This window comes from Salmo salar, chromosome 20, assembly GCF_965601325.2.
Source record: "Salmo salar chromosome 20, fSalSal1, whole genome shotgun sequence".
Taxonomy (NCBI): Eukaryota; Metazoa; Chordata; class Actinopteri; order Salmoniformes; family Salmonidae; genus Salmo; species Salmo salar.
In genome coordinates this window covers 43,952,707-44,096,885 of record NC_138310.1, presented here as the reverse complement: position 1 = coordinate 44,096,885, position 144,179 = coordinate 43,952,707, and the positions used below count along the sequence as shown (strand labels likewise).

General features: G+C 42.2%; 4 protein-coding genes across 9 annotated transcripts; 2 read left to right on the top strand and 2 right to left on the bottom strand.

Moving 5' to 3' along the window:
• The first annotated feature begins 21,730 nt into the window (after positions 1–21,730).
• On the top strand, positions 21,731–29,417 carry eif4h (eukaryotic translation initiation factor 4h). Of its 3 annotated transcripts, none has more exons than XM_014161977.3 (8): positions 21,731–22,000; positions 24,405–24,586; positions 24,674–24,738; positions 25,542–25,638; positions 26,536–26,595; positions 27,137–27,292; positions 27,743–27,858; positions 28,875–29,417. In XM_014161977.3, the coding sequence occupies exons 1-8, from the start codon at positions 21,840–21,842 to the stop codon at positions 28,899–28,901; spliced, it is 864 nt and encodes a 287-aa protein (XP_014017452.1). In that variant the 5' UTR covers positions 21,731–21,839; the 3' UTR covers positions 28,902–29,417. The 3 variants fall into 3 exon arrangements, with proteins under 3 accessions (XP_014017452.1, XP_014017453.1, XP_014017451.2); XM_014161976.3 differs by having other exon boundaries at positions 21,845–22,000; positions 24,399–24,586; XM_014161978.3 differs by lacking the exon at positions 26,536–26,595 and having other exon boundaries at positions 21,840–22,000; positions 24,399–24,586.
• Positions 29,418–41,334: 11,917 nt separating this feature from the next.
• rffl (ring finger and FYVE-like domain containing E3 ubiquitin protein ligase) lies at positions 41,335–59,803 on the top strand. 4 transcript variants are annotated; one of them, XM_014161970.3, is made up of 7 exons: positions 41,336–41,584; positions 44,562–44,782; positions 45,487–45,903; positions 46,131–46,217; positions 51,637–51,847; positions 53,505–53,528; positions 53,779–59,803. In XM_014161970.3, exons 2-7 carry the CDS (start codon positions 44,606–44,608, stop codon positions 53,958–53,960), a joined length of 1,098 nt encoding a protein of 365 aa, XP_014017445.1. In that variant the 5' UTR covers positions 41,336–41,584; positions 44,562–44,605; the 3' UTR covers positions 53,961–59,803. The 4 variants fall into 4 exon arrangements, with proteins under 4 accessions (XP_014017450.1, XP_014017445.1, XP_014017444.1 ...); XM_014161969.3 differs by having other exon boundaries at positions 41,337–41,584; positions 44,597–44,782; XM_082966450.1 differs by lacking the exon at positions 41,336–41,584 and adding an exon at positions 41,604–43,320 and having other exon boundaries at positions 44,597–44,782.
• A 9,896-nt stretch (positions 59,804–69,699) lies between these two features.
• On the bottom strand, positions 69,700–100,751 carry atp1b3b (ATPase Na+/K+ transporting subunit beta 3b). The gene is made up of 7 exons (XM_014161967.3): positions 100,421–100,751; positions 78,119–78,247; positions 73,404–73,502; positions 72,783–72,970; positions 71,912–71,962; positions 70,530–70,616; positions 69,700–70,232 (listed from the first exon to the last, which is right to left on the bottom strand). Exons 1-7 carry the CDS (start codon positions 100,539–100,541, stop codon positions 70,065–70,067), a joined length of 843 nt encoding a protein of 280 aa, XP_014017442.1. The 5' UTR covers positions 100,542–100,751; the 3' UTR covers positions 69,700–70,064.
• A 4,731-nt stretch (positions 100,752–105,482) lies between these two features.
• tfdp2 (transcription factor Dp-2) lies at positions 105,483–114,110 on the bottom strand. The gene is given in 8 exon segments (XM_082966086.1): positions 105,483–105,628; positions 106,054–106,169; positions 106,171–106,215; positions 109,176–109,328; positions 110,247–110,323; positions 111,097–111,243; positions 112,393–112,555; positions 114,103–114,110. Coding segments are annotated over 8 exon segments (855 nt in total).
• Between the last annotated feature and the right edge of the window lie 30,069 nt (positions 114,111–144,179).

The window sequence follows — 144,179 nt, the reverse complement described above, 5'->3', positions numbered from 1 at the left end:
TGGATAAGCCAATATGGCATGGTTGACCACCCCCCTCCCTCCCGGGATTCTTCTGGCGTTTCTTCATTTCCTTCTTCAGATAGTGTTTCAGTTCATCCTTCCAATAATACATGTTCAAAGTGGATTTCAATATTTGGGGAATAATCAAATTTTCTGAAGCAGACGATTCTCTCACCTGAGCCGCCACCACCCTTTCCCATCCATTATGTCTTGTCCATTTTCCTACCAGTACACCAGCAGCATGAATGAAGTTTGGACGGGATCTCTCTCCATGCTCACTCGACGCACATGGACTCATGTTGCACTCCTGAGAGAAAAGGCATGAGAGAAAAGGCAGTTCATAGCTCCAACTGCATGCTGTGCACAGGTTGCTGGCTCAGACTCAGGTCTCCGGGCAGAAGTGCTGAAGGACCATTGTGTATGCCATTGTCGCCATTACTGCAGCCGGTTAGAGGGGGTGAAGCTCACACTGTTCATGGTCAAATTATCCATGCATCTAGATACCATCTGTGACCGACCGTCTCGATTTGGTCTAATGTAGCAACATTTTTAAATGTGTTTTTTTACAATGGATAAAAGCAGAGACTCAGAGCTAGAAAATGGTATATCATACACTACAGTTGAGGAACAATGGAAAAGTAATTCTGCTTTTATGTTATCCAGAGCGTTGGTGACAGCAACTGTGCTGCTGATAACAATTTAATTAAGCTTTTTTTGCCAACATTTACTGACACTGCCCATATTCAACGGGTGTTGAGCGTTCATAAATTCGTCAGTTATTCTGCGCACTGGCACACTCAGACGCGAGTGCTCTGAAATTGCTGTAGATAGCCAGAGCTAATTTACCAGCTACGTCTGTCAACAGTTGTTGCAGTGACATCATAAACATTCTATTGACATAGTTACTTGCAGAGTGGAGTCTTTTGTTTAAACATGCAGCTTGCTAGCTAAACAATGAACCATAATCCCAACTCATAAGGTTACTACCTTGCATGCATCTGCAGGTAGCTAACCAACTAGGTTCAATGTTAGCTAGCTAACATTAGGCTATAACTAGCAAAGCAAATGGCTCTCAGATACGAATAATATTACTATATAGATCATACATGTAACGTTAGCTAGCTAGCTAACAGTACACTTTAACTTGAAACGAAAACGACTTTCTGACTGAATTAGAAACGTGCAATATCTGAAAATGCCGCTAGCTAGACTCTACAGTACTCTACAGCACACTGTACTCCAATCACCGCTGTGGGGCTTTGTAGCTCCTTCAAGGTTATCTTTGGTCTCTTTGTTGCTTCTCTGATTAATGCCCTCCTTGTCTGGTCTGTGCATTTTGGTGGGCGTCCCTCTCTTAGCAGGTTTGTTGTGGTGCCATATTCTTTAAAAGAAAATTATGATGGATTTAATGGTGCTCAGTGGGATGTTCAAAGTTCCGGATATTTTTTTTAGAACCCAATGCTGATCTGTACTTCTCCACAACTTTGTCCCTGACCTGTTTGGAGAGCTCCTTGGTCTTCATTGTGCCTCTTGCTTTGTGGTGCCCCTTGCTTAGTGGTGTTGCAGACTCTGGGGCCTTTCAGAACAGGTGTATATATACTGGCAGATCATCTGACACTTAGATTGCACACAGGTGGACTTTAGTTATCTAATTATGTGACTTCTGAAGGTTAATTGGTTGCACCAGATCTTATTTATGGTCTTCATAGCAAAGATGGTGAATGCACCACTTTTCGTTTTTTTATTTTTTAGACTTTTTTAAACAAGTTCTTTTCTTCAATTCACTTCGCCAATTTGGACTATTTTGTGTATGTCCATTACATGAAATCCAAATAAAAATCAATTTAACTTCTTATGGGTATGTTGGACGCTACCGCCCCACCTGGCCAACATCCGGTGAAATTGCAGAGCGCCAAATTCAAAACCAGAAATACTCATAATAAAAATTCATAAAACATACAAATGTTATACATCGGCTTAAATATTAACTTCTTGTTAATCCAACCGCGGTGTCAGATTTAAAAAAGGCTTTACGGTGAAAGTATACCATGCGATTATCTGAGGACAGCGCCCCGCTTACAAAAGCATACAAACATTTTCCAGCCAAGTAGATTAGTCACGAAAGTCTTAAATAGCGATAGAATTAATCACTTACCTTTGATGATCTTCATATGGTTGCACTCACAAGACTCCCAGTTTCACAATAAATGTTTGTTTTGTTCGATAAAGGTCCTCTTTATATCCAAAAACCTCCGTTTGTTGGCGCGTTTTGTTCAGTAATCAAATGGCTCAAAGGCAGTCGCAACAGGCAGACGAAAAATCCAAATAGCATCCGTAAAGTTCATAGAAACATGTTAAACAATGTTCATAATCAATCCTCAGGTTGTTTTTAGTTATAATAATCGATAATATTTCAACCAGACAATAGCTTCGTCAATATAAAAGAAAAACAAGAAAGGCGCGCTCTCGGTTGCGAGCAAGAAACAGGTCTGGCAACTTCCCACTATCCACTTACTCAGAGTGGTCTTAGTCCCTAATTTTTCAGAATACAAGCCTGAAACAATTTCTAAACATCTAGTGGAAGCCATAGGAAGTGCAATTTGAGTCCTAAGCCATGGGATACTGTATAGGCATTCAATGGAAAACTACAAACATAAAAAAATCCTGGATGGATTTTGGAGGGATTTTTCTCAGGTTTTCGCCTGCCATATCAGTTCTGTTATACTCACAGACATTATTTTAATAGTTTTGGAAACTTTAGAGTGTTTTCTATCCAAATATGCATATTCTAGCTTCTGGGCCTGAGTAACAGGCAGTTTACTTTGGGCACACTTTTCAACCGGAAATAGTGCCCCCTACACTAGTGAGGTTAAATTACAGGTTGTAATGCAACAAAATATGAAAAACGCCAAGTGGGATGAATAATTTTGCAAGGCACTGTACATGAATGGATGCTTCTCCCTCTGTGTCACGGATGCCATGGTTGCCCTTAGTTTGAAGATGTAATCCCGAGCCTTTTGTATGTTCTATTTTTGACTCCGTCTGCATAATTGCAACCAAACAACATCATTTTCTCCATCTCCTTAGCTATCATACTCTAATTACACAGATTTCTAAACTCGGTCCTCCAGAAAGCGGATAGCAACACTTATGCAGTTCTACTACGTGATATCTTTCAAAAAAGCCGTGTTAGAAAGCATTACATACACATACTGACCAGCTCATATTATTGACAGAAGCTTGCTACATGGCAGACCAATCCGAACTCACCTCTCGGCATGTCCAGCCCACTCATTATCTCAGCCAATCATGGCTAGCGGTAAGGTTGCTGACTTTTTCCATAGCTAAACCAACTAGGCTCGTAATTTACCACTTTATTAGTATTTACAGATGGCATACAAGATTGTTATTAAGACAGATGAAAGTTCACATGTTCCAGAAGGAATTTCTGCCAAAAAACGAATTAAGTTTACATTTATATGACACTCCTGTGAAGTAATGACGCGCAACATACACCTAGTTTCCTGAAACGAGTCACATCTGTGGTCACCTTCACCATAACCTTGAGAGAGGACAGACCAGAACAACAGTTTAGTTTAGGGCAGTTCTGATTCAGGAAATCCAGACAAACCTTTCACTGTATGACAAATTGTTACTTCTACCAATATTCTTAATACTAATGTCTAAGACAAATGTCAAAGAGAATAACAACACACAGTTGAAACCATTTTTGCAAATTGTCTTATCATCTTGGCGATCTCACCGCAGAGTTACAGGGTCAGGGAGTTAGATGGCTAATCCTTAGGGAGAAATCCCAACCGTCCAGCAGACCCAGTCTGGTGAGATGTGTATTGAAGCAAGACAAAAAAAAAAAAAAAAAAACAACAACGATTGCATGTTATTTTGGCATTAATACGTGTCACATATCAGTTTGCTAAACAATGTAAAAAAATATATGTATAATTGAGTTAATAAAGCTGCATACAAACATGGTCTCTTTTTTGTTTTCTTAAGTAAAGCAGCTCCAAAATCCAGGTGTTTCAGCCTAGCTCAGGGCTTTCTGTGGTGTTGGGGTTTGGCAAGCAGAAAATAGGAGCATTGCGTCGGTTTTCTGTCACTCATGGGGACCATGCGCAATCACCTAGCTTCAGTCCTTTAGTAATGGTAGACATCCAAAATGTCAGCCCTTTGGGTCCTACCATAGAGTTATATTATATTAAGGTCATTGGCCACAGAAATGCCGTCAAATCACGTTATATGTACAGTAGCTTTGATTGGACTGATCATGTCAACATCTTACTTTCACAATGTTAGCTAGCAGTCATAATCATGAATCAAGTCTACTGGCAAATGCTTTTTAATCCTTGTCATATAATGAAGAGAAAATATAGATAAAATGTATCGGTGCTCATCGGCCATTGGACATAAACATTACACAACAAGTAGGAAATCGCAAATTCAACAATGAGATGATTGGAAGGAATTGGTGAGACTGGCTAACCGCAAGCACTGCAACTGGGAAGTCAGACTGGGAAAATACGTTTTGAACGGTCATCCAACTCGAAATTGTAAATATTTTTCTTTGATGACAGAATTTGTAAACGAAGGACTGCCACGCACAACAAGGTGAGTCCAAAAATGTCTTATTTGCTGCTGCATAAATGATGTAATATGCCAGGGAGATATGGTCAGCCATATCAGCTATGTTTTTTAAAAAGGCAGTAAACGAGGCTGAATGAATTGCCAGACAAGGCTTCGCTAAAAGCCAGGTGTACCGGTGGTAAGGATTCACTCCATTGTGCTGGAAAGAAAGCTCTGCTGTTGGGACAGCTTTATGTAGGGCCTAAATGTTTGTGGGCACCGCATGTTGCCGTTATAGTACAATTAATGTATTGTTTCGTGTTGTGTTGTGTAGTGGCTTTGCTGGCATGCATCTAAAAAAAATTGGGGGAGAGTTTGCCCCATCAAGATTTACATGGTAAAATAACAACTGGGCATGTGAACAAATCGATTTCCATAGTTACCAAAGGGCCCCAGAAGACTGGTAATTTCCCCTTTGGACACATGACTCACATCGTGATTCATGCGTTCTAGAAAACCCTGTCGGTTAAATAAAAATTAAATGAATTAGAATAACAAATCAAATTAGAATTACAACTCTTGATAACTCCATAAGGAAATAACTGTATCCCATAAGGCAGAGGTTCCCAAACTTTTTATAGTCCCGTACCCCTTCAAACATTCAACCTCTAACTGCATACCCCCTCTAGCACCAGGGTCAGCTCACTCTCAAATGTTGTTTTTTGCCATCATTGTAAGCCTGCAACACACACACTATATGATACATTTATTAAACATAATAATGAGTGTGAGTTTTTATCACAACCCAGTTTGTGGGACGGGACAAAGAGCTCTTATAGGACTAGGGCACAAATAATAATAATAATCAATCATTTTGGTCTTTATTTAGCCATCTTAAATATAAAACCTTACTTGTTCATCAAAAATGGTGAATAACTCACCACAGGTTAAAGAGAAGGGTGTGCTTGAAAGGATGCACATAACTCTGCAATGTTGGGTTGTATTGGAGAGAATCTCAGTCTTAAATTCTCCACACAGTCTGTGCCTGTATTTAGTTTCATGCTAGTGAGAGCCGAGAATCCACTCTCACATAGGTACATGGTTGCAAAGGGCATCAGTGTCTTAACAGCGAGACTTGCCAAGGCCAGAAACTCTGAGCGCAGCCCTATCCAGAAATCTGGCAGTGGCTTCTGATTAAATTACATTTTCACAGACCGCTTGTTGCAATTTCGATGAGGCTCTCTTGTTCAGATATCGGTAAGTGGACTGGAGGCAGGGCATGAAAGGGGTAACGAATCCAGTTGTTTGTGTTGTCCATTTCGGGAAAGTACCTGCGTAATTGCGCACCCAGCTCAATCAGGTGCTTCGCTATATCCCATTTGACATTGTCCATAAGCTTGAGTTCATTTGCACACAAAAAATCATTCAATGATGGAAAGACCTGTGTGTTGTCTTTGTTAATGCAAACAGAAAAGAGCTCCAACTTCTTAATCAGCATCAATTTTGTCTCGCACATTGAATATAGTTGCGGAGAGTCCTTGTAATCCTAGATTCAGATTATTCAGGCAGGAAAAAACATCACCCAGATAGGCCAGTCGTGTGAGAAACTCATCATCATGCAAGCGGTCAGACAAGTGAAAATTATGGTCAGTAAAGAAAACTTTAATTAAAATAAATGTGTCAATACTTTGCCCCTTGATAACCAGCGCACTTCTGTATGTTGTAAAAACGTTACATGGTCGCTGCCCATATCATTGCATAATGCAGAAAATACACAAGAATTCAGAGGCCTTGCTTTAACAAAATTAACCATTTTCACTGTAGTTTCCAAAACATATTTCAAGCTGTCAGGCATTCCCTTGACAGCAGGATCCTCTTGGTAGATGCTGCAGTGTACCCAAGTGGCGTCGTGAGCAACTGATTGCACATGTGTTACCACTCCACCACGTCTCCCTGTCATGGCTTTTGTGCCGTCAGTACAGATACCAACACATCTTGACCACCAAAGTCCATTTTGATGTCACAAAGCTGTCCAGTACTTTAAAAATATCCTCTCAGGTTGTCCTGGTTTCCAGAAGAGGATGTCTTGCTTAATTGACCACCCATAAACGCAACGGACATATACCAGGAGCTGTGCCAGGCTGTTGACTCATCCAGCTGTAACGCATACAATTCACTGGCTTGTATGCGAAGCAGTAATTGTTTCAAAACATCTCCTGCCATGTCACGTTGTGAAAAAGTGTTGTTTGATGAAGTGATTGTCTGTATAGTTTTTTGGGCCTTTTCCCCCCCAGCATTTCTTTTTTACCTTTATTTAACGAGGCAAGTCAGTTAAGAACAAATTCTTAATTACAATGACAGCCGATCAGGGAACAGTGGGTTAAATGCCTTAGGCAGAACAACAGATATTTACCTTGTCAGCTCGGGGATTCGATTCAGCAACCTTTCAGTTACTGGCCCAACACTCTAACCACTAGGCTACCTGCCGCCCCCATTGTCCCAGCCATATCCGCGGCAGCAGGAAGAAATAAGTCCTCCACAACAGTATGGGGCTTGCCTGTCCTAGCCACTTGGTAGCTCACCATATAAGACGCTTCTAGCCCCTTCTTATTAATGGTATTTGTTGCTTTTATACATGTCTTACGATTCGAAAGTCATCTTTACTCTCGCTCAAAAAACTCCCGTGGCTTATTTTTCAAATTGTCATGTTTCGTTTCTAAATGTCTGCGCAAGAGTGAAGGTTTCCCCCGAGAGAGTAACAGTTAATGTGATTGGATGTTAATTATTTGACTAGGCTACCTGTATTTGGCATTGTGTTGTTATTTCGCTGAACACTAGATGGTTTATTTTATTTTTGGTAGTGAAACGAGGCTACTCAGGCGAGAAAAAAATAATATATACAGTTGAAGTCGGAAGTTTACATACACCTTAGCCAAATACATTTAAACTCAGTTTTTTCACAGTTCCTGACATTTAGTCCAAGTAAAAATGTCCTGTCTTAAGTCAGTTAGGATCACCACTTTATTTTAAGAATGTGAAATGTCAGAATAATTGGAGAGAATGATTTATTTCAGCTTGTATTTCTTTCATCACGTTCCCAGTGGGTCAGAAGTTACATACACTTAATTAGTATTTGGTAGCATTGCCTTTAAATTGTTTAACTTGGGTCAAGCGTTTCGGGTGGAATTCCACAAGCATCAGACAATAAGTTGGGAGAATTCTGTCCCATTCCTCCTGACAGAGCGGGTGTAACTGAGTCAGGTTTGTAGGCCTCCTTGCTCGCACATGCTTTTTCATTTCTGCTCACAAATTTTGAGGTCTGGGCTTTGTGATGGCCACTCCAATACCTTGACTTGTTGTCTTAAGACATTTTGCAACAACTTTGGAAGTATGCTTGGGGTCATTGTCCATTTGGAAGACCCATTTGCGACCAAGCTTTAACTTCCTGACTGATGTCTTGATATGTTGCTTCAATATATCCACATAATTTTCCTGCCTCATGATGCCATCTATTTTGTGAAGCGCACCAGTCCCTCCTGCAGCAAAGCACCCCCACACCATGATGCTGCCACCCCCGTGCTTCACGGTTGGAATGGTGTTCTTTGGCTTGCAAGCCTCACACTTTTTTCCTCCAAACATAACGATGGTCATTATGGCCAAACAGTTCTATTTTTGTTTCATCAGACCAGAGGACATTTCTCCAAAAAGTACAATCTTTGTCCCCATGTGCAGTTGCAAACTGTAGTCTGGCTTTTTTATGCAGTTTTGGAGCAGTGGCTTCTTCCTTGCTGAGCTGCCTTTCAGGTTATGTCGATATAGGACTCAGGTACAAAAATATCTATATCCACAGTAAAACATTTCCTCCAGCATCTTCACAAGGTCCTTTGTTGTTGTTCTGGGATTGATTTGCACTTTTCGCAGCAAAGTACGTTTATCTCTAGGAGACAGAACGTGTCTCCTTCCTGAGCGGTATGACGGCTGTGTGGTCCCATGGTGTTTATACTTGCGTACTATTGTTTGTGCAGATGAACGTGGTACCTTCAGGCATTTGGAAATTGCTTCCAAGGATGAACCAGACTTGTGGAGGTCTACCATTTTTTTTCTGAGGTCTTGGCTGATTTCTTTTGATTTTCCCATGATGTCAAGCAAAGTTTGAAGGTATGCCTTTAAATACATCCACAGGTACACCTTCAATTGACTCAAATTATGTTAATTAGCCTATCAGAAGCTTCTAAAGCAATGACATCATTTTCTGGAATTTTCCAAGCTGTTTAAAGGCACAGTCAACTTAGTGTATGTAAACTTCTGACCTGGAATTGTGATACAGTGAATTATAAGTGAAATAATCTGTCTGTAAACAATTGTTGGAAAAATGACTTGTGTCATGCACAAAGTAGATGTCCTAACCGACTTGCCAAAACTATAGTTTGTTAACAAAAAATTTGTGGAGTGGTTGAAAAATTAGTTTTAATGACTCCAACCTAAGTGTATGTAAATTTTCGATTTCAACTGTATACATTTAAATACGAATCACATTTTTATTTGGCGTATCCCCGAAGGCATTGTGCGTACCCCTGGTTTTAGGCGTACCCCAGTTTGGGAATAGCTGCTATAAGGTAAGAGTAAAATAGACTAGAGGCAGGTTTCCCTCATTCAGGGGCAGTGCTCTATCTCTCTTTCTCATGGTCCAAATCACTTACAGGACTATTGATGAATTATAAACTTTTCAGAATTATCAGTGTTTGCATATTACATTTACATCTTACCCAATATCTCTAGCCTTTCTAGTGAGGGTGAGCAGGCCTCACCAGAAAGTCAGAACAGAGTCAGAGATTATTCAACCCCATTTGTATTTGTATTTGTATTTGTATTTATTATGGATCATCATTAGCTGCTGCCAAAGCATTAGCCACTCTTCCTGGGGTCAAGCTAAATTACGGCACTTCATACAATTTTAAAACATTTCAGTATATTCACAGATTTCACAACACACTGTGTGCCCTCAGGCCCCTACTCCACCACTACCACATACAGTAGGGGGAAAAAGTATTTGATCCCCTGCTGATTTTGTACGTTTGCCCACTGATAAAGAAAGGATCAGTCTATAATTTTAATGGTAGGTTTATTTGAACAGTGAGAGACAGAATAACAACAAAAATATCCAGAAGAACACGTGTCAAAAATTGTATAAATTGATTTGCATTTTAATGAGGGAAATAAGTATTTGACCCCCTCTCAATCAGAAAGATTTCTGGCTCCCAGGTGTCTTTTATACAGGTAACGAGCTGAGATTAGCAGCACACTCTTAAAGGGAGTGCTCCTAACCGCAGCTTGTTACCTGTAAAAAAGACACATGTCCACAGAAGCAATCAATCAATCAGATTCCAAACTCTCCACCATGGCCAAGACCAAAGAGCTCTCCAAGGATGTCAGGGACAAGATTGTAGACCTACACAAGGCTGGAATGGGCTACAAGACCATCGCCAAGCAGCTTGGTGAGAAGGTGACAACATTTGGTGCGATTTTTCGCAAATGGAAGAAACACAAAAGAACTGTCAATATCCCTCGGCCTGGGGCTCCATGCAAGATCTCACCTCGGGGGGTTGCAATGATCATGAGAACGGTGAGGAATCAGCCCAGAACTACACGGGAGGATCTTGTCAATGATCTCAAGGCAGCTGGGACCATAGTCACCAAGAAAACAATTGGTAACACACTACGCCGTGAAGGACTGAAATCCTGCAGCGCCCGCAAGGTCCCCCTGCTCAAGAATACATATACATGCCTATCTGAAGTTTGCCAATGAACATCTGAATGATTCAGAGGACAACTGGTGAAAGTGTTGTGGTTAGATGAGACCAAAATGGAGCTCTTTGGCATCAACTCAACTCGCCGTGTTTGGAGGAGGAGGAATGCTGCCTATGACCCCAAGAACACCATCTCCACCATCAAACATGGAGGTGGAAACATTATGCTTTTGGGGTGGTTTTCTGCTAAGGGGACAGGACAACTTCACCGCATCATTTGACGGGGCCATGTACTGTCAAATCTTGGGTGAGAACCTCCTTCCCTCAGCCAGGGCATTGAAAATGGGTCGTGGATGGGTATTCCAGCATGACAATGACCCAAAACACACGGCCAAGGCAACAAAGGAGTAGCTCAAGAAGAAGCACATGAGGGTCCTGGAGTGGCCTAGCCAGTCTCCAGACCTTAATCCCATAGAAAATCTGTGGAGGGAGCTGAAGGTTCGAGTTGCCAAACGTCAGCCTCGAAACCTTAATGACTTGGAGAAGATCTGCAAAGAGGAGTGGGACAAAATCCCTCCTGAGAAGTGTGCAAACTTGGTGGACAACTTCAAGAAATGTCTGACCTCTGTGATTGCCAACAAGGGTTTTGCCACCAAGTACTAAGTCATGATTTGCAGAGGGGTCAAATCCTTATTTCCCTCATTAAAATGGAAATAATTTTATAACATTTTTGACATGCGTTTTTCTGGATATTTTTGTTGTTATTCTGTCTCTCACTGTTCATATAAACCTACCATTAAAATTATAGACTGATCATTTCTTTGTAAGTGGGCAAACGTACAAAATCAGCAGGGGATCAAATACTTTTTTCCCCCACTGTATGTATCTACATTACTAAATCCATGTGTATGCATAGTGCATATGTTATTGTATGTGTGTGTGTGTGTGTGTGTGTGTGTGTCTGTGCCAATGTTTGTGGTGCTTCACAGTCCCCGCTGTTCCATAAGGTGTTTTTTATCTGTTTTTTTAAATCTAATTTTACTGCTTGCGTCAGTTACTTGATGTGGAATATAGTTCCATGTCCTCATGGCTCCATGTAGTAGTGTGTGCCTCCTATAGTCTGTTCTGGATTTGGGGACTGTGAAGAGACCTCTTGTGGCATGTCTTGTGGGGTATGCACGGGTGTCCGAGCTGTGTGCCAGTTGTTTAAATAGACAGCTCGTTGCATTCAACATGTCAATACCTCTCATAAATCAAAGTACTGATGAAGTCAATCTCTCCTCCACTTTCAGCCAGGAGAGATTGACATGCATATTATTAATATTAGCTCTCTGTGTACATCCAAGGGCCAGCCGTGCTGCCCTGTTATGAGCCAATTGCAATTTTCCTAAGTCCTTTTTTTGTGGCACCTGACCACATGACGTAGTTAAGGTGTGACAAAACTGGGGCCTGTTGTACCTGCCTTGTTGATAGTGTTGTTAAGAAGGCAGAGCATCGCTTTATTATGGAAATACTTCTCCCCATCTTAGCTACTACTGCATCACTATGTTTTGACCATGACAGTTTACAATCTAGTGTTACAGTCATCTCAACTTGCTCAATTTCCACATTATTTATTGCAAAATGTATTTGAGGTTTACAGTTTAGTGAGTGTTTTGTTTCAAATATAATGCTTTTAGATTTAGAAATATTTTGGGCTAACTTATTCCTTGCCACCCACTCTGAAACTAACTGCAGCTCTTTGTTGAGTGTTGCAGTCATTTCAGTCGCTGTAATAGCTGACCTGTATAGTGTTGAGTCGTCCGCATACATAGAAACTCTGGCTTTACTCAAAGTCAGTGGCATGTCGTTAGTAAAAATTGAAAAAAGAAAGGGGCTTAAACAGCTACCCGGGGAATTCCGGATTCTAACTGGATTATATTTGATAGGCTTCCATAAAAGAACACCCTCTGTTTTTTGTTAGACAAGTAACTCTTTATCCACATTATAGCAGGGAGTGTAAAGCCATAACACATACATTTTTCCAGCAGCAGACTATGATCGATAATGTCAAAAGCTGCACTGAAGTCTAACAAGACAGCCCCCACAATCATTTTATCATCAATTTCTCTCAGCCAATCATCAGTCATTTGTGTAAGTGCTGTGCTTGTTGAGTGTCCTTCCCTATAAGCATGCTGAAATTCTGTTGTCAATTTGTTTACTGTGAAATAGCATTGTATCTGGTCAAACACACTTTTTTTCCGAAAGTTTACTAAGGGTTGGTAACAGGCTGATTGGTCGGCTATTTGAGCCAGTTAAGGGGGCTTTACTATTCTTGGGTAGCGGAATGACTTTAGCTTCCCTCTTTGCCTGAGGGCACACACTCTCTATTAGGCTTAAATTGAAGATGTGGCAAATTGGAGTGGCAATATCGTCTGCTATTATCCTCAGTAGTTCAGACCCCGGTGGCTTGTCATTGTTGATAGACAACAATAATTTGTTCACCTCTTCCACACTGACTTTATGGAGTAGGGATTAACTGAGCTGGTCTTGGATCATTTGTCAGTCATTGTTTCAACGCAGCCTTGAAATGCGTGGACAGAGTCCAGGAGCCAAGATAATTTATGATGGACTCCGTCATTCCTGTAGAGTATCTTCTGTTTCCAGAAGGTGTTAAAGTTATCAATAAAAGTGACTCCACCAGAGCTACAGTAGTCTTTTAGCCAGATGTGCAATGCCAGCAGTCTGCTGAATCTTTCACACCCGCGGCCCAACGACCTGAAATTATTGGCCGTTTTTTGGAGTCATTTAATGGTAAAATCAGTTCTTTAAAATCCATTTTCAAATGTTCCGAGTTTGCCTTCCTGATGTCGTTTGACCTCACATGGACTACGACAGTGTCAGCTCCCGGCATTTGTGGTAGAACAGTCGGAAGCAGCCTTGTTATGTCCTGTACTCATGCTCCTGGGTACTCGTGCTCCTGGTAGTTTTTGCCTTGGGGACCAAGATGTTTCTCACCATAGAGCGTCCTATGATGAAAGCTGGTGATGTTGAATTGGCCAGTCTCTCAGGCAGCTTCATGGTCTGGTGAGGCTGGGAGCTCCAAAGATCTGAACCCGAGGTAGAAGCCACCGGAGAGGGAGACAGAACCAAGGACGGATACCTCCGGATCCGATCTTGATTGAGAAGCCACCAAGGATGAAGGTGCCGGAACTTCTGGATCCAGGGCGGCAAAGCTGTTTCAAATAAAATCAAACTTTATTTGTTAAACTTTATGCGCTGAATAAAAGTGTTGACTTTACCATGAAATGATTACTTAGAAGCCCATAACCAACAATGGAGTTCAAGAAGAAGAAAATATTTACCAAGTAGGCTAAAATAAAAAGTTATAACAAAAAGTAACACAATAAGAATAACAATAACAAGGCTACATACAGGGGGCACCGGTACCGTGTCAGCGTGCGGGGGTATAGGCTAGCTGAGGTAATCTGTACATGTAGGTGGGGGTGAAGTGACTATGCACAGGTAACAAACAAACATCGAGTAGCAGCAGTGTACAAAAGGGAGGGGAGGTCAATGTAAATTGTCCGGTGGCATTTTAATGAATTGTTCAGCAGTCGTATGGCTTGGGGGTAGAAGCTGTTGAGGAGCCCTTTGGTCCTAGACTTGGCGCTCCGGTACCGCTTGCCGTGCGGTAGCAGAAAAAACAGTCTGTAACTTTGGTGACTGGAGTCTCTGACAATTTTATGGGCTTTCCTATGACACCGCCATTATATAGGTCCTGGATGGCAGGAAGCTTGGCCCCAGAAATGTACTGGGCCATTCGCACTACCCTCTGTAGCGCTTTACAGTCAGATGCCGAGCAGTTGCCATACCAGACGGTGATGCAACCGGTCAGGATGCTCTCGATGGTGTAGCTGTAGAACCTTTTGAGGATCTGGTGACCCATGCCAAATCTTTTCAGTCTCCTGAGGGGGAAAAGGTTTTGTCGTGCCCTCTTCGGCGAAACCAGTGTGGCGTCCGGCAACTGGGGTGGAAGAAAAATAAAAAGTAGGTGGGCGTAGGTTCCCCAGTAGCTTATGTAGGTTTGCTACTTGTTTGCTAAGAGTAGCTACTTTGCTCCTGTAGTTCTCCACAAGCAAGCAGTTGCTACATTGAAAGTCAGTGCGGTCCACATTGTCCCGGAACAAAGCAAGGTAAACACAGCTCCTGCAATGCTGGAAACGTTCAAAAGTGGCCTCCATTTGAGACTGCCGAGCCAGCTAGGCTAACTGGGCTTTGGCGTCTCTCCCCCTACGCGGAATCTGGCAGGATCCCAGGACAGATAGCTGCGCTCTCAGTAATTTAGCCCAACAGAGCCACAGGATTCAAAATAAAATAAAAGTATAGAAAAACACTGTCAGCTTTTAAACTGAGGTCCTTAGTTCAGGTTTTGCCGTTAGACAGCGTTCAACAGCGTTCAACAACAACAGTTCTACAACGCGATATATATATTTTTTAAAGCAGCGTTAGACAGGATTACCTACACATACTGGCCAGCTCAAATAGACAGAAGTGCGCTACATGGTAGACCAATACAAATTCATCTCTCAGCATGTCCAGCCCACTCATTATCTCAGCCAATCATGGCTAGCAGGAAGGTTGCTAGCTTTTTCTGTGGCTAAACCAACTAGGCTCGTAATTTAACAATTTTATTTGTATTTACAAATGGCATACAAGTTTGTTATTAAGGCATATGAAAGTTTACATGTTCCAGAAGGTATTTCTGCCAAAAAAAACACATTTTGATTTTTTTTTTTAAGTTTACATTCTAGTTTCCTGAAACGAGTCACATATATGATGATAACCATTTCTCACGTCACCCCGCTCCTCCGCTCTCTCCACTGGCTTCCAGTTGAAGCTCGCATCCGCTACAAGACCATGGTGATTGCCTACGGAGCTGTGAAGGGAACGGCACCTCCATACCTTCAGGCTCTGATCAGGCCCTACACCCAAACAAGGGCACTGCGTTCATCCACCACTGGCCTGCTGGCCCCCCTACCTCTGAGGAAGCACAGTTCCCGCTCAGCCCAGTCAAAACTGTTCGCTGCTCTGGCACCCCAATGGTGGAACAAGCTCCCTCACGACGCCAGGACAGCGGAGTCAATCACCACCTTCCGGAGACACCTGAAACCCCACCTCTTTAAGGAATACCTAGGATAGGATAAAGTAATCCTTCTAACCCCCCCCCCCCCCCCCCCCCCCCCCCTTAAAAGATTTAGATGCACTATTGTAAAGTGGTTGTTCCACTGGATATCATAAGGTGAATGCACCATTTTGTAAGTCGCTCTGGATAAGAGCGTCTGCTAAATGACTTAAATGTAAATGTAATAAGCGGTTAAGAGGCAAGCCATAATTTTGATTAAGACATGAGTGAACTGAGACAGATGTAGCCTACATGCCACCTATTTGTTCGGGACTTTTGAAATGGACAGAGACATAATTCAGAACATGGGCCATTCATACAGTATTCTCCTTGTACATCAAGTCCGAACAGTAGGCTAAATTAACATGGGCACATAAGCAGACAATGAAAACTCTTTACAATGGGGGCAGGCAAGCAGGCAATGAAAGCTGTTTTAATATTCGATGATAACATTTCTCTAAAACTGGCTATAGGCTAGATGTGCACAACCAAGTCTGAACAGTAGGCTATATGCCTATTCATTCATCACTTTCGAAATGGACAGCAACATCATTCAGAACACAGCCGTTCTTAGAGTATTCTCCCTTTACACCAAGTCCGAACAGTAGGCTAAGTTAACGGGGGCACATAAGCAAGACAATGAAAGCTCTTACAATGGGGGCACGTAAGCAGACAATGAAAGCTGTAATAATATTTGACGATAACATTCCTCTAAAACAGGCTATAGGCTACATGTGCACCACCAAGTCAGAACAGTAGGCTAAGTTCTAAAGGGGAAAGGGACTACATTCTTAGGGTGAGACATATAGGTTACTAACTGCTTACTACACAGCATACACTTAGTATTACTTTTTTAGCTACAGTATACATATCTTCATATTTCATCACTTATGCAGCAGCATACTAGACATATTTATACATCTCTCCATACTACATCACTTATGCAGCAGCATACTAGACATATTTATGGACTCACCATTGTTGTGCTGTGCTCACTTGAACAGGAAATTGGTCCGGCGGTCCTTCTTGTGGGCAAACTCATTTATTTTGTCATCAAAGTCTGGCATTCTCTGGATGAAGTCATGCTGGATTGACAGCGGGACCAATGCATTTAACCTTTTCTGGCCCAAGGAGTTGCATGTGCAGGTTTCTATCCTTTTAAGGATGGAAAAGTTTTTCTCTGACTCTGCGTTTGTCATCGGAGTGGTTATGGTGATTTTGAGAAGAAAGACCATCTCAGACAAGGCCTCCTGCAGGTTATTATCATAGAGTGATTACAATAAATAAAGTGTTGTCTTTCCAGTGTGCAGCTCAGGATGCTGGTAAAGAGTGGACAGCTCTGTTTTCAACTTCTCTTGGTTAGCCACAGGCCATAGCTTTGTAGCACACTGGAGTTCTGCGGTCAGAAAGGAATATATATACTGGGGGGAAATGAGCTGTCCACCAACTTTGCTGTCACTTTCAGAAAACCTTTCTTGCACATTAGCAGCGATTGTGTTGCATGCCTCCTTCATCACTGGTGCATTGTTAAGTTTTCTCCACCTTGGTTCAGTGGAATCAACATGTCCTTTGGCCAGTGCATTAGTTTGCTTACAAATTGAATGTTCACCTTGAAGTTGTTGATTGCTCCGGCGATTCCTGCTGCATCAACGGTTAGTTTCTGCATTATGTTGTACAAGAAAATCCACCTCTGGCATGACCAAGGAAAATAACTAAAGCAGTTCCATAAAAGTGGGATCCTTGAGTTTCATGGACAGGCCATAAGCCTTGCTAATGGTGTTCTCATCCCATCCAGGCTGCGTGCAGATGTCCTCCATGCACTGGGCCAGTGCCTCACGGTCCTCCCACACAGCATTGCCAATTCTGCTTTTGAAGTTCCATTGTGTACCCGGTGGGGACCCATCTGTTTGTTGATTTTGCGAGAGCGGAGAGTCTGAGTGAGCATGTGAAAAAGGTGGAAAAACACTTTTAGCACACTCACTCTCCCTGCACAAAGTTGCTGAAGTGTTAGATTCAGTTGGTGTGCGTAACGGTGCACAATTTGCGCATTTGGGTAAGTCTCCTTTAGTAGCGTTTGGACACAACGTACATTACCACTCATTACCGTTGCCCCATTGTAGGTTTGTGCAACCAGCTTCTCCTTGGCATTCAGTGGCACTAGGACTTGTTTGATAGTGTTGGAGAGGCCAACGCCAATTTTGTCCTTCACCTCTACAAACAATAAAAACCTCTCACACACACTGTTGTCTGGTAACATGTAGTGCAGCACTATTACCACCTGTGATTTACAGGAGACGTCAGTGGTCTCGTTTGCCTGTACAGACGCAAAAGGAGTCTCAGACACCTCCTTAGCTATAGCTTCTCTGTACACTTCATACATACAATCCAAAAGTTTGTTTTGGATCGTGCTTGATGTACCCTTATAAATTGGTTGGTCGTCATAATGCCTTTTGTACCCTGTAATCTCCTTCATGCTTGGTCTCAAAAATACACCTGAAAACGCCTGGGTTCATGGCCCGGCAGTGATGTCTCACAATTGCCACACAATTTAATGCATGCTATAATTATGGCAAGCACATACCTATTCTCCTCCTTTTGTTGGTTGTGAAGGTCGATGGCTCGTCTATATGCGGTGTCTAGCTGAGCCACAATGTTTGATTTCCCCAGTAATGTCACGTCCTGACCAGTTTAGGGATTATTTGCTATTGTAATTTGGTCAGGACGTGGCAGAGGGTATTTTGTTTATGTGTTTCGGGGTGATGGTTTATGTAGTAGGGTGTTAGATTTATTATTTCCGTTTTTTGGTTTATGTTCTGTTTTGTATTTCTATGTTCTTTCTGGTTTGTGGTATTTCTATGTGTAGGTTAATGGGGGGTTGGACTCAATTGGAGGCAGGTGCTTTCTCGTTGCCTCTGATTGAGAGTCCTATATATGGGTAATTGTTTGGTGTAGTGTTGTGGGAGATTGTTTCTTGTTTTGCCTGTGTGAGCGTGACAAGACTGTTTTGTTGTTCGTGCGTTCTTCGGTTTGTTATTTTGGTGTTCTCTTTATTTAAAATAAATAACAAGATGAGCATCCACATTCCTGCCGCGTTTTGGTCCTCTATTCCCGACGACAGCCGTTACAAGTAATCCCAGTTTAACAGCGTTGTTTATATGTGATGCACAATTCTCATGTTTTGAGACCCTTTCAGACAGATGTTTTAAATCCTTAAACCCAGACTTGGACCACACACCGTCTCCAAAATAGTGATTCCTTCTACTGCTTCCTTCCAAACCACAATTGTTTAATTTGCGATTTCCGACTTGTTGTGTAATGTTTATGTCCAATGGACGATGAGCACCGAGATGTTTTATCTCTAATTTCTCTTCATATGACAAGGTTTGAAAAGGATTTGCCAGTAGATTGTCGACTTGATTCATGATGATGACTGCTAGCTTGCCACCTAATATTTTGAAAGTATTCAGAGCCCTTCACTTTTTCCACATTTTGATAAATTACAGCCTTATTCTAAAATCGATTAAATACCACATAATGACAAAGCAAAAATAGGTTTTTAGACGTTTTTGCAAATGTATTAAAAATAAAAACTGATATCACATTTACTTAAGTATTCAGACCCTTTACTTTGTTGACACACCTTTTCTCTTGGTCTGAGAGTTCTTTACGTGCCTTTTGGCAAACTCCAAGCGGGCTGTCATGTGCCTTTTACTGAGGAGTGGATTCCGTCTGGCCACTCTACAATAAATGCCTGATTGGTGGAGTGCTGCAGAGATGGTTGTCCTTCTGGAAGGTCCTCCCATCTCCACAGACAAACTCTGGAGCTCTGTCAGAGTGGCCATCGGGTTCTTGATCACCTCCCTGACCAAGGCCCTTCTCCCCAAATTGCTCAGTTTAGCCGGGCGGCCAGCTCTAGGAAGAGTCTTGGTGGTTCCAAACTTCTTCCATATAATAACGATGGGGGCCACTGTGTTCTTGGGGACCTTCAATCATGCAAAAATGTTTTGATACCCTTCCCCAGATCTGTGCCTTGACACAATCCTGTCTCAGAGCTCTACAGACAATTCCTTCGACCTCATAGCTTGGTTTTTGCTCTGACATTCATTGTCAACTGTGGGACCTTATATAGACAGGTGTGTACTTTCCAAATCATGCCCAATTAATTGAATTTACCACAGGTGGACTCCAATCAAGTTGTAGAAACATCTTAAGGATGATCAATGGAAACAAGATGCACCTGAGCTCAATTTAGTCTCACAGGAAAGGGTCTGAATACTTATGTAAATAAGGCATTTCTGTTTTTTATTTTTTATAAATTTGGAAAACTGCCTAAAAACCTTTTTTCGCTTTCTCATTATGGGGTATTGTGTTCAGATTGATGAAGGAAAAAATGTATTCAATAAATTTTAGAATAAGGCTGTAACGTAAAGGTAATGTGGTCTGAATACTTTCCCGAATCCACTGTAGCTATAACGTGATTTGACGTAATTTTATCAGTGGCCAATGACCGAGCCTTCTTGGATGGGCACTTCTAATGTAACTCTATGGCAGCACCCAAGAGGCTTCAATTTTAGAGCTCTCCCCATAGATTTTGCAGTGACGTAGTGTCCCCTTGAGTGACAGAACACTGAGCCAATCACGGCGCAACTAGAGAACATTATCAACCTCTACGTAGTAAGGATGACCAGGGATGTTCTCTTGACAATTGGAGCATTTTCCTGTCCTGCTAAGCAATGTAACAAGTACCTTTTGGTGTCAGGGAAAACGTATGGAGTAAAAAGTACATTATTTTCATTAAGAATGTTGTGAAGTAAAAGTTGTGAAGAATATAAATAGTAAAGTACAGATACCCCCCAAAAAACTACTTAAGTAGTTCTTTAAAGATTTTTTATGACAAAACCATCAGTAGAGTTGAAAATGCGATGGTATCCCATTGAAATTGTATTTTTTATTAGTTACATGGGAATTTAACGGCAAAAGTTTGTATATGCACTACGTCATCACACAAAGCCTTTTATCCGTAAAAGTCAATTTGATGGAAAGATTTCTGGTGGGAAAATGTGCAAATAGTTTTTATGCGGATTTTAGAATATTCCCGTGAACATCTGTCGCCAATTGGATGGAAACCTAGCTATAGACTGGATTTAGGAGGGGTGGTTCTGCTCTTTCCTTTCACTGGGATGTGGCAGAATAGGTCACTGGTAACTAATTGGGTAGCCACGCACTGCTGTAGAGGCCATGCATCAGGTCATTGACATGTTTCAGGAACTGTAAAGATAGAGCAAAATCCTGATTAAGGTCTTCACTTAATTAGACTTATCCTAGCAAGTACATTGACTATGTTGTCCCTCAGCAGTCAGGCTATTTACATTTCTTAGTGAGCAGGCTGGATAACTTCTGTACTCTTTCCCTTTGTTCCTTTCTCCATCCTTCCATCCGAGCTAGATTATTCCTGCAAAAAAAGGCAATCAAGAATTGAAAAAGGCAGTTGAAAGGTGTAATGTTAGAATGAGTGTTGAATGGGAGCAGGGATAGCAAAATGTATCATGGTGTCAAATACAAACAGTGGCGACGCATCATTCAGGGCAGGTGGGGAGAGATATACTACCTCTGATCTGGCGGACTCACTAAACAAAAATGCTTTGTTTGTTAATGATGTCTAAGTGTTGGAGTGTGCTCCTGGCTATCCGTAAATAAAGTAAAATAAAAATAAATCTGGTTTGATTAATACAAGCAATTTCAAATGATTTATACATAAAAAAACATTATTTAACTTTTATTTAATTAGTCAAGTCAGTTATTAAGAACAAATTCTTATTTACAATAATGGCCTAGGAACAGTGGGTTAACTGCCTTGTTCAGGGACAGAAAGACAGATTTTTACCTTGTCAGCTTTCATTTTTACTTTTGATACTTACAGTATAATAAGTTTCGCAAATTCGTAACATATTTTACATTTGGTAAATTCGCTTCACATAATACGAATTGTAATTCATAACATATCATACTAAATGGAATGTCTCGGATTTAGGTAAAGAATAATACGAAATGCTCTGAGACCAGGTTGGCATGGTGTAACTCTAGCTGGGTTGGGGGTAGGCCACATTGATATTCCTGTGGATAATAGCGCGGAGATAGTGTTGGCTAAAGGACTATACTTCTGTATAAATTGTCTAACATCATATGCACCTGTTTCTTACAGTAGTAGAATGCCCAACCAGGATAAATACCAATATACAGATGCAAAACACTAATGACACTGGGGTTGGATCTTGTTATTTTACTGATATTTAGTTTAGTTGGGGGATTTGAGGGTAGCTAACTTGTAGTATCTATCTGACTGTGCAATGGTTCAGGCACTGAAAGGACAACTAAAATTGAGCTATCCCTATATTGAAGGACCTTTCGACACCCAACTGCTTTCTCCGACAGCAATCTCGGCAATGGCGGATTACGATAACTACGATGACCGAGATCGGGCTTACGGTAGTTTTGGTGGAGGCAGAGGGTAAGAAAATACCTGGACGAATAGAATGTGTCAGTATTACCGTATGGTGATGCAAGAAAACGCACCAATGCCTCACTTTTATGCAGGGGCTTGTTCGAAATTCTTCTCAAAGATAGGCCTGGGCTCAGAACACGGGCCAGACAGTGCCAGTGGCTAGCCTCTCACCGCCGCTTTGATGAATGGGAAGCCGGTATTGAGGGCGGGGAAAACTCGTGGATTGACCATAGCTAGCTACTTTCAGATGTGCGTGAGATTTTCCATTACAGAATGTTAGCGACTTATTCATGGCGGTTTGACAATACATATTATGACATGGTTATGAATGCAATACATTTTATAATTCTCAGACTGCCAGCATGGCACTTGGCGCCAGCATCGCGTTAAAAAGCAGCCCACATGGGCTACATGTTATGCTACTACTAGCAAGGCAGGGACTGCGCTGAATGGCTAAATCGGGTGATAACAGCTCGAGATGTCAACATGCGCCAATCCCCGAAATCATTATCAATGCATAGCATGTTTAGCTAGTTGGTTAGTAATCATTATTCAATGCACAAGTCTTTTGATGCATTGTTAGTGGTCACGTTAGCTAGCTAGTGCGCTCGCTAGATTAGCTTGTGCTAATTGCATGACGATTTATGCGGAGAACTAGCTAGCTAACTCTGCTAGCTAGTCTAGTTTGGGCCCATTGCACCCTGCATCCATTCCTATCTAGCTTGATGCGCGCACTCGCCAGCCAGCTAGCTAGGTTTGAACGATTAGCAATGCAGTTAACTAACATAACGTGGGCTAACTCGTGCATTGACGCCAGGCATTCAATACAGGAAATTGTAAACTTTACTTGCTGACGATGTTGCGGCGATACTGAAATATATTCTGGAACTCAATCCAGCTAGGTCATTAACTAGCCAGAAATGAAAAGTAGCCTAATCAACGAAAACACTAGACTACATTAGACTAGGTAGCTACCGGCATAAAGTACATCAGGTTAAAATATGATCCCTTGGATAGGATAAACGTACATATGATCATAATGAAGATCTGTGTTTTATCTGTCTGCCACCCCTTGTCAGTGACTCATAACCTTTAACGTTAGTTGTTGTAATCATATTCTGCTTTACTTGATTCACACAGGAAATGAGTTGGAGCCCCTGATCCTGAAATACTTAAACTAGTGTTGTATCTATTGGGCTACTTGGCGTAAATTAATTTGACACCATGGTTCAAATAACTACAGATTATCACCTTAACTCTTATCAAATGCTATGTAAGATCACAACAGCCAACATGGTTATTTTACAAAAAAATCGCTTGCTCTCCTTGCTAATTGTGGGAAAGATCTATATGCCCAACCTCCCTCCCTTTGGAAGACCCTTTTCAGTTGAATGCATTCAGTTATGCAACTGATATCCCGTTTCCCTTGTTGGGGCCTATAGCTAGGTGGCTGTACATCTTGGTTCAGCCTGGTCGCTCAGTTTGCTTTGACACCCGAGGAATGCTGCAGGCATGCAGTACCCCATCTGCATTTCTCTCAGCCCTGTCAGATTGTTGCCAGCAAGGGAACAGGTTCCTTGAAGGTTTGGCAGTGCCCCACCACTCCTCATGAGGAGCATACATATATATATTTTTTACATTTAAATCATTATAGCAGACTCTCTTGTCCAGTGTATTCATAGGGGAAAAAGTTCATTAGGGAAAAACTATTACATAGAACATTCATTGCAAGTAGACCTTTCTTCAAAATGGCTGTTATCAGTGCACAGGAACTTCTTCTGTTAACTGAGAAAAATGAAAAGCTGGTGCACACCCAGAGATAATTTTTTGTAGATGTGCTGACTAACGGTGAATAAGCTATAAAAATAGCTCCATATATGCCTTCTTCAGGGTAAAAAAAAATGAAACGAATGAGATTATCTCTGTATTATTGTTTACCAGTATTTTATCACAATAGGGCCACCATCTTTATCTGTGTGCTGCTAACATGGTTGGCATTGAAATGGAACAGATTATTATTTTTCTTTGTCAATTCTTTCTTCAGTTTGCAGACAGCCTAGTCCTATTTCCTGTATTGTATGTGAAACATTATGTATTTTCCTATGGGATCTGAGCTGTAGATCTTTGGTATTTTGATTGTTAATGGATCTGTCCAAGTGTACATCATTTATCGAAGGCTCAGAGAAAGTCAGCTGGAAAGTATCACTGCACTACCTCTGTGCCACAATTTTGCCTGTGACTCAGTTAATGTCCTAACTATCAACCATAATCTCCAGCTCAGACTCTCAGCCATTGATGCGGTAGTCCTTAGTAATTCTTGACCATGAAAAACTCAGGGTCCAGTATGTGGGGCGTGGCTATCTGTTGTAGTCTGTTCTCTCATGGAGGTGTTCGTTTCTGGTAGACCCAGAGGTGGCAGTGGACCTGGTGGACCCCGCAAGCAGAAGGATCTACCCACAGAGCCCCCATACACAGCCTACGTGGGCAACCTGCCCTTCAACACAGTACAAGGAGACATAGACGCCATTTTCAAAGACCTCAATGTCAGGAGTGTTCGACTAGTCCGAGACAAAGAAACAGACAAGTTTAAAGGTGAGCAAGCACCCGTTTGTATAGCATAACAAACATCACAAGCCACGGCAACAGTTTTCTTTTTTGTAACCAATTTTCTCCTTTCAGGTTTTTGTTATGTAGAGTTTGATGACTTGGAATCCCTTAAAGAAGCTTTGACGTATGATGGTGCTGTGAGTACCCACAATTAGTTTTCTCAGGTCCTCATTTGTATCTGGTTCATAAGTGTAAAAGGGATACTGTGGTTCAGTGTTGTCACAATATTCAGTATCACAGGACTGAATTTCCAGTTCAAATTATGGAACCTTAACAGCCGTGTGTTGATTTTAAAGCTATAGCACAAACTATTTAACATTTAAACAGGTTCTTAAACTGAGTCCTCAGCGTTATGTGGCCATGAGCAGCAATGTGAACCAAAGATATTGCAGAGTGGCACTGATGCAAGAGGCTCCGCTTGTGAACATTCACACAGAGCATCTGCGCATGTGCATAGGAGTTCACTTCACTTTCATACAACGTGATGGCTGTGTGACAACCGCGGAGGAGATTATCCTCTGGTATTGTCCCTTTTGTTGTTTTGGAAATCATCCTGATACTTCTGTTTATTCATGCATTGCTGAGTATACCTCAAAAGGACCATACAGTTCAGTCTGCTTCGTATAGAAAATCTGAGTATTGTGTTATGGGTATCGTGACAAAGGAATAAATTATGCTGTTTTTTCATAAAACAAATAAAACTGTCTCCAACACTATGATCAACTTAGTTTGTTGTGCACCTTTCATAAAATAGATTGCTGTCCAAAGTGCTTTAAAAATTAGTACAGTGACAAATATCATTTTATAAAAGGGACAATTTAAATACAGTGATGCGTCCAACAGTGATATATTTGTAGGACATAAACATTGTTGGAAGCATTATCAGAGAAGTGGACCATGTTGTTTTATTTCCTCCTAATGCTGACTTGTGCCTCCCCAGCTCCTTGGAGACCGGTCACTCAGGGTTGACATAGCAGAGGGCAGAAAGCAGGAGAGGGGCGCTGGAGGATTCGGCTTCCGGGGGAACGACAGAGGAGGTACCTGCTTGCGCTCACTGGAATGCGAACTTGTTTGTTCCTCCTACTGCTTACTATATTTCTTAATTATTAATATGTTGTATATTATTACAACTACAAAGAAATGTCAATTACTTACGTCAGCTGATTTAGTGTTGATCTCTTACATTCTCTAATGAGTCAAAATGAGTTGATTTGTAGATTGTCTTAACTGTAAATATTAATATGAAGTAGCAATAACTCTTGGCCTAGATTTGAATAATTATACATCTTTAATATTGCCCTGAGACTCATCTTTCACCATCATACTTAAATCCAAGGCTGTCTTAAAATCTGTCAATTATCAGAAGCTTTGCTGTTCTGTTTGAGTTTGCTTCCTCCTAAGCATACAGTGCATTCCACTTATAAGAATAACGGAAGAATCAAACATTTGTGGTCATAAAAACATGACAAGATGCTTGTACATCACATTTATAGATCAATGGATTATGGAATCCGCTATAACCAAAATCATCAGTCCTTATAAGTGTGCATTGCACTAGTACTACTACCACTACTGTTGCCTCTGGCCTTATTCTTGTTGTATGTCACTACATACTGGGATTTGAGAATTTCTGGCACTTTTCATAATCTATCCATTCACACTTACTCACCCATCTTTCTCTCCTGCTTCCTTTTCTGTAGTAAATGGTGTTTGACCTGTTTAGCTCTACAACCCTACAAATTTGAGCAGCTAAACTAAATATTTTCTACCTTCTATACTTTCCTAACCAAAGACTTCAACTAGCTGTCTCTAGAAGCAGTACTACTAACCTAGGTCCTTGGCTAACCAGCACTAGGCCCTTGGGTTCCTCACCCCTGCCTCAGCCCTAAGCAACACTCGCCACTATTGTTAAAACTGAGCCCTGTCCCCTGCAGGCCGAGGGGGCTCTCGTGGAGGTGGTCCCAGAGGAGGTTCCAGAGACGACTATGAAGGAGGTGGGATGAGCGTTCCGCTGGTTTAGCCGGTCCCCAACCTGTCATTAGATCAGACCCAGTTTGAATCCTGCAGTTTAAGATCAAGCAGTGCAGTTGGTAGAGTGTGCACCAAGCTAAGGAAGCAAACCAATTGCTCCCATTTTTTGACGCTTGAATCTGCAGAATAGTTTGATATAAGCGGTATGTAATTTCCTCCCCCATAGGAATTCACAGGTTTTTCTTTTGCGATTTACACAGGTTTTTTGTCCCTTGGTGCATTTTGTTTATCACTCATACAGGAGGTTCATCATTCTCATTTGTCACCTTACAGGGCTGCTCCAGGTGCTGTGCAAGGACGCAGATTTAATTTAGTCAGATCTGCAATGTTTACAATGTTACTGATAGTAATGTGGTGTTTAGAGCTCACAAGATTCCTTATCTTTATTCTACGAGATAATGTCTGTTCTACACTAAACTTTATCTGAACGTTCTGTAACATTGCACTCCTGCATGAGCCCAAGACTGTCTAAAATGTATTTTCCCTCTGCATCTCCTTGTATAGGCTACAGAGGAGACGATGACTTCGGACGAGGCCGAGGAGGTGGCCGCGGTGGTGACCGAAGGGGAGGCGGTGGAGGAGCAGGCATGGGGGGACGCTACAGGGACGGCGGACCACCACCGCGCGCTGGAGCGGATGACTTCAGAGAACCCTCTGACGGTGTCACAATCTCTCTTATCTCATATAAAATACTCTAGACCAGAGGTACTCCCACGTGTGGAGTTTGGAGGGCTTTCTTCTCCACTGTGGTTGGGTACTTGATTGATAGATGTCACTGATTGGGCAGACTCCTCAACTGGTGTCCCATGCCTGAATTCGTCCCTGATTTAGAGGAGAATAATGAAAATAAGCAGTACTTCTGGCATCAAGGTTTGAGAAAAAGCACCCTTTAGTCTTGGTAGAATGGATCAGGAAGAATGGATCAGTTTAAATGGATTTTTGATGACTTTGTGTTTTTGTTACAGTACAGCTTTTGTGAAGGTGTAAATATTGACCCCCCCCATTTACTCTACCGAAAAGCCCTGAACCCAGTTGCCACCTATTTGATGTGATAACATTTGACTTGACCAGTTAATCATGTTAGTCATTTTTTCCCTTTGCTTTCCACAGAGGAGAGGGCACAGAGACCGCGGCTTCAGCTGAAGCCACGCACGGTGGCTGCCCCGCTAAACCAAGTCGCCAACCCCAACTCTGCCATATTTGGCGGAGCCAAGCCGAGAGAGGAGGTAATTCCCAAAGACAACCCTTAAGAAATTGACCAGGCCTCAGAGCCCGGGAGGGAAGGGCAGGGGACGGTGTAGAAAAATGAAACGATGCCAGTGGGATACGTTAACGCCTTCCGTTAGCAATCCTCTATCGGAGATGACAAACTGAACAAAACCCTCTGAGTGAAATATTTATTCGAGACGGAATAAAAACAAGATGAGAACACACACATACTCTTGGACAAAATAATACAACACACCAACACCCAGAGAGCAGCTTGTGAATGCATGTCAAACTGTAAACATGTTTCTTACGTACACCTCTGCTTCTCTGTGATTTTTGCCTGCTTTGTCTGTAGTTCTGTTGGGAAGGTCCATTCACATGTTGATTGCAGTAAAGAATGAATACAATTGAGCTGAAAAGTAACCAACTTTTCAGTTTATTTAGTAGTGTATTTCACTACGCTATTCGACTCTCTGTGTTGGAAATGAAGTGTGTCTTGACCCCAACTCTGAAGTGGTTGCTATGCTTCCATGTGGGTAGGCATTGATCCCCCACAAGAATTCTGCCCCTGTTTACAAAATCAATATAACATGAATTGTTAGAATAGAATGGTTTGTGCTGATGGTTTGGTTCATGGCGGTTGTGGCTGAGCGTCTGTAAGGAGTCCAGAAGGTTTTGTTATCACTGTTGGTCTACACAACACCTTCATTGTCTGCTCCCCTCCTATACACACACACACACACCAACAAGAAAGCTTGGTCAGAAATGTGCTGCTTTTGTTTGTTTTACCCCCTTGACTTCCAAATGTAAATTGGCGTTACGTTAAAACACATTGTTCAGTTTGGGAACAGTGCAGAAAGTAACACTTTTTATTAGTGGAGCTGTTTAAGGTCATTGTATCTGCTTAACAATCCAATTGTACTGTAGAAGTTGTTAAAACTATTTTATTTCTCCTGTTAAATCATTTAAGATTTCCCCCGGAATTGAACCTGTCTAACCATAATGTTTTTTTGTTTGTTTCCCATTCTCAAAGCTTGAAAAAGAGGCAGAAAAGGAATAGATATATCCACGCGGCTGCATTATTCTGGAAGTCTACTCTGGATCTACTGGCTTTGTTTACCAAAAATCTTTCAAAGACTTCTCCCAAAGAGCTCGCTGGGGAGTCAGGCGCTGGGTTCCTCTTTCTGCTCGCTAACACAAAGCAGGCCTTCATCTAATTGGTAAAAAAAAGCAGTTGGACCCAAGGCTGCTGTGAGGGGCAGGGGCCAGGCCTATGTCAACCTGACCCGTACCCCACACACATCAAAAGGAACTCGGGACAGGGGCTTCAGTTTGGTTCTGTTGCCTTTGGGTAAGGACTTTGATGTGTCATTTTCTCTTACCTTTCCCAAGGCATCCTTTGTGTTCACCAAATGATTTGCAGTTTTAGACATACAGCTGTCAAAAGGCTGTTCCTTTGGTGTCTTTTATATCTTTTCCTCCTAAATTTCTGCTCTATTTGTGAAATGATTATCATTTCAGCTTCAAATTGCCACTGTCTTAAATATTAAATGATAACATTGCCAAGAGAACTGAATCCTTATTGTTGTCTCTCAATGTGTATTTCTGGAACCTGATTTTGAAAGATTTTTGATCTTAGTCTGTTAAATCCAGGCAAAATGGCTTCCTGCATAATGGAGCGATGCCGAAGGTGTTTTAGCGGAGCGGCTGAAGTGCACACTAGATTAAATCAGAAACATGGGTTATTGCAACGGTCTCGATGTTTGGCAACTTTTGACTTCCACATCTTAATAGTTATATGCATTGTATCAAAAAAATTGATCACTTAGACACTGCAAAATGTACTACTTTAACAGGAAACTGAACAAAAATCAACTGCTCTCATTTGTCCCATGGAGACCGGCTAAATCTAGTCTGCCTACCAGTAGATTGTGTAGGAGGATGCTTTTGAGAATGTGTTGCAACCATTTTTATTTACATTTTACTGGTTATGAAATTTTAGTAAGTGATACCTTGTTCTTACTGTACTATAGAAAGATCTGGGTTATTTTTTAGTTTTTTTTTTTTTTTTTTTCCTACACTGTTTATGGCAATAAAATGTATCTTACATTAATTCTTAATGTGTTTGAATGGGGTGGGTGAATAAGTAAAGGCAATGAAGTAGTTCTCTGAGAACACAAAGCAATGTGAACATAGAAGAAGAAAAAAAAATTAATTGATGGAGCGTGTTTTGAAAACTCTGTAAGGAACACACATACATGTCCATTTAAGTTATTATTGATTATTTCCTACAAATTCTATGTTCGCAAGTGTCTTTCTGCCCACATTAGAAACAATGTATTGCATGCAGAGAACCTAGTTCCTCATCCTCAATGCTTTCCCCACAGGATTACAACATAATGCAGAGTGTATGTAGAATACCGTTTAGAGGCCTGTTCTGCTTCGAGGTGCAGAGACCGGATCCTTTTCTGTGTGTGTCTGAATGCCAGACAGAATCTTTGTTTTGAATTTATGGTTAGTTGAACTTTGAGAACAGGGGTGTATTCATTATGAACTGTTTAAGAAGCAAACTGAGTGAAACAATTGTTTCTATTGGACAAATTTCAGGTAGGTCCCGCCCTGTTTTTGTTTGCTTCCGTTTTAAGAAACGTATTGCAACAATCGGTGTAATGAATACGCCCCCGAGCAAGAATGTTTGCTTTATTTTGAATAACCCAATATTTGTTTTAAATTGTCCATTTTGTTTTGCAGAGTAGATAACAGGGTTTGGTATTTTGAACAATCTTTTAATAAAACAATTGAATTGTCTGTCACTGCTTACATGAAAAGGTTGGGTATTTGTTTTATCTGAAGGAAGTACCAGTATCAAATGTTCTAGCATGAAAAACAATTTCACATTTAGTCCTTTGGGGAACAATCTTGAGACATTTCAAAGTATTAGGCCACTGTGTTGACCACATTTTGTCAATAAATCTTCACTCTAAACACATTTTGGTGTGTCAAGTACAACACATTTCATTGCCTACTGACTCTTTGTCCAATAACCTACATAGCTTGTCATGCATAATGTCATTGTGTTCTTGGTGATGTCTGAGTGGGGACCTTACTGAGATTGTAATGTTAAGAATTTATGTTCTGTCAAACCTTTGACTGAATGGCTAGCCCGAAAGAGGATCCAATGAATATCCGGAAGGATGCAGTAGAGTTGAGGTAGTATGAAATAATAAACTTGTCTTACTGTATTTTATATTTTTTTATTTATTCCTATCTACAATGTTCTGAAAGATGAATCCCTAATGCATATTTAGCATCAAATATTTCAGTTTTGCAGATGGAAATTAGACTGAGTGCCAGTATGTGCTGTCATGTTAACTCATTGTCTTGACAAAATATACAGCAATGGAGTTGGCATTGGCAAGAGCACAAACAAATCTGGGACCAGGCTAGATGGAAATATTTGACAGATGTATATTCCACATGAGAAGTCATTATGTTCTGCTAGTTTCAACCCTTTGAATAAGCCTATGGTGAATATAGGCCTACCCCATGTGAAGCACTCCGAGTACACATTTGTATGCACAATACCAGGGCCACAAATAGGCAAACGTGGAAAGGTGCAGATACAAATGTCATGAATAGGTCTGGCACTTTCTTATTTTACATATCCGAGAAGGATGTTTGTTCTACATGCTGTATTTCCATCTGAATGTGGCACAATGTTGTGTCCTGCTGAATGCAAACCGGTTGTCATCGGCTATGGTGGACAGCCTGGAATTGAAAATGCCATAAAAGGCAGATTCCACACTTCCAATGAGATGTATGGAGATGCATCGCAACCTCTAGGTAAACCCCACAACAACAGTGTGTTTGAATAAAAGTGCAGGGAGAGTTATATAGCCTACAGGTGCAGTGATCAACTTGCAGGTCCTTTGGTAATCAAACTAGGCAGGAACACATACAGTTGATGAAGTATCTGAGAGAGACTGCTCTGTAGTGGACCGCAGATGTAGCGTGGAGTTCAATGTGAAAGAGGAAGTGTGCTCTGCTTCTTTGGCTCAGTCACTTTGGTCAGCCAGGCATGGATACAGAGGTGGACCCAGACCCAGCCAGTGGAAACAGGTAAGCAAGACTATCTGACCACATTACTTTATTTTAACCCAAAGGTTTTGGTGCACGGTTTCCTGTACCCAGAGTAAATACTCCTGGATATAGCACTTTCAATAGAAATTATTTATTGAGCAGTCTTTTTTTATGCGTACCAGAAAAGCGACTACATAACATATTAATTGGACTATAACAGTGACAAAAAGTGCGCGCACACTGTTAGGGCCTACATAAAGCTGCCCCCACAGCAGTCCCAACAGCAGTGATGGAGTGCTGCATCAGATGACATGGCCTCCACAATCACCCGACCTCAACCCAATTTAGATGGTTTGGGATGAGTTGGACCGCAGAGTGAAGGAAAAGCATCCAACAAGTGCTCAGCAGTCTTGAAGGAACTCCTTCAAGACTGTTGGAATAGCATTCCTAATGAAGCTGGTTGAGAGAATGCCAAGAGTGTGCAAAGGTGTCATCAAGGCAAAGGGTGGCTACTTTGAAGAATCTCAAATATGAAATCTATTTGGATTTGTTTAACACTTTTTTGGTTACTACATGATTCCATATGTGTTATTTCATAGTTTATTAGAAAATAGTAAAAAAATAAAGAAAAACTCCGAAATTAGTAGGTGTGTCCAAACTTTTGGTAGGTTACAGCATTATTCTAAAATTGATCAAATAGTTTTTTCCCCCTCAATCTACACACAATACCCCAGAATGACAAAGCAAATACAGGATTTTAGAAATATTTGCTATGGTCTGAATACTATATATATTATTTATATATATATATATAATAAATAAAAGGAAATATACATTTACATAAGTATTCAGACCTTTTACTCAGTACTTTGTTGAAGTGCCTTTGGTAGCGATTACAGCCTTGATTCTTCTTGGGTAGGACGCTACAAGCTTGGCACACCTGTATTTGGGGAGTTTCTCCCATTCTTCTCTGCAGATCCTCTCAAGCTCTGTCAGGTTGGATGGGGAACATTGCTGCACAGCTATTTTCAAGTCTCTCCAGAGATGTTAGATCGGGTTCAAGTCCAGGCTCTGGCTGGGCCACTCAAGGACATTCAGAGACTTGTCCCGAAGCCACTCCTGCATTGTCTTGGCTGTGTGCTTAGGGGTATTGTCCTGTTGGAATGTGAACCTTCACCCCAGTCTGAGATCCTGAGCACTCTGGAGCAGGTTTTCATCAAGGATCTCTTTAAGGATCTCTTCAAGGATTTTTAAGGATTCAAGACTCTCCGATCCTGACTAGTCTCTGCCGCTGACTAGTCCCTGCCGCTGAAAAACATCCCCACAGCATGATGCTGCCACCACTATGCTTCACCATAGGGATGGTGCCAGGTTTCCTCAAGAAGTGACACTTGGCATTCAGGCCAAAGAGTTCAATCTTGGTTTCATCAGACCAGAGAATCTTGTTTCTCATGGTCTGAGAGTATTTAGGTGCCTTTTGGCAAACTCCAAGCAGGCTGTCATGTGTCTTTTACTGAGGATTGGCTTCTGTCTTGCCACTCTACCATAAAGGCCTGATTTGGAGGAGTGCTGCAGAGATGGCTGCCCATCTCCACAGAGGAACTCTGGAGCTCTGTCAAAGGGACCATCGGGTTCTTGGTCACATCCCTGACCAAGGCACCCAATTTTAGAATAATTTAGAATATTTTAGAATATAACTTTCTGAATGCACTGTATGTATATTGACTATGTCCATCGTCGCTCGCCCATTAATGTCATAATTGAAACTATGGATTGGCTCTTATCCGCTCATCGTTCCATTATGCCATAGTTTGTACATAGTTTGTCAGTAGAAACCAAATTTGTTTAAGCAAGTCAGCCATGTTTTTTTAAGCAGTAAATGAGGCTGAATGAACTGTTTCGCTGCCAGACGAGGCTCCGCTGATAGCCAGGTGTAGCAGTAGTAAGGATTCACTCCATGGTGCTGAAAAGAAAGCTCTGCTGTTGGGACAGCTTTACAGTATGTGGGCCCTAACAATTTGTGGGCACTGTTTGTCACCGTTATAGTGCAATTCATGTTTAGTGTTGTGTTGTGGCTATGCATCCCCCCAAAATTTGAGGGCTTGTCCCACCAAGATTTACATGCTAAAATTGCCACTGAATACATGAAGAGAATAAAATATTTGATCCACAAATGTGTTAAGTTTAATAGTGGAAGTAGGTATTCTGTTTCCTTTATGTCCAGTATGTTTGTGATTTAGCCAACTCCTCTGTGTTCGCATGCCAAATGTATGACAAACATACTGTAGATACAATAGAAAAGTTGGGTCCAGAGAAAATGCACTATGGACCAGGCTAGGTATTCTATTCTGCTCTAAAAGGAGAGCCTAATGAATTTGTTTAAAATATCCTTAAATATGTATTATTGTCATTGAGAGATGCCAATGGCAGTCACGTACGTGTGTTTCCTTGAATACTCATCCTAATGGATTTGGTGTTGTGCTCTTATCATTGGTGGGATTAGATTAATGGCATTACTTTAATTACAAACAAAACCATAATTTGCTTTAGCTTTTTCAGAAACAATGAAAGAATAGTAGTGCCATTGTTTGTGGGTAAGTTAAATGTTTTTCTACTATTTCTGATGGTGTCATAATACAGGCACCAGTAGGCTGCTAATGCTATTAGACACTAATCTCTGTAACTGGTGAGCAAGGGCCCTAACCAACACTCTTCTTGTCAGTGTCTGGACTTTGTGGAATCACCGGTGCACTGCCCTCAACTACAGGGTGAACATTCTATAGGCATCAGCTCACCCAAACGAATATTCACTTTATCTGACTGAAAACTCAATTACTTTTCTTACTTAATTCATTCTGTCCCCATTTCTTTTACACACCAATATGTCAAATATTTGAGTTACTGATCTGTTCTCTGTTAAATAGCAGTGGCTTTCATAATAGGCCTATAAAATGCCTGTGTTTGTCTATTCCAGAGGGTTTCCGTCAATGACGGATGATCGTTGACGGAATCCGTAAGACCATACTCAGTCAGCTGTATAAGGAAATAAGCAAACAGGAAACCGCTCAAACAGAGGCGGTGCTCCTAGTGGCCGGGGATTGTAATGCAGGGAAATCAGTTTTATCTCATTTCTATCAGCATGTTAAATGCGCAACCAGGGGGAAAGTTATTTATCACCTTTACTCCACACACAGAGACGAGTACAAAGCTCTCCCTCGCCCTCCATTTGGCAAATCTGACCATAATTCTATCCTCCTGATAGAAGCACCAGTGACTCGGTCTATAAAAAAAGTGGTTAGATGAAGCAGATACTAAACTTACAGGACTGTTTGCTAGCACAGACTGGAATATGTCCTGGGATTCTTCCGATGGCATTGAGGAGTACACCACATCAGTCACTGGCTTTATCAATAAGTGCATTGAGGACGTCGTCCCCACAGTGACTGTACGTACATACCCCAAACAGAAGCCATGGATTACAGGCAACATTCGCACTGAGTTAAGGGTAGAGCTGCCGCTTTCAAGGTGCGGGACTCTAACCCGGAAGCTTATAAGAAATCCTGCTATGCTCTCCGACGAACCATCAAACAGGGAAAGCGCCAATACAGGACTAAGATTGAATCGTACTACACCGGCTCCGACGCCTGTCGAATGTGGCAGGGCCTGCAAACTATTACAGACTACGAAGGGAAGCACAGCCGCGAGCTGCCCAGTGACACGAGCCTACCAGACGAGCTAAATCATTCTACGCTCGCTTCGAGGCAAGCAACACTGAGGCATGCAATGAGAGCATCAGCTGTTCCCGACGACTGTGTGATCACGCTCTCCGTAGCCGACGTGAGTAAGACCTTTAAACACGTCAACATTCACAAGTCTACTGGGCCAGAAGGATTACCAAACTGCCCAGCCCATGGAAAGATATGCAAAAACGGTTCAAAATACCATCATTGCAAAAGTGTGTCGTTCTGCCCCAGGTACTAGCTCCACTCAAAACAGGCCCATATTCTCCACTCGCTCTCGACATGAACACACAGAAATCCGAACTGTCTCCACCAACCATGTGTCATTCAAGATGTGCACTGTGCAGCTGAGCGAGGTGGGTTTGCCTTTGCTACTGGATACTGGCGCTGCGGTGTCGTTACTCAACCTTGCCACTTACTACAAGTTGTTCAGTAACCTACCACTCCAACAGCTCTCCACTGCCCTGTGTGGGTACTGTAGCTCCAAGATAGACATTGCAGGCACCCTCCAGGTCCGAGTGCACTACAGCGCCAAGCATCTACCACTATTCACATTTTACGTTGCAAAGCGCGGTGCCAAACTCCTGGGCCTCGACCGCTTCACAGGCGTGGGGTTTACACTGAGAGATGACAGTGGGTCTGCTATCCACCAGGCTACCTGCACATGGCAACAGAACTGGCCAGCTCTGTTTGAAGGACTGGGCTGCCTCACAACCTTTACTCACAGGCCCCTACTGAACCTGGACGTGGCCCCAGTCATGCAGCCCCTGTGGCATATTGCCTTTGCACTGTGTGATGATGTCACTAAAGATCTCCAGTCACAGTTGGAGGCAGACATCATTGAGCCAGTCAACGCTGCCCCCTGGATTTCAAACTTGGTCATTGCAACCAAAGTCAGGTGGAATCCAGACCTGTGTGGATCTCCATGCTCTGAACAAGGCTGTCCCGGATAAGTACCCCTTGCCTACAGCTGAGGAGCTGACCGCACAATTTCACGGCTCCAGGGTCTTAACGAAGCTCAGCCCGTGTCACAGTTATCTTCAGGTACCCCTCCACCCAGACAGCAGAGACCTTCGTCACACATGCTGGTGTGTTCAGATACACACACATGCCTTTTGGACTTAGCTCCACCCCCAGCTGCTTCCAGAACGTGATGAGTATCATCCTCGCTGGAATACCCGGGGTTGCAGTCTGTCTGGACGACATCGTGTTCCATGGCCCCGACCTCCACATGACCATCGACTCCACAGAGTATTCAGTACTCTACTGCAGAACAATCTGTCCCTGAATGGTGCAAGTGCATCCTTGCAGCTCCAGCCGTCGAGTTTGTATGGTTCCGCCTGTCGGCCAAAGGCATTGCCCCACTTATGCCGAACATTGAAGCAGTTCACCGCATCCCGGAACCTACCTCAGCCTCTCAGGTGGCCTCATTCCTGGGCATGACAGCCTACTACCTCCGGTTTCTGCCCCACTACTCTCAGACCACAGCGCCCCTTCGCCATCTCTTCAAGAAGGACGAGCCATGGGCCTGGACTGCGGCCTGCTCACTGAAGAGCCAGCTCACCACAGCCCCAGTCTTGGCTCACTTTGACCCCGTCTGCCCCACCAATGCCACCTGTGATTCCTCAGCTGGAGCACTAGGAGCTGTCCTCTCACAGCTGCAGAATGTCATTGAGAGGCCCGTCACCTTCGCCTCGAGGCCCTGAGCCCCACTGAGCAACGGTACTCTGTTGGTGAACGAGAAGCACTGGCCTGTGTCTGGGCGTGCAAAAGGTGGTACCTCTACCTGTATAGCTGGCTGTTCACGCTCCGAACCAACCACCTGTCCCTCACGACGCTACTGTCAGCCTCATGAACTGGCCACAAGCCACTTCGGCTGCACAGATGGGACGACCGCCTCAGACAGTATGACTATCAGCTGAAGTTCACTCCGGGGAGGGATAGCACCGCTGCAGACCTTCTCTCACGCGTCATTGACACTCCTACTCCGACCGTCTTGCCAGACGACAACGAAACAGAGCTTGTACAAATGCTCTACGCTCCCCTTCAGCCAACTGTTTCACTGGAAGAGCTGAAGCATTGGAACAGGAACCCACACGGTCTACCCTGTGCCCCTACATATGCACTGGATGGACAGCATGTGTGCAAGGAAGAGCTGGCACCTTTCGCCAGGGTGAAGCACAAACTTTCTTGCTGGAAAGAGTTCTGTGTCTCTCGAGGGTTTTGCACTGTAGTCCCGAGTGGCCAGCGTTCGCATGTTCTATCCATGGTGCACAAAGGCCACTTGGGCATAGTGAAGGTCAAGCAGAAATGTTGAGACCTTGTGTGGTGGCCAGGCATCAATCACGACATTGATGCCCTGGTCAGGGATCGTGCTGTATGCCTCCTCAGTGGAAATACAGGAAAGTCTCCCCCCCCATGCAGCCTCTTACAAGGCTGTTCCGCGGCTGTAAACACATCCAGCTGATCCATGGACATGCAGTCCCTCACTATCAGCGCTTCCTGGTGGTGGCGTATGACCGCCACTCTAATTGGCCAGAAGTTGTGTTGGAACTGTCACAGCATAGGCCATCGTGGACATCCTAGACAGCCTTTTCACAAGGTGGGGCCTACCCCTCACCCTAACCATGAACAATGGGCCCCAACTAACCTCTGTCAAGTTCTCCTCCTATCTCAGCAACAACAGATCTGCACTGCCTACTAGAACCCACAAGCTAACGGAGGGGTGGAACGCTTCAACCAAACACTGAAGAACGGTATCAAAGCGCACATGGTCCAGGGGTGCACGTTCCAAACTGCCTTGAACTAAACGCTGATGCACTACAGAGCAAGCAAAAACACAACAACACAGGTCTCCCCGGCATCTCTCATGCTAGATCGTGAGATGGAACTGCCACTGGACAGACTCAGAACACAGAGCGTGGCTGCACCGGCGACTAGGTCACCCAAGCAAAGCAGGTAGTAACCAGGCACCAAAGAGCAATGAAACAGCATTTCGACAAGGCACACGGGGTGAAGAATCCGATCATCCGAGTGTCAGACTGGGTTTGGGCCCGACGGCCTCAGCGGTGCAACAAAATGGTCTCATTCTGGTCGGACCCCTTGCAGGTCAGTCGACAACTGGGGTCCGCCACCTTCATGCTGAGCAATGGATCGTACTGGCACGCCAGCCGCCTCAGAAAAGTCCCTGGCCCTCAAGGAATAGAAATTCCCACTCCTCTCTCACAGGCCAGTACAAAACAGACATACAGGCAAGGGACAGCACCTGATGGACCTCCTCCACTACATTTTACATTTACATTTTTGTAATTTAGCAGACGCTCTTATCCAGAGCGACTTACAGTAGTGAGTGCATACATTTTTGTACATACACCCACTACTATCACCCAAGAGCCAAAAGTGGTGGTGGCTGAAGAACGGCCTATGCGGGCACGAACTCGCCCTGCTCATCTGGAGGACTACTTAACCTCCTTTCATTCTTAGGCTCCATTAGGTGTCTTAGCCTGTCTAGTTTGGAGAGTCGTTGTTTACCTCTCCTGTTTAAGGGTTAATGTTTTTCTCACAGGTATCACTCTAGGTTCTTTCCCTATGGACATTTTTATATATGGTATCAGTCCCTGGTTTTGGAAGGGGGGGGGGTGTTATGTATGGTACGACGTGCTGTACGTCGTACTGTACGTTGTTATGGTTTACGACAGTGTGCTGCTTTACGTATGAATGGGTTGTCAGAATGAGTGGCACATGTCATTAAATGTCAGAATGATGTACAATGTGAAACCGTGTAGATGTGCGTTCTTCTACAGCTAAGCTAGATATAACACTACTGTGGCAATTTGATCATAATGCAGGCCTACCAGAGTGGCCTACCATTAAAAACAATGGAGAAAAAGCATGCATAACATTTTAACATGGAAATAGCTGTTCTATCATTCTGCCTACAGTAGCAGCCAATGTTTTTACATTTACATTTACGTCATTTAGCAGACGCTCTTATCCAGAGCGACTTGTGGTGTTCAATGTAGGCCAACATTCCATGACACTTTTGAAAAAAACATGCAGGGCTTAACATTAACCTCTTTATCGACTTGTCCTTTAGACAAGTAAGTGATTAAAAATGTTGTGTTGTGTGGTGCAAGAAATCACTTTACAAAATAAAATGCATTATTATTCCCATAGAATTATTACAGAGAATCGGACAAATTATGCTACCCCCTGCCTATTGGCTTTTTAGCTTATTCAAGACTATAAAAAAAAAGCTCTTTACCTGACTCACTTTTCAAAGATGTCTAAAAATGTACACGTTTTGTGCTTTTGTATAGGAAGCTCAAAACTCAGATGCGTTCTGCCTACAACAAAATCTCTTGCATACTTTGTTTTGTTTCGGTATGTTGCACTGAAAGTGGCTAATATTTCATTGATTGAATCGCAATTACCACAGTAAATGGAAACGTTGATTGTGTTAACAGGGAAAACTCTAAAACAGTGGTAAACAAACTTTTCTTACTCAAGATCACTGAGTCAAATGCATGCCAAGTTCTACCGCTCAGATTTTTTAAAAACTTGATTTAAAACGTATTCAACATTAACCAATTAAAAACAGTACTGTAGCAATTAGGTTTGTGAAATAAGCTATAGGCCCAATACATTATCCCCACATATTGGCTTTGCTTGAGGGTCTGACACTCAACATCCCTCCACTCTCCTTTTCCTCCACTGACACTGACCAAAAAGGGACACCGACTTCCAGCTGATGGCATAACTCGAGTCGCACCACATTATATATGCCTCATGCACAAATTCATGTTGTTACTCCTATGAACAGAGAAAGTGAAATATTCCTTGATATTAAAAAAGAACCAAGCCGCTAATAGTAACAACAATGCAAGCCTATAGATACACTTTACTACTCATTCATTACTGCTGCAGTGCTTGTTGTAGCGCTGAGTGGAAATAGTAAGAATATACATTTTATGGCTTATAAAAGTGTTGAATACAAAGTGTTGACAGTGCTGAGTAAGAACTTAAACATAAACTCACTTATAAATACAGAATCTCTTTGCTGTAGTCCTTGACAGTCTCCTTCTAGTCATGGTTTTAAACGTTTGGAAATCTCACAATATCAACTTTGCTGTTGCTTTATTTTGTGCCTGCTACGTTACTGCAGACACTGTCATTTGAGCCAGCGGTTTGGCCAGCGGTTGCACTGCCAAATGTGTGAATATTTATGTAAATTTGATATTTTTGTAAATGCGAAAATGTCTCTAAACATTTTCAATATGTCATTATGGGGTATTGGGTGTAGATGGGTTAGGGAAAAAAATCGATTTAATCCATTTTGAATTCAGGCTGTAACAACAAAATGTGGAATAAGTCGAGGGGTATGAATACTTTCTGAAGGCACTGTATGATGTGCCTTCCGTGATAATCATCCTCTGCAGTACTATGTTTTACTGGTACAATCAAATAGCGGCAGAGACATTCTGGATAAACCAATGGGTTTACAATGTGTGATATTTATTTGCAATGTAATTGATAGTAATAACTGTAATAACTTTAAATTGTTGAGGACTCTATTCATTATCCCCGTCGTTTTATTAGTGTCCACCAGAGGACACTACTTCCCTGGAAATAAAATGCATGCAAAACTTATGAAAACTTTCGTACGTGTCTGCATTCAACTAGCGATTCGAAATGTACGCGCACACGCATCAGCAACTCTCTGGGGCGATAGAAACTGGCCGGGGGAGTGTCACTGGCTAGAAGCACTTTCTTCCTGTTTCACTCCAACGAGCTAACTTCGATTTATTCCTTGTCATTTTGTGAGTGTCGGAGAACATTAGCTCCACAAAAGTCATCCATAGCTCGCGAGCTACTTGCCAGCTGCTGCTAGCACGCGTCTCACGACCCCGGGCTTCGTGTCGAGGTAGCTATGTCGATCATTTCAACTCGATAAAGTTAGCACCAGGAGCTAGCTAGCTACTAACGTTCGTTTACTAGCCAGCTATTATGGGCAGATGGTCTGCGTTCGCTAGTATCTGAACAACTCAAATGTATTGGTAACGCAACGTAGTGAATTTACTTTTTGTGGTCTGCTAGTAGGCAACCAAGTGACTGACAACAGCAGATTAATGGGAAAACGTATTATGAGAAAAGCAAGCTACATTGATTTCGAGTCTAACGTTACTGCTTTCTTTCCGGTCTTACTAAATATTTATTTGGGAAGATGATGGCGTGTCCATCTGTACGGGGACATCCCCCACAATTGTTTTGGTTCTGTGCCTCGTTCTGAATGCGGTGGCTAACGTTAACTACATACCGTATATATGGGTGGCTATATTGGTTTTGATTGTGGACCCTGTGTCTTTGTTGTGTTGGACTTTGCGACCCTGTAACTATTGCTGTCACGGTGTAATGTAAGTTACAAAAGTTGAATTAGTGTCCACTAAACCTAACGAACTAGGTATACGTAAAGCCTATTGTAGTGCAAACTGTGACAATTGAGTGTGGGGTTTTGAGTAGTCTACTCTGGCTTCTCAGTTCCATTGCAGTACACAAATCATAGACATTGGACGAATGCGTCGTAAGTACATGGAGTTTCGTTAAGAGCTCCGACGCTTGGGCAGAACATTAACACGCATCGCTTGCGGTACGGTTTTGGAAGCATAAGGACTTCTTTCATATCAGCGAGATTTTTTTAAACGTTAAATTGATACACCTTTTTTATATAGTTATTGTTCCCACACGGACATCTATCCATGTTACATCGTGTGTTTACGGAAGACTGTGTTAATTATTAGAATGCCAGAAACTGTACTTTAGTCACCGGGAAATATTTTAACTGCCAGTTAAAACAGTGTACAGCAGGGGAGGACGGCTCATAATAATGTCTGGAATGCAATGGCATCAAACACATGGAAACCATGTTTGACGTATTTGATACCATTCCCCTATTTCTGCTCCAGCCATTACAACGAGCCCGTTCTCCCCAATTAAGGTGCCACCAACCTGACAGAGTGTCAATATTGCATTTGGGAAATTATTTTTTGATATGAAAGTAAAGGGCTTTATGTTAATAGAACCGTATCGCAATTGATAATCGAGTCACGCTTAGATGAAGTACTTGGCTGTTTTGGCTGCCAGAGTTAGTCATGCTCTTAAGGAGCTGTTATTTTCAGAGATAATCTTGGGCTACCCTGACCTACGCCACTAAAGCCAGTCTACATCCACTAAAGCCAGTCTACATCATATGGACACTGGCTATGAAGTTTATTTTTTTATTTGATTTTCCATCCAACTTTTGCTTAACGTTGATAGGGTAAGATAGCCTATATCGGGGCAGAATGTGCCTACTAGCATGTAGGCTGCTACTTTAGAATAAGTTGGGGGGACAGCTGTCTTTCACTTTGTATTATTATCAATCAAAAAATGTAACATTGCATGGACATGGTCAGACTAATGTTAGTTTTACAAGTGATTCCTTCATTGTACAACTAGGCTTCCTTAACTTTGCACTGCATTCAGGTGTGAAACCTTTGCAGTTGGCCCCTGGATGCCTGAGGCACCAAGTCACTTTTCCCTCAGCTGTTCTCCACTTGATGCAGCCTGGTGGCAGGCATTTCCTTAGCAGCAGCTGTTGATGTGGATCTGCCTTGCTGTTTGGTAGGCGCTGTTAGGTCTGTCTTGTTTTGGTCTCTATGGCAGTGTGTTTGTGTGTAGCCTAGCTATTATTAAGTTCCACAGGGGAACCAGAGCATAAACAAGTGACTGAGAATTGGCCCATGCAGTAGTTGAAAACTGATCAAACCTATTGTCAATTCCTGAGAGAGATTGAGGGTGTAGCCTAAAGCTAGTTAGTAGACCTCACCTTACATGCTATGCTGTAAGGCCTGTATGTATTCATAAAGCGTCTCAGAGTAAGAGTGCTGATCTAGGATCCGTTTGACCTTTTCGATCATAATGAATATTATAATCCGGATGGTTTGTGCCCTGAATGCATATTTGCTGAAAAGCTTTGCAATATGACAAATGTATTTTTACTGTTCTAATTATGTTGCTAACCAGTTTATAAGGCACCTCTGGGGTTTGTGGTATATGACCAGTATACCACGGCTAATGGCTGTATCCAGGCACGCGTACCCATATACGACACGGCCTCAGGGCTTATTACTTAAATATTGCATGGACGTGGGCACTTGATCCCAGATCAGCACTCCTACTGAACGCCAAGGTAACCGGTCTAAATGACTATCATCCCGTAGCACCCACATCTGTAGCTGTGAAATGCTTTGAAAGGCAGGTCATGGCTCACATCAATGCCATTATCCCACACCCCCTGGACCCACTCCAATTCACATACCGCCCCACCAGCCTGTGCTCCTGCACCCCTGACTGCGAACAAGCTCTGAATTAATGATGGGAGCCTTACTTCTGGTAGCCAAAAGCCAGCTACCTGCTCTCCTTACTGACAAAAGTTTGAGGCCAACGCCATTCACTTCACATCTCTCATTTCAATTGCAATCCCAGTGTCATTGATTGAGCTGTATACGACATTGCACATCCGAACATATTACCACCAATGCACTGTAACATCAGCACTTCATGTGTTTTTGTTATAGCCTAGCCTACCTCCTCAACCTCTCTTACAGCTCTTTCTCCACTGCATCATCCCAGCCCTTGCTCATGCCCTTCAAATTTCTCAAAAGTTTGCCCCACTCATACATACCTAGCCTCTTTAGTCACTCACTACTCACTCTGTTCATGATCTTACCCATTCAACACCTCCACACTCCTTACTCTTTTCCTCCCACAAACTCTTAACTCAGTGGTCTGTCTTCACTAACCCACTCTATCCATCTTCACTAACCCACTCTATCCATATTAACACGTGTGTGTGTGTCCAGGTGGTGAGACCATCTAAGAGTTGGTGTGTTTCCAGGTGTGGAGCATGTGGACGTCCTGCTGTAACTGGTTCTGTCTGGACACTGCCACGGTGGAGGAGAGCAACAACAGCACGCGTCACCAGGCCTATACTAACTCAGGTTACAGCAGCTACCCGTCGCCCCCACTCCCGGAACACACGTGCAAAGCCTGCGGAAGCCGCTTCGTCACCCTTGCCAGAAAGGTACCTAAAACACTCTCAGCCCACCCTTTCCCAAATCCGGCCTTTGAGATCTGTAGAACGGCAGGTTTTTCATCCTTCCGCTCTAATCAGTGGTTAATTCAGACTTGGCCAATTAGAAATTGATCAACATTGATAAAATGGATATTGCGACATTCTGGTAATTTCTACTTACCCAGAGTCAGGTGAACTCATGGATACCATTTTTATGTCTGTGTCCAGTATAAATGAAGTTAGAGGTAGTTTCGTGAGCCCATACTAACTAGTGTTAGTGCAATGACTGGAAGTCTACCGGAACGACTGGCTTGCCGAGAAAAGAGAACCAACAATACTCCAGACCTCAAGGCTTGACTCTTGAGTATCCATGCTGCTCTTAGCTTTTTTTCCACATCATTCAATACCTCCATTATCTAGTGGAGGCATGAAAAGGGTAACACCAATGCAATGGTTATGTACTTTACTGTACCGGAACCAGCCTCAGGGCAAGATTTGAACAAGACAAGCATTTATGCTTCATGGTCTTCAGTATCTAGACATTGCGTTGTCAGTGTCAGGTTGCAGCTAGAGTTGGAGCAAAGTCTGGGACAAGTTTTAAAAGGAATTCTTTTGGTCCCATAATTTACTGAATTATAACAGCCAGGGAGGGAAAATACGCTAACAGACACATGATTGACAGTGATTGTGTGTCGGTCTCCTCTCCCCCGCAGCATGTCTGCATGGACTGCAAGAAGAACTACTGCGGCAGATGTTCGGCCCAGCTTGAGCCCCAGCAACGCCTTTGCCACACTTGCCAGCGGTTTCACGGCACGCTTTTTGAGCGCACCGAGCTGATGAAGCTCAAGGTGAAGGACCTGCGCGACTACCTCCACCTGCACGAGGTCTCAACACAGATGTGCCGTGAGAAAGAGGAACTGGTGGAGCTGGTCCTGGGACAGCAGACACCATCATCCTCTGGCCCAATCATAAACCCTCTGACCCAAACACAGACCCCCACCGCGACCCAGCATGAGACAACTCCTCTTCCAGCCCCCACTACTAGCACCACCACACCCTCCACACACCCCGACTCCACCTCTGCAGACCATGTCCCTTCACAGCCGCCACCCACTCAGGAGGGCAGTCAGGTGAGGCGAGAACCTACTATACCACACACCACTAACCCCTTACCCTTGTTTGTCTGTCAACCATTAATTTACAATTTTGTCCATCACCTCACCTTTTGTGTCATGTAGCATTAACAGTAGCTTGAGAATAGATTACTAACCTTCTGTATGGCCCCTTCAGTTAGAGCATGGCTAACTCTAGCTCGCTAATTAAGTGTTTTTGGTGTGTGGTGGGTTTTTGCTCGTAGACCCCGTCTGTGTTGGTGCCCTTGGGTCCTGAGGAGCCACTGGACAATGAGGGAGATACAGAGCTGCAGGGAGAGCAGGAGCTGCAGGTACTACAGCCTGACCCTGCTATAGTAGTACTCTTGGCCCTAGCCATGGTACTGCTATAGCAGCGATGGGAATCCTCTCCTTAGCCCTGGGCCTGTATTCATAAAGCATGTCAGAGTAGGAGTGCTGATCTAGGATCAGCTCCCCCCTGATTCATTAGTCTAAAAGACAAAACAATGATATGATTTTTAGATCAGTGCCTGATTTGATTTTAAAATACATCAAAATGTTACACCAGGCAACAGATACATATACCAACATTTCAGAGGATTATAAACGCAGTCTAAATACTTGTTTCCATTGTGGTCCTCTATTGGTAGGCAAGGGCTGCAGTTAAAAAACAAATGACATGGGCACTGCCATAGATTCATTCAATCATAGTGTCCAAATATTTAAATGTATACAAAATATAAAGGCTATCTCAACATTAACCATGCCTTGCAGGAGTGTTTGAACCTATGACTGGGCGAAACAGTTTTTATCTCAGTCGGGAGTTTGTTTCACTCTACCACTGCTGTATATAAAAATGTGTTTTGACCAGTAAAGCTCTTGAATCTATATGGCACGAAGTCTGTGGCACTTCCTCTGGTGGCGTAGGAATTAGAGTCCCTAACTGCATAAAAATACTTTTTCAGATATTGGGGGAACTGTACCCTACATGATTTTATGGGCCAACTTCAACTGAATGACCCTTTTATCAACTGATAGCCGCTGTAGTTCACAGAGCTGAGGACGTACAACATGCGCCCGAGGTCTAAGATTCAGAATGATCCTTGCCATTTTATTCTGACCTGTCGGTAGCTTGTTCTTGATGAACTTGGGGAACTACTCTACTGTACCAGATAGTGGATACAACCAAAAATCAAAGTAAGGCTACACTAATGCTGCTAAAAGGGTTTTCATGATCCCTTTGTCTAGAAAAGTATTTCATAGTTCTTGGCTCATACTCTGAGACGCTTCATGAATACAGGCCCTGATCTCAGATGGGTCTCAGAACCTGCTTAGGTTGCTAGATAGATTTTTGTTTTTACTATGTGTGCCCTATACAGAATGAGAACAAACATTCTGTGAAATAGAGTCCTGTGACATTTACCAGATTTGACCTCCATTGACGCAAGATGGGCTTCCTCCTCTAAGCTTTTAACTGTGATGGCTAGAACCTGCTTTGGCAGGAAGTTATTAAAAGCTAGCATTCTCAGAAAGGGTAAAGGTTGATATGACGGATTTACTACGACTTACTATGTTAAATATTAACTCAATTAAGGAAGTTGACCGTTGTATTATTTGTTGGCAAATCCGCACAACCTCTCTGGTTAATGGTGGAAACTGGAATTGGAACTGTTTGTTGGATCATCGTAAATATTAGAAAGAGGAGTGTCGTATAGTGCCAGTCAAAAGTTTGAACACACCTACTCATTCCAGGGTTTTTCTTTATTTTTACTATTTTATACATTGTAGAATAATAGTGAAGACATCAAAACTATGAAATAACACAGATGGAATCATGTAGTAACCCCAAAAATTGTTAAACAAATCAAAATATATTTGAGATTCTTCAAAGTAGCCACCCCTTGCCTTTAACAGCTTTGCACACTCTTGGAATTCTCTCAACCAGCTTCATGAGGTATTCACCTGGAACGCATTCCAATTAACCGGTGTGCCTTGTTCATTTGTGGAATTTCTTTCCTTCTTAATGTATTTGGGCCAATCAGTTGTTGTGACAAGGTAAGGGTGGTATACAGAAGATAGCTCTATTTGGTAAATGACTAAATCCATATTATGGCAAGAACAGCTCAAATAAGCAAAGAGAAACGACAGTCCATCATTACTTTAAGACATGAAGGTCAGTAAATTTGGAACATTTCAAGAACTGAAAGTTTCCTCAAGTGCAGTCGCAAAAACAATCAAGTGCTATGATGAAATTGGCTCACATGAGGACCACCACAGGAATGGAAAACCCAGAGTTACCGCTGCTGCAGAGGATGAGTTCATTAGAATATCTGCACCTCAGATTGCAGCCCAATTAAAAGATTCACAGAGTTCAAGTAATAGACATCTCAACATCAACTGTTCAGAGGAGACTGCGTGAATCAGGCCTTCATGGTCGAATTGCTGCAAAGAAACCACTACTAAAGGACATCAATAAGAAGAAGAGACTTGCTTGGGCCAAGAAACACGAGCAATGGACATGAGACCGGCGGAAATCTGTCCTTTGGTCTGAAGAGTCCAAATTTGAGATTTTTGGTTCCAACCGCTGTGTCTTGTGAGACGCAGAGTAGGTGATCGGATGATCTCTGCAAGTGTGGTTGCCACCGTGAATCATAGAGGAGGATGTGTGGGCGCTTTGCTGGTGACACTGTCAGTGATTTATTTAGAATTCAATGCACACTTAACCAGAATGGCTACCACAGCATTCTGCAGCAAAACACCATCCCATCTGGTTTGCACTTCGTGGGACTATCATTTGTTTTTCAACAGGACAATGACCCAAAACTCACCTCAAGGCTGTGTAAGGGCTATTTGACCAAGAAGGAGAGTGATGGAGTGCTGCATCATTTTTTTAATTTAACCTTTGTTTACCCAGGCAAGTCGGTTAAGAAAAAATGATTCCTTACAGATGACCTGGACTCCTGTTATGTGAATTTCGTTATCAATGTTCATAAACTTCAATTAATCTACTCAGTCTGCTACCCAGAATTTGTAAGATTCTGGTTGAATGAAACAGACGAGAGTCCCAGCTTACAATAGTCAAAATGTTTATTCATGAGCGTACTCTGAAGTTCATTATACAAAGACATTCATTTTATAGTTCACTTCCTACCTACGCACATACATCCACACAAACAGTAGATATCCTACGCACATACATGCACACGAACAGTAGGTGAGTTGTGTGCTTCTCCAGAGTTCTCACCACTGTGTATCACTACCCAGCGCTGTCCGTTCCATTCCCCCGAGATTAGAGAAGCCTTGGAGTACTCCCTGTCCTATCCTAAGTTTCTCAGTTCTAGCAAGGTCGAGCCAAATAGTTTTAATTGTTCTTGGTATTTTCTTCAGCACACACATGCACACATTTATCTCCCTCCCAGTCCAACCTAGTTGGACTTATATTTAATACTTTAATTATTCATTATACATCCTACATAAGCAACTAATTAGTTACGTTTCAGGGTAGAATTATTTAATCATTATCTTAAAACATATAAATTATTTTATCAACTCCACAATCACCTGACCTCAACCCAATTGAGATGGTTTGGGATGAGTTGGACGACTGCAGAGTGAAGGAAAAGCAGCAAACAAGTGCTCAGCATATGTAGGAACTCCTTCAAGACTGTTGGGAAAGTGTTCCAGGTGATGCTGGTTGAGAGAATGCCAAGAGTATGCAAAGGTCTCACCGAGGCAAAAGGTGGCTACTTTGAAGAGTCTCAAATATAAAATATATTTTGATTTGTCTAACACTTTTTGGTTACTACATGATTCCATATGTGTTATTTAATAGTTTTGATGTCTTCACTATTATTCTACAATGAGTAGATGTGTCCAAACTAACTGGTATTGTATGTGTTTATTGTTCTTGGCTTCTGTGCCAGTCTGCCGTCTGTTCATTGTTAATCTATCATTCTCGCCTGTCATGTTGGTGGTGATGGGGTTAGGGTTTTGAATGGGTGTCAGAAGGCCGGAGGTTGGTTAGGTTTTGGTCAAATACGAGGTGGAGATAGACCAAAAATAATGGTTTCAAAACAATTTTACCTTTAATTGATCATTTTAATTTAAAATGTAATTTTAAGAGGTTACCATATCATAGTACATTTTTGCAAACATGCATTACAAATGTATTACACCACATGTTTTAATGTATTAAACTTTGGCACATGCCATTAGGCTATAGGAGGATTGAAAGTGTTAAGATACGGCTGTGATAGAGTAAGGGTTCAGTATGGGGTCAAGATATGCTCTGCGTTTGCTGAAGGACAAGTGTAATTTCACACTTTTGAGACACCCTTTCAAGTTATTTTTTCATCTTGACATGATATGGTGAGTTTAGAAAACTCTCTTGCTAAGCCTATATATTTAGTTTACTCATACTGTAGGACATAAGGCTAGTTACTGTTTTAGACCCTCCAGTGCCATTGTGCTCAGACAGAGTCCCATTGTAGAGCAGTGTTTTGTTGTTTGATGGCTGGCTCCCCATGTCTGCATGGTGTGCCCCATTATTCACATGTCTGTCAGAAATGTAGGCCCTTGTAGCCAAGCAGTAATCTATTCTTATCCCCACTGATGGATTTCAGCTTTGGCATGTAATGTGGCGTGTTGCCATTTCCTGCAGTGTGGCTGTGAATGCCCCATGTGACTGACACTGTTCCTTTTAATACAGTTTGGGTTGGGGTAGCTAAACAAGATAGTTGGTGTTGTCACACAATGACTCAAATTGTCGACCTAGAAAAAGATCTCAAAGAACCAAAATCCATCTTGTGGCGTAGGTTCTAGGCCTGTATTCAGTGTCTCAGAGCAGTAGTACTGATCTAGGATCAGTTCCCCAATCTTGTTGTTGTTATTATTAATGTTCCAAAAAGGCTAAACTGATCCTAGATCAGCACTACTTTGAAAATCTTTATGAATATGGGCCCTGTTCAGTTAGTGTATGGATCCTTTTAATCAATCATTCTGACATTCAAACATGATGGCTGTAAATGTGATGTGATTGTTCACGATTTCCGTCTGACCTTAGAAAATCAGGAATAGCCTTTGTGTCATTCCATTCTAATGAACCTGTAACCTTTTTCACTAGATTTTTATTTTATGCCAATCAAGCGTGGGTTAAGGAGGGCGCAACGTACTGAACATGGCTGTTAAAAAATGTCAGGAATCGAGCTGACTTGATATCTGATACTTTATCTATAGATAGCCCAAACAACTACCTCTTACCCTACTTTATTTATTTATTTTTGTAATTTATTTTGCTCCTTTGCACCCCAATATTTCTACTTTGCACACTCATCTACTGTCAAATCTACCATTCCATTGTTTTAATTGCTATATTGTATTTACTTCACCACCATGGCCTATTTATTGCCTTTACCTCCCTTATCTCACCTCATTTGCTCACATTGTATATAGACTTGTTTTTCTACTGTATTATTGATTGTATGTTTGTTTTACTCCATGTGTATCTCTGTGTTATATGTGTCGAACTGCTTTGCTTTATCTTGACCAGGTCACAGTTGTAAATGAGAACTTGTTCTCGACTTGCCTACCTGGTTAAATAAAGGTTAAATAAATAAACCTCTCTTAGATGCACGTGTTAGTTATAGATCAATGCATGTCCGTTTCACAGGCCCTTAACACAATGTATCTGAACGTTCCACAACATTGTTCACTATTGAACGCAACTCTGATTTTTGCTATGCTGTTGCTCAGTCCTCAGACACAGATGAGGTGCTGGCGCCAGGCCGCAGGGCGTCGCTGTCAGACCTGGCCACGGAAGACGACATCGATGCCCTCAGCGTTCGGCAGCTCAAGGAGATCCTAGCCCGTAACTTTGTTAACTACAAGGGCTGCTGTGAGAAGTGGGAGCTAATGGAGAGGGTCACCCGCCTCTATCACGACCAGAAGGACCTCCAGAATCTGGGTAAAGGAGGTTTTACCTGCAATGATTGGGATATATGGTTGTTTTCCCTACCGGCATCATAGTTGAACTGGGGTGTATTTACTAGGAATGAAACGGAATCGAACAGGACGTAACTGGGAGGGACCTAGGACGAAGCTGTGCGGGACATACCTGAATTTGTCCAATAAGTACCTTGTTTTTGTTGAGAAAAAAAAGATTATGTTGCAAAGCAGTTTACTACAGTGTGCACTAATAAATACAGCCCGGATAGTAAGTTGTTCTGGATAAGAGTGTCGGCTAAATTACTCAAATTTAGAGGACTGTAAGATGAGACATCCTGTTTGGACTTCTATTACAGAAGCTCACTGTTTTCGCTTACTCACTTAGCTAGGTTACTGTAGGGCTAATATACAGTGTACACCCCTTGACTTTTTCCATATTTTGTTATGTTACAGCCTTATTCTAAAATGTATTTAAAAAAAACAAACAATAGTCACTCTGACAGAGATCCAGAGTTCTTCTATGGAGATGGGAGAACCTTCCAGAAGGACAACCATCTCTGGAGCACTCCACCAATCAGGCTTTATGTTAGTGGCCAGACGGAAGCCACTCCTCAGTAAAAGGCACATGACAGCCCGCTTGGAGTTTGCCAAAAGGTACTGAAAGGACTCTCCAACCATGAGAAACAAGATTCTCTGGTCTGATGAAACCAAGATTGAACTCTTTGGCCTGAATGCCAAGCGTCACGTCTGGAGGAAACCTGGCACCATCCCTACGGTGAAGTGTGGTGGTGGCAGCATCATGATGTGGGGATGTTTTTCTGCAGCATGGACTGGGAGATTAGTCAGGATCGAGGGAAAGATGACTGGATCAAAGTACAGAGATCCTTGATGAAAACCTGCTCCAGAGTGCTCAGGACCTCAGACTTGGGTGAAGGTTCACCTTTCAACAGGACAATGACCCTAAGCACACAGCCAAGACAACACAGGAGTGGCTTCGGGACAAGTTTCTGAATGTCTTTAAGAGGCCCAGCCAGAGCCCGGCCTTGAACCCGATCTAACATCTCTGGAGAGATCTGAAAATAGCTGTGCAGCTACGCTCCCCATCCAACTTGACAGAGCTTGAGAGGATCTGCAGAGAAGAATGGGAGAAACTCCCCAAATACATGTGTCAAGCTTGTAGCGTCATAACCAAGAAGACTCAAGGCTGTAATCGCTGCCAAAGATGCTTCAACAAATTTCTGAGTAGTGTCTGAATACGTGATGTGATATTCCCATGTAAATTTGCAAACATTTCTAAAAACCTGTTTTTGCTTTGTCATTATGGGGTATTGTTTGTATCCACTGTATATAATTATTAGAACCGCCGATTCCCACTTCAACCGAGGCAGCAACACTGCAGGCTCCATGGCGATGTGCTATCCCAACTCGCACCACAATATGTTTGTAGTTTCACAAATTGTTGTGAAAGTAAACAAATTATGGGAAGGCATCTAATGATATGGCATTTGTTTGTCTGATTTGAGGCTTGACACATGCAACAAATGAAATACCTCTCAAATTAAATGTTTTACTATTACTGAAGTTTATACCTTGTAAAACAACAGGGAATTTCTTGCATCATTCAAGGAAGTGTTTAACATGCTTTTTTTCATTTTATTCTTCCCTTTATCCTCCAGTTTCAAGTACAAATGACGGCACAGGTGAGTCCCCCCCCCCCTGCACTTAAGGCAATGCAAAGCTCCCCAAGATGAAAGTTGAAACTCTTCCGTTTGGCATGGTAATGGTGAAAGTGCCTTGAACAATCAATTATGAGCTATAGGTATTATAAATCCGATTAATAACAGTTGGTTGAGAGTCAACAAGTTGTCTTTGGTCAACTTAGTACAAGCTAGTATTTAATGAAATGTGTTTGTGTATAAGGGTGTTTTTTTCCTTGTTTCTTTCTCCCAGACCCCAGTGGTACCCCTGGCCAGGAGGAGAACCTGTGTAAGATCTGCATGGACTCTCCTATTGACTGTGTCCTGCTGGAGTGCGGCCACATGGTCACCTGCACCAAGTGTGGCAAGCGGATGAACGAGTGCCCCATCTGCAGGCAGTATGTGGTGCGCGCCGTTCACATCTTTAGAGCCTGAGACCCAAGCCTTGGGAATCCCCCCCCTTCCCCCCACCTACCTCCCGTAAATTAACAAGGGACTTGCTACATGTGGCCTTACCACCCATAGACTAGACCAGGGGTATTCAACTCTTACCATATGAGGTCTGGAGCCTGTTGGTTTTCTGTTCTACCTGATACATATTTGCATCTACCTGGTGTCCAAGGTGTAAATCAGTCTGTGATTAGAGGGGAGCAATGGAATGAAAGCAGTGGAACTGGCTTTGAGGTCCAGAGTTGAGTTTGAGGGGACTAGACTAACCTCCTCTCCCTCCAGTTCTCCACTGCTCTGATGGTCCTGGGGACCCAGAGTACTGGTTCTCCCTGCTGGAGGGATGACCAGGGGAGGTTATACCTTCAATAAACCACAGAAACCCAATGACTGGACATGAGCACTTCCTTCTTTTATTGAATGGACTCCTACAGCTCATATCTCCAAGCCGATAAGGATATTATGTCATATTATTAGAATAAGAGGACCTAATAACATATTTGTATTTTTCCTTTGGAGACCTACTACTAGTAAATACAGTAAGGGATCATATATTTATACAGTTCCTTTGGAAAGTATTCAGAACCCTGGACTTTTCCCACATTTTGTTACGTTACAGCCTTATTCTAAAATGTATTCAATTGTTTTTTTCCCCTCATCAATCTACACACAATGCCCCATAATGACCAAGCAAAAACCTTTTTTTTTTCCTCTCAAGCTCTGTCAGGTTGGATGGGGAGCGTTGCAGCACAGCTATTTTCAGGTCTCTCCAGAGATGTTCGATCGGGTCCATGTCTGGGCTCTGGATGGACTACTCAAGGACATTCAAAGACTTGTCCCAAAGCCACTCCTGTCTTGTCTTGGCTGTGTGCTTAAGGTTGTTGTCATGTTGAAAGGTGAACCTTCACCCCAGTCTGTGGTTCTGAGCACTCTGGAGCAGGTTTTCATCAAGGATCTCTCTGTATTTTGCACCGTTCATCTTTCCCTCGATCCTGACTAGTCTCCCAGTCCAAGCTGCTGAAAAACATCCCCACATCATGATGCTGCCACCATGCTTCACCGTAGAGATGGTGCCAGGTTTCCTCCAGACGTGACGCTTGGCATTCATGCCAAAGAGTTCAATCTTGGTTTCATCAGTCCAGAGAATCTTGTTTCTCATGGTCTGAGAGTCCTTTGGTACCTTTTGGCAAATTCCAAGCAGGCTGTCATGTGCCTTTTACTGAGGAGTGGCTTCCGTCTGGCCACTCTAACATAAAGGTCTGATTGGTGGAGTGCTCCAGAGATGGTTGTCCTTCTGGACGGTTCTCCCATCTCCACAGAGGACCTCTGGAGCTCTGTCAGAGTGACCATCAGGTTCTTGGGCACCTCCCTGACCAAGGCCCTTCTCCACCGATTGCTCAGTTTGGCAGAGAGGCCAGCTCTAGGAAGAGTCTTGGTGTTTCCAATTTTCCATTTAAGAATGATGGAGGCCACTGTGTTCTTGGGGACCTTCAATGCTGAGAAAGAAAAATGTTGTACCCTTCTCAAGATCTGTGACTCGACACAATCTTGTCTCAGAGCTCTACGGACAATTCCTTCGACCTCATTGCTTGTTTTTTGCTCTGACATGTACTGTCAACTGTTGGACCTTATATAGACCAGTGTGTGTGCCTTTCCAAATCATGTCCAATAAGTTGAATGTACCACAGGTGGACTCCAATCAAGTTTTAGGAATAGGATGATCAATGGAAACCAGATGCACCTGAGCTAAATTTCGAATCTCATAGCAAGGGGTCTGAATACCTATGTAAATAAGGTATTTCTGTTTTTAATAAATTAGCTTTGTCATTATTGTGTATAGATTGATGAGGAAAACATGTAATTTAATCAATTTTAGAATAAGGCTGTAACGTAACAAAATATGGAAAAGGGGACGGGGTCTGAATACTTTCCGACTGCATTGTATAAGCCCCAAGTGCTCTTAATAATGGATTGGAATCATGTAACTGTTAGAGTTGAACCCCTGTAAAATGGAAAGCAGTTACATTAGTGGTTGAGCTGAGAACACATCCATAGGATTTCTCTGTCTGTCGTTACTCTGCATTCAGAAAAGCAGCAACATCCCCTGTGGTGGTCTAGTTTTAAAAGCCTTAAGTCTGTTAAGGGTTCAGAGCTTGATAAGTTACAGCGGCCAGGGAAATACCTGTAGATTGGGGCTGGCTGGCTGGCTCACATTCTCCCAGTGTGCCGATGGAGCCTGGGGCCTCCAACTCAAAAGTGTGTTGCTGTGTGCCAGAAATGAAACGCGTGCTTGTTCTGTAACCCATAGACACTGCATACATTGTTTCTCAATTAAGCCAGTTGACATAAGCAAAGCTGACAGACGTTCACTCAATCCCTCTGCTATGGAATCAGGTGGACACACGGTTTTAGTGCTTACACGTTAGCCTGGTCCCAGATCTGTTTATGCTGAATTGCCAACTCCCATGGTTATTGTCATGTCAAACCGAGAGTACCCTGAAGGAGAGCCCTTTTTTCCTCATGCAAACGGCACTACCCACAATACTTTGTATGTAGACACTACGGGTGCCATGCACCAACGCACCACGAGGAGAGATGACCGTGAAGTTGACAAGGACCAGAGACGTCCTGACCAGCGCAACAAACCAATGAGGCAGAATTACTTAAGAAGATTCCGACCTAAGGGTTTTGCATGACAACGACCATAGTAGTTGGCTATACAGCACAAACTAATCTGGGGACCAGGCTACTTATGCTGACAGTGGGAGAGAATATGTGTATCAGTGGTCCTTCACTATTCCAACTATATCCAAGTGCTTTATCCTTCCAATACTCAACCGCTCGTTGACTGTATTGATATCTTTCAGCATCAACATTGACCAAAGGCCCTTACCCTTGCTATAGTATTTAGAATTTTTAAATAAATCCAACCATGTCAGAATAGCCTGGTGTGTAGCTAGATCTAGTTGTGTATAATACATATAATGCACTAGTTGTGCATAATATGCGTTTTCATGACACACGTACATGAAAGATGAGTTGTCAAACGCACTAGCAGATATTTGGCATTGCCCAAGATAAAGGTTAACTCTTAATCTGTTTGTCTAGCCAAGTACCTTAACTCCAAGATGATTTAATTCATAGAGTTGAGTGCAGACTAGAGTTATTTAAAAATAATAATAATTATGAACCTCCAACTCCTTCCAGTCGCTGTGCAGTAGATACATACACTTTTTTTAATTTCTTAAACCCTTACCATGTTTGTCCTGTTTGCGTGCCTTTTTTTGTTTGCTGAAATCCATACTTTTTAATAAAACTTTAGTCAAATACAACCACTGACTGTTTCCTTTTTGAGATTCAGTTGACACATGCGCATTCACGCTGAGTTGCAATCTTAGAGCAACAGCAATGAAGAAACAGTCGGTTGTATTTGATTAATGTGTAATTAAAAAGTAGGGATCTTTGCAAACAAAGGCCTGCAACAACAGGCAAAGATAGGTACACGGTAAGGGTTTAAGAATTTACATTTTTGAAGTATCAACTGCAAAGTGAGTTGGAGGTTCAACTAAACTCTAGTCTGCTCAACTTTCAATGAAATCATTGTGGAGTTTGGCTACCGTTTGGCATGAGTCTAAAGGTTCAACAATGGTGAAAGTGTCTTGAACAATGCATTGTCCATTATCAGCTATAGGTATTATAACGCTCTGATTTAATGACAGGTAGTTGAGTGTTTTGCATACTCCAGTGCTAGACCTCCAGTCCTTCCCCATCCCTACTGACAGATTGACTCATAAGTGGCTTTCAAAAACCAGCACCTTTATTCATGACAGTGAGCACACTGTACTTTTGAAAATAATGCAACGTTGTGAAATCGTGTGCTTGATCCATTAGATGGAAAATGTCTATTGTCAAGATGATAGAGCACTAAGCTACGTTAAATCAATTAAGCTCTGTATAGCGTAAGGAAGGAGTCTGGAATTAAGATGGCTCTCGTGTCCCAAATTGCACCCTATCCCCTATATTGGTACAATTTGGGACACCGGCGTTGTTTGATGAAAAGAAGTGTACTTGACCGACAGTACCAGTCAAAAGTTTGGACACACCTACTTATTCAAGGTTTTTTCTTTATTTTTACTATTTTCTACATTGTAGTGAAGACATCAAAACTAACACATATGGCATCATGTAGTAACCAAAAAAAGTGTTAAACAAAGATTCTTCAAAGTAGCCATCCTTTGCTTTGATGACAGCTTTTCACACTCTTGGCATTCTCTCAACTAGCTTAACCTGGAATGCTTTTCCAACAGTCTAGAAGGAGTTCCCACATGCTGAGCACTTGTTGGCTGCTTTTCCTTCACTCTGCAGTCGTCCAACTCATCCCAAACCATCTCAATTGGGTTGAGGTTGGGTGATTGTGCAGGCCAGGTCATCTGAAGCAGCACTCCATCACTCTCCTTCTTGGTCAAATAGCCCTTACACAGCCTGGAGGTGAGTTTTGGGTCATTGTCCTGTTGAAAAACAAATGATAGTCCCACTAAGTGCAAACCAGATGGGATGGCGTTTTGCTGCAGAATGCTGTGGTAGCCATGCTGGTTAAGTGTGCTTTGAATTCTAAATAAATCCCTGACAGTGTCACCATCACACCACCTCCTTCATGGTGGGAACTACACATGTGTAGATCATCCATTCACCTACTCTGCGTCACAAAGACACGGCGGTTGGAACCAAAAATGTCAAATTTTGACTCATCAGATCAAAGGACCGATTTCTACCGGTTTAATGTCCATTGCTCGTGTTTCTTGGCCCAAGCAAGTCTTCTTATTGGTGTCCTTTAGTCATGGTTTCTTTGCAGCAATTTGACCATGAAGGCCTGATTCACGCAGTCTCCTCCTCCTGAAAAGTTGATGATGAGATGTCTGTTACTTGAACTCTGTGAAGCATTTATTTGGGCTGCAATTTCGGAGGTGCTGTTATCTCTAATGAATGGAGCCAGTTTCATCATAGCGCTTGATAGTTTCTTCAAGTGCAGTCGCAAAAACATTCAGTTCTTGAAATGTTCCGGCTTTACTGACCTTCATGTCTTAAAGTAATGATGAACTGTCGTTTCTCTTTGCTTATTTGAGCTGTTCTTGCCATAATATGGACTTGGTCATTTACCAAATAGGGCTATCTTCTGTATACCACCCCTACCATGTCACAACACACCTGATTGGCTCAAATGCATTAAGAAGGAAAGAAATTCCACAAATTAACTTTTAACAAGGTACACCTGTAATTAATTGGAATGCGTTCCAGATGACTACCTCATGAAGCTGATTGAGGGAATTCCAAGAGTGTACAAAGCTGTCATCAAGGCAAAGGGTGGCTACTTTGAAGAATCTCAAATATATTTTGATTTGTTTAACCCTTTTTTGGTTACTACAAGAACTATTTCATAGTTTTGATGTCTTCACTATTATTGTACAATATAAAGAAACTTATGAATGAGTAGGTGTCCTAACTTTTGACTGGTACCATATTTTTCTTACTGATAAATGAGGCCTTTGAATTTATATTTACTTGACCATTGTTTTGATACTTAGGTTGCGATTCGATTTTTAGCATCTGCGAAATGGAGAGTTTATAAATACCATTGAATTTACAGGCCTTGAATATACAGATGTTACTTGTCTTTATTTTCCACCAGATCTCTTAACAGCATTTCGAGCCAAACATTCTATTTTCTTAACTGCTTTGATACATCTCTGAAAGACTCTTTTTAGTATAAAAACTACCAAATAATTTTGGGTGCATTCTTCTGAATTTCTTCTAATAAAAATATTTCTACATTTGCTTTGTCTTAGGCCTATTATTTACCCAGAGAGTGTCACAGTAGACTATGAATGGTGATAACTGGTTTTTCCAGTCTGATGGCTCGGGGTGGGGTGTGTGTACATGTACGGTAAGATGGAATCCCATGAGTTCACCTCACTTAAAGGGAACTTCTCAGATTCCTATAATGACCTCGACTATAATGTAGTGCTCTTTGAGAGGGTGCGGCAGCTGTATTTTGTTACAGATGGTTGCTGTCTGCTTCATAGTGAAAAGTTTGTCAATCAGTAATTTTAAATCATCAAGTATTTAAAATGGGCTCATGGTATGCCTTCGATAAATGATTTGGTCCTAGTGTTTTACAGTTTGAATTATCCTTTTTGGGGGGGGGGATGCATTCAAACTAATTGTAGAGACGTAGTGTTTTTGTATTTGAATATGCAATATATTATTACAAATCTAAAGTACGTCATGCACATTATTATACCCCTCAAGCACATGCCAGAGTAGCCATACATAATTTTATATACTTGTATTTTGTCTGATTTGACAGACAGCAACTGGTTTCATTTTCACTCATTCAAACAGTATCTGCATTTTCAACACAAAATGTAAGACTATCAATTTGGTGTAAAGACTAATCATTTTGTAGACAGACATATATTCAACTTTCAATCTGCAATGAACGCAAGGTTACAGTGAGCAAACCACATCCTGGTACATGGAGGGCATTTTAGCCAATAGACAATAGTGCCACCTTATGGTAACAATGATTTACATAAACATTTTAGTCATTTGGCAGACACTCTTTTCCAGTGACTAACAGTGCATTCATCCTAAGGTAGCTAGGTGAGACAACCACATATCACAATCATAGTAAGTAAAACTTTTCCTCAGTGAAGTCAGTGCTAGTAAGACAAGATGAGGGAGTGTTGCAGAAAAGGAAAGACGAAGGTGTTTTTTGGGAGGGGAGGTGCTGTGATTTAAAAAAAAATAATTTATATGATTTTATTAGGATCCCCATTAGTCGATGCCAATGGTGACAGCTAGTCTTACTGCGGTCCGACACAACAAAAAATACATTACAGACACAATACTTTACAATTCACATATATTTAAAAACATTAACGTGTGTGCACATCTAATTGTTACACATACTTGTCAGTACATACGCACCAAAAGTAAGTCACTTGGTGGAGAGATGTTGTGGCGTGAGGTGTTGCTTTATTTGTTTTTTGAAACCAGGTTTGCAGTTGACTTGCACTATATGAGATGGATGGGAGCTCCACTGTACACTGTAATACTGTACATTTTCTTGAATTTGTTCTGGACCTAGGGACTGTGAAAAGACCCTTGGTGTAATGTCTGGTGGGGTAAATTGACTATGCCAGGTATTCCCAAACTGGGGATACGTGCAATGCCATCGGGGGTTCGTCAAATAGAAATGTGAATCAAATTTAATTTCAAATAAAAAAATAAAATTAAACCATCTAGTGTTCAGCGAAATAACAACACAATGTCAAATACAGGTGGCCTAGTCAAATAATTAACATCCAATCACATTAACCATTACTCTCGCGGGAAACCACTCTTGCGCAGACATTTAGAAACATAACATGACAATTTGGAAAGTAAGCCACAGGAGTTTTTGAGCGAGAATAAAGATGACTTTCGAGTCGTAAGACATGTATAAAAGCAACAGATACCATTAATAAAAGGGGCTAGAAGCGTCTTATATGGTGAGCTACCAAGTGGCTAGGACAGGCAAGCCCCATACTATTGTGGAGGACTTAATTCTTCCTGCTGCCGCGGATATGACTGGGACAAAGCTGGGGGAAAAGACCCAAAAACCTTTTCAGACAATGCCTTCATCAAACAACACTGTTTCATGACGCATCAGTGACATGGCAGGAAATGTTTTGAAACAATTACTGCTTCGCATACAAACCAGTGAATTATATGCGTTAAAGCTGGATGAGTCAACAGACGTGGCGGGCCTGGCACAGCTCCTGGTATATGTCCGTTACGTTTATGGGGGGTCAATTAAGTCCTGCAGGCTCTAGTTGATTTGTTAATTTTTGGGGTACAATTGTCAAGTCATATGGTGAAGTGCTGCAAAGAAGGACAGAGTTAAGCTGCAGCTGGCCCAGAACAGAGCGGCACATTTTGCTCTTTATTGTAATCAGAGGGCTAATATCAATACTATGCATGACAGTTTCTCTTGGCTAAGAGTTGATGAAACACTGACTGCATCGCTACTTGTTTTTATAAGAAACAATGTTGGAAATTCCAAATCGTTTGCATAGTCCAGTGGTTCCCAAACTTTTTATTGTCCCGTACCCCTTCAAACATTCAACCTCCATCTGCGTACCCTCTCTAGCACCAGGCTCAGCGCACTCTCAAGTTCTGTTTTTTGCCGTCATTGTAAGCCTGCCACACACACTATATGATACATTTATTAAACATAAGAATGACTGTGAGTTTTTCTCACAACCCGGCTCGTGGGAAGTGACAACGAGCTCTAATAGGACCAGGGCACAAATAATAATATAATAATAATCAATAATTTTGCTCTTTTATTTAGCCATCTTACATATAAAACCTTATTTGTTCATCAAAAATTGTGAATAACTCACCACATGTTAATGAGAAGAGTGTGCTTGAAAGGATGCACATAACTCTGCAATGTTGTATTGTATTGGAGAGAGTCTGTCTTAAATTATTTCCACACACAATGTGCCTGTATTTATTGTTCATGCTAGTGAGGGCCGAGAATCCACTCTCACATAGGTATGTGGTTGCGAAGGGCATCAGTGTCTTAACAGCACGATTTGCCAAGGCAAGAAACTCTGAGCGCAGCCCTATCTAGAAATCTGGCAGTGGCTTCTGATTAAATTACATTTTCACAGAACTGCTTTGTGGCAATTTCAATGAGGCTCTCTTGTTCAGATATTGGTAAGTGGACTGGAGGCAGGGTATGAAAGGGATAACGAACCCAGTTGTTTGTGTCGTCCGTTTCGGGAAAGTACCTGCATAATTGTGCACCCAACTCACTCAGGTGCTTCGCTATATCACATTTGACATTGTCCGTAAGCTTGAGTTCATTTGCACACAAACAAATCATACAAAATCATACAAGTGTGTTGTCCTTGTTAATGCAGACAGAAAAGAGCTCCAACTTCTTAATCATAGCCACAATTTTGTCCAGCACTTTGAATAAAGTTGCGGGGAGTCCCTGTAATCCTAGATTCAGATCATTCAGGCGAGAAAAAGCATCACCCAGATAGGCCAGTCATGCGAGAAACTCTTCATCATGCAAGCAGTCAGACAAGTGAAAATGATGGTCAGTAAAGAAAACTTTAAGCTCGTCTCTCAATTAAAAAAACGTGTCAATACTTTGCCCCTTGATAACCAGCGCACTTCTGTATATTGTAAAAGGATTACATGGTCACTGCCCATATCATTGCATAATGTAGAAAATACACACGAGTTCACGGGCCTTGCTTTAACAAAGTTAACCATTTTCACTGTAGTTTCCAAAACGTCTTTCAATCTGTCAGGCATTCCCTTTGCAGCAAGAGCCTCTCGGTGGATGCTGCAGTGTACCCAAGTGGCGTCGGGAGCAACTGCTTACCCACGCGTTACCACTCCACTATGTCTCCCTGTCTTGGCTTTTGCGGCATCAGTACCGATACCACAAACATCTTGACCACCAAAGTTCATTTGATCTCACAAAGCTGTCCAGTATTTTAAAAAATATCCTCTCATGTTGTCCTGGTTTCCAGTGGTTTGCAGAAGAGGATGTCTTCCTTAATTGTCCCCCCATAAACGTAAAAGACATATCCCAGGAGCTGTTGCAGGCCTGCCACGTCTGTTGACTCATCCAGCTTTAACACATATAATTCACTGGCTTGTATGCGAAGCAGTAATTGTTTCAAAACATCTCCTGCCATGTCACTGATGCGTCGTGAAACAGTGTTGTTTGATGAAGACATTGTCTGTATAGTTTTTTTGGCCTTTTCCCCCAGCATTGTCCCAGCCATATCCGCGGCAGCAGGAAGAATTAAGTCCTTCACAATAGTATGGGGCTTGCCTGTCCTAGCCACTCGATAGCTCACCATATAAGACATTTCTAGCCCCTTCTTATTAATGTTGTCTGTTGCTTTTATACGTCTTACTACTTGAAAGTTGTCTTTATTCTGGCTCAAAAAACTCTTGTGGCTTATTTTCCAAATTGTCATGTTTTGTTTCTAAATGTCTGCTCGAGAGTGAAGGTTTCCCGCGAGAGAGTAATGGTTAATGTGATTAGATGTTAATTATTTGACGAGGCCACCTGTATTTGACATTGTGTTGTTATGCTGATGAACACTAGATGGTTTAATTGTATTTTTGGCAGTGTAACGAGGATATTCAGCCGAGAAAAAACCTCACCCAAATGTAAAGCCCCGTTGGAAAATATAAATGTACTGTTAAAAAAATGTGAAGAAACATTTTTTAAATTGTATATATATATATATATATATATATATATATTTTTAAATGTGAGTCACATTTTTATTTGGCGTACACCCAATGGCATTGTGCGTACCCCTGGGGAATACCAGTTCCCCAGTTTGGGAAGACCTGTGCTTTACACAGTAATGTAAATGTTTTATTTTTTAGTGATCCAATATTTAAAATAGTACATTTATCATAATTTGGTTGTAATCCAGAGAGGATAGAACATTTATCTGGATCATCTATGAGGCTCTGGAGGGATCCAAATTGTGGATTTAAAAGAAAACATGAATCATCAGTGTACAATGACACCTTTGTTTTTAAGCCCTGGATTTCTAGCCCCTTGATATTATTGTTGGATCTGATTTAGCTAATAGCTAACATTTCGATGGCCATGATAAATGGATTTGCCGATAGTGGACAACCTTGTTTTACTCCTCTTGACAGTTTAATACTTTCTGATAAGTAGCCATTATTTACTATTTAACACCTAGGGTTACTATACATAACTTTAACCCATTATACAATGCAAAAGATTCTCCAAAATTGAAATATTCCAGGCATTTATATATAAATTCTAGTCGTACTTCATCAAAAGCCTTTTCAAAGTCAGCTATGAATACCAGGCCTGGTTTCCCAGATGTTTCATAGTGTTCTCTTGTTTCCAGTACTTGTCTTACATTATCTAAAATCTATTGTCCATGTAAAACCTGTCTGATTAGAATTAATAATATCCGACAAACCTTTTTAATTCTATGCACTATGCATTTTGCTACCTCAACTGGTTTGCCATCCAGCCTCTTCGTTTTCCTGGACTTAAAGTCGTTAATTGCATCAAGAAGTTCCTCCTATGTAATTTGGCCTTCACATGAGCCTTTCTGTACAGCTGTTTATTTTACATTATTAATAGAAAAAAAATCCTTACAATTAACTTAGTTTAGTGGAGATGGAGAAGACTGAAATGAAAACATATGCTTAAAGTACTTTGCTTCCTCTTTCAAAATATAGTTTGGTGAATCATGGGTGACTCCATCATTTGTAACAAGTTTCAGTAAATTCTTTTTGGTAGCATTTCTATCTTTTATTTTATAATATATTACACTTGATTTTTCTTGAATAAGTTCCTCCATTTATTTTTGTTTTTTATCTAACTTATTTTGTGCCTCTATGGTACAGTTTTTATTGCATCTATCTGTTAGTCCCTCTATTTCCTTTGTTAATATGAACTCTTTTGACCAAAGTTGTTTTGGTTTTAAAGGTGAGTACTGAATTGCATGGCCTCTAAAGGCACGTTTAAAAGTGTCACATACTGTCACGAATCCCACGGAAGGTGGCTCCCCTGCCTACTCGGGCGGCGCTCGGCGGTCGTCGTCGCCGGCCTACTAGCCGCCGCTGATCCCTTTTTCCTTTTCTGTTGGTATGTCTTATTGTTTGCACCTGTTCCTTATTTGTGTATCTTGATTTGTGGTTATTTAAGCCTGTTTAGCCCGCCCAGGTTTGTGCGGGATTATTTTACGTCAGTGTGCTTTTTTTGGATGTGCTGGCGATCTGCCTGATTTATTTTCTTTCCAGACTGTGTGCCCGTTGTGTATGGGTTGGTCACTTAGTTCACACACCTGTTGTGTTGGCGTCGACCGTTGTCGTACCAGAGAAAAATAAATCTCATTTTTTCTTACCTCTGCTCTCTGCGCCTGACTCCTACCACCACTCCTAGCATTCGTGACACATACAATAAGGGAATCTGCTGTACCTATGTTATGTCAGGGAAAAAGTCAGTTATAAATGATTCTGTCTTGGTTAGAACCAAGTTGATTATATTTCCAGGCAGCGTACGGTAGAGAAATTAACATTTGTATTGTCCCCAGCACAAGGTGCATCTGTGTAATGGTCATGCTATTTAATCAGCTTCTTGACATGCCACACCTGCAGGTGGATGGTTTATCTTGGCAAAGAAGAAATGCTCACTAACAGGGATAATAACACATTTGTGCACACAATTTGAGAGGAAAAAGGTTTTTGTGCGGGGACCAATTTCTGGGACCAACACTTTACGTGTAGCGTTTATATATCCTCCAAAATGTTTTAATGGATCAACATTTCAGTTAATATACCTTCATCAGGATTCTTTCCACAGGACCACCATGTGATGGCAGCATGTCAACACAATACTACAGAACATTCAGGGTGGCAGGTAGCCTAGTGGTTAGAGTGTTGGGCCAGTAACCAAAAGGTTGCTAGATCAAATCCCCGAGCTGACAAGGTAAAAATCTGTTGTTTTGCCCTTGAACAAGGCAGTTAACACACTGTTCCTAGGCTGTCATTGTACATAAGAATTTGTTCTTAACCGACTTGCCTAGTTAAATAAATTTAACTCCACATTCAGGAGTCTTATGGCTTGGGGTAGAAGCTGTTACGAAGCCTTTTGGACCTAGACTTGGCACTCCGGTACCGCTTGCCGGCTGGAGTCTTTGGCAATTTTTAGGGCCTTCCTCTAACACCGCCTGGTAAAGAGGTCCTGGATGGCTGGAAGCTTGGCCCCAGTGATGTATTGGGCCGTACACACTACCCTCTGTAGTGCCAGTTGGAGCAGTTGCCATACCAGGTGGTGATGCAACCAGTCAGGATGCTCTCGATGGTGTAGCTGTCAAACTTTTTGAGGATCTGAGGACCCATGCCAAATCTTTTCAGTCTCCTGATGGGGAAAAGGTGTTGTCGTGCCCTCTTTACAACTGTCTTGGTGTGTTTGGACCATGATAGTTTGTTGGTGATGTGGACACCAAGGAACTTGAAGCTCTCAACCTGCTCCACTACAGCCCCGTCGATGAGAATGGGGGTGAGCTCGGTCCTCCTTTTCCTGTAGTCCACAATCATCTCCTTTGTCTTGATCACATTGAGGGAAAGGTTGTTACCCTGGCACCACACTGCCAGGTCTCTGACCTCCTCTCGTCGTTGTCGGTGATCAGGCCTACCACTGTTGTGTCGTCAGCAAACTTAATGATGGTGTTGGAGTCGTGCTTGGCCATGCAGTCATGAGTGAAAAGGGAGTACAAGAGGGGTCTGATCACGTAACCCTGAGGGGCCCCCGTGTTGAGGATCAGCTAGACAGATGTGTTGTTACCTACCCTTACCACCTCGGAGCGGTCCATCAGGAAGACCAGGATCCAGTTGCAGAGGGAGGTGTTTAGTCCCAGGGTCCTTAGCTTAGTGATGAGTTTTGAGGGCACTATGGTGTTGAACGCTGAGCTGTAGTTAATGAAAAGCATTCTCACATACATTGGCAAGAAAAAGTATGTGAACCCTTTGGAATTACCTGGATTTCTGCATAAATTAGTCATCAAATTTGATCTGATCTACATGCAAGTCACAACAATCGACAGTGTGTTTAAACTAATAACACACACATTGGAGTCAGGAGTTAGCTAACCTGGAGTCCAATCAATGAGACGAGATTGGAGATGCTGGTTAGAGCTGCCTTGCTCTATAAAAAGCACTCACAAAATTTGAGTTTGCTATTCACAAGAAGCATTGTCTGATGTGAACCATGCCTCGAACAAAAGAGATCTAAGAAGACCTAAGATTAAGAATTGTTGACTTGCATAAAGCTGGAAAGGGTTACAAAAGTATCTCTAAAAGCCTTGATAATCATAAATCCATGGTAAGGCAAATTGTCTATAAATGGAGAAAGTTCAGCACTGTTGCTACTCTCCCTAGCAGTGGCCGTCCTGCAAAGATGACTGCAAGAGCACAGCACAGAATGCTCAATGAGGTTATGAAGAATCCTAGAATGTCAACTAAAGAAATCTCTGGAACATGCTAACATCTCTGTTGACGAGTCTACGATACGTAAAACACTAAACAAGAATGGTGTTCATGGGAGGACCCCATGGAAGAAGCCACTGCTGTCCAAAAAAAACATTGCTGCACATCTGACGTTTGCAAAAGTGCACCTGGATATTCCAGCGCTACTGGCAAAATATTCCTTGGACAGATAAAACTACAGTCGAGTTGTTTGGAAGGAACACACAACACTATGTGTGGAGAAAAAAAGGCACCTACCAACATCAAAACCTCATCCCAACTGTAAAGTATGGTGGAGGGAGCATCATGGTTTGGGGCTGCTTTGCTGCCTCAGGGCTTGGAAAGCTTGCTATTGTCAACGGAAAAATGAATTCCCAAGTTTATCAAAACATTTTGCAGGAGAATGTTAGGCTAGCTGTCTGCTAACAGAAGTTGGGTGATGCAACTGGACAACGACCCAAAACAAATAAGTAAATCAACAATAGAATGAAAATACACCTTCTGGAGAGGCTCAGTCAGAGTCCTGACCTCAACCCAATTGAGATGCTGTGGCATAACCTCAAGAGAACAGTTCACACCAGACATCCCAAGAATATTGCTGAACTGAAACAGTTTTGTAAAGAGGAATCGTCCAAAATTCCTCCTGACCGTGTGCAGGTCTGATCCGCAACTACAGAAAACATTTGGTTGAGGTTTTTGCTGCCAAAGGAGGGTCAACCAGTTATTAAATCCAAGGGTTCACGTACTTTTTCCACCTTGCACTGTGAATGTTTACACGGTGTGTTCAATAAGGACATGAAAACGTGTAATTGTTTGTGTGTTATTAGTTTAAGCAGACCATGTTTGTCTATTGTTGTGACCAAGATGAAGATCAGATCACATTTTATGCAGAAATCCAGGTATTTCTGAAGGGTTAACATACTTTTTCTTGCCACTGTAGGTGTTCCTTTTGTCCAAGTGGGGGGAAAGCGCAGTGTGGAGTACAATAGCGATTGCATCATCTGTGGATCTGTTGGGGGCGGTATGCAATTTGGAGTATGTCTAGGGTTTTTGGGATAATGGTGTTGATGTGAGCCATGACCAGCCTTTCAAAGTTCTTCATGGCTACAGACGCGAGTGCTACGGGTCGGTAGTAATTTAGGCAGGTTTCCTTGGTGTTCTTAGACACAGCCATGGCACTAAAAGTAAATAGACAAAGATTTTTTTTTAAATCATCTTTATTTCAAATTTGTTCTCATACAGACCTTCAGGCATCTGTACAAAGCACAGTTCCCATAGGTGTGTAAAAACCTCTTCCCTTAGATGTTGGACAGGTAGGTTGAATTATAAGCAGATATATGTTTGTGCATTTTTCATCCTTAAATGTATTCTTTTATATAATAATCTTAAATTACAGCTATTCATTATTTCTTAGTTTGATTTCTTACAGCGTTCAGACAGTGAGCTAAAGACAGAAACAGTGTTTATAGCCATCAAGTATGTACATACAGAACCAACACATCACACACAGCAGACTGCACAGCACTACGGGATACCACATCAATTCAATGCTCCAAATACAGCTATATACAGGTCCATACTATGGGACGATGTCGCTACATCACCACTGACTTTAATGGAGGTGAGAGGTGTGTGTGTGTTTGTGTGTGTGTGTGTGTGTGTGTGTGTTTGAGGGGGGATTCAAATTGTTAGTTTATTGTATTTCCCTTTTCATGGTGTGATGAAGGGCCAAAAGGGGAGCAGGTAGGTGGAGGAGTCAGTGACATATGATAGGGGATGGGGATTTAAAAACTAATATAAGGTGCACACCACCAAGCTACTGTAGCTTCCCCTGATCCACCCCTCCAGTAGCCAAGGGGGCAGGGCCTGGTCCTGGCCGGATGGAGGGGGGAAGTGGATTGAGGAGGACGGTTCAGTGGAGGTGGGTGAGGGCATTGATTACACACAAAGACGGCATTGTGCAGCTCTAGTGGTTTTCCTGAACCACTACTCGACCACTTTGACCCTGAATGTGACGCGCCCCAGGAACTTGTCACGGTCGTCACTATTCCGCAGGTTGGAGCCCTCGATCTTACACTCCATGGTCAGCTCGTTGTTGTAGTCTTCCTTGGTCAGCAGAAGCTTGACCGCAACCAGGGGCTGAACGTAGGTTGACTGGCAAACACACAGGGAGAGATGGAGGGAGACCACTGTTAATTCATATATGCACAGACGTGCGCACATCCATACACATAAGTGGTTGTCATGACAATACACTGACAATCAATTTGCATTCAGTGCCTCAGGTGAATATAGTCCACCCACATACTGTACATTTCCCAGGATTCTCATCTCCCCAGACTGCCTTGACAATAGTAACATTTACTACTTGTAATTACAATTAAATTATTCTGCATTCAATCTCATGAACAGTTTCCTTCACAATATAAATATGTAGCGTTATGTACTTACATGCAAATTCTTCCCGTAATAAGGGAAGTACATCTTATCGAACCGCCCCTCGGATGGGAAGTACTGCATCTGCAGGGGGCTTTCTCTCTGTGGGTGGAAGGGGATGAGGAGGAAGAGGTGGAAGAAGAGGAAGGAGGGGGGTGAGAAAGAGGTGTGAGATCACAGAACTATACATATGAATGCACTGGGAACGTACGAAGCTGCCTCCACCGACTCTCAGAACAACAACCTGACTAACTCTGTACACAATCACATAAAACAATCCTGGAGTCTACAAACACACACATACTGTAGCTTTACACACGACAGGTGTAAACCACCACATACTCTCACAGTACACAATGTAGTTACCACGCACGCACACACAATATAGTTACCACCCACTCACACATACCAGTACACACACCACACACACACACACACACACACACACACACACACACACACACACACACACACACACACAATCTGCCACCAGATGGTTCTCTATGGTTATCAGAATGGTTTAGGGTGGAGAGGAGAAATTCAAATGAATTCAGAGAGAAAGAGAGGAGGACAGATGGAGGGGAGTTAAAAGAGCCAGTCTCTATCTTTTGCTGAAGGGCAGAATACAGCATCAGTGTTTCTCTGTAGACTTTCAAACATTTACAAACAGGTCACAAAGGTCAGAGTTGACAGTCTCGGTGAGGAAGGGATGGAACCCAGAGCGTGCGCGCTCGAGAGAGACATTGTTAGAATGTCAGAGCCAGAAGAAAACCATGGAAACACCGTTAGTGGGAGCCATGGGCAGCGAAGCAGAGTTCTAAAATCAACGGAAGGAACCTTTTCAGGTTCCAATGCATTACCATACAGATACATACACCAACTGCAGTTATATACAGTCAGTGACAATAATTACCAAAAAGATCAACACTTTAATATTGACTATTCCTCTGTCTATATTGTCTTTGGGGTGATTAGTTATAGGGGTTAGATTAGAAAGCTCTAAAACATGGACGCCATGAATGCTGTTTAAAGCAGCAGATGACAAAGCGCCACATCACAGAGGTGGACAAAAGCAGCGCAGAAAGGTAATGGAGAAAGGCTAGGGCTAGGACCATGGGGAAACATAGGGGGGCTAGGACCCGATTTCTTACCCACCAGTGTACTGCTGGCCCTACAGGCAGCGTGGAGAGAAATCAAATATAGACACTTGTGTGAAAACACAGACAGAAACATACATGTGCATTCCTACATAAAGCACACACACAAATACAAAACAAAAGACACATTATGGAGTACAAAACCTGTCTCAAAGTCCTAGCACACAAAAACACAAACTGGAGCACACACACACACAATTCATTGTTACACCCAAAAGAAAAACTGTTTGTTTGCTTTACCTTAGCTGTGCAGTTAATGTAGGGGTCCCCGCGCGGTTTCAGTCCAATGATCTACAGGAGTGAGAAGAATATCATAAAGACTATTATAGCAACCTTCAGTGAGTTCAACATTTCGTTCTGGTGTTTCTTACACATTCCTCAAACTTATTTACATGTAAACATGATCAAGACATACCAGATTCCAGAATGGTCTCAAAAATGGAAGCACTGATTTGAGTTAAAAGATGTTGAGAAGTAGCTCAGTGACGCAAGGAAATGATTTGGTTTGAGCTGGCCGTATAAGGACCAGTCAGTAGATCGGGCACATGTGTGCTGCCTGCTTACTGAAAGGCCAAGAACTTGTACTTTCATAAACATAGCTGCCTCAGAGATGCCTAAGAATCTTCTTAATTGCCCCTGATAGGATTCATTAAGTTAGATTGAATACCAATCAGGCAACACAAGCCAATCAATGCACTCTGACCTCTATCCCTGCAAACAGAGATGCTGACACAGAATGCCCTGTCGGCACAGAGGATATTCCAAATAGTGATTAAGAAACAAGTGCAGTCGAAAGGACAGAATAAGCATTTTTCAATATGAATTTGAACAAACTCTACTTCTGCATGAAGACAGAGAGAGGATACACTGAAAAGCTGTAGTTCAAAGGCAATGGATCTAAGATAAGGAGGTACTCGTGTAGGGGAGGTAGTTCAGTAAACCACGCTTGTGTGATGAGTGACCTTGCCTGAGACCTGATGACTTGTGATAGCTCCCAGAGCTAATGGCTTAGGCTTTAAGCTCCAGTCTTTAGGCTTTAGTTCAGTGGGCTAACGCTGTCCATTTCATTTTGAGAAGAGTCCGACCAACGATCCCAAATCGGGGCACTCACCCTGTTCATCTTGACGAGGACGCAGGGTTTGCCCTCAGCGTAGCCAAATGTGGTGTCAGACAGGCCGGAGCACTGCCGGAGCAGATTGCGCTTGAACTGACACACCTTCTTCTCCTCCTGATCATCCTGCTCATAGTACTCTCCCACCATACACAGCTCGTTCTTCTCCTGCACAGTGTCGTTGTATTCTGAGGGGTCCCAACATAGGGCACAGACTCAAGTTCCACTGTATTTGACAGCCTGCTATTTACCTGGTACAGACAGTATTCACCTAAATATTACATGTCAAAATTATAGCTAATAATTATGTCACAGTAATGTATTCATTACTTGTTTGTTTCTTTGGGATACATATTACATAATCAGTTAGCCTGTTTTGTGTTGCATGTAAAAAGTAGTTAGTATGCATTCACATATTCCAGTGCTACTGCCAAGGATTACAGTGCCCTTTCAAGTCAGGTAGAATACTCTCCTTAGTAATGTACTGTATACAAAGTGTAATCAACTGCAACTACTTAAACTAATTTCCTTAACCAATAAAACTGTATTTGTGCATAGATGTCAGATGTGCACATTCTTTAGAAAACTAAATGGGACTGAAAGAGGGGATCTATCACTCACGCTGAAGGAAGTTCTCCAGATGCTGGACATACTGGCCGTACTGCTTAGGGTCGGTGCGGTTGAAGACGATGTCCAAGGACCGGGGCCTGATCACCAAACCTGAGGACAGGTAGGGGGAAACATGTCACGTCAACTGTCTGCACCTACTAATGTTATGGAGATGGACAACCTCGCTCACGTGACGAGAATCCTTGCCTGAGACTAGGGCTGTTACAGTGACCGTATTACCGCCACACCGGTGGTCACGAGTCATGACAGCAGTCAAATTCCACGTGACCGCTTAGTCACAGTAATTAGGCCTCTTCAACCTCTGATTCTGCTGATGGTCATTAGTTAGCCTACCAAACTTGCTAACTGCCTGGTACTCAGCACTCTGACATAAATCCAAATCTAATCGAAAATCTAATCAAACACTTCATGAGAGCTCATGGGCTCATGTCCGCAACATTTCTATAGGCTATGCAATTGCGTGAGAAAACAGAGTGATGGCTTCTATTAAAAAGAAGAGGATCCCATAAAATTTCTACTATATTTATTTCTCAACTTTCCTAATATTAAGCACAATGTTTCTCTTTACAACAGGAGTATAGCCTACCTGGCTGGCATGAAAATAAACCACGGGAAAAACATTTAAGTGCATAGATTATTTATTTTCTCCCCCTGCCCCAGTTTTGAGACAGGTGCATGATAATGGTCCTTTCTAAATCAAAACTACTTTAACACATATATTATTTAGTACATGTAAAGACAAGATTAAATCAAGAATAGTCTGATGGGTGACAATATTACCCTATCACATGTGAATAATACATTATCACTTGTGAATGATGCCCAGCTTTTGTGCAGTAAGGCAAGAAACAGAGCATGCCTTTTTTTGCAACTTTTTCAAAATCGTAGTAGCACACCTCATTTAGCCTAGCCCATAGGCCTATATGTTTTGATAAGGTTTGTATCACAACTAAGTGGCCAAATATCCTATTAAAATTAAGCACATTATGCCGCTTTACAATGGGTGTAAAGTCTAACTGGCGTACATTTTATAATAAAACCATTACATGCATAATCGCATTTGCGGTCACTTTTGAGAATGGTGTTTTCCCGCTAATTGATTGCATTTTGGAACATTTGCACATATAGCCTACTGCCATGTGCACATTTCTGTGCTTGTAATGTGAAGAAATAGCCTAATAGGTTATCAACATTATAAGTTAAACGTTCTGATCTGTTGTGTCAGCCTCATTGCTTCAAAAAGTTTGTTTGATGCTAGTGGTTGTATTAATTTGGGATCTATCGCATCCCACAACTGTCCCAGACTATGTTTGGAATATTTATTTCTCGCACAGACTTGAATAGTTCAACCTTTGTACTATGGGGGATAGTACACTGACATAAGCTAGTGTTTTTGATGTCGTTAGGCCTACTCATCATGTTGGCTGACGAAAAGTATATGTGGACAGTTCTTCCAATATCTTCAATATGCGCCGCGGAATTGGATAAGGATGCGCGCAGTTGCCTCCCCGGTGTCTGTCTTCCCTTGTAGCCTGTGATCACGTGACGGGCATTGGCTAATAAGAATTTAGCTATCTGAGAGAGCCATGTGAGTGAGTGCTTCGGAGCATGCAGCTGGGAGTAGGAAATTATAATTATTATATTCAGCTCAAGGGCACAACGGCCACTGGCTGCTAAAGGCATGGATTTTTTAGGGGGCATTAAGGCGACACAAAAGGGATGCTGCCGGGAAATTCAAGGCATTATCAAGTGCTTGTCAAATTGGGAATGAGAGACTGATGAAGTGTGTGGAGTCTGCGCAAAAATGTAGATGTTCCAAAAATGTGTGGAAGCCAGGAGATGCTAAATGTGTTTATGTTAATTAACGGTCAATTACCGTGAGACGACAGTTATTTGCTTGACAATCACCGGCTGACACAATTTCATGAACCGTCATAGCTAGGGCTGTGACCTGAAGATTTGTGTTAGCTCCCTAAGCTAAGGCCTCATTTCTTGTGGCATGCAGATGGCCCCAGTTTAAATCCAGGCAGTCACACTAATAATACTATTATTGTTATCAAAATCTTATACTACAATAAGCCACATGTATTGCTTATGCTGCCTGACAACCATATATTGTAATACTGTATCTATTGTTCAAATGGGTTGCGGAGAGAGTTGATTAAAAAAAATATATACTTTAATAGCTAAGACAAGTTTTCACAACAGCCAATGTTATTAACACTCGCCAGATGAAACCCTGCTGGCAAAGAGGGTCAGCTGTGACCGACCGTCAAAACAGAGGATGCGTCCCAAATGGCACCCTATTCCCTATATATTGCACTGCTTATGACCAGAGCCCTATAAGCCTTTGTCAAAAGTACTGCACTATGTAAGATATAGGGTGCCATTTGGAACTCAGGCAAGCCAACTGCAAACGACAAGCCCGAGGAAGCCTTATTATCTGGACGCTGTGATGGAATTTCACTCGTAGCTGATTCAGATGAGTACGTCTTAGTTTTGACCTCAAGGCGTCAACACCCAGGACCCCCTTAGAAAGTGTGTGGTGTGATAGACGACACAATGGAAGGACTCCAAAAGAGGGGACAATGGGAGAGGACACAGAGTGAGAGAAGATGACAGGAGACTGTGGGTGGAATAAATTTGTGTCATTAATGTCTAAACCGCTGGCAAAAAAAGTGAGTACACCCCTAAGTGAAAATGTCCAAATTGGGCCCAATTAGCCATTTTCCCTCCCCGGTGTCATGTGACTCATTAGTGTTACAAGGTCTCAGGTGTGAATGGGGAGCAGGTGTATTAAATTTGGTGTCATCGCTCTCACACTCCCTCATACTGACTGGTCACTGGAAGTTCAACACTGCACCTCATGGCAAAGAACTCTCTGAGGATCTGAAAAAATGAATTGTTGCTCTACATAAAGATGGCCTGGGCTATAAGAAGATTGCCAAGACCCTGAAACTGAGCTGCAGCACGGTGGCCAAGACCATACAGCGGTTTAACAGGACAGGTTCCACTCAAAACGGGCCTTGCCATGGTCAACCAAAGAAGTTGAGTGCACGTGCTCAGCGTCATATCCAGAGGTTGTCTTTGGGAAATAGACGTATGAGTGCTGCCAGCATTGCTGCAGAGGTTGAAGGGGTGGGGGGTCAGCCTGTCAGTGCTCATACCATACGCTGCACACTGCATCAAATTGGTCTGCATGGCTGTCGTCCCAGAAGGAAGCCTCTTCTAAAGATGATGCACAAGAAAGCCTGCAAACATTTTGCTGAAGACAAGCAGACTAAGGACATGGATTACTGGAACCATGTCCTGTGGTCTGATGAGACCAAGATACACTTATTTGGTTCAGATAGTGTCAAGCGTGTGTGGCGGCAACCAGGTGAGGAGTACAAAGACAAGTGTGTCTTGCCTACAGTCAAGCATGGTGGTGGGAGTGTCATGGTCTGGGGCTGCATGAGTGCTGACGGCACTGGGGAGCTACAATTCATTGAGGGAACCATGAATGCCAACATGTACTGTGACATACTGAAGCAGAGCATGATCCCCTCCCTTCGGAGACTGGGCCGCAGGGCAGTATTCCAACATGATAACGACCCCAAACACACCTCCAAGACGACCACTGCCTTGCTAAAGAAGCTGAGGGTAAAGGTGATGGACTGGCCAAGCATGTCTCCAGACCTAAACCCTATTGAGCATTTGTGGGGCATCCTCAAACGGAAGGTGGAGGAGTGCAAGTTCTCTAACATCCACCAGCTCCGTGATGTCGTCATGGAGGAGTGAAAGAGGACTCCAGTTGCAACCTATGAAACTCTGGTGAACTCCATGCCCAAGAGGGTTAAGGCAGTGCTGGAAAATGATGGTGGCCACACAAAATATTGACACTTTGGGCCCAATTTTGATATTTTCACTAAGGGGTGTACTCACTTTTGTTGCCAGTGGTTTAGACATTAATGGCTGTGTGTTGTGTTATTTTGAGGGGACAGCAAATTGTAACTGTTATACAAGCTGTACACTCACTACTTTACATTGTAGCAAAGTGTCATTTCTTCAGTGTTGTCACATGAAAAGATATACTCAAATATTTACAAAAATGTGAGGGGTGTACTCACTTTTGTGAGATACTGTACAGTATTAGGACATAGGCCTAGAGGAGGGGAGTTAGTTTTTATGATGGCCTCACTGTCAGGGCGATGGAGAGAGGCTGTGGGGACAGAACAGATGGGTGCTGTACTGGTGGACCAGTGGGAGGATGCATGCAGAGCCTGGGAGACAGACTCTCTCACTCCTACAGACACATACACATAGACACACACCTCTGCTTCATAATTCACAGGATTACATTTCTAACTCTTCTCTTTTTTTGTTGTTACACTGACACAGTATTAATTAACGGGTTTTTGAGATTCGGCCGGTAGTTTTTCCATTTCTAAAATTACAATATCGGTCAGTCAATGTTTGACTGATCTGTTTATTCCCTGAGTGCTTGCGTGTTTTGGCAGTGGCAGCCAGCTCCTCTGTCACGCCAGTAAGGCCTTTACTGGGACATGGCAGCAGAGTCTGAGACATTGTGCAAGCCAGGCCAGGCGCTAGCAGAGACAGCTCTGACGTTAGTGAGTGAGCTCACCAGCCAACTAGCAGGTGAATTTCAATTTGAGCACTGTTCTGTTTAGGTTGAGTGTCTGTTTTGCTGCAGCGTAATAAGTCACCTGGACTGGCCACTCGGTCGCGGTATGTAGGAATGTTGTCGTCTAGCGTCTGCAGCATGACCCACATGGTGAGCGTGAACATCCCCGCCAGGAAGCCATAGAAGACCAGGTAGAAAAGCAATATCAGGGCTGAGGAGAGAGAGAGAGAGAGAGAGAGAGAGAGTAATTATTATCTGTTAATCACACAATCTTGGCTCAACAGATAAAAAGCATTCCTCCCATCAGTGTAAGTCACATGACTTGATTCTTTGTCCCCATAATTAGGCATCCACCATACTTGCTGGAGAGGACAATGTGAAAGAAAATATCAGTGCCAGCACAGGACAGAGAGCGAGCCAGATGGAGAGAGCTTGACAACTGTGACTGACCCCAAATTAAGAAATCCTTGACTATGTACAGTGAGCATAGCCTTGATATTGAGATAGGCCGCCATAGCCCACTGCTCATAGAATGAGGTGGAAACTGAGCTACACTTCCTAACCTCCTGCCAAATGTATGACCACATTACAGACAAATATTTCCCACGGATCACACAGACCCACAAATCATTTGAAAACAAATCAAACATTCATAAACTCCCATATCTTATAGGTGAAATGTGTGGCCCATAGCCATGAGAAAAGGGAAACCAGTGGAGCACAAACACCATTGTAAATAAAAACTTCTTTTTATCTGTTTATTTATTTTACCTTTCATATTTCAACTATTTGCACATTGTTACAACACTGTACATAGCCAATAATACAACATTTGTAACGTATACATTATTTTAAAACTTAACACGGAGTGTAATGTTTACTGATTTCTTATTTCCCTTGTTTATTTCCCTTTTGTTTATTGGATATTCCATTTGCTTTGGCAATGTAAACATATGTAAAGCCCTTTGAATTTAATTGAAGAGAGAGAGGGAGAGACATCAGCTAAGGACATTTGTGGCATCATGACAGTGACAGAAAAGACGGTTGTCTTTAAAAAATAAACTCCACAATTCAAACCAGTCAACATAGTTGTTTAAAGATTCATTACATTTATTCTCGAGCAGACATACAAGAACATGTATAATTCTTTTCTGATTTTGACCATGACAGTCAGAGGAGCCCGTGCAGATCTGGGAGCAGACTGGGCTATATTGATGACAGGACGATGATATTACATTTTAGTCTGCTCTTATCCAGAGCGACTTACAGTTAGTGCATTCATCTTAGGTGGGACAACCACATATCACAGGCATAGTAAGTACACTTTTCCTCAATAAAGTAGCTAAAAAACACTAGTCTCAACGTCAACAGTGAAGAGGAACCTCCAGGATGCTGGCCTTCTAGACAGAGTTGCAAAGAAAAACCGATATCTCAGACTGGTCAATAAAAATAAAATATTAAAGATGGGTAAAAGAACACAGACACTGGACAGAGGAACTCTGCCTTGAAGGCCAGCATCCCGGACTCGCCTCTTCACTGTTGACATTGAGACTGGTGTTTTGCGGGTACTATTTAATGAAGCTGCCAGTTGAGGACTTGTGAGGCGTCTGTTTCTCAAACTAGACACTAATGTACTTGTCCTCTTACTCGGTTGTGCACCGGGGCCTCCCACTCCTCTTTCTATTCTGGTTAGAGACAGTTTGCGCTGTTCTGTGAAGGGAGTAGTACACAGCATTGTACCAGATCTTTAGTTTCTTGGCAATTTCTCGCATGGAATAGCCTTCATTTCTCAGAACAAGAACAGACTGACAAATTGAGCCTGTAATCGAAACCACAAATGCTCATGCTCCAGATACTCAACTAGTCTAAAGAAGGCCAGTTGTATTACTTCTTTAAATCAGGACAACAGTTTTCAGCTGTGCTAACATAATTGCAAAAGGGTTTTCTAACGATCAATTAGCCTTATAAAATGATAAACTTGGATTAGCTAACACAACGTGCCATTGGAACACAGGAGTGATGGTTGCTGATAATGGGTCTCTATGCAGATATTCCATTTCCAGCTACAATAGTCATTTACAACATTAACAAGGTCTACACTGTATTTCTGATCAATTTGATGTTATTTTAATGGACAAAGAAAATGAGCTTTTCTTTCAAAAACAAGGACATTTTTAAGTGACCCCAAACTTTTGAACGGTAGTGTATGTTTCAGGTGCTTTCAGAAGATGGGCAGGGACTCTGCTGTCCTAGCTTCAGGGGGATATCCCTGCTGTCTAATGGACGAAGAACAGAGAGCTTAGAGATACGGTAGTATATATAAACACTGCAATCGGAAAGTATTCAGACCCCTTGACTTTTTCCACAGTGTTACATTAAAGCCTTATTCTAAAATGGATTAAAGAAAATGTTTTCCTCATCAATCTACACACAATACCCCATAATGACAAAGCGAAAAAGTTTGTGTGCAAATATATTAAAAATAAAAAACCAAAATACCTTATTTACATAAGTATTCACACCCTTTGCTATGAGACTCGAAATTGAGCTCAGGTGCATCCTGTTTCCATTGATCAGTCCACCTGTGATAAATTCAATTGATTGGACATGATTTGGAAAGGCACACACTTGTCTATATGTGAACGACCGGCTCGATTTGGTCTTATGTAGCAACATTTGAAATTGTGTTTTTTACATTGGATTAAAGTAGAGACTCAGAGCTAGAAAATGGTATATCATACACTACAGTTGAGGAACAATGGAAAAAGTAATCCTGCTTCTAAAGTTGATAAACTTCACTTTTGAGAAAATTTGCAAAACAATTGTTTTTGCTTAATCATTATGGGGTATTGTGTGTAGATTGATGAGGGGGGAAACGATTTAATCCATTTTAGAATAAGGCTGTAAAACGTAACAAAATGTGGAAAAAGTCAAGGGGTCTGAATATTTTCCAAATGCACGGTATACCATATATCTATGGTAGAGTCACTATTACACCACCATGCATGGTATCTCTACAGAAACACTGAAGCTCAGGGAAGAGCCCACTGTCAGCTATTACACAACAATAGTTACAAACAGAGAAAGAGAGGGGAATACAAAGAAAAAGGATATACAAAATGAAAGAGAAACAGGTGAAAATAGTGGGGGTGAGAAAGGCACAAAACGGTCAAATGAGCTACAGAGAGATCTTCATAAGGACGTGTAAGGATACAGTTCTATATAGGACAGAGAGCGATGTAGCCTAGATAGACCAAAAAACAAATGTAAATACATTCAAAGATATATCGTATAAAGAGAAGACAGGATGATGGGAAAACAAGATATGGATGGATCGAGATGTGTGCGAGAGAAAAAGATAGAGAGCTTCAGTTTAATTATAGATGCATTGCTTCTTTCCTGAAGTCTCTGAGGTAAACTGTGCGTTTATAAATAGGATGTGGGGGAGGATAGATAAGTGACGGCACAGCACTGGCCTGAGGAAGAGGAGCTGGGTAGGGAGCGTCAGATGGATTAGAGCCACACACACACACGAATATGGAGCCACTCACACACATATGGATATGTACAGACACACACAAATATGGACGCACACATGCATGCATTATCACATCCATCATATACCCCAGCGTTAGTGCAAGACTGACAAACGCACGCATGCATGAACGCACACACACACACACACACACACACACACACACACACACACACACACACACACACACACACACAGCTTTAGATGGCTGGGTCATGTAAAATGTATCAGATAGAACTCTATTTTTTTAATGTCTTAACAAAACGCCAGAAATCCATTGGACCACTTTTGATGCTTAAACTGTAATTGGGATTGACACTCCAACACATCCTCATGGAGCACTGTCATTATGTAGGCAGTCACACCACTCCCCCCCCCCCCAAAAAAAAAGCCAGCATTAGAAAACCATTTCCAATGGAAAGCCATTGGTCATTAGGACTGAGACCCAAGACTGGGATGCCAAGTGCTTTTATCTCCTCATAATAGCAGTGTGACCTTTCAGAAAGCCTGGCCTCCATCCCAAATGGCACCCAATTCCCTATATAGTGCACAATGTTTTGACCAAAGCCTGAACTCCGGACAAAAGTAGAGCACTACATACAGTTGAAGTCGGAAGTTTACATACACCTTAGCCAAGTACATTTAAACTCAGTTTTTCAGAATTCCTAACATTTAATCCTAGTAACAATTCCCTGTCTTAGGTCAGTTAGGATCATCACTTTATTTTAAGAATGTGAAATGTCAGAATAATAGTTGAGAGAATGATTTATTTCAGCTTTTATTTCTTTCATCACATTCCCAGTGTGTCAGAAGTTTACATACACTCAATTAGTATTTGTTAGCATTGCCTTTAAATTGTTTAACTTGGGTCAAATGTTGTTTCGGGTAGCCTTCCACAAGCTTCCCACAATACGTTCGGTGAATTTTGGCCCATTCCTCCTGACAGAGCTGGTGTAACTGAGTCAGGTTTGTAGGCCTCCTTGCTCGCACAAGCTTTTTCAGTTCTGCCCACAAATGTTCTATAGGTTTGAGGTCAGTGCTTTGTGATGGCCACTCCAATACCTTGACTTCTTGTCCTTATGCCATTTTGCCACAACTTTGGAAGTATGCTTGGGGTCAGTGTCCATTTGGAAGACCCATTTGCGACCATGCTTTAACTTCCGGACTGAAGTCTTGAGATGTTGCTTCAATATATCCACATAATTTTCCTACCGCAGGATTATCTATTTTGTGAAGTGCACCAGTCCCTCCTGCAGTAAAGCACCCCCACGACATGATGCTGCCACCCCCATGCTTTACGGTTGGGGTGGTGTTCTTTGGCTTGCTAGCCTCCTCCTTTTTCCTCCAAACATAACGATGGTCATTATGGCCAAACAGTTCAGACCAGAGGACATTTCTCCACATTTTGTTACGTTAAAGCCTTATTCTAAAATTGATTAAATTGTTTCCCCCTCATCAATCTACACACAATAACCCACAATGACAAAGCAAAACCTTTTTTTTTTTTTTGCAAATGTATAAAAAAAATAAAAATATTACATTTACATAAGTATTCAGACCCTTTACTCAGTACTTTGTTGAAGCACCTTTAGCAGCGATTACAACCTTGAGTCTTCTTGGGTATGACGCTACAAGCTTGGCACACCTGTATTTGGGGAGTTTCTCCTATTCTTCTCTGCAGATGCTCTCAAGCTCTGTCAGGTTGGATGGGAAGTGTTGCTGCACAGCTATTTTCAGGTCTCTCTAGAGATGCTTGATCGTTCCGGGTTCTGTCTATGCCAGTCAAGGACATTCAGAGACTTGTCTCCCGAAGCCACTCCTGCATTGTCTTGGCTGCGTCCTTTGGGTCATTGTCCTGTTGGAAGGTGAACTTTGGCTCAGTCTGATGTCCTGAGCGCTCTGAAGCAAGTTTTCACCAAGGATCTCTGTGTACTTTGCTCCGTTAATCTTTCCCTCAATCCTGACAAGTCTCCCAGTCCCTGCTGCTGAAAAACATCCCCGCAGCATGATGCTGCCACCATGCTTCACCGTATGGATGGTACCAGGTTTCCTCCAGACGTGAAGCTTGGCACTCAGGCCAACGAGTTCAATCTTGGTTCCATCAGACCAGAGAATCTTGTTTCTCATGGTTTGAGAGTCTTTAGGTGCCTTTTGGCAAACTCCAAGCAGCCTGTCATGTGGGTCTCCCGATTGCTCAGTTTGGCCCGGGCGGCCAGCTCTAGGAAGAATCTTGGTGGTTCCAAACATCTTCCATTTAAGAATGATGGAGGCTACTGTGTTCTTGGGGACCTTCAATGCTGCAGACATGTTTTGGTACCCTTCCCCAGATCTGTGCCTCGACACAATCCTGTCTTGGAGCTCTACGGACAATTCCTTCGACCTCATGCCTTGGTTTTTGCTCTGACATGCACTGTAAACCTTATATTGAGAGGTGTGTGCCTTTCCAAATCATGTCCAATCAATTGAATTTACAACAGGTGGACTCCAATCAAGTTGTAGAGACATCTTTTCGAGTCTCATAGCAAAGAGTCTGAATACTTATGTAAGTAAGGTATTTCTGACATTTTTATGCTAACATTTCTAAAAACCTGTTTTCGCTTTGTCATTATGGGGTATTGTGTGTAGATTGATGAGGATCTTATTCTATTTTATCCATTTTAGAATAAGGCTGTGACTTAACAAAATGTGGAAAAAGTCAAGGGGTCTGTATACTTTCCAAATGGACTGTATATATATAAGGAATAGGGTGCCTTCTCGGACGCAGCTCTGCTCTCTGGGCTGCTGTTGACTAGCGTCGGCTCTGCAGTTGCTCAAGCATCGATCCTGGGCTTGTATCAATCAACCATCAGTCTGCAGTGGAATGGATAGAGGAGGCAAGGATCAGTGGGCGAAGGGAGGTTCATATTCATTAGGGGTTCTGATGGCGGTGCCTCCATTCTCTTCTTACCTGATCCGTTATCTAACCAAATCACTAGTATGCCTAAACCTAACCCTACCCACTTTCTAGCTTTCCTCATGGGAGTATGTTGCTCTCATGGTTAGGGCCAGGAGTTTTTTGTGACCAGCTGTGTTTGCAATTGCCTCATTTTGTAAAGTGTTGAGACTACACTTAAAATCAACTTGATTTGATTTTTTTCCTGGTCAGGCCATGCAATCGGGAAAAACACCCATGCCCTACGTACGGTCCTTTTAAAAGACAAGAAGCTCCTGCGCACTGAGATTGCAAGGTATCCCTTTTAGCTACTCAAATTCCAGCAGTTCTGTCCACAACTCTGACCCACACACTCCTCCTACACTCACTGCCATCCACATTAATTGAACACTGCAACAGCAGCACTTCTGTCTCCTCCATTCCTTCTGGTCAGTACTCCCACTAGCCTTATCGAATCCTACCCGCATACTGCACAGTTCATTCCCTGCGTCTAAATATGTCCTTTCGCCCCAAGACTGTATTGTGCACACATTGGATTGGTGTAATCATATGATAGACAGAGTTTCCAACACATTTCTTATACCAGATCCGTTCTTTTTAAGGGAAGTGAACAAGTGCACACTTTGGGAGAAACAAAACCTCCCTTCATTTAATACCATGACCTCGAAGTATGCTCTCCACCTATTCCCTCGGTCCCTGTCTCAAAGTTCTCCCACTCCTCTCCACTACACTCACACTTATTCACCTTGCAGCAAACTGCGCCACTCTCAATCAACTTCCTCCGCTCCAAGTCTCTCCTCCTCACCTCCCTACTCTCTCACACATAATCCTGCTCCCCTCACCCTGACAGACTCTCCTCACCTCCCAACTCTCTTACACAGTCTCCTTTGTCCCGACTCCCCATTAACACCATGACTTTGGGAGCACTACTGCACTCATTCATTAATCACTGCCTTCTACGGTTGAATGGCGGTAACCTGATTACCGAGATTTACCGGGATTTACCGCCCAAAACCATACCCTTTTCCCGGGATAAATAAGTGCGAGAAACGTAAAATTATTTTTAGGAACAGCACTGTGTGAAATCCAAATGTTAAATGAAATGTTATGTCAAAATCAGGCTTCTCTACGGCCTCTGCATGATGAATCATCGCTCATGGTGGGGACAGACAGCCCATCTCAGTATGGAGCTCAGTTCACAATGCATGTAGACCTATCATCTTATCATGGCCTATATTTGCTGCAGCATAGCCTATGCTACAGTAATATAAAACAGAATGCGCATCTAATTTACCCATTTACATCGGTCTTTTTCGTTGCTTTAAATCAGTGCACGTGTGAGCACTCTCTCACAGTGTTCTCTCTCTCCATCAACTCCATTAAAATTGCATCCAAAATAGATAATCCTGTTCTAGATCGATAAATAGCCCAATATATAGATGTCCTACCTACTTCTTTCAGGTAATTAATTCAATGCAGTATTAGGCTTATATTTAGCTAATTAATTATGGGTTATGCATAATAAGCTTCTAACATAAAGCCTCTGTCTCTTGTGCAATATGCAAGCACCTGTGCTCTGCTGGCCTCTCCGTAAAAAACGCTCCTTAGCTCTTGGAGTCCCATGCAGAAAAACTAGACTAGAATAGCTTGACGGACATCTTTTTTAAATTTATTTTTTACATTTCTTATACCAATAGACTATTTGAAGAGGGTTGCAAGCTCTTTTTCACTGAATGTTGAATACAGCAGCCAATAGAACTCACAGCTAGATTGAAACGAACGCAAACATGCGATGGAGAAAGGCTATAGCAGTTATTTATTCAGGCCCATAACCATTCAATCTTTATGAAGAGAAGTGAAAGCCTTCTGCATCTAATTCTAGTCCTATATTATTCAAGGATGTCATTAGGGATGAAGATGGGGAGAAAGATGGGGAGAATGGAACTTATTTCATTTACCTGTTGAAAGCAAGAAAGTAATAAAACAGAGAGAGAGAAAGAGGAGCTAGGTTAATAACATTGGGGGAAATATTATTAAAGGTACTGTATATACAGTATGCATCAGCCTACTAATTATACCAATGGGCCCTATTATATTTTCAAATTAAAATTGCTAGCCTGTACTTGTAGGCCGCATGTGCTGCACCAGAATCACGTTCTCTTCTGGTTTATAATGGTTTGAAAGATGTGCCTAATTCCAGTTCTTAAAATACAATACAGTAATACAGTTCACACTCAATACGATTAACCTACTGGAGCTAGTTCCATTTATTTACCCAAGAGAGCATATAGCTAGCTACCTCTATGGGCTTTTCTGTTGTGCGGAATGTGCAGTAGCCTAAATCATATATATATATATATATATATATATATATATATATATATATATATAATATATATATATATATATATATATATATATATATATATATATATATATAGGATAATGGCACAATCATTTGGGCTTTTTGGGGCTTGGGCTCATTAAATGTCATTAATGTAGGGCTCATAAATGTATTTAATACATGGCTCATCAGGCTCAGGTAGCATCAGGTTTTAATTGTCATGCTGATCAAAGCAATAATCAAATCTAGACATATTTATATGATTTATAATGCTTTTGAATGACACCGGTTTTGGCAGGAAATAACGGGTTACCTGGGAGAAGAGTGATTTATTCTCGGGATGGAACAATTGTAAAATACAGGGAAAACATTCAATCCTACTGCCATCCTTAGGCCACATTACTTCAGACAGACTGTTTGCATTTTTGTCAAAAACGGATAGAGCCTTTTACATTGATGGACCACAGAGATGTCAGATGGGCTATCTGTAATTTGTCTGACATTTCATACATGTCAAAAGTTTAAATGAGTGCATTTTTTTTAAATGTCTTTAATTAATCTTTGTCCAGGCCAATGGTTCCAGACCCTTCCACTCATCTTTTCCACTGTTCACGTTTTTTACTTGGTCGCCTGTAACTGAACCTTGTCAACCACATACCTTCGCGTGGCTGTGACCCTCTTCAGTGGTGGGTCATGGGGGTTATTAATACCCAAAGGAGAGGGTCAGAGGGGCTGGGGAGTAGGGGTGTGGTGGGTGTCCCAGGGAAAGTGAAGACTAGGGGTGGTGTGTGTGTGTGTGTGTGTGTGTGTGTGTGTGTGTGTGTCAGGAGGAGTGAAGATCAGGTGTGTGTGTGGACTAGGGGTGAGTTGTGGGAATGTGTCCCAGAGGAGGTGGGGACCAGGGGTGTGGAGGTGTACATTACAGAGCCCAAGCAATGACAAGAACACGTGGTGGGCAATCAGACAGTTCTTTGGGAAAGTTTTTTAACTTCTGTAAAGTGACAGGCATGAGTGAATGGTTTCACCACAGGCCTTGGTGTTGTCCTTACTTTTCCCACGCACCCATGTCAACATACACGCGCACATAGAGGAACACAAATATGCAATTACACACACACCAAGTCTCTCACACACCAGCCCGGTTCATGCATCATAGGTCATTTATTTCCATGTTCATACCAGGCCTGTGACTCAAACCAGCCCTTCCCCTTTAACCTTAAAACCTAATCCAGTCCAAACTCATTCTCCCTGCCTGTCCCAATACACTGCGATCAGAGCCGGCTGCAGACAATCAGCTAGGGGGAAAATCACATTTTCACATTTTTATTCTATTTTTATAATTAAATATATGCAACGAATTTCCACTAACAGGTTTCTGTGCCAATGCACAACACTCAACCAATAAGCAACGCATACCGGTTGCCGATTTGAGCGCTTATCATCATGGTTTGCGTTTTCGTCACAACAATCAAGTACGTCAATCTCGACAAAGAGAAAATACATCCCTCCCTACTTAGCATCGAAGGCTTGGTTTGACAATCTCCGAATGTCATTAAACCTTTCGGTGTTTTGTAACAGATGTCTATTTCCATTAATCGAATGGCCGTTGCGCAGTTTGGATGCTGAGGTTATATTGGAGTGAATTAACATGCGCAGGTAGCCTACAGGAGACTTTTGAAGTAGCCTGATCAGATTAAAACATTGTGACTAGTTGTGTTTATGCCACACAATAAATACATTTTAAAAGTTAAATGACAAATATTTAGGAGCACAGGATGACTTCGGAGAATGATGATGGGCAACAGACAGTGCATCAGAAGTAAAAATACAGCCAGACTCTCATGCTACTGTACCTTTCTAGAATCTTTTGAGAGTCGACCCACAACTGATCCAAAACGTTCAAATGACAGGGTTTTTGCCCCATTATTCAAATGACGTTTTCACTGCAGTTTACAGCCTCGAGTAGAATTGTACTGAATTGAAAACAACAATACAATTACTCATTGGATCGTGGTGTTATAGGCTAGTCTACGTAGAATAATTGTATTGTCCCTAAACTAGATCAATAGGGTAGCTTTTTGAGCTGTGTCTTCACTGTTCTTTCATGTGCAACGATGCACTTGGCCTCTCCACAGCATATCAGCCAGGGGCGAAAATCTGATATCCACTTTGGAGGGGACAATTACATGAAATTTTCTCAAGAGCAATTCCTGAGGGGGACACCAAAAGTAGTGCTGTACATTGTAATATGGTAAATGTATATTGAGGAACCAAAGAAATAAGGTGTTTGCCGTACTACTAACAACCGGTAACCAAAACTACACAACTAATCACAACAGCAATACCATTGCCTTTAACAAATCTTAGTTCAGTCACCAGTTTAAGTTGAGAGTGGGGGTATCCATGGCATTTTCCAATTATGTTCCTATTTTACAAGTCAAAAAAATTGAGAACCTTTCATAATGTTGCCAAACAAAGACTCAACAAACTTACCAGAGACTCCCTGTCTCTGCCAGTCTGTCCCCAACTCTGCTGTCTGTGTGCCATCTGTTGCCTGCTCTGCCTAATGACATCATTGTGAAACATTTCCATTAGAATTTAATTTCTTTCTTATGAACATTTTATCAACTAGTCTTTGAGATATTAGGCTACTAGGGTTCTTACTATGCGTTTTGGTGTATTGAAAAATACTCTGATGTCCGTCTTTTATTTTTCTGCCATTTTTCTACCTGGCTGGCTACACACACAGTGTGTAGGTTATTTACAGTAGGAGATGGGCTTCTATCATCTTCAATCATTCTATATGGGCTTCAATCTAAAAGGTAGCTAGCAAATGTGAAACGGATTAAAATGACAAGAGTTGACAGCTGTATGAGTTCACCATTTACACAACATATGCTGCAACCTTTTGTAATTTTAATAGTTTGTTTCATATTGGCTGGCTTCCAACAATAGCTGAATTTGCAAAGCTAGCGAGCACCAATTCAGTTTCAGTGGTGTTTGCTATAATCTTTGCTACCCGGGTTAAATAAAGGTGAAATAAAATAAATAAATAAAAGTTCCCTTGCGACAATTTAGCTTTTGCAACGAGACCATTAAATATATTTAAGACAATGGTAGATGAGAGTGTAGTTCTGTTCAGTTTGGACTTCAGTTTATCGCTAACCTTATCACAGGGACTTTGAAGCACTAACTTACATCATCTGCATGCTGATTCCATCTTTGACGACACCACATAAATGGAATAGGTACTAGCTAGCTTAATAGTTAATATTTGCGCGCTAGCTCTGCATATTCAGCAAGTGTGTGTGTGCGCGATTGACTGGATGAACCTCATGGCAGTTACGTAGCAAGCTAAGGAACTGGCAGTGGATCAAACCATTGTGAGGCAAAGGGCGAGGGGGGGGGGTCGCAATCTTTTGAAACTTAAAAACGCGCTATTAAGTGTCTATAATCAGCGCAATTGCTTTCATTGCGTATTATTAATATTATTTAAATTACATAGTTATGTTTCAGTGATATATTGGGGGGGACAAATCATATTTTTCCAAGGATGGGGGGGTCGTGTCCCCCCCGGGATTTCCGCCCCTGATATCAGCTATTCCTCTAGATTGTGGATTATATTGAAAATTGGCGCATTTGAAAATGTTTGAATAACTGTCCACATGTAGTTTTTCTGCCAACAAGCAAATTATATAAAAAAATGTCTATATCACGTGTCAAACTGATTCCACGGAGGGCCGAATGTCTGTGGGTTTTTCGCTCCACCCTTGTACTTGATGAATGAATTAAGGTCACTAATTAGTAAGGACATCCCCTCACCTGGTTGTCTAGGTCTTAACTGAAAGTAAAAACCATAAACCCGCACACACTCGGGCCTCCGTGGAATCAGTTTGACACCCCTGGTCTATATCAATATATTATTCCCCATGGTAGAAACTTGGCCTATTCTATTGGTCAGCTTGCCATTAGGTGCGAGAAAGATAGTCTATTCCAAACAAACTCTGGGACAGTTGTGGGACTATAGATCCCAAATGCATACATTCAGTAGCCATAAACTACATACAAAAAAAGTGCTGTGCCATGTGCTCAAGTATGCCCACCGTTATATGCACTTTAATGGTGAATGGGAAGTGCACTTCAATTACCAGTTGAGAAATAAAAATAGCTATTTATAATTGTGGCTATCAAAAAAAAGTTCACGTCATTTCATTTAGATTTGTTGCGCAATGGTTAGGTTGAAAAAAATCACGTTTCACTCCAACAGCAAGGTATAGCAGCAGCTCTTGCTCTGTCTGACAGATTTTCTGGTTAAACTGGGCTCATATCTGTATGCTGTGCATGTGTGATAAAATAAGAATCATAACGACTAACGAAAATACTAGGAGTGTACCGACATGGCCATACTCGTATTCGTATCTGTACATTGACAGTTGATAGCCGAATCGGATGATACTCGTGATCTGAAAAAAAAAAACGGAAGTGTTTTAATATGCTTAAATAGGTGTGTGCAAAATACTTCCCTGCACCTTCTCACTGCAAAAACGCTGCAGATTAGGAGCAACGTGCAGAGGGGTGTGTGAGTGTCTCTGTGTGTCCTCAATTTGCAGCTGGCAGCCAAGTTTGCTGTCACTCAGTCAGAATGAGCATCAGCATTTCATCTTTTCCCCCTACCCTTGCTCTGCTTGTTAGATATTGACAGCTTGATAGCAAACGCCCTTGCCATGTGATTTATCATAGTAGCAGGCAGCAGCAATCTAAATGATCATTCCGAAAACATGCAAGGAAATTATGAAGCAAGTGGATGGAGAAATACAGCTTCACTCTATCCAATCAGACCAGCAGGATCAATGTGCAGCCCGCCCTTCTCTTTAAAGACAGTTAAGTTATTTAGACCGCGTCGAACCTCTCACATGACTAACTGACATGAGAAAGATGCGTGCTGGCATATAGCATGGTACTCAGTGATGTGTTGTGTTTGCTCCAAAAATAACGCTTTGTATTCAGGACATTCAGTTCTTTGCCAAGTTGTTTTGTGCCTTATTGCAAACAGGATGCATGTTTTGGAATATTTTTTATTCTGTGCAGGGTTTCCTTCTTTTCACTCTTTCATTTAGGTTAGTATTGTGGAGTAACCTCAATGTTCTTCTATCACAGCCATTAAACTCTAACTGTTTTCAAGTCACCATTGGCCTCATGGTAAAATCCCTGAGCTGTTTCCTTCAAAATCCGGCAACTGAGTTAGGAAGGACGCCTGTATCTTTGTTGTGACTGGGTGCATTGATACACCATCCAAAGTGTAATTAATAACTTCACCATGCTCAAAAGGATATTCAATGTATGCTTCTTTTTGTTTTACCCATCTAGGCATCTACCAATAGGTGCCCTTATTAGTGAGGCATTGGAAAACCTCCCTGGTCTAAGTGGTTGAATCTGTGTTTGAAATTCACTGCTTGACTGAGGGACCTTCCAGATAATTCTGTGTGGGGTACAAAAATCATGTTAAACACTATTATTGCACACAGAGTGAGCCCATGCAACTTAAGCAAATGTTTACTCCTGGACTTATTTAGGCTTGCAAATAGCAAAAGGTTTGAATACTTATTGACTCAGTTTTTCATTTTTTTAAATTAATTTGTAAACATTTCTAAAAACATAATTCCACTTTGACATTATCTGTATTGTGTGTAAGCCAGTACTATAACACAACATCTCAATGTAATCAATTTTAAATCCAAGCTGTAACACACGATGTCGAAAAGGTCAAGAGTTATGAATACTTTCTGAAGGCACTGTATGTGATGGTGCGTTACTAAACGGCAGCACCGCTTTATCAAATGTTCATATTGATATTTCAGGCTACGCCGTGAAAAACTGTATTCATGGGACACAAATCCAAAATGTATGCAATTGCAAAATTGAATGGTTCTAACCGACAAGAGTCCCCTAACTTGCATGGTTCTGCAATGGGATACACGTAGGCTAATAGACCTACTTCTTCCGTGCGCATTTGGTATCCAGCTGTTTAGTTAGACCTAGTGATGTTGTCAACCATCATCAGCCGATGCAGGAAATATTTTTCTGACAAACAGCTGTTGTGATAGGCTTATAGCACAACATGCAAAAACAGCCAGTGCGGGAAAAAGATGTTCGGAAGAATGTCCAGGATATTTTGATTTCTCATTCGTTGCAACAGTGAAGACAGTTGGTTAGATCCAATTCAATACCCCTACATTTAAAATGATCTGCCATTGTCTGCTTGATTTACAGCAGGGTCTAGAAGATTTAACAGAGAAAGCATCAAGGTAATCAGTTCATGTTTTCATATGTTTCTGTGCGTCTTACTGGAAACTGCGTCTAGGCTACCGTGCGCAATTGTGTAGGATAGCCCACGCTATTGTGCGAACACCCAAAGTATTTTCCTTTTATTATTAAGGACATTTAATGACAACAAATAAGTAGCCTAATGGGCTTACACAAAATGTACGCAGTGTAGTACCTACGACAAAACGCACGTAAGCGATGATCAGGGTGTTTCTTGGGCTACTTTGATATGTAAAGTGGATGAGATGCGCAATCTGTGTTCGACTTGGTTACATCGGAGATGTCGGAGTCTAACTTCATGGAGAAACTTGTTGCTCAAACCTATGATGGTGTTGCTGTAATGGAACGTATCTGCGATTTGTACTTACAGTTAAGTACCCTCCTGTTCCCTGATGAAGAGGTGATGACCACCACTCCACTACCAGTGTCAACTCTTCTGTCATGAACTGAAGCCATGTCTCATGTGCCCTCGTCCACTGGTACATTGAATGTTTCCTCTCCAAGCACTGTGACTAGCCCTGTCAATGTTCTCTCATTACTGTATGTAGAGTCAATCACATACACAATCATTTGTTTATTTAAATACATACAAACATCACACAAACATCAACTACATCACAGACCTGCCCAGACCTAGAGTACCAGTCAAAAGTTTCTACATTGTAGAATAATAGTGAAGACATCAAAACTATGAAATAACACCCATGGAATCATATAGTAACCAAAACAGTGTGAAACAAATTATATTTATATTCTTCAAAGTAGCCACCCTTTGCCTTGATGGCAGCTTTGCACACTCTTGGCATTCTCTCAACCAGCTTCATGAGGTAGTCACCTGGAATGCATTTCAATTAACAGGTGTGCCTTGTTAAAAGTTCATTTGTGGAATTTCTGTCCTTCTTTAATGCGTTTGAGCCAATTAGTTGTGTTGTGACAAGGTAGGGGTGGTATACAGAAAATAGACCTTTGGTAACAGACCAAGTCCATATTATGGCAAGAACAGCTCAAATAAGCAAAGAGAAATGACAGTCCATCAATACTTTAAGGCATGAAGGTCAGTCAACACGGAACATTAAGAACTTTGAAAATTTCTTCAAGTGCAATTGCAATATAGGCTCTCTGCCATGTTTTGTATAGCTAACCTTTCATATGAATATCCTTTTCTGACTCAAATAGAATTCCCTCAAGATTGCTCTGATGTTCAAAATATTTACACATCTAAAATTTGTGATATAAAACTGAACACCTCAACCCTTGTCTTGCAATGAAGTCAAGCCTCTGAACACCAAGTCATACCTCATACCCTAATTCAAATCACTGCTGTGATCCCTTCCCAACACTGTAAGTAACCCTCTCATTCCCATTCCCCATAATCATTCGTCTAACGATTTTTTTAAAGCACTTTGTCGTCTTTATGTGGTTCGCGCCTATACTGTGGGTCTCACATCCTCCAAGAATGTTAAAGTCACCAGCCTCCACTGGTGTAGATATAGGAGAGGAGACAAGGCAAGAAAGTCACTTTACACTATTGAGATGTCCCCATGTCTCCTCTAGCTCCCTCACAAAACCTTAATATAGACATGGAAAGCGCATCTCCCTCTAAAACGCCAATGGACACTGGGACAGAAGATGTTCATTTTTTTAAATCATGGGTGTCAAACTCATAGTTTTGATGCCTGTTACCGACGATCATATCACGCGCAAAGTCGCTTAGGTCACTCATTTTGCCCACTAACGTTCAATCGAACAGTAGCTGAATGCCTCGATGCCTGTCTGCTTGCTTTATATAGCAAGCCATAGCCACGTGACTCACATGCTGACCAGACCGGACACGTTGCGCGCGTCGCAAAATAAACATAGAAATCCATGTTATTCAATTATTGCACCCACACTGCTCACGCGCGCCAACGAGCATCTGCGTTGCCAAGGGCTAAAATAGAACTCCTTTCTATTTCTGACACCGATCACGCTGAAAGTCCTGCCTCTCCCATCATATTGGTTTATAGAAGCAGGTACCCACGTGCCATCTCCTCATTGGTTATACCCACGTGGGTGATTGAAAGACGAACTGTTTTGCCGGTAGTTGTGGTAATACTATGAAAGTTTAGATGCCAATCACCATATAAGTTCAAAGATGAAAAAGCCTGGAAGGAGGAGAGATGACTAGAAACGATTCGGTTGGCCGTTTTATGTGTGGATTAATTGGTGGAGTAGAGGAGCTTGTGCATTTCAGGTAAAATAACTCAATGTTTATATCCCAGGACAAATTAGCTAGCAACAGCAAGCTAGCTAAATAGGACAAATTAGCTAGCAAGTGCAAGCTAACTAGCTAAATTGCCATACATGTTTAATGCTTTTCGACCTGTCCCCAAATTTATGTAATTGGTTCAGAGTTTGTTTTAACCTGCGTGTCGTGATCACGTTTGGTGTAGGGGGACAAAATACATTTATGCACATTTTATATTAGACTTGTGCCGGCTAACATGCATATCTGCAATCTCATTGGCTGAAATGTTTCCGCCTGCTCCAGGCTCCTCCCACCTGCCTTCCACCTTTTCTGACATTTCTTTCAGAGGGGTTGGTTTAAAGCAGAAGTCAAAATTTGGTTGGACCTTGTGTACAATTGACAAATAAAGTGATCTTAATCTTAATTTATTCCCATTGTTAGAATGGAGAGTCCTGTATCTTCTCAGTGTATAGACAATCTTTGACGCTGCATATGTCGGCTCAATCGGAAATTACCTTTACATTTCAAATCGCACTATAACGTGGATCTTCCGAGGTCTGGATTGAGTGTAGCCCCAAATCCACAGGGACATAAACCAGAGAGTTGTGCAGATGGAGAGGAATGAGAGAGCAAGACGGCCACAACCTGGATATTAAAGGGATACTTTGGGATTTTGGCAATGATCCCAAAATAACTAGCATTAGCGCAATGACTGGAAGTCTATGGGTATCTTCTAGCATTAGCTCGTAAAACTACCTCTAACTTCCTTCATGGATATCTACTACCATGCTAGCAGATACCCATACACTTCCAGTCCCTGCGCTAATGCTAGTTAGCGTTGGCTCGCAAAACTGTCTTACTTAATACTGGATACAGATACATAAAAATGGTATCCACGAGTTTCTGACTCTGGGGAAGTAGATAAAAAGGCAAAGACAAAATACCAAAGTATCCCTTTAACTCGAGTCCAATCCTTTTATCTATTCAATAACAATCCCTCTCCCCCCTCTCCCTATCAGTGGTGTAAAGTACTTCAAAGTACTACCTAAGTAGTTTTTTGGGGTATCTGTACTTTAGAATTTATATTTGACAACTTTTACTTTTACTCCACTACATTTCTAAAGAAAATAATGTACTTTTTTACTCCATACATTTTCCACCCAAAAGTACTCTTTACATTTCAAATGCTTAGCAGGACAGGAAAATGGTCCAATTCACACACAGCAAGATCTCTGGTCATCTCTACCGCCTCTTATCTGGCAAACTCACTAAACAGGAATGTTTTGTTTGTAAATTATGTCTGAGTGTTGGAGTGTGCCCCTGGCTATGCGTAAATTTAAAAAGAAGAAAATCGTGCCGTCTGGTTTGCTTAGTATAATGAATGTGAAATTATTTATACTTGTACTTAGTATATTTGAGCAATTACATTTACTTTTGATACTTAGTTGAAGTCAGAAGTTTACATACACTTAGGTTGGAGTCATTAAAACTCGTTTTTCAACCACTCCACAAATTTCTTGTTAACAAACTATAGTTCTGGCAAGTCGGTTAGGACATCTACTTTGTGCATGACACAAGTAATTTTTCCAACAATTGTTTAGACAGATTATTTCACTTATAATTCACTGTATCACAATTTCAGTGGGTCAGACGTTTACATACACTATGCTGACTGTGCCTTTAAACAGCTCGGAAAATTCCAGAAAATGATGTCTTCTGATAGGCTAATCATTTGAGTCAATTGGAGGTGTACCTGTGTATGTATTTCAAGGCCTACCTTCAAACTCAGTGCCTCTTTGCCTGACATCATGGGAAAATCAAAAGAAATCAGCCAAGACCTCAGAAAAAAAAAAAATTGTAGACCTCCACAAGTCTGGTTCATCCTTGGGAGCAATTTCAAAAACGCCTAAAGGTACCACGTTCATCTGTACAAACAATAGTACGCAAGTATAAACACCATGGTACCACACAGCTATCATACCGCTCAGGAAGGAGACGTGTTCTGTCTCCTAGAGATGAACGTACTTTGGTGCAAAAAGTGCAAATCAATCCCAGAACAACAGCAAAGGACCTTGTGAAGATGCTGGAGGAAACAGGTACAAAAGTATCTATATCCACAGTAAAATGAGTACTATATCGACATAACCTGAATGGCCGCTCAGCAAGGAAAAAGCCACTGCTCCAAAACCACCATAAAAAGCCAGACTATGGTTTGCAACTGCACATGGGGACAAAGATCATACTTTTTGGAGAAATGTCCTCTGGTCTGCTGAAACAAAAATAGAACTGTTTGGCCATAATGACCATCGTTATGTTTGGAGGAAAAAGGGGGAGGCTTGCAAGCCGAAGAACACCATCCCAACCGTGAAGCATGGCGGTGGCAGCATCATGTTGTGGGGGTGCTTTGCTGCAGGAGGGAGTGGTGCACTTCACAAAATAGATGGCATGATGAGGAAGGAAAATTACGTGGATATATTGAAGCAACATCTCAAGACATCAGTCAGGAAGTTAAAGCTTGGTCGCAAATGGGTCTTCCAAATGGACAATGACCCCAAGCATACTTCCATAGTTGTGGCAAAATGGCTTAAAGACAACAAGTCAAGGTATTGGAGTGGCCATCACAAAGCCCTGACCTCAATCCTATAGAAAATATGTGGGTAGGACTAAAAAAAAGCGTGCGATCAAGGAGGCCTACAAACCTGACTCAGTTACACCAGCTCTGTCAGGAGGAATGGGACAAAATTCACCCAACTTATTGTGGGGAGCTTGTGGAAGGCTACCAGAAAGGTTTGACCCAAATTAAACAATTTAAAGGCAATGCTACTAAATAAAACACTTTACTATTATTCTGATATTTCACATTCTTAAAGTAAAGTGGTGATCCTAACTGTCCTAAGACTGGGAATTTTGACTAGGATTAAATGTCGGGAATTGTGAAAACGGAGTTTAAATGTATTTGGCTAAGGTGTATGTAAACTTCCGACTTCAACTGTATGTTCATATACATAGAGGTAAAGTGACTAGGCAACAGGATCGATAATAGAAATTAGCAACAGCGTGTGTGTGTGTGTCAGTGCAAGAGAGGGAAAAAAAGGATCAATGCAGGCAGTCCAGGTAGCCATTTGATTAGCTATATAGCAGCCTTGTTTAGCAGTGTTATGGCTTGGGGGTAGAAGCTGTTCAGGGTCCTGTTGGTTCCAGGCTTGGTGCACTGGTACCGTTTTCAGTGTGGAGGCATAGAGAACAGTCTACGGCTTAGGTGGGTGGAGTATTTGACAATTCTTTAGGCCTTCCTCTGACACCGCCTTGTATAGAGGTCCTGGATGACAGGTGTTGACTGAAGCCTAGTGTCTTTGCTCCTATTCCTCAATGCCAGACACCTGGTATAAGACCATAGGAGTTGCCTAGCGCTACCTCCCCCACAGCATCAGTAAGCCTACCATTTTCCCATGTTTGTAGCCTACTAGAGTATCAACCATATTCAAGGGCATGTGTTGAGAAGGAATCAAAAGGAGCACAATTATGCCACAGTTAACTTGCACAATTATAATCACACACAGGTGCCCACCAACACATGCACACACGCAATCTTCTTCTTTAAAACAGAGCTAAGGTATGTCTGCATTTATGTGCTCAGTATTGCTCTCAAATCTAAAATGGATTTATGCTCCCTGCAACTCGTAGGCGATCAACCCCCACTATTTATCATTGACAGTAGGCTACAAATGGTGTGCCTGCTGTGCCCAATGAGAGATAATTGATTTGACCTTGAGAATTTGAGGAGGATAGGATGTAGAACTCTATGAATGATAAATAAATTATAGCATGACTGACTGCACGCGAGTAGTGGCCGAGAAATAGCTTCGCTCTATTACTGTATTGCAGAAACAAAGTGTCACTAACCATAACCCATCGACATTATTGGCAACATAGTTTCAAATTAACCTGGATCAGATCAAAGCCTGGAACAATTATATCATCCAATGCCTTCAGAAACTCAACGAAGCGTCCAGATTCCGGAGACCCACTACATTTCACAGTTCTGTGTGTCACAATACTTTCCAATTGTTTATTGTAGAATTAAGCCACACAAAATCTGCCTATACCTACTATGAATGAAATAAGAAGGGTGATATGACAGGATGAAACAGTGTATGCATGCCCCATATCCCTTGCCAGCCTCGTGCGAGACTGCTTCTCAAGAGGATACAAGGTGCTTTATAGGTTACTCTAAGAACAGTTTAATTGCACTGATTAGGGGGACGAAATTGGGGAAGTGTTGGTAAGGCTACAGGCCGATTATTATTTGGATATATCTAGAATGCTGTAATCCCAGTTTGTTAATTCCATTGCGATTTATTCCGATACATATTAGCCTACTGACCTAGTTAAAGCAGCCTAGATTCGGCTTGTTAGGCTCCGTCATTTAAAAAAAATGACAAATAGGTTTAAAAAAAGTGTAATCCCCCCACACTAGTGACCTAATAGTTAATAACTCGCAAATAACTGGGCAAAAAAAAGCCTATTTCGAGCCATGTGTGGAAACATTGAGAGAGAAAAAATGATGAATGGACACAGTTTAAAATATTTATTCCAATATTTTAAGTCCAGGGACATAAGGAAACCATGTATTCGAGGCTATAGCCATTGCAGTTGATGTGTAAAATAAATTCAGTAGATCAGTGACCGTAAGAAATATTTGGTTATAAGGGGGAAGGTGCCTTCAGAGGGGAAAAAAACATTCCGATCCCATTAGATCAACTTTGATTGGCTGTTGCCATTATTGCGGCGAAAATCACAACGAACAAACGTCTCCGTATGTAGGCCTACTTAAAAAAACAGGCTATTTATTTAATGATCAAAATTACTATACACATTTGCATCCAAGGCTGCATTCACATTGATCAACGATTAAATCCGGTCAATGAGCCTTTGTATGGCTATAAATTGTCACATCAATGGGAAATCTAATTGTTTGAATATGCAAACCCGATCAGATCTCGTCACAACCCGGTTTCTTACCCCAGCTTTTAGCGGTTCGGCCAATAAACTCTCCTGTTCGTGGGTTGTAGATAGAATCTTTCCAGGAGGACGTCTGCGGTTTGTCTCCGTCGGCGGCGGGTGTCTCCTCCTTGGTCGACATGGTTGGCTTTGGGTTGTTCAAAATGAGAAACCGTAGATGGTTAAGAATGTTATAATGCCCAAACGGTTAATAAACGATGGATTGCCTCTGTTTTATATAAACAAAAATCATCGACTGTTATTTCCGACCCAATATAGCCTAGTCCTTTCGGGTTACCCTCTCCACACCGCTACAGTACTGCAGCAACTGAGCTGGAGGAGAATTCGCGTTAGAAGCATCTCAGCGCATGCGCACTTTCGGCACTCAAAACTCAAGAGGGGTGGTTCATTTGATTTGTTATTTATAATCTTAAAAGGTTCTATTGATTTTAAGTAGGCTAGATTGATTTAGATCAGGGATGGCCAACTTTGATGGGGTGGGGACACAAAAAAAAAAACGGAACTCGTCATGAGGGGCCACAGTGGCTGTGTGTCTGCCTACCCACCTCCATACACCTCAAACCTTGTCAGCAAAACATTTTAGCAGCCCCCCTCATGACAGCTAAGTGAAACAATTTAAGTTTTAAAGTTCATTTCCTACAATTCTGCACATTTTCTCATGGGGCATAGAGAAAAATTTGCCGTTTTATTAGCAAGTTTGCTGCAATTCAATACATTTTGCCATGGGGCGGAGAGAAGATTTAGCCATTTTTAATATGATAACTGATTATTAATGATTTAGCCATTTTTAATATGATAACTGATTATTAATGAGCCAACCCAGTCGGTAATTCGATCATGCTTACAAGTTTAGATAGCTGGCCACTAGACTAATTTACCAATCATAATTATTTTTGCTGATATGGGCTAATTGAGTGATTGCAATGCACAACCAAATTTAGAAATTGCACCTTGTGTATTCTATTATTCTAACTCTCAACAGTAAGTTGAGACCCCGACTGTTATTTTGTGAAAATGGCCCCGGCCTATCCCTGGTCTGAGTTGCCCATCCCTGATTTCGATATAGCTTTCTGGTGAGGATCGAGAAGGCTGTAGGCATATGGCCAATGACTAACCTATTTTTGTGATCAATAGCCCTCTATTTGATAAATATTAAGTGATGGCAATGCCACATCCATATCAATCTATGATGCTGGTTCTTCACTTTGTCAGTGTTTATATGTTCTGTTAGCGCCGTCATGGAGCCTAGAGTTTAGAGGTCTGAAGGGGAAAAAATCTGATGAAGCCAGCTGCAACTGGAGGGTTGCTGTCATCAGGGGTGTATACATTACGCCGATTCTGTAAAACGTTTCTTAAACGGAACGAAACAGGCAGGGACCTACCTGAACTAAATTGAACAATTTTGTAACTGTTTGGACTAATGATTACACCCCAGTATCCTAGATTACCTCGATTAACCTGTACCCCTACACATTGACTCGGTGCCATTACCCCCTGTATATAGCCTCGTTAGTATGTAATTTTCGTGTGTTGCTGTTTAAAAAAATAAATAAATAACTTTAGTAAATATTTTCATAACTCTATTTCTTGAACTGCAGTGTTGGTTAAGGGCTTGTAAGTAAGCAATTTCACTGTAAATTCTACACCTGTTGTACTCAGCACATGTGACAAATACAATTTGATGCCACTGCCATCTCTTGACCTTTTGCCCTTGAGCAAGGCACTTAACCCATACACTGCTCCAGGATGCTGCACTGTGGCTGATCCTGTACTTCCAACCTCTCAGTTTGCATGTGTTACTTGGGTGGGTCTCTCCAAGAAAATTGATAATTAGGTTCCTCTTTAGCCAGAGGAAATATCTAGTGGGAGTGAGCTTGCAACTGGAGGGATGCTGGTATCAGAATCTCAGGTGCCTAGTACCATTTGTGACCTTGAAAAAGCCACATCACCACTAACCTGCTCCGGGGCACTGCTCTGGGCTGACCCGAGGGGCTTCCAGCCTCTTTTGAAATAACTGGGGTGGCAGGTAGCCTACTGGTTAGAGCATTGGGCCAGTAACCTGAAAGGTTGCTGGATCGACTCCCCGAGCTGACAAAGTAAAAATCTGTCATTCTGCCCCTTAACAAGGCAGTTAACCCACTGTTCCCCAGTAGGCTGTCATTGTAAATAAGAATTTGTTCTTAACTGGCTTGCCTAGTTAAATAAAGGTTAAATAAAAAAAAGACATTTCAATGGAAAATAAAGATTGTATAGTTTTGAACAAAATGGTCACTAGCACACTAGCTAGGGTAAAGTAGTGTTTCAGTATTACAAGGCAGTTCAATCAAACTGCTCTGGATTTAGGAACGGATATAAACAATTAGGGTATTCTGGGACTCCGAGAGCGCAGTAGCGGTGCGTGGGTAAAATCACTGGGGAAGCCAAGCCAGAAAAAAAGCCATTTACAACCTGTGTTATGATAATTGATTGTTTGCTCTATAACCTGTTAGCTCATATGCCTTGCCGCCATGATACAGTATATAGGCCTAAGGCCGAGACAATAAGAAGACAGTGGCAGAATAAATTCCCAAATCCAATGAGCAACCTCTCTCCAGTGAAGTCTACAAAACATATTGCATATAACAAACAGTTACATGACCTACAGCATGGTCAAGCAAGTTAATGTTTCCGACATTTTCGGACTACTAAACAACTGTTGATTTATATCCATGGAGTTACCGCAAGTCGAAAAGGAAACAGGAGCTGCCTCCACTATTTCAGCACCATTTCAACATCATCAAATCACCTATGCTTTGTCTAATACAGTGACAAATGAAATATACTAGAAACAATTTAGTCCAATCAACGTAAACTAGTGGCTGTTCATGGTTCTGATGTGTGTGTGTGTGTGTTCATGCAAGTAGAAAAAAACATGTTTACTAACCTTACTTGTAGAGAAATGCCAATGCCATCCTCCTCGCTTTCATGTTGACAAAACAGTCTATGACTTTCATACAGTACATGCTTTCATTTTTTGTTGTCACAGGCTACCTGGCTAAAATGCTTGCTCACAAACCTAACTTCCTCTCATGGGCAACGTTAGCTTGTTAACATTAGCCTTCTACATCTAGCTACATATTGAACTTGAATCCTCTCAGTCCATGGGGCACAATCCAGGCTGTATCACATCCGGCCGTGATTGGGAGTCCCATAGGGGCGGCGCACAATTTGCCCAGCGTCGTCAGGGTTTGGCCGGAGTAGGTCGTCATTGTAAATAAGAATTTGTTCTTAACTGGCTTGCCTAGTTAAAAAAAAAAGGTCAAATATGAAAAAACAATGTATGAATTTATGGTTGGATCAGATGCCGAGCCCTAGATGTAAGTGTGAAGTTTTACAATGGGCACATTCAAGTAGTTTCCTCTCCAGTCTCAATGCCTACTCAATTAATCTGCACTAATGTTTTCACCTATCCCATGAATTCAGATCGGTGCAGATGAAGAGGAAGCTACTTGAGACTATTGAGGTGCACCCATCTAAAACAGAAGGCCTTGGCAAGGCTGAGAGAGGATTTCACTCTGGGGATTTCTACTCTCAAAGGATTACGCTCAAGGATTAAAGAACGGGTCATAACATTTTACGTACCCACACACTTAATAATTTAGTCACCAATCAAACCAACATCTTACCCATTAAACCAAGAGGACATTTTCTAAATCAGTGTTTCTCAATCCTGGTCCTGTGGACCCAAAGGCTGCAAAAAATGTTAAGGCAGCAGCACCACACCCAATTCCACTAATCAACTCAATGATTAGTGGAATCAGGTGTGTAAAACAAAAATGTGCAGCCCTTTGGGTCCCCAGGACCAGGACTAAGAAACACAGTCCTAAATAGAAGGCTTACTGACACAAGGAAATGTAGTGTCCAAGAGATAAATACCTAAACTTGGAGAGAATTCTTCTTGAAAATACTGATTTAGCCAAAATTATAATGACCCAGTCATATCTGCAACCACGAAGCAGAACATTCTAAAAGAGAGTACACACATTTCCCCAAGTACAATGTCCACTGAGTGGAGGGCCTAACGTGCTCAAGGGTCCAAAGGTCACAATGACACAGAGGTTGTGTTCAGGAGGGTGCAACGCATTGAACGGAATAGGCCATTACATATCGGCACAATGATTATATTAAAAAAGGTATTGATGATAGACTAATAATGGTTTACACTTAAAATAAAACAACATTTACTCATAATGTACCCTTGTTTCTAGACAAGGTAGGGCTAATACCTGGGTTAAAGGTTACTGCTGGCATCTTTACACACAGTTGTATCTAATGGCTGACATTAAACTGCAAAAAATAGTAAAGGAGTATCATAAGTAGCGTAAAAAAATATATTTTACAGAATGTTTTGGGGTGGTTCAAAGAAGCCTAGAAATCCCCTTCTATTAACCTAAACAGACCTTAAATTAAAATGCAAACTTAGAATAGGATCGGACGGGATCCCATTGATTAGACAAACATTGCGTTAAAGGAGGAACAGAAAGTCAAACCACTAGCATACATCAACACACGTACTATTCCTATACGTTTGACATGTTTTATTGTAACAGGGAAATAATTTTCAATAATCCTGAAAAATATTCGGTCACGAGTCTGTGGTGTGCCACGGCAGTGTGAGCGTTTTTATGCATAGCCACACTCCTCTAGCACTTATGTAGAGTAAAAAATGACTACAAAACATTGCACTCCATCTAAAAACAACAGACCTTTTTTCTGGGAGATTACGCAGATATCTCCTCTTGGCAGAACAATTTGGAACCTTTTCGCCGCTAGAGGAAATACAGGGGCAGCAGCCATGAAGACATTTACAAAAATAACTACAAGAGAGAAATTAAGACAGAAACAGATATATAAATGCTTCTAAAATATCATATCATAGACCTGAATGACTGGCAACTTATTTCCTGTATATCTGGCCACATCCCCAGAGAACTTCCATTCCCCATGTGAACAGAGTAGGAGATGAGAGTCCTGTCTCAGAGAGAGAGGTATGGTGCATCACTGATGCCTGTCTGTCCATCAGTCACTCTGGGGAAGAGGGTTTGTTGTCATCATCGTCCTCCTCTTCCTCGTTGAAGGAGCTGGGCGTCTGGCCTCGAGACTCGGAGAGGGTGGTGCTACTGTGGCTGTAGCTCCTCCTTCCATTCAAAGAGGCAGAGTCCAGGTCATCTGGGAAAGAGCTGAAACACGACAACCCACACCACTGGTCAGTCACTTCAGTTCTCAAATTAAAATCAATCATGCCACCTTAAGTCATTTATATGGCTTGAGCTTTTCTGTTATCAGTAAGGTGTGCAACAAAACATTTTGCCACACAAAAACAGAATCATTTCCTGGCTACATCCCAAATGGCACCTTATTCCCTATATAGTGCACTACTTTTGAACAGAGCCACAGTGTTCTTATTTGGTAGTGGATTGTGTTCAAATCACAGTTTTGATTGAAAAGTTATGAGAGGTAATCTACCTTGTTTGACGGGTGCCTCTGGCCATGCCAGTGGGAGGAGAGACGAGGACAGATTGAAATGACAGAAATGGCCTGTTTCCACACACGTCAAAAATGCTTGTCAATGAATGCCATTTTCCAACTCTCACCTATGATGTAGATCTCCAGGGACCTGGGAATGAGGGACTTGGCCAGGACGAGATTGTCTGCGGTGCACTTCCCACTCTCCAGGCCCAGGGACAACCCCATGCTCTTCAGAATCTCTGTCGTAGTGGATCTCAAAGGTGTTGTTGAAGTCGAAAAGGTATTCGCATCGACAGTAGGGACGTCAAACGTTCAGCCTGCTGCACAGACCATATGGAAGCTCTAGTCTAGAGTGACTGGTTAAATTGTATTTTTAAAGTGGTTAAAGTAGGACGAAATAGATGTCATTGTAATAATGGGTGAGTGTGCTACATTTACTGTCATCATATATTAAAATATTGAATTACTTTGACATATTTCATTATGTTATATTACGCTAATTTGTCTATGGTGGACAGAACGTGTTACTACATTACACAAACTAAAGTTTTCACCACACAATATTACAGGAAATGCACATACTTTTTACCTCAGAATGGTTAATTGTTAGTATTAAAGTTTATAGTCATCACGATCTCACAAAATTGATTGCTTAAAACAGATTAATATCAGTGTTTTTTGTCATACATGTCAGTCCGTAGAGGGACGCAAACTGTCATTTTCAGACCACGGTGGCAAAAAAATAAATAAATATCCACTCCTCCTATAAATGTCTCTGGCCTGACATGAATTCATGGATTTGAGGGTTATGCTATCATTAAAATGAAAGCCAAACCCGATCGCTATTTATTAAACCGATGTGAGGTGGTGATCCTTCACATTATCCTGTAAAAAAAGTGTTGTTTCCTTTCTTGGCTATCTACCAAAATAATTTTCTCAAAGACAGTGCATTCAGTCAGACCCCTTCCTTGACTTTTTCCACATTTTGTTACATAACAGCCTTTTTTTTAAATGTAAAAAACATTTTTTCCCAATCTACACACAACAGCCCATAATGACAAGGCCAAAACAAGTTTTTTGAAATTTGAGCAAATATAAAAAACAGAAATACCTTATTTACATAAGTATTCAGACCCTTTGCTATGAGACTTGACATTTTGCTCAGGTGCATCCTGTTTCCATTGATCACCCTTGAGATGTTTCCACCTGTAGTAAATTCAATTGATTTGGAAAGGCACACACCTGTCCATATAAGTTCACACAGTTGACAATGTCAGAGCAAAAACCAAGCCCTGAGGTCGAAAGACTTATCCCCAGAGCTTCGAGACAGGATTGTGTCGAGGCACAGATCTAAGGATTGGTACCAAAAAATGTATGCAGCATTGAAGGTCCCCAAGAACGCAGTGGCCTCCATCAGTCTTAAATGGAAGAAGTTTGGAACCACCAAGACTCTTCCTAGAACTGGCCATCCGACCAAACTGAGCAATCGGGGGAGAAGGGCCTTGGTCAGCGATGGGATCCCTGGTCTTTCGGACAGAGCTCCAGAGTACCTTTGTGGAGATGGGAGACCTTCCAGAAGGACAACCATCTCTGCAGCACTCCACCAATCAGGCCTTTATGGTAGAGTGGCCAGATGGAAGCCACTCCTCGGTAAAAGGCACATGACAACAAGATTCTTTGGTCTGATGAAACCAAGATTGAAATCTTTGGCCTGAATGCCAAGCCACACGTCTGGAGGAAACCTTGCACCATCCCTACGGTGAAGCATGGTGGTGGCAGCATCATGCTGTGGGAATGTTTTTCAGCGGCAGAGACTGGGAGACTAGTCAGTATCGAGGGAAAGATGGACGGCGCAAAGTACAGAGAGATCCTTGATGAAAACCTGCTCCAGAGCGCTCAGGACCTCAGACTGAGCCAAAGTTCACCTTCCAACAGAACAATGACCCTAAGCCAAGACAACGCAGGAGTGGCTTTGGGACAAGTCGCTCCCTATCAAACCTGACAGAGCTTGAGAGGATCTGCTGAGAACAATGGGAGAAACTCCCCAAATACAGGTGTGCCAAGCTTGTAGCGTCATACTCAAGGCTGTAATCACTGCCAAAGTACTGAGTAAATGGTCTAAATACTTATGTAAATGTGATATTTCCATTCTTTATTTTTAATACAAAAGTTTTTGCTTTGTCACTATGGGGTATTGTGTGTAGATTGATGAAGGGAAAAAACGATTTAATCAATTTCAGAATAAGGCTGTTACGTAACAAAATGTGGAAGAAAGTCAAGGGGTCTGAATACTTTCCGAATGCACTGTATACACAGTGTACAAAACATGAATATCTGCTTTTCCCATGACATAGACTGACTAGGTAAGAGCTATGATCCCTTATTGATGCTACTTGTTAAATCCACTTCAATCAGTGTAGATGAAGGGGAGGAAACAATTGTGTATGCGTGCCATTCAGAGGGTGAATGGGCAAGACAAAATAATTAAGTCCCTTTGAACAGGGTATGGTAGTAGGTGCCAGTTGCACCGGTTTGAGTCAAGACCTGCAATGCTGCTGTGTTTTTCACGCTTAACAGTTTCCCTTGTTGAGTGTGAAGCTAATCAATTCCAGTCGAGTGACCGCTTGGTAAATATTGGTGCGTGTGCAGTTTATAAGTTACTAATTTAGTAAAATACAAGTAGTGTGAACACAAGTGTGACACGTGTGTTTAGGGAGTAACTTTCATGAATTGGTCTTCAAAATACTTATTTCAGCATGTTGATGATTTATTTGGACATCTAAAACCAGTGTTTTGACACTTGGCCATGAATCAAAAGCCATTACAACAGGAAGCAGCAATTTTCAATCTATGTTTTAGGAATATAAACTGTACGTTTTAATATTATTTTTCAACAGGATTCTACTTTATCAGGTAAAAACTACTGAATGAGAACAAAAACGTGCTATGACTTATTGATTTTGATGATATTAGTGAAAATATATGTTTGTCCTGGCTACCTACAGAGAGTCGGGGATTACTGTGGTAGCCATCCGTATAAATCGCATATATTTTAATCACGGCAAAACCTTGTGATCCTAACTGAATTTACTCTTAGCACTGCAGGAGAAGTGTTGGCATTTTAATGATAAAGGCGCAATGAGCATGTGTGTTATACTACTGTGGCATTTGGATAAGCGATTCAGTAATAAGTGACCTGGAGTTGTCTTTGTAATAGGCATTAGGGTGAAGACATTGCGGTGACACATACTTGTCGCTGGAGATGGAGCAGTCGATGACGGTGCGTACGTCTGTGTTGAGGACGATGAAGGGGAGCTGGATGACAGAGCTGGAAGGGGGAGGGGCCGGGGAGGAAGCCTCACTGGCTTTGTTTCTCTGCACTAGGTTCTTGAGAGATTTGCTGTTTGAGGAGAGACGAGCAATGTTTAGAAACACATTTTAGGTGCATTTGATTTAGTTCGCCTGGCTACGGTATTCCATCAATCTTCCGTTGGTCCTAAAGTGCAAACTTTCGAACACACCTATCCACACAGTTTTAAATACATTGTTACTACAAATACAGCTAATCTTATCAATACATACTTCAAAAACTTTTATCCCCACATACACATTTTCAATCTCTGAAGGTTGAGCGTGTATGGTTCATGAGTGGAACTACATCATACATGGGCATGGGGCCACGAGTCTTTCCTGGTCAGGTTATGTGGTCAGGAAAAACACCAAGCCCTAGCATATCGTGGCTAAATCGATTCTGAGGGAAAACCTCAGAGGAATAGGAGCTTAGACTGAAGCTTAAATCTCGCTTTAGAGTGAGTAACCTTCATTAGGGCAGAGCAAAATGTAGCCACAACACACCATCAATCGGAGATGCAATGAATGACAACTATCCGTTGTGCGGTACATTTCAAGAAACAGACTGCGAATACATTTCGGTGATCGCGAAGTCTTTCTCACAGGGAGAAGTAATCAATCAAGAGAACTCCGACCACACCCACATCCACACCCTCTGGCCCCTTGGAACTCCAAGGGGTCATACAAAAGTTCCCTTTCATATGCTATTGAGATGCTAACGATAAGCTGTTTTTTTTCTCCAATGGATTTATAGATGGACAGCTTCCTAGCTCATCACTCACGACCAAGGCATCTGACTTTCCCCTCTCTCCCTCGCACACACACAAAGAGATAAGCGCGCACACACACACACACACACACACACACACACACACACACACACACACACACACACACACACACACACACACACACACACACACACACACACACACACACACACACACACACACACACACACACACACACACGTACCTGCAGTATGAGTTCATCCAGTTGAGTTCTCTTCTACCTGATCCTATTCAGGCGTTTCTGTTTCTCCACCTGATTAGAGAAACAGTTTATTAAGCATTTTAGAAAGAACTGGTATAACAACATACATCACATAAAGAATCTCAAAGTGCTGGTAAAGCAAAACAAACAAGCAATTTCAAAAGAAACATACAAAAGTAGCTAGATCAGCATATGGAGCTATTTTGGAGTGCTTCTTGAAGCCTCCAATGGGTGGCCATGGTCATGACAGGGTCTGGAAGTTATTGACTAGATGTAGATGGTCAGCGGTGGTGCTGGTCAGTGTACTGTCTGTGCCCCTCCTCCATCCAACCTCCACTCCACCTTAACGCTGTGCTCCAACAGAACCCTACCCATATCCCACCACTCAGACAGTTCGTGTTGTTCTTTAAGTAACTGACCAGACTAAAGCAAGACAATTACTATTTGTATTGTCAGACAGTAGTGATGGATTGCGAAAGTCCTCTGCTGTCAAAACAGGCCAGCTGTAGGAGTACTCTACTCTCCATCTCCCCACTCCCTTATTCCTAGTCCTCCACCAGAATGGGTCACTGTGTGTGTTCGTGTGTTTATCGTGACAGATCTATATTCTGCAGGAAGTTGACACATGATACAGATGAGAACTGAAAGGGTCTTTCGTTTTTCTTCCCATTTCCTTTGTCTGTGCTCCCCTCACCCCTTTCTCTCCGTCCCCCTGTCCCTCTTTTCCTGCGGTGACAGTGACAGATGTCATGGAGTGGCTGTCAAGGCTCACTTTCAGCTCCCAGAGAGAACTCTGCTGGTTTAAAATGTGTGTGTAAGATCACCTCCAGGTTTTGACAATCCTGGGCTGAGTTGGTGGGCAGGCCAATCCAGTGGATCTCCTTCTTCTCCTTGGAGATGATGTTCATGGCCATCAGCACGTTGAGGGCGTCATACACGCGCCTGCGGATGTTCTTCTGGTCATACACCTGCTGGGGAGGGAGGGGGAGAGAGAGAGAAGAGTGAGGAAAGATCAAATTAAAGAGAAGTGAGTAAAGAAAATAGACCAAAAAAATAAGAGAAGAGCAAGGAAACAGAATAGCAGAGAAGAGGTTATGATTCTAGGCTTGTCTTGGGGGGGGGTCAAGGGTCATCTCATTAGTAACTGCTCCATGGTGTGTGTCCCTGGCCAGGACTACCCACTACCCCTCCGGAGGTGCACTGACTGCTAGCCTAGCCCTCATGGTTAATCTGTTTTTAATTAATGATACTTTTTAACATTCCACAGGAAGTAAGCAGATTAGGGCTGGGGCCAAGCTATTTTATGGGGCCATGTCATTATTAATACCGGAAAGTATTCAGAGGTTGGCTCCCTCCTCACTATTAAAACAGCCTAACTTTCAGTCGGATTCCTCCAACACAATGCTTTGGGATGCAAGGGAACCGTTTGCAACATAATCAACATTCCATAGTCTCTATGACCTCAAAGCTGTCATTCGTTAATTGCTTATCTTGAACAGCTTATGAATGGAAAAACAAACGTATCTAACATTTATCTGCAAAGAAAAATGCATCGCTGTTTTGCTCTAATGTCAAATTGGACATATTTTGTATTAACTTTTATTTATTCAGGGTAGCCCAATGAGACCAGGGTCTCATTCCCAATGGTGTCCCGAGTACAACAATTTTCTCACAAACAAGAAGAAAAATGTACATTGCAAATAAACAAGAAGAATTAAAAGAACCACGTGTTGAGTGTTATCCACTAGCCTGTTGGCCAGATCGGTTTGTTCTTTATTTATTCATGAAAGGGGACGTTAGAGGCATTGGCTAAAGTATAGTCAGAAATACTTTATCATTCTACTGGCACAATGGGTTAGAGGACCACGGGGCTTGGCAACACCAGGGTTGTGTTCATTAGGGCATGCAATGGAAAATATAACTGAAAGACAAGCACCGTTTTCTCCAGGTAGTCCCTCCCTGTTTCATTCCATTTTCTTCCGTTTGGTGCCTAATGAACACTACCCAGGGTTGTGGTTTTGATTCCTGCATTGGCCACATATACTGACTGTGTCACTGTCAACCGTAAGTGGTTTTGGATGAAAGCGTCTACTCAACTATCGTAGTATTTACGGACTCACCGAGTCTGTGGCCATGACGGTGGTGGAGTGGGTGAACTCGGCCACCAGATCGTCGGCCACCTCGTTCTAGGACGTGTTGCCTTTCTTCTGCACCTTTGCACACGCCTTCATGGAGAAATGACTCAGGCCCTTCCCGTTCTTATCGCCCTTCTTCAGCTGATTGCTGTGGTGGAGAGATCACAAAGAAGCAACCGACACATTCATGATTAGACGTCTAGGGCTAGCTGTTACACAGATCAAATAATAGTTTATTTGTCACATACACAGGACATAGTAGGTGCAAACAGTACAGTGAAATGCTAACCAAGATGACACCGCACACATACACACAACTCTAAACATACACACACACTACACCTCCAACTCTACACTTATTTGTCAAACATCACCTCACACACACATAGGCTCATAAAAATTTAAACGATATAACACTCAATGGACTCAGTGGATCAGGCAATACAATGTATAAAATAATTCCAAACTAATGTGAAATGATGAGTTTCTCTCCAACAATGGCACAAGCAAAAGCACACTTGTGAAAACCATGACACATTAACATAAGCATGATGGAGTTTGGCATGTATGTGAAGACCATAGATCGTGCACCCGCTAACGCTTTGGACACTTGCCTTCAATGTGTGGTCTCAGAATCATGTGACGCGCGCTCATTTAGACGCACCACTCATTGATGCTTCAAATTAGTGTATGGCTTTATACTCAGTACATATGCAGAGCAAATGTGTCGATGCGTACTCATAATATTTACACTGATATTGGTGAGTTTATTTTAAACTATCCCAAAGGCTGAAGGGTAATAGCACTATTGGGTATAGACTATAGTAACGGTGTGAGTCCCAAATGACACCCTATTCCCTATATAATGCACTATCCCACAAGGTTCTGGTCAAAAGTAGTGCACAATGTAGGGAATAGGGTGCCATTTGAGACGCACCCATGGTTGTGGTTGGAGCAGAATTTTCTACCCCTCTACACTCCTAGAGAATTGATCAGATGAATGCAGTTTTGAAGGCTGAATCTCAATTGTTAGGAGTGTGTGTGTGTGTGTGTGTGTGTGTGTGTGTGTGTGTGTGTGTGTGTGTGTGTGTGTGTGTCTCTCTCTGGGAATCACATTTCAATCAGACTCCCTGCATTAGCACACACACGCACCTTGCTGCTAGCTAGTTCTTTCCATTGAGGTAATGCAGTGTGTATTTGTGATTATATCACCGGCCATTCAGAACAGTACAAAAAAATCTAAGCATGTCGAATGCTGGAGTCACGGCACGCTGCCACACAAGTCCTCTTCCATTTGCTGTGTTGCAGGCACACATGTCCTCCTTCTCACAATGGCTCCAGTGTAACATGGTTCCTCTAGCTCCCTGTAGGGCTACCCCCCAGGGAGAGGGGAATGGAGGAGAGGGATTCTCGATTTTCATTACGAGTCACCGCCTAAATATGTAGCTGAAGCACTGTTCATCATTTCAAGAGGATCAGTGTGTGTGTACACACACACACACACACACACACACACACACACACACACACACACACACACACACACACACACACACTACAAAAATCTCATTCTCAAATCAGCAGAAACAAGGGAATTTTAGGCGAACATGAATACAAACAAGAGAAAATCATCTGTTATGAACCGTTAGGCTACATGTGATGCGCCGTCCACACAGCAGTGATACAATCACTCACTTGCTCATTCAGGGGCTCATTCTCTGTGATTTACGCACCAAGAGAAACTGAGGGGGGGGGGGGGTAGTGGAGCATGAAGAGGGGGAAAAAAGAATGCGAATATGCATGAGTGCATTTGTGTGTGAGAGAAAGAGAACAGTGAAAGAAAGGAACAGAGAGAAGGAGAGAGCAGAGAGTGGACAGGGAGAAAACGAGGGAGAATATACAAGTAGACATGTAAAGACAGACGCACACACGCAGCCAAATGAGTGAGCAATCAAGTGTCCACTGACAAACATTCCCCATCCTTGCAGTACACAAACATATGCACCCTCTCCCACACAGCGCAGTTCACTCTAACACCTAGTACAGTAGAGAGGAGGAGACAACTTCAGAGCCGCTCGTTACATAACTGGCTCTCTGTGGAGCACACACACACGCAGAGGGGACGACTGTGTGTGTGTGTAGTGTATGAGGTAGGAAGTGACGATGGGTAAGGCGCAGCGTGGTGGAAGCTTAGGGTTCCAGTTGTCAGGACATGTTAGTTCCAGAACCCCAGCTAGGGGGAGAGAGAGAGAGAAGAGGAGAAACAGGCTGGTGGTGAATGTGCCATAACAGATAGAGGGATTGTAATCAGTCGGTGTGAGGAAGAAACACACACTCGGTTACGCAGAAACGCAGAAACAACAGAGGCACTTTTTCTCCTTAGCAACAGAGCTCCCGCTCTGCACCATGGCCGGTGCTGTATTGGGAGTCTGAGGAGTGTTTCTTGGCAGTGTGTCTGCAGAGTGGATCAGTGGGGGAGGAGGGATGACCTTTCACTGAACAGCACAGCTCAGAGCCAACACATCCGCCACAGTGTGCGGGGGGGGGGGGGGGGGGGGGGGGAGCTCCTCTCACCTGGTGCTTGTGAGTGGGGAGAGGGAAGAATAAATCATAGACGACAGAAGAGATGGACAGAACAGAGAGAGGAAAAGAGAGCAGAGATCTGAGCTTACGAGGACCAAACATGGAGAGAATACTCAGTCTTGCGCAGTGTAAGTGAGAAAGAGTTGTGAGTTTTAAAACGATAGAAGTAGAAGGAGGGAGGGAGAGAGAGGGTTTGGTCTCATAGGTCTTACTATGTGCTGAATGAATTATTCACTGCTGAGAACGTGGCATGCAGAACGCACAGACTCTCACATGCCTTTAAAATTTGAGTGCATCTTGCTCAAGGAACCATTTCCACACACACTCTAGGGCGGCAGGAGTTGGACAAAATATCTCATAGCATTTTTTGGCCAGATATTGAAATTTCGATTATGAATTTTTGAACACTAGGGTAAAAAATATGGTAATTCCATCAGGCATGGTTAAAACAACTGTAAGGGTAGAGAACATCACTTCTAAAAATAGGTCATATGAACGAACACCTACTGTAGCTAGCTAACTGAACACTAAATCAAAAGAAACAAATATTTTCCAACAATGTTACAGGCTACATGTGATAATAGATAGGATTATTACTTAAAACCTCTTAGTGATCCCTTAATGCGCCAATCCCTTTAGCGGGATAGATTTGACAACATCCGGTGAAATTGCAGACCGCCTAATTCAAACTACAGAAATATCAATATTCACGAAAATTGATGTAATACATCAAAATAAAGCTTAACTTCTTGTTAATCCAGCCGCTGTGTCAGATTTCAAAAAGGCTTTACGGCGAAAGCACACCATGCGATTATCTGAGGACAGCACCCCACATACAAACACATGAAGATCATATTTCAACCAGGCAGGTGCGACACAAAAGTCAGAAATAACGATATAATAAATGCCTTACCTTTGAAGATCTTCTTTTTGCAATCCCAAATGTCTCAGTGACACAATGAATGGTCGTTTTGTTTGATAAATTCCTTCTTTATATCCCCAAAATGTCCATTTATTTGGCGCGTTTGATTCAGAAATACACCGGTTCCAACTCGCCCAAAATGACTACAAAGTATCTAATGAGTTACCTGTAAACTTGGTGCAAACATTTCAAACAACGTTCCTAATCCAACCTCAGGTATCCTAAAATGTAAATAATCAACAGACGGGATAATCTGTTTCCAATACCGAAGAAAAATAACACAGAGCGCGCTCCTGTTCATGCGCACCAAAATACTAGAGATCTTCAGAGTGACACGTACAAAGAACAGCACTACTTCTTCATTTCTCAAAAGAAAAACATGGACCAATTTCTGAAGACTGTTGATATTTAGTGGAAGCCATAGGAACTGCAATCTAGGCCCTAATAAATCAGGTTTCCCATAGAAATCATTGGAAAACACAATGACCTCAAAAACATTTTTCCCTGGATGGATTGTGCTCGGGGTTTCGCCTGCCAAATCAGTTCTGTTATACTCAGACATTATTCTAACAGTTTTAGAAACTTCAGAGTGTTTTCTATCCAAATCTATATGCATATCCTAGCTTCTGGGCCTGAGTAACAGGCAGTTTACTTTGGGCACGCTTTTCATCCGGAAGTGAAAATACTGCCCCTATCCCTACGAAGTTTTTAACAAACACACATTTTGAACATGATCATGAAAATATAGTGTGCTATAAGCGCAGCACTTATTAATTAATGAATAACATGAGTTCCTATTTTACAATTATGAGTTCTTAAATAACCTAGGTTAATTATTTACTCAGGCAGGTATAGGATGCAGATGGAATAGGAAGCTTATGATTGTGTAATTATTTAGAAGTTGGCCCAATCATGCCTTAAAAACATGTAACGCGTAGCCTGACGATTGCAAGGTGCAGCCTGTGTCCAAAACATTGTCTGGTCCAGTCATTCAACATGACGTTTCAACTTCTCCCTTAATTTGGTTATAAAATCAAATTGTATTGGTCACATGAGCTGAATACAACAGGTTACAGTAAAATGCTTACTTACGAGCCCCTAACCAACAATGCAGTTAAAAACAAATATGAATAAGAAATACAAGTAATTAAAGAGCAGCAGTAAAATAACAATAGACTATATACGGGGGGGGGTACCGGTACAGAGTCAATGCGCTGGGCCATACGCACTACCCTCTGTAGTGCCTTGCGGTCGGAGGCCGAGCAGTTGCCATACCAGGCAGTGATGCAACCAGTCAGGATGCTCTCGATGGTGCAGCTGTAGAACCTTTTGAGGATCTGAGGACCCATGCCAAATCTTTTCAGTTTCCTGAGGAGGAGTAGGTTTTGTCGTGCCCTCTTCACGACTGTCTTGGTGTGCTTGGATCATGTTAGTTTGTTGATGATGTGAACACCAAGGAACTTGAAGCTCTCAACCTGCTCCACTACAGCCTTGTCAATGAGAACGGGGATGTGCTCAGTCCTCTTTTTCCTGTAGTCCACAATCATCTCCTTTGTCTTGATCACGTTGAGGGAGAGGTTGTTATCCTGGCACCACATGGCCAGGTCTCTGACCTCCTCCCTATAGGCTGTCTCATCGTTGTCATTGGCTATTGTGTCATCGGCAAACTTAATGATGGCGTTGGAGTCGTGCCTGGCCGTGCAGTCATGAGGGAACAGGGAGTACAGGAGGGGACTGAACATGCACCCTGAGGGGCCCCTGTGTTGAGTATCAGCGTGGCAGATGTGTTGTTACCTACCCTTATCACCTGGGGGTGGCCCGTCAGGAAGTCCAGAATCCAGTTGCAGAGGGAGGTGTTTAGTCCCAGGGTCCTTAGCTTAGTGATGAGCTTTGAGGGCGCTATGGTATTCAATGCTGAGCTGTAGTCAATGAATAGCATTCTCACATAGGTGTTCCCATTGTCCAGGTGTTAAAGGGCAGTGTGGAGTGCAATAGAGATTGCATCATCTGTGGATCTGTTAGCTCAGTATGCAAATTGGAGTGGGTCTAGGGTTTCTGGGATAATGGTGTTGATGTGAGCCATGACCAGCCTTTCAAAGCACTTCATGGCTACAGACGTGAGTGCTACAGGTCTGCAGTCATTTAGGCAGGTTATTTTAGTGTTCTTGGGCACAGTGTCTTAACTGACATTTTCAACCTCTCAAAAATGCAGATGGTGGTCTGCTTAAAAAATGTTGGTCTTACAGACTTGGACAAGGAGAGGTTGAAAATGTCAGTGAAGACACTTGCCAGTTGGTCAGCGCATGCTCGCAGTACACATCCTGGTAATCCGTCTGGCCCTGCAGCCTTGTGAATGTTGTGATCACACAGTCTTCCAGAACAGCTGGTGCTCTCATGCATGTTTCAGTGTTATTTGCCTCAAAGCGAGCATACAAGTAGTTTAGCTCATCTGGTAGGCTCGTGTCACTGGGCAGCTCTCGGCTGTGCTTCCCCTTGTAGTCTGTAATGGTTTGCAAGCCCTGCCACATCTGACGAGCGTCAGAGCCGGTGTAGTACGATTCGATCTTAGTCCTGTATTGATGCTTTCCCTGTTTGATGGTTTGTCGGAGGGCATGGTGGAATTTCTTATAAACTTCCGTGTTAGAGTCCCGCTCCTTGAAAGCGGCAGCTCTAGCCTTTAGCTCAGTGCGGATGTTGCCTGTAATCCATGGCTTCTGGTTGGGGTCTGTACGTACGGTCACTGTGGGGACAACGTCATCGATGCACTCATTGATGAAGCAAATGACTGATGTGGTGTACTCTTCAATGCCATCAGAGGAATCCCGGAACACATTCCAGTCTGTGCTAGCAAAACAGTCCTGTAGCTTAGCATCTGCCTCATCTTACCACTTTTTTATTGATCGAGTAAATGGTGCTTACTGCTTTAATCTTTGCTTGTAAGCAGGAATCAGGAGGATAGAATTATGGTCAGATTTGCCAAATGTAGGGCGAGTGAGAGCTTTGTATGCGTCTCTGTGTGTGGAGTAAAGGTGGTCCAGAGTTATTTTTCCTCTGGTTGCACATTTAACATGCTGACAGAAATTTGGTTAGACGGATTTAAGTTTCCCTGCATTAAAGTCCCCGGCTACTAGGAGCGCCGCCTCTGGGTGAGCATTTTCCTGTTTGCTTATGGCGGAATACAGCTCATTGAGTGCGGTCTTAGTGCCAGCATCAGTTTATGGTGGTATGTAGACAGCTACAAAAAAATATAGATGAAAACTCTCTAGATAGATAATGTAGTCTACAGCTTATCATGAGATACTCCATCTCAGGCGAGCAAAACCTTGAGACTTCCTTAGATATCGTGAAACAGCTGTTATTTACAAAAATACATAGTCCGCCGCCCCTTGTCTTACCAGACGCCGCTGTTCTATCCTGCCGATACAGCGTTTAACAAGCCAGCTGTATGTTGATAATGTCGTCTTTCAGCCACGACTCTGTGAAGCCTATGATATTACAGTTTTGAATGTCCCGTTGGTAGTTTAATCTTCCGCGTAGGTCATCGATTTTATTTTCCAAAGATTGCACATTTGCTAGCAGAATGGAAGGAAGTGGGGATTTATTCGATCGCCTACGAATTCTCAGAAGGCAGCCATCCCGCTGGCCCCTTTTTCTCCACCTTCACACAAATGTCAGGGATCTAGGCCTGTTCCCGGGAAAGAAGTGTATCATTCACGTCGGACTCGTTAAAGGAAAAAGAAAGGATAAAGGATTCTGCCAGTCCGTGGTGAGTAATCGCAGTTCTGATGTCTAGAAGTTATTTTCGGTCATAAGAGAAATATTATGTACAAAATAAGTAAAAAAATAAGTTACAAACAATGCAAAGAAACAAACAAAAAAACACAATTGGTTAGGAATACGTAAAACGTCAGCCTTGCTCTCCGGTGCCGTCTTGTCGACCCAGTGTTGGGGTGTTCGACTTGGGAGAAATATGTGCAAGACGGAATTTGTATCTCCTGTCCAGTTGGCTTATCCTCTTCTTGAAGCCGTCTTTGCTGACTGTAAATAGGAACCATCTGTTTGGCTATGTGAAAGGTGATAGCCTCTGTGATTTCTGTGTCTACGGCACAGGAGGTTGGTGGCACCTGAATTGGGGAGGACGGGCTCTTGGTAATGGCTGAAGTGGAATGGTATCAAATACATCAAACACATGGTTTCCATGTGTTTAAAGCCATTCCATTCGCACTGTTCCAGCCATTATTAGGAGCCGTCCTCCCTTCAGCAGCCTCCACTGGTCTGCGGGATGTTTTTTTGTAGGGCGTTACACTTGATGGCTGGTTGTGGCTGAGGGGCTTTGCTGCTGTCGGGTGCTTTTTTTTTACCATGCAATCATCGTAAAGTAGGGGATGGTTATTCTTCAAAGGATTGAATACATTTGTGGTGTTCCTCAAGGTTCCGTTTTAGGACCACTATTGTTTTCACTATATATTTTACCTCTTGGGGATGTCATTCGAAAACATAATGTTAAATTTCACTGCTATGCGGACGACACACAGCTGTACATTTCAATGAAACATGGTGAAGCCCCAAAATTGCCCTCGCTAGAAGCCTGTGTTTCAGACATAAAGAAGTGGATGGCTGCAAACTTTCTACTTTTAAACTCAGACAAAACAGAGATGCTTGTTCTAGGTCTCAAGAAACAAAGAGATCTTCTGTTGAATCTGACAATTAATCTGGATGGTTGTACAGTCGTCTCAAATAAAACTGTGAAGGACCTCGGCGTTACTCTGGACCCTGATCTCTCTTTTGAAGAACATATCAAGACTGTTTCAAGGACAGCTTTTTTCCATCTACGTAACATTGCAAAAATCAGAAACTTTCTGTCCAAAAATGACGCAGAAAAATGAATCCATGCTTTTGTTACTTCTAGGCTGGACTACTGCAATGCTCTACTTTCCGGCTACCCGGATAAAGCACTAAATAAACTTCAGTTAGTGCTAAATACGGCTGCTAGAATCCTGACTAGAACCAAAAAATTTGATCATATTACTCCAGTGCTAGCCTCCCTACACTGGCTTCCTGTTAAGGCAAGGGCTGATTTCAAGGTTTTACTGCTAACCTACAAAGCATTACATGGGCTTGCTCCTACCTATCTTTCCGATTTGGTCCTGCCGTACATACCTACACGTACGCTACGGTCACAAGACGCAGGCCTCCTAATTGTCCCTAGAATTTCTAAGCAAACGGCTGGAGGTAGGGCTTTCTCCTATAGAGCTCCATTTTTATGGAATGGTCTGCCTACCCATGTGAGAGACACAGACTCAGTCTCAACCTTTAAGTCTTTACTGAAGACTTATCTCTTCAGTAGGTCCTATGATTAAGTATACTCTGGCCCAGGAGTGTGAAGGTGAACGGAAAGGCTGGAGCAACGAACCGCCCTTGCTGTCTCTGCCTTGCCGGTTCCCCTCTTTCCACTGGGATTCTCTGCCTCTAACCCTATTACAGGGGCTGAGTCACTGGCTTACTGGTGTTCTTCCATGTCGTCCATGGGAGGGGTGCGTCACTTGAGTGGGTTGAGTCACTGACGTGGTCTTCCTGTCTGGGTTGGCGCCCCCCCTTGGGTTGTGCCATGGCGGAGATCATTGTGGGCTATACTTGGCCTTGTCTTAGGACGGTAAGTTGGTGGTTGGAGACTTCCCTCTAGTGGTGTGGGGGCTGTGCTTTGGCAAAGTGGGTGGGGTTGTATCCTGCCTGTTTGGCCCTGTCCGGGGGTATCATCGGATGGGGCCACAGTGTCTTCTGATCCCTCCTGTCTCAGCCTCCAGTATTTATGCTGCAGTAGTTTATGTGTCGGGGGGCTAGGGTCAGTCTGTTACATCTGGAGTATTTCTCTTGTCTTATCCGGTGTCCTGTGTGAATTTAAATATGCTCTCTCTAATTCTCTCTTTCTCTCTTTCTGTCTTTCTCTCGGAGGACCTGAGCCCTAGGACAATGCCTCAGGACTACCTGGTATGATGACTCCTTGCTGTCCCCAGTCCACCTGGCCGTGCTGCTGCTCCAGTTTCAACTGTTCTGCCTGCGGCTATGGAACCCTGACCTATTCACCGGACGTGCTTGTTGCACCCTCGACAACTACTATGATTATTATTATTTGACCATGCTGGTCATTTATGAACATTTTAACATCTTGACCATGTTCTGTTATAATATCCACCCTGCACAGCCAGAAGAGGACTGGCCACCCCTCATAGCCTGGTTCCTCTCTAGGTTTCTTCCTAGGTTTTTGGCCTTTCTAGGGAGTTTTTCCTAGGGAGTTTTTCCTAGCCACCGTGCTTCTTTCACATGCATTGCTTGCTGTTTGGGGTTTTAGGCTGGGTTTCTGTACAGCACTTTGAGATATCAGCTGATGTACGAAGGGCTATATAAATACATTTGATTTGATTTGATTTTGTAGCCACAACTCTGAGGCACTTTTTGCACAACACTTGCATTTGGTTGACATTGGTTTTCCTGTAGCTGAAATACTGCCATACCACCGAAGATGTGCCCCTCTTTGCCACCAAATCCAAGTTCTCGTTAGCACTAATGTTTCAAACTCTGAGGTAAAGCCACAGAGTTTCTAAACCTCATACTAAAACTCTAAACCTAAACCGCCCTTTCTCCTCACCAGCATCTTCTAACTGCATGCTCAACGCAAGGATGCTTGTTATTGACCAGCATGTGCATGTAATGCAGAGTGAGAGAGCCTGATTCAGCATCCTCTGTGCATGTAGAGTGAATGAACAAAGTCTAACACATCTCATTGGAGGAGGTACCGTACTCTAGTTTTTGTTGTATTAACGCAGTGTCAAAGAAAGGAGAACATTGCAGCCTCTTGGGAAATGGATGTTGCACAAGTCAATATCGCAATTTCGATCTGAATTTGATTAACCGTGCAGCCCTAACACATTCTGCCCCTGACGCACACGTACATACTACACATGTGCATGCACGCACACACATACATGTACACACGTACAGTACATGTACACACACACACACCTTCTGATGGTTATATAATCCGCTCACCTGAACACACACACACACACACACACACACACACACACACACACACACACACACACACACACACACACACACACACACACACACACACACACACACACACACACACACACACACACACACACACACACACACACACACACACAATAACCTGCAAAGACACTAGTGAAAAGGCAGTCATGGTCACTGCTTCTACAAATCCACTGCAGTTCTTACTAACCAGTACTGTCATTCACTGTGCCCTCTAAGAAACACAAAAAGAGAGAGAGGATGGGAGAGAGATAGGGGGAGATAGGGGGAAAGAGGGATAGAGAGAGAGGGGGGAAGTTTTTATTTTTAAGTTCTGGGCGGGCATGTTAGGAGAGAAAGAGACCGCACCTGAGAAGGGGTGGGACACATAAGAAACAAGATGGTATATATAGGAGATGGCAGAGAGAGGCAGGAGAGAGGGGGAGGCATGGTGAGAGAGAGAGAGACAGTGTTCTGCTGTAGTGAGTCAGCAGTGACCTGATCTCTCAGGGGGGAATGTGTGTATGTGTGTGTCAGACTGAGATGAACATTGGACTAACAAAAAAGAAAATGCCACAGACTGCAGCTGAGCTCTTAAGCAGCCCCTGCCCTTCCTACACATGCTCCGCAGGCATACATATCACCTCCATCTACATTTTGCTGAGCCTTGCAGTTACCTGGCTGCAGAGTCTCCTGAGCACAGCCCATCCCTGCAACACAGACACAGAGAAATTGTTAGTTTGAAGCAGTGTGTGTACTGTTTAACATTAATTCAATATTCAAAAACAATGTTAACTACTAAATACTATGTTAAGTGTGTGTCAGTCAGTAGTCAGTTCTCCTAGATTACAACAAATTCCATTGCCTAATGAACTGGTTTGCTTAGGAAATAATGAGACGCTTCAGCATGCTGAGAGAGAATGACCGAAATAATCTCTTTCGCCAAAGCTCCTTCTCCCTCTATCCCTCTTTCTATCGCTATCTCACTCAGTCTCCATCTGCGACTTGTTTGACTGGATAATCCTCCTGCACGGTTCCTTTCATTTATTTATTTATATTTAAGCAAAAAGGCCAGTGGAGGTGTGGTATATGGCCACAATATCACAGCTAAGGGCTATTCTTAGGCGCAACGCAATGCATCGTGCCTAAGAACAGCCCTTAGCCGTGGTATATTAGCCATATACCACAAACCCCCAAGGTGCTTTATTGCTATTATAAACTGGTTACCAACGTAATTGTTATTAGCAATAAGAATAAATGTTTTGTCATACCCGTGGTATACGGTCTGATATACCATGGCTGTCAGCCAATCAGCATTCAGGGTTCAAACCATCCAGTTCATAATCTTCTATATACAGTACCAGTCAAACGTTTGGACACACCTACTCATTCAAGGGCTTTTCTTCTTATTTTTTACTATTTTCAACATTACAGAATAATAGTGAAGACATCAAAACTATGAAATAACACATATGGAATGACGACTACATGATTCCATATGTGAAAAGCATTCCTCATGAAGCTGTTTGAGAGAATGCCAAGCGTGTGCAAAGCTGTCATCTAGGCAAAGAGTGGCTACTTTGAATAATCTAAAATATATTTTGATTTGTTCAACACTTTTTTGGTTACTACATGATTCCATGTGTTATTTCATAGTTTTGATGTCTTCACTATTATTCTACAATGTAGAAAATAGTATAAAGAAAGAAAAACCCTGGAATGAGTAGGTGTCCCCAAACAATCCCTGCCTGGATTGTGTGTGTGTGCGTGCGTGCGTGCATTAACAACACTACTTGTCAGAATAGCACAATCAACCCACCCGTCAGAAAAATATGAGTCAATGAAATCATGTGTTCGTTTCTTCTCCCTGGCAATCAAAAACAAAAAGGGATGTTAGCTAATAAAAAATAAATATAGTGGATCCTCCTTTACTTAAATTCTTTCCATGTTCTTGAAACAGATCAGCAAAGACAAGACCACTTTACAACAACCACAAAATATAATTATAATGTGGAACAAAGCAGGGCAGTGGTATGTGTGTGTGTGTGTGTGTGTGTGTGTGTGTGTGTGTGTGTGTGTGTGTGTGTGTGTGCACACACTCTCGCACACTGTGTGTGTGTGTGTGTGCACAAACAAGCAACAAGTGTACTTGAGCAAATTCTTTAAAAAGTGTGTGTGTGTAGCAGCTCAGGGTCCACTTGTTGGCATTCTGCATGCGTCCCTGGGCGACCATGGTGGGCGTATGTGTAAATGAGCAACCTATTAGAATATTCCCTGTGTGCAAAACTCTCTGTGCCTACACAAACACAAAATAAATAAGAAACATCAGAGGGATGCATCAGATCACAGGGTCGTGTTCATTTGGGCACACCGTAGCAAAATGCAACGGACACAATTGAACAGATGCAAGGATGTCAGGTGATACAAATAATATTGGTAGCAAGGGTCCTGTTCATTAGACACCAAAATGAAAAATAAAAAGGGAAGGTCAACCTGAACTCATCCAATATGAAGCGCTCATTTTTGTTTTTCAATTTCAAAACATCTTCCAATTGACGCCCTAATGAACACTGCCCAGGTGAGTCATTGAGAACAGATTCTGTGCCAAGTTGTGGGTGATTCTCTGTGTGTGGTGACTGAGCAGGATCAGGTTGGGTGTAATATTTGAGAGGCCTACTATGCAGAAGTGTCTCGAAGCTGGAGCCCAACAAGAGAGACAAGATCAGCAGGATGCAGCAGAATGCTAATAATACCCCCAGCTAATTATAGCACGCTACATTCAGTCTGCAGTCTGCCACACGCTATTCCTTCTCCTCCCAGCCAGGCCTTTCTTTTACACTTCACCACACAGCACACTGGCTTTCACAGATGCAAGAGGATGGGAAATCTGGAGTGTATTCATTAGCACACACTGTAGAAAAACACTTTGCATCAGAAAACGTGTTGTAACAAAAACGAGAACTTGTTATTGGACAAATTCAGACATTCGGCGCGTATACTTTCGTTTGGTACCTGGTACCTGGTGAATACACCTTTGATCATCGAACTACCGAGAAAATATTGACAGAATTCCAACAGAGGGCTTTCATGAAGAAAAAAACCTGCAGCAGTGGCTGTATTTCTGTGAACATAACATTATAGCCGATCGATTAGAAAAAAGCCAATTTACTAGCCTAATCGCTTAACTCAATCACACACTTGTATGCTAATAGCACACATTGAAATTGTCACACTGTAGTGTTGCCATGCCTCTACTACCAACCCATCACAGTCCAGGTGGCTCCTTGTTTCCTCCAATCAAATCAAATGTTATTTGTCACATGCTTCGTAAACAACAGGCGTAGACTAACAGTGAAATGCTTACTTATGGGCCCTTCCCAAGAATGCAGAGAGAAATAACAGAAAATGAATACCACGTAATAATAAAAGTAATACTAAATATATAATGAGTAACGATAACAGGATAGATAATTAACAGTAGCAGAAGCATAAGTGATGAGTAAAAAAAGTTAGTGCAGAAAGGGTCAATACAGATAGTTAAACTATTTAGCAGTCTTATGGCTTGGTGGTAGAAGCTGTTCAAGGTCCTGTTGGTTCCAGTCTTGCCATGCGGTAGCAGATAAAACAGTCTAGATTGGAGTTTTATTTAGTCACATGCACAGGGTCAGAGATGTAATTGCAGCGTACAGTGAAATAGTTAAATTCTAACAGCGTAGGTGTGAATGAAATTATATGAATAATAATAATAATAAATGCAGTGTCTTCCGAATGTATTCACACCCCTAGACTTTTTCCACATTTTGTGGTGTTACAACTAGAATTTAAAATGGATTAAATTGAGATTTTGTGTCACTGGCCAACACACAATACAAACTGTCAAAGTGGAATCATTTTTTTATTATACATTTTTTACAAATGAATTAAAAATTAAAAGCTTAAATGTCTTGAGTCAATAAGTATTCAACCCCTTTGTTATGGCTAGTCTAAATAAGTTCAGGAGTAAAAATGTGCTTAGCGATCGGTGTCCCGTCAACGGGACAGTTGTAAATCATGCAGCGCCTTGTGTCACGATCGCAGATTTTAGAGAAACAACAAATGTCGGTACATATATGAGTCTTATATCAGCTGAGAGCTTAAATTCTTGTTAATATAACTGCACTGTCCAATTTACAGTAGTTATTACTGAGAAGAAATGCCATGCTATTGTTTGAGGAGAGCTCCTAACAAAAACCAGACTTTACTATATCATTAAGGGTATAGTATATCCTATAGGACACCAAATTTGGTCAGAGAGCGACGCCTTCATGGCACGCTGATGACGCGGGCGGTCTTCACTTGATCGACTCTAACTTTGTCAAATAAGCACCAATCAGGATCAAACAAAGCTAGCTAGATAGCCAATGAGCTGGGCTTTACGGAAACACTGTATATGTCGCAAAATGTAGCAGCTAACCTTTTTTCGACAGCATGCCTTTTCCTTTTGGACAAAAATTATAAGAATATTCAGAGTTATGAAGTTATGAAAACTGGTTGTTTTGCAAATGTTGAACTTATAATATGGCTTTTTGTGACATTATATGCTAGCTTGAAAAATGGGTGTCTGATTATTTATGGCTGGGTACTCTGCTGACATAATGTAATGTTTTGCTTTCGTTGTAAAGTCTTTTTGAAATCGGACAGTGTGGTTAGATAAAGGAGAGTTGTCTTTAAAATGGTGTAAAATAGTCATATGTTTGAAAAATGGAAGTTTTCGGATTTTCGAGGAGTTTGTATTTCGCCCTATCATTGGATATTGGAGCGGTGTTCCGCTAGCGGAATGTCTAGATGTAAGAAGTTAACTCAGTTGCCAGAGAGGAAGGAAAACGCTCAGGGATTTCACCATGAGGCCAATGGTGACTTTAAAATAGATAGAGTTTATTGGCTGTGATAGAAGAAAACTGAGGATGGAACAACATTGTAGTTACTCCAGAATACTAAGCTTATTGACAGAGTGAAAAGAAGGAAGCCTGTACAGAATACAAATATTCCAAAATATGCATCCTGTTTGCAACAAGGCACTAAAGAAATACTGCAAAAAATGTGACAAAGCAATGCATTTTTTGTCCTGAATACAAAGTGTTATGTTTGGAGCAAATCCAATCAACACATTACTGAGTACCACTCTTCATATTTTCAAGCATAGTAGTGACTGCATCATGTCATGAGTATGCTTGTAATTGTTAATGACTAGGGAGTTTTTCAGGATACATTTTTTTTTATGGAATGGAGCTAAGCACAGGCAAAATCCTATAGGAAAACCTGGTTAAGTCTGCTTTTGTCACGTCCTGGCCAGTATAAGGTTAATTGTTTTTGTAGTTTGGTCAGGACGTGGCAGAGGGTATTTGTTTTATGTGGTCTGGGGTGGTGTGTTTGTGTAAAGGGTGTTTGATTTAGTATTTCTGGGTTTTTGGTTGATGGTCTATGTGGTTGTATTCTATGGTTAGTCTGGTGTGTGTGTTTCTATGTTTGGTTAATTGGGGTTGGGACTCTCAGTTGAAGGCAGGTGTTGTCTATCTGCCTTTGATTGAGAGTCCCATATATTAGGGTGTGTTTGTGTGTGTGATTTGTGGGTGATTATTCTGTGTATAGCCTTGTGCCTTACCAGACTGTTTATTTGTCGAGTGTTCGTTTTTTCATTATTTTGTATGTTCATTTTTGAGAGTAATTAAAAATCAAGATGAGCATTCACGTACCTGCTGCGTTTTGGTCCTCATTCACCGACAACAACCTTGACAGAATCACCCACCACTCAAGAACCAAAAACCCAGAAATACTAAATCAAACACCCTTTACACAAACACACCACCCCAGACCACACAAAACAAATACCCTCTGCCACGTCCTGACCAAACTACAAAAACAATTAACCTTATACTGGCCAGGACGTGACAGCTTTCCACCAGACCCTGGGAGATTAAGTCACCTTTCAGCAGGACAATAACCTAAAACAAGGCCAAATCTACGCTGGAGTTGCTTACCAAGAAAACAGTGAATGTGGCCAAGTTAGTTTTGACTTAAATCTTTGGCAAGATCAGAAAATGGTTGTCTAGCCATGATCAACAACCAATTCGACAGAGCTTGAAGAATTGTTTTACGAATAATTGTCAAATGTTGCACAATCCAAGTGTGGAAAGCTCTTAGAGCAGTGGTCAAGATCACTTTCACAGTCAAAAAGCAAGCAGAGATCAACCACTCGGAGATATATATATATATATCTATCTATATATAATTATAAATGTTTTATGACTTAAAAAGCCAATTATTTCAATTTAGGCTCAGCTGTGCCTGATCTATTTTAATCAAAGCTCAAGTTGAAATATAATATGATCTGAGAAGAACAATATTGGAAGGCCAAGCATATAGCCAATATGCTGTGATAAACGTATTAGGTGTACTGCGCAAACGTCATTCCTACAGAACTGTTTTTAGTAATGTTGCATTGGCTTACATTTTTTATTTTACTGTACTGATGGTACCTGCATCTGATGGTTAGTCTCAGCGGAGGGAGGGAGACAGAAGCATAGGGCCTGTCCCTGCTCTCTCCTTTCCTCCGGCAAGATTGACCAGAGTGAGGGGACACCGTCCTCCCACTGATGGCAAAACTCGAGTCGCACACCGAATAATTTTTGCCTCATGCACAAATTCATGTTGTTCCTATGACCAGAGAAAGTGAAGTATTCGTCGACATTAAAATAGACATGACGAGCTGCCTATAATAGAAACTCAGGCCTATCAATACACTACTAATTCATTGAAGCTGCAGCACAAGAGGAAGTAGGGAGAAGCACGTTTTAGGTTTTGTAAAAGTGTTTGAATAAAACAGTGTTGACAGTGCTGAATAAAACATGACTCACTCATAAAAACAGCAGCTCTTTGTGGTATTCTTTGACAGTTTCTATCTGGTCATGCTATGAAATCTCCTGCAGGCTAGTGTCAAACTTTTCTGTGGGGTCGTGAAAGCTGTACTAGGCATAGGGATTTGAGCTATCTGATTGGCCCGCGCAGGAGGTGCACTTGATTTTGTCCCTTCAGACAAATAAAATGGTTCAAAATGGGAACACATTGCATACGCGCAGGGCTATTGAATCAAGTGCGCCTTCTGCCAAAAGCACAAAGTCGAAAAAAGAAAGTAATGCAAGCCTTTATCGTTGTCTTTTCTATAGAAATGTTTGCTGATCAACTAGGAACGCCCCCCAAAAAATGTATCAATTTTTAATCAAAAATTTTAAAAAAAAAGAAATGTAAAAAAAGGGAAGGAAAAAAAAGATATAAAATTTGAAAAATAAATACTAAAAAAATAAATAATAAATATATATATATTTTTTTAATACAAAAAAATATCTACAAAAAAAATTTAATAAATAAAAATAAATAAATATATAAAAAATAAAAATCGACCAATCGATCGTGATCGACCAGTTGGTGACCACTATCTTAGAGGCTTACCCAGAAAGACTCACAGCTGTAATCGTTCCCAAAGGTGCTTCTAAAAGTATTGACTGAGGGGTGTGAATACTTAAGTAAATGAGATATCTGTAATGAATTTTCAGTAAATTTCCGAAAACTTCTAAAAACATGTTTTTATTTTGTCATTATGGGGTATTGTGTGCAGACGGGTGAGAAACATTTTTATTCCGGCTGTAACAACAAAATGTGGAACAAGTCAAGGGGCATGAATACTTTCTAAAGCACTGTACATATTTACAACTGTGATGATATATACAGTAAATGTCCATTGGGATATATGTGGGGGGGGGGGGGGTAGAAGCTAATGGCCAGTCTGTTAATTTTAGCCATGATGCTCCAGTACTGCCCGCATCGGAGTGATGGAAGAGGCGTTGTCATGCCATCTTCACAGCCATGTTGGTGTGTGTAGACCAAATCAAATGTATTTATAAAGCCCTTCTTACATCAGCTGATATCTCAAAGTGCTGTACAGAAACACAGCCTAAAACCCCAAACAGCAAGCAATGCAGGTGTAGAAGCACGGTGGCTAGGAAAAACTCCCTAGAAAGGACAGAACCTAGGAAGAAACCTAGAGAGGAACCAGGCTATGAGGGGTAGCCAGTCCTCTTCTGGCTGTGCCGGGTGGAGATTATAACAGAACATGGCCAACATGTTCAAGTGTTCAGAGATGACCAGCAGGGTTAAATAATAATAATCACAGTCGATGTCGAGGGTGCAACAGGTCAACACCTCAGGAGTAAATGTCAGTTGGCTTTTCATAGCCGATCATTCAGAGTTTCTCTACTGCTCCTGCTGTCTCTAGAGAGTTGAAAACAGCAGGTCTGGGACAGGTAGCCCATCCGGTGAACAGGTCAGGGTTCCATAGCCGCAGGCTGAACAGTTGACAGTTTCAGTTGAAACTGGTGCAGCAGCACGGCCAGATGGACTGGGGACAGGCGGGCGAGGACTTTGTATGCATCGTGGAAGTTAGAGTAGCAGTGGTCGAGAGTATAAGCTCTATGTGTTGTGCAATCAATATGCTGATAGAATTTAGGTAGCATTGTTCTCAAATTTGCTTTGTTAAAATCCCCAGCTACAATAAATGCAACCTCCGGATATATAGTTTCCAGTTTACACAGAGTCCAGTGAAGTTCCTTGAAGGGCCGTCTTGGTGTTCGCTTGAAGGGGGTGGTACACAGCTGTGACTATAACTGACAAGAATTCTCTTAGTAGGTAGAATGGCCGGCATTTGATTGTAAGGAATTCTAGGTCGGGTGAGCAGAAGGACTTGAGCTCCTGTATGTTATGATTACACCATGAGTTGTTAATCATAAAGCATACACCCCCGCCCTTCCTCTTCCCAGAGAGGTGTTTATCTCTGTTGGCGCGATGCATGGAGAAGCCCGGTGGCTTAACCGATTCCGACAACATATCCCAATACATATCTTAAGTTGTCTTGTGGATTTATTTTAGAGAGTCATGGAGATTGAAACCAGGCAAACACCCCACATATTAATCTTTGTGGATGAGGCTGGTTTCAACTTGGCGGCGAGTAAGGAATGTGATTGGGAAAAGTGCCACAGTGGATGTCCCGGGCCAGAGGGGTGCCAACATCAATGTGTGCAGCAATATCCTCTGATGGATTGCTGTTACACAAACCGCTAATTGGGCCATACAACACCGATCGTCTCATTTCATTCCTGGATGACCTCTATGGAAGGGTTGTGCCAGGTGAGGAAAGGGTTGCAGTGAGGCGAAATCAGCCAACGTTTGTAATTGTATGGGACAATGTGGCATTTCACCACTCCCGTGCAGTGTCACATTTTCTCCCACCTTACTCTCCATTCCTCAACCCCATAGAGGAATTATTGTCCTCATGGAGGTGGAAGGTTTATGACCACCATCCACATGACTAAATGTCCCTCCTGGACGCAATGAATGCTGAATTCCTGGACATATCTGGAGAAGATTGCCAGGGATGGACCAGGCATGCCAAAAGATTCTTTCCTAGGTGTAATGCCCTAGATGACATAAGATGTGATGTGGATGAGAACCTGTGGCCAAATGCAGAAGACAGGGTTGACTAGCATTGCTACTGTATCTGCATCGGTTGTGGCGTACTGCAGGTCAGCCACCAGGGGGAGACTCGTCGAGGCCTGGTGATAGACGGAGTATACATCGTGGCGATGGCGCCATCTGCTAGACGTGCCAGGTCTCGACGGGCTCTCCCGCCAGGACTAATTGGGGCTGATTGGGGATTGGTGAGTAATCAAGGGCTGATTGCTCACCAGCTGTACAACTCCCATAAAGCTGCCAGAAGGGCAGCACACAGGGGAGAGACTAGGGGAGGAAAGGTCTCCCGTATAGTTGGGGACGGTACCAGAGGGAGTTCAGTTTTTGATCCCCACAGGATACAACAAGATCCGGGGCCCAGATGACAGTATCCCGGAGAGGGTCTCTTGGGGGAGACCTATTATTTTCATTTGGACTATTATTTTAATAAACACCTTTGAAACTGAGCTAATCCTAATTGGTCCGTGTCTGATCTGTGTAAACGTTTTGACCAAACCCCCTGGTCTGCCACATGTATATACAAATTCTTGTATTTTGGAATCACTCAATGACAAAAAATGACATAAAACATACTAAAGCATATTGCATCATGTCTGATTCATTCCTGTTACATATACTGCATTGAATTCTAAACAGTTGAGAGGTGTCATTCTTGTTTTGTAAAGAAATGTTACAAAAGAAAACATTGTGTAATGCTACCTGCTAGTGTTTTTTTAGGTAATTGTTTGAGTTTTTTTATTTCACCTTTATTTAACCAGGTATACTAGTTCTCATTTGCAACTGCAACCTGGCCAAGATTAAGCAAAGCAGTTCGACACATACAAGAACAAAGTTACACATGAAGTAAACAAACATACAATCAATAATACAGTAGAAAAATCTATATACAGCATTTGCAAATGAGGTGAGATTAGAGAGGTAAGGCAATAAATAGGCCATAGTGGCAAAGTAATTACAATATAGCAATTAAACACTGGAATGGTAGGATGTGCAGAAGATGAATGTGCAAGTTGAGATACTGGGGTGCAAAGGAGCAAGATAAATAAATAAATACAGTATGGGGATGAGGTAGAATGGATGGGCTATTTACAGATGAGCTATGTACAGGTGCAGTGATCTGTGAGCTGCTCTGACAGATGGTGCTTAAAGCTAGTGAGAGAGATATGAGTCTCCAGCTTCAGAGATTTTTGCAGTTCGTTCCAGTCATTGGCAGCAGAGAACTGGAAGCAGAGGCGGCCAAAGGAAGAATTGGATTTGGGGGTGAACAGTGAGATATACCTGCTGGAGCGCGTGCTACGGGTGGGTGCTGGGATGGTGACCAGTGAGCTGAGGTAAGGCGGGACTTTACCTAGCAGAGACTTGAAGATAACCTGGAGCCAGTGGGTTTGGCGACGAGTATGAAGTGAGGGCCAACCAACAAGATCATACAGGTCGCAGTGGTGGGTAGTATATGGGGCTTTGGTGACAAAATGGATGGCACTGTGATAGATTGCATCCAATTTGTTGAGTAGAGTGCTGGAGGCTATTTTGTAAATGACATCGCCGAAGTCGAGGATCGGTAGGATGGTCAGTTTTACGAGGGTATGTTTGGCAGCATCAGTGAAGGATGCTTTGTTCCGAAATAGGAAGCCGATTCTAGATTTAATTTTGGATTGGAGATGTTTAATGTGAGTCTGGAAGGAGAGTTTACAGTCTAACCAGACACCTAGGTATTTGTAGTTGTCCACATATTCTAAGTCAGAACCGTCCAGAGTAGTGATGCTGGATGGGCGGGCAGGTGCGGGCAGCGATCGGTTGAAGAGCATGCATTTAGTTTTACTTGCATTTAAGAGCAGTTGGAGGCCACGGAAGGAGAGTTGTATGGCATTGAAGCTCGTTTGGAGGTTAGTTAACACAGTGTCCAACGAAGGGCCAGAGGTATACGTAATGGTGTCGTCTGCGTAGAGGTGGATCAAATAATCACCAGCAGCGAGAGCGACATCATTGATGTATACAGAGAAGAGAGTCGGCCCGAGAATTGAACCCTGTGGCACCCCCATAGAGACTGCCAGAGGTCCGGACAACAGGCATACTGAACTCTATCGGAGAAGTAGTTGGTGAACCAAGCCAGGCAATCATTTGAGAAACCAAGGCTGTTGAGTCTGCCAATAAGAATGTTGTGATCGACCTGGCTAAGGCTTTCGGCTCTGTCAATGAATACAGCTGCACAGTATTGTCTCTTATTGATGGTGGTTATGATATCGTTTAAGACCTTGAGCGTGGCTGAGGTGCACCCATGACCAGCTCTGAAACCAGATTGCATAGTGGAGAAGATACGGTGAGAATCGAAATGGTCGGTAATCTGTTTGTTAACTTGGCTTTCAAAGACCTTAGAAAGGCAGGGTAGAAAAGATATAGGTCTGTAGCAGTTTGGGTCTAGAGTGTCTCCCCCTTTGAAGAGGGGGATGACCGCGGCAGCTTTCCAATCTCAGACGATATGAAGGAGAGGTTGAACAGGCTAGTAATAGGGGTTGCAATAATATCGGCAGATAATTTTAGAAAGAGAGGGTCCAGATTGTCTAGCCAAGCTGATTTGTAGTGGTCCAGATTTTGCAGCTCTTTCAGAACATCAGCTATCTGGATTTGGGTGAAGGAGAAGTGCGGGAGGTTTGGGCAAGTTGCTGTGGGGAGCGCAGGGCTGTTGACTGGGGTAGGGGCTGCTAGGTGGAAAGCATGGCCAGCCGTAGAAAAATGCTTATTGAATTTCTCAATTATTGTGGATTTATCGGTAGAGACAGTGTTTCCTAGCCTCAGTGCAGTGGGCAGCTGGGAGGAGGTGCTCTTATTCTCCATGGACTTTACAGTGTCCCAGAACATTTTTGAGTTTGTACTACAGGATGCAAATTTCTGTTTGAAAAAGCTAGCCTTAGCTTTCCTAACTGCCTGTTTGTCCTAACTTCCCTGAAAAGTTGCATATCACGGGGGCCATTCGATGCTAATGCAGAACACCACAGGATCTTTTTGTGATGGTCAAGGGCAGACAGGTCTGGAGTGAACCAAAGGCTATATCTATTCCTAGTTCTACATTTTTTGAATGGAGCATGCTTATTTAAGATGGTGAGGAAGGCACTTTTAAAGAATAACCAGGCATCCTCTACTGACGGAATGGGGTCAATATCCTTCCAGGATACCCGGGCTAGGTCGATTAGAAAGGCCTGCTCGCTGAAGTGTTTTAGGAAGCGTTTGACGTGATGAGGGGTGGTCGTTTGACCGCAGACCCATAACGGATGCAGGCAATGAGGCAGTATCACTGAGATCTTGGTTGAAAACAGCAGAGGTGTATTTGGAGTGCGAGTTAGTTAAGATGATATCTATGAGGGTGCCCATGTTTACGGATTTGGGGTTGTACCTGGAAGGTTTATTGATAATTTGTGTGAGATTGAGGGCATCAAGCTTAGATTGTAGGATGGCCGGGGTGTTAAGCATGACCCAGTTTAGGTCACCTAGCAGCACGAGCTCAGAAGATAGATGGGGGGCAATCAATTCACATATAGTGTCAAGGGCACAGCTGGGGGCAGAGGGTGGTCTATATCAAGCGGCAACGGTGAGAGACTTGTTTCTGGAAAGGTGAATTTTTAGAAGAAGAAGCTCGAATTGTTTTGGTACAGACTTGCATAGTAAGATAGAGCTCTGCAGTAGATTGCAACTATGCCCCCTTTGGCAGTTCTATCTTGGCGGAAAATGTTATAGTTAGGGATGGAAATTTCAGGGTTTTTGGTGGTTTTCCTAAGCCAGGATTCAGACACGGCTAAGACATCCGGGTTGGCAGAATGTGCTAAAGCAGTGAATAAAGCAAACTTAGGGAGTAGGCTTCTAATGTTAACATGCATGAAACCAAGGCTTTTACGGTTACAGAAGTCAACACATGAGAGCACCTTCGGAATAGGAGTGGAGCTACGCACTGCAGGTCCTGGATTAACTTCTACATCACCAGAGGAACAGAGGAGAAGTAGGATAAGGGAACGGCTAAAGGCTATAAGAACTGGCCGTCTAGTACGTTCGGAACAGAGAGTAAAGGGAGCAGGTTTCTGGGCACGATAGCATAGACTCAAGGCATAATGTGCAGACAAAGGTATGGTAGGAAGAGAGTACATTGGAGGTAAACCTAGGCATTGAGTCATGAAGAGAGAGATATAGTCTCTAGAGACATTTAAACCAGGTGATATTTAAACCATGTAAGGCATATTGAGCAGGGTTAGAGGCTCTACAGTGAAATAAGACAGTAATCACTAACCAGGACAGTAATGGACAAGGCATATTGATATTAGGGAGAGGCATGCATAGCCAAGTGATCGTATGGGTCCAGTGAGTGGTTGGGCTGGCTGGGGACACGGTGATTCAGACAGTTAGCAGGCCAGGGCTAGCAAGCTAGCAGTTAGCAGGCCGGGGCTAGCAAGCTAGCAGAAGGGCCTTAGAGGGACGTCGCAATGGGGGAAAAGTCTGTTTTTGCCTCCTCGTGCGGTGATGTCGATAGACCAGTCGTGGAGTTAGTAGGGTTCCAAGTAGCAGAGGGGTCCAAGTCCAATTGGCAAAATGGGTATAGTGGTCCAAGAAACTGGCCGGTGGATCATCTAACAGTCCAATATGCTATAGATAGCTAGCAGGCCGCAGTTAGCAGAATGGGCCTTCAGGGGACATAGCGCCTGAGGGGCCTTTTGGGATCCTCGGGCAGATTATGTTGGTATTCCAGTCGTGAAGGATCGGTGGGGTTCCGTTCCCCGTACCGGCAGTAGAAGGGGTCCGGATATTGTAGCCGAGGAGTGGGCTTCAGGAGTAGCCCAGGAGCCCTAGCCGGGAGATGGGTCTAGCATGGGCTAGCCCCAGTCTGGTTGGTGCTTGCTGCGGGACGGAAACGTTAGCCGGGAGTAGTCAACCCGGGTTGCGGTTAGCTAGCTGCTATGATCCAGATGAAAGGGTTCAGAGTTTGCTGTAGGAATCCGGGGATATGGAAAGAAAAATAGGTCCGGTATGCTCTGGTTTGAAACGCGTTGTACGAACTGGCGAGAGCTTTCTGAGCTAAAGGTTAGCTGATGACCGCTAGCAGTAATTTGCTGACTGATAGCTGGTAGCTAGTTAGCAAGCTAGCTTCAGTTGAGGTATTCCAGTTTGGAGATAAATAGAAATACTTTAGAAAAAAAAACAGATCCACACCACATTGGGTGAGGCGGGCTGCAGGAGAGTATTTTTTTAAATGCGAAGAAAAATATATATACACATAGGATGAGACAAGACAAAGATGTCTGACTGCTATGCCATCTTGGATTCATATAAGAGTGACAAGGTGTGCTTGTTGGGTGACAACCTTTGCTAGTGTTATGGAAGAATGAGTTGATTTGAGACATGTATGAAGAGTTTTGTTAGTTTTAGTGCATTTTGGATGTGAAATGAACTGCTATGCCAAGCTGAAAGTTGGTTAGGAGAACTGTGTGAAGAGTTTTGAAAAAGTGACCTAAGTATTGAGAAATGGGTCCTAGAGATTGTAAAAAAACTAGGAAAACCAGACGACACAATTTTCTTGATTTTTTTATTTACGGATAGCCAGGGGCCCACTTCAACACTCATACATACTTCAACACTCACTTCAACACACATACATAATTTACAAACAAAGCATTTGTGTTTAGTGAGTCTGCCAGATCAGAGGTAGTAGGGATGACCGGGGATGTACCCGGTCATGCTAAGCATTCAAAATGTAACTAGTACTTTTGGGTGTCAGGGAAAATGTAAGGAGTAAAAAGTACATTATTTTATTTAGGAATGTAGTGAAGTAAAAGTACAAGTTGTCAAAAATATCAATAGTAAAGTAAAGTACAGATACCCCCAAAAAACTACTTAAGTAGTACATTAAAGTATTTTTACTTAAGTACTTTACACCACTGCCTGTCAATCACAAACGATGGCAGGGAAAATGCAGTACGCGGTCTGTTCCCGCCTCCCGGTGAAATTTGTGTGCGCTGTGGTTGATTGCAGTCTAATTTCTTTACGCAGAGGAGGGAGAGAGAATGATGCTTGTGATTCGCACGTCCCACGTAAAGTAAGTTGTAACAATAAGTCGAAAACCTCTTAGCTAACCTAATTATGGTTCTGGCACATTTATTTATTTTCTTTCAAATTTCATATAGCCAGCCAGACAGGGCTCCCGAGTGGCACAGCATATCAGTGCTAGAAAAGTCACTACAGACCCTGGTTCGATTCCAGGCTGTATCACAACCGGACGTGATTGGGAGTCCCATAGGGCGGCGCACAATTGGCCCAGCGTCGTCCGGGTTTGGCCGAGGTAGGCCATCATTGTAAAAAATTATTTGTTCTTAACCGACTTTCCTAGTTAAATAAAGGTTAAAAAAATAAATAAAAAAAGAGTCGTAGTGCGTAGGCTATTTATTGTGCTTTGATTGACAACTGTACAGCAAGTGTCAACTAGTTTATAAAAGGTGTCGGACTGAAAAAATTCGATCTCCTATATCCCTTTGCCATTCATAAATCACGCAACGTGGTTATATGTCCATGGTACCGCGTCGGGACAATTAAACCAACTAGGATTTCCTAGGTTTCCTATCCTAGGGCTTGCCAGACAGTGATGCTAAAGTGAGTGACTGGTCTTGTCAGTCAGTCAGTGTAGCCTACCGAATAACATCGGTGAGAGAGACATTCATTTGGCTCTCTAATTTGCATAGGCTACTGGTAGGCTTAGGCCTTTTGGTGATTATCTGCAGATAAATTCTGAAAACAGATGAAGACGGTGAAACAATAGGTAGTGGGGAGCCTCATTCTGGTCCAAATATGATAATTTAGGCCCTCGCGGAATCCAGGCATTAAAAAGGAATCAACAATATAAAAACAATGTATCGACCTTAGTAGGGAATCAACTAAATGTATTAAATAAATCTATTTGTTTATAAGATATGAACAGAATGCGTCTGTGATTAATATTTCCTGCAACTTTCTGAAGAGGCAACGAGAATGTGTGAGTGTGGTGCACGCATCTACCACTTTGTGTAGCCATTAGCGATGATGCTAATGAAAACAGTCTTCTGGTAGATGGAAAGGCTTCCCCAAAAACCTTCTCAATTAATAAATGTTAACTACAAAGTAGACTATGCATACCTGGCAGAATGATATCATGATTACGTTCATCAATTTAGAGGGTATTTGTTTTGCAAACTCTAACATCACGTGTGCTCCAAGAACATAGCTTAACAACAGCCTCTTATTTTTGGGATGTTACTACTGTACATCACAACAATATATTTCTCTGATTTTTCCCATACTCAAAAGTGGGATCCTGATGTGGTTTAGTATTGTTGTGGACTTAAACAAGAACATTTGAGTTATTTCTTTAAATTTTTTTGTGTGATTTTGAGTGCAAAAATCAACAACAAAAAAATGCTAACAGAATTTAGGAAAGAACAAAACGGAATCAGGCAACAATTAAAAAATGGATTTTATTAGGGCATTACCTAATTATATATTTTTGTATTCATTTATATATAATACTTAAGACTGATAACCCTTTTATTTTTTTGAAAATTGTGATTTATTTTTCAAGTTAATGTGAGCTATTTACTGAATTTCTATTTTAATAAAATACATAATTTGAAGAACAAACATCATTGTGACAATTAATATCTTGCAGTAAAACCATGAACAAGACTTTAATCTTAAGAGACACTGAATTCATACATTTTCAGTCATGTCTTTCTTGCTACAGATTCCCACAACACATTTTTCCAATCTGTGAAATAACCTGGATAAAGTATTCAATAATTTCGCTGTGTATTTTGGATGGCATTAGAATGTACCAGAGGCCACCAAAATAGAGATCCTTCGGCAAAAATGGGGAGGCGCCTGGCTGGCTACTCTGTGTACTTGTGGAAAACACAGTATGAGGCAAAGGAAGGATTGTGGATATGGATAGGCAGCGGCTTAGTCCGCTAGACCACCCTAGGCCATGCCATGTTGAAGACACCAGACATGAGGGCTCAGGGAACAAGTAGGCCCTGTTCTGAAATTGATTTTTCCCTCCTCTCCTCCTTTAGGTAGGCTATTCTGACATGGCTGGATAGGGTACATCAATGTAACAGGATCCTTGCTGTCACGTATGTAGCCATGTCAAACCAATGATTAGGCTTACATCAAGGAAAGGAAGGAAGGATGCATTTTGCAGCCATCCGAACATGACCTTGACCTGCTTGGAGAGAGACTGGAGGAGAATTCCCACCCCACCCCACCCCCAGTCACCTCTCTGACTGCAGTCTCCCGACCATCCCACCCCCAGTAGAGGAGCGTGTTAAACTCATCCTGCTCATCCTCACTTAGCACAGGTCAGCCCAGTCCACTCTGTCATACACACACACGGCATGATGGAAAGCTGACAACACTTATTTCTTGGCATTCACAACAAAAACATTGTCAAATAGATTCGGCTACATCAGAATCGCAAGACTCACTTCCCTAACGTGTGGTTTCTGCGGCTGATGTAGTTCGCTTTATTGATTGTTCACTAGCTTCCTGTGTCAACGTCACCACTAATGGAGACGTACCTACCACTACAACTAGCCTAGATGGCCTGGCGCATCTCGATCCCACTGCACTTGTGGGGCACACCTCTCTCTTGGTCCCGTGTGGCTCAATTGGTAGAGCATGGTGTTTGCAACACCAGGGTTGTGGGTTCGATTCCCACGGGGGGACCAGTATGAGAAGAAAAAAAAATAAAAAGAAATGTATGAGATGTATGCATTCACTACTGTAAGTCGCTCTGGATAAGAGTGTCTGCTAAATGACTAAAATGTAAAATGTTAACTTTCTTGTCTGTGCACTCCCCAAAAAACCCACACAAACTCGGCTATTACCCTGAAAAAAATCTGTCAGTCGCAGTTGAAACGATCAATAAAGCGTACTACATCAGCCGCAGAAACCGCACGTTAGGGAAATGAGTCTTGCGTTACTAAATCTTTATGTCTAGCCTATTTCTGGTGTACAAGCATAGCTAATTTAAACAACTGACAAAGTAGTTTAGAGGCATGGGAAGTATACTGTAATAGAGCGTATTTTGAAATACCCACGGTATGATTTAATACCCCAAAAATATTTTAAATATTTGTTAATTTTAATAAATATCTGCAGTCAACTTGTGCACTAAGTTAAGAGATAAAGCAGATTGTGGCCTTAATTTTGCCTGTTGCGTTTTTTCATTATGAAGCCATTCCCCCAAGCAGCTGATTGAGCCAGGCACATGGTATGTTTGTTTTAGGCTTGGGCGGTAACCAGATTGTCATACCGATCTTGTGCCATCCCAGGATATTCAGTAACTGAACACTAGGGGTGCTATTTTCAATCCGAAGTATAGCAATGCTAACAAGTACATGCAAAATCCCATAGTGAATGTTAGCTAAATGCTAATGAACGCATGCAAATGTTACTCAGTCTCTGACAAACTATTTGCAGGACAGACATCCCAGCCCATAAAAGTTAGATATACAAGTAACTCAAAAATGCTACTCAGTTTGCTGTATGCACAAAACAAATATTAGACAGCAAGGCTCTTGATCCAGGAGGAGATTCTCTGCTGTTACCAAGAGGAGTTTGAATGCAAGATGGTAACCACGCAACACAGGGTTCCCACAAGGGTTCATGATTAGCCCATCCTGTACTCCCTGTGGCCACGCACATCTTCAACTCAACCATCACGTTTGCAGACGACAACAGCCTGAATACCAACAACGACAAGACAGCCTACAGGGAGGAGGTAAGGGCCCTGGCCCTCAACAAAATGAAGGAACTGGTCATGGACTTCAGGAGACAGCAGAGGGAGCACACCTCCATCCACATTGACGGGGCTGCAGTGGAGAGCGTGAAAAGGTTCAAGTTCCTTGGCGTGCACATCACTGACAAGCGGAAATGGTCCATCTACATAGACAGTGTGGGTAAGAAGGCACAACAGCACCTCAGAAGGTTGAAGAAATTTGGCTTGGCCTAGGGCGGTCATTTAAATTATTTTTAATTAACTAGGCAAGTCAGTTAAGAACAAATGCTTATTTACAATGACAGCCTACCCTGGCCAAACTCAGTCAATACTGACCCAATTGTGCAATGCCCTATGGGACTCCCAATCACAGCCAGATGTGATACAGCCTGGATTTGAACCAGGGACTATAGTGACACCTCTTGCACTGAGATGCAGTGCCTTAAACCACTGCGCCACTCGGGAGTCCCATGACTTTTTGTCAGACGGTTGTCATGCATAAGACTGCCGGTCTCACGGTAATTACATTTTAATTAACACACATTTAGCATCTCCAGGCCTCCACACATACAAACCGCTTATGCGCTTTGAAACATCTACATTTAAAAAAAGTCTAATAAATCAATTTAATATACCCAATTACAGTAAATCCATTATTTATTTTAGGTAGGTCTAAAGTAGGGATGCAAATTTCGGTATATTTTGCTGTCGACTAACCGGTCACATTTTTTCCAAACAGTAAAATGACCTGACCAACAGAAAATACTATCAGAAATCTGTATATAATGATAAGATGCTTATTTCTCTCTTATTTCCCTAACAATGGTAGTCGTCCCAAGGCTGGAAGGCAGGAGACGTAGAAACGCATTGGGCTTGTTTTGGACAGATTTTTGCGAGAGTGAAAGCTCTCACTTCTTCCTCTCTGATACAATGCATGCATACAAGGACCGGACATTTTTCATTAAGAACTTAATGGAAACATACAACAATAGCCAGCCTATTGTCTTACAGTCAAAATGCTATAGCATATTATTGAACAACTCCTATAATGAAGCAGCTAATAAAAAGTCATTTTCAAACATTTGCCAAAATGCAATTAGCTGGAAAACACTGTTCTAAACCTAATGCGAGCAGTTGTGACAGATGAAAATCTCCGTTAGAAACTTGATGTTCCATGCCTCAGGCTGCACACGCTGTTCTCTCATCAAGTGATCATATTTTCACACATCAGACTATTTTCAATTGAATCTTGTCTTTACTAATATGCTAAATTAGTTTACATTTAGAATGTCCCATTATCAATCGGCAGGAACAGGGGCAGGGGAAAAAGACACGTCATCCGTATGCACTCGAATAGCGAATGGAGGCCGCATTCCTGCCGGTTTCATGCCGGGTGGCGACCTGTCATTCAGGGCAGGTGGGGCCCTGAATGAAAAATATTTGAGTTAATAAAGCCGCATAAAAACATGGTCTCTTTTTTGCTTTCTTAAGTAAGGCAGCTCCAAAATTCAGGTGTTTCAGCCTAGCTCAGTGCTTTCTGTGGTAGTGGGGCAGCAAGCGGAAAATACAAAGTGTAAGGGTTGGTAATGTTCTCTAGTTGCACTGCGATTGGCTCAGTGTTCTGTCACTCATGGGGACACTACATCAACGCTAAATCTACGGGGAGAGCTCGAAAATTCAAGCCCCCTGGGTGCTGCCATAGATTAACATTAGAAGTGCCCTTCCAAGAAGGCTCAAGGTCATTGGCCACAGATAAATAGATACCCTCTCCGAGTTGGGCATCTCCGGCGCGGCCCACACTTGGATTGCGTCCTACCTGACAGGTCGCTCCTACCAGGTGGCGTGGCGAGAATCTGTCTCCGCACCATGCGCTCT

What these genes read in the sequence shown, in the direction of transcription:
- atp1b3b (XM_014161967.3), bottom strand. Translation starts at nt 100,541, where the DNA reads ATGTCGACCAAGGAGGAGACACCCGCCGCCGACGGAGACAAACCGCAG. An exon ending in TCTGGAGAACTTCCTTCAGC is followed by an intron (nt 72,971 to 73,403) that starts GTGAGTGATAGA and finishes GGGACCCCTCAG; the next exon opens with AATACAACGACACTGTGCAG. An exon ending in ATTACGGGAAGAATTTGCAT is followed by an intron (nt 70,233 to 70,529) that starts GTAAGTACATAA and finishes TGTGTTTGCCAG; the next exon opens with TCAACCTACGTTCAGCCCCT.
- eif4h (XM_014161977.3), top strand. Translation starts at nt 21,840, where the DNA reads ATGGTTCAGGCACTGAAAGGACAACTAAAATTGAGCTATCCCTATATT. An exon ending in CTTTGACGTATGATGGTGCT is followed by an intron (nt 24,739 to 25,541) that starts GTGAGTACCCAC and finishes GTGCCTCCCCAG; the next exon opens with CTCCTTGGAGACCGGTCACT. An exon ending in CTTCAGAGAACCCTCTGACG is followed by an intron (nt 27,293 to 27,742) that starts GTGTCACAATCT and finishes TGCTTTCCACAG; the next exon opens with AGGAGAGGGCACAGAGACCG.
- rffl (XM_014161970.3), top strand. Translation starts at nt 44,606, where the DNA reads ATGTGGACGTCCTGCTGTAACTGGTTCTGTCTGGACACTGCCACGGTG. An exon ending in TCGTCACCCTTGCCAGAAAG is followed by an intron (nt 44,783 to 45,486) that starts GTACCTAAAACA and finishes TCTCCCCCGCAG; the next exon opens with CATGTCTGCATGGACTGCAA. An exon ending in GAAGGACCTCCAGAATCTGG is followed by an intron (nt 51,848 to 53,504) that starts GTAAAGGAGGTT and finishes TTTATCCTCCAG; the next exon opens with TTTCAAGTACAAATGACGGC.